The 144179-nt window shown below is 44.1% G+C and overlaps 1 protein-coding gene and 3 long non-coding RNA genes across 4 annotated transcripts; 3 read left to right on the plus strand and 1 right to left on the minus strand.

The window, feature by feature from the left end:
* Window positions 1-809: 809 nt before the first annotated feature.
* On the minus strand, window positions 810-13806 carry LOC130681145 (uncharacterized). Its single transcript, XR_008994198.1, has 3 exons — window positions 13548-13806; window positions 5129-5179; window positions 810-2379 (listed from the first exon to the last, which is right to left on the minus strand). It is a non-coding gene; the product is annotated as an uncharacterized LOC130681145 (long non-coding RNA).
* Window positions 13807-18180: 4374 nt separating this feature from the next.
* LOC130681127 (zinc finger protein 541-like) lies at window positions 18181-77058 on the plus strand. Its single transcript, XM_057493375.1, has 19 exons — window positions 18181-18383; window positions 19388-19540; window positions 29674-30077; window positions 33230-33473; window positions 35340-35523; window positions 37630-37691; window positions 38079-38135; window positions 38332-38533; window positions 39476-39752; window positions 53247-53310; window positions 53902-54044; window positions 56948-57011; window positions 57595-57737; window positions 58114-58214; window positions 59404-59479; window positions 60028-60116; window positions 74298-74438; window positions 74603-74784; window positions 74895-77058. The coding sequence occupies exons 3-19, from the start codon at window positions 29771-29773 to the stop codon at window positions 75064-75066; spliced, it is 2508 nt and encodes an 835-aa protein (XP_057349358.1). The 5' UTR covers window positions 18181-18383; window positions 19388-19540; window positions 29674-29770; the 3' UTR covers window positions 75067-77058.
* A 30-nt stretch (window positions 77059-77088) lies between these two features.
* LOC130681022 (uncharacterized) lies at window positions 77089-79703 on the plus strand. Its single transcript, XR_008994059.1, has 2 exons — window positions 77089-78868; window positions 79497-79703. It is a non-coding gene; the product is annotated as an uncharacterized LOC130681022 (long non-coding RNA).
* Window positions 79704-88246: 8543 nt separating this feature from the next.
* LOC130681021 (uncharacterized) lies at window positions 88247-91613 on the plus strand. The gene is made up of 2 exons (XR_008994056.1): window positions 88247-88889; window positions 89443-91613. It is a non-coding gene; the product is annotated as an uncharacterized LOC130681021 (long non-coding RNA).
* Window positions 91614-144179: the final 52566 nt, after the last annotated feature.

Raw genomic sequence — 144179 nt, forward strand, 5'->3', positions numbered from 1 at the left:
TTTCTGTCCTTAGTATTAGCTATAAATTGGTAGTTGGTATCTAGAGGCTTGATCAGATTTAGATTTCTTTTTTTTTACTAAGACTGCTTATAGGTGGTTAATATTGACACACAATATTTAGATCTTTCTTTTTATGACATTAGCAGCCATTGATATTTGATTGATATATCTTCATCTGGGATTGCAAAATGATGAAATCCTATTATTCCTCTATTAGCTAGAAGCTTTCATGAAGAAAAATTTCCCTTTAACTACTATTTGGTTATCCAGATTACAGTAAGGAAAAGCAGGATACATAGCTACTTTCTCTTTATGCATTTTCAGAGTTATAGGTTGGTTCCTAGCCTTCTGCCACGATAACCAAGGAGTTTAGGGGTGTATGTATAGCATATTTAGTATGTTTAAATACATTTAAGTTGTATCCTCATTGAGGCTCAAAGTTGTTCCATGTTTAGTATGTGGGAGCCTTTTCTAGTCAGCTCCTCTGTCCTTTTGACATGACCCCAGCAGTCTTTGATCACTTGTTTGCTGTTTGCCACAACAAGATGTTCCTGGCTCATCTTGTTAATTTCCTACCTCCCACCTTGAAGTAGCCATTTTCCAAGGAGTCCTCTTTGGAAATGAGGACTCTGGAGGTCACGGAAATGAAGAAATGAGGTGCTCTTTGGAAATGAAAGTACTTTCATTTTGGTACTTTCTCAAATGGTATTTAGAAACCAGACTTAGTTTGCTAGGAGTGCTTCATTGTCCTGGCTGGACTTTTGTTTTAGATATATGTATACATTTTAAGCTGTTTTATATACATTGCTTAAGTGCCTTCAGGAAGATTATGAATATATGCATATACTCACAGAAGAGATCCCAAAACTCCACATTCATCTAACACATTGGAGAAAACATTTATTTTGCACATAGGCCATTTGATGGGTAAAAAATGGAAAAGTCACTTTTGTTTTCACTTGAATTCATTTGATTATGGTTAATATAGGTGACCATTTTTCACATATTTGTTTACCATTGGTATTGCTTTTAGTATGGTGCTGAAAACAGCTGCTCAATAAATATTTAATTAATTGTATTTTGTATCCTTTGTTCATATAATATTAGAATAGTCCTGTTTTTCTTACTTAAAAAAGCTATTTTTGTAAGGAATAAAAGTTCCTAGAACAATGCCTCAGATTCACCAAGTGTTAGATCCTTGCCTTGTTGTTTTGCATTGTCACTTGTCTCTTTTTTATTTTGGTATCATTAATCTACAATTACATGAAGGACATTATGTTTACTAGGCTCCCCCCTTCACCAAGTCCCCCCCACATACCCCTTCACAGTCATTGTCCATCAACCTAGTAAGATGCTGTAAAATCACTACTTGTCTTCTCTGTGTTGCGCAGCCCTCCCCGTGCCGCCCACACACTATACATGCTAATCATAATGCCCCCTTTCTTTTTTCCCCGCCCTTATCCCTCCCTTCCCACCCATCCTCCCCAGTCCCTTTCCCTTTGGTAACTGTTAGTCCATTCTTGGGTTCTGTGATTCTGCTGCTGTTTTGTTCCTTCAGTTTTCCTTTGTTCTTATACTCCACATATGAGTGAAATCTTATACTCCACTTGTCTTTCTCCGCCTGGCTTATTTCACTGAGCATAATACCCTTTAGCTCCATCCATGTTGTTGCAAATGGTAGGATCTGTTTTTTTTCTTATAGCTGAGTAATATTCCATTGTGTATATGTACCATATCTTTATCCATTCATCTACTGATGGACATTTAGGTTGCTTCCATATCTTGGCTATTGTAAATAGTGCAGCTATAAACATAGGAGTGCATCTGTCTTTTTCAAACTGGAGTGCTGCATTCTTAGGGTAAATTCCTAGAAGTGGAATTCCTGCGTCAAATGGTATTTCTATTTTGAGCATTTTGAGGAACCTCCATACTGCTTTCCACAATGGTTGAACTGATTTACATTCCCACCAGCAGTGTAGGAGGGTTCCCCTTTCTCCACAACCTCGCCAACATTTGTTGTTGTTTGTCTTTTGGATGGTAGCCATCCTTACTGGCGTGAGGTGATATCTCATTGTGGTTTTAAGTTGCATTTCTCTGATGACTAGCGATGTGGAGCATCTTTTCATGTGTCTGTTGGCCATCTGAATTTCTTCTTTAGAGAACTGTCTATTCAACTCCTCTGCCCATTTTTTAATTGGGTTATTTGCTTTTGTTTGTTGAGGTGTGTGAGCTCTTTATATATTTTGGATGTCAACCCTTTATCGGATCTGTCATTTATGTCACTTGTCTCTTAATTTGCCTTTTTTCTTCTTCTTTAAGAGAGAAATTGAGAGTCAAAGAGGCTAAATTGCTTGCTCAAGGCCTCTTAAGTGGACAATCCTAAATTCAAGGACAAGGTTAAGATAGAGTTTCATGTATACAGCTTTCAGAATGTAACTGTGAAAAGGACAAATCAGTGTTGTTTCAGATAATTTATAAAATGCAGACAGGTCATTGTCCTAACACAGAAAGGGGCAAAGCTAGGAACAAAGGAATGAGCTCAGTAAGAATCTTTAAAATTGTTTTTGTTTTGTCCTTATAAAAAGTAAAAATGCTCAAATAAAAGAATACAGAGAATATAGAAAAACGTAAGGGAAAAACATTTTTAGTACCTTCACTCAAACATAAATATTATCATTCTTGCATATTTATTTCTAGCTTCTGAGTTTTTAAAAATGCATAGAAAATTTCAAACATGCACAAAAGTAGAAAGTACAGTACCGTAAACCCTTATATTCTTATCAGCGTGCTGTAAAAACCATCAACCCATGGCTAGTCTTGTTTTGTCTCTTTTCACATCCACTTTCCCTTTTGCTCCATTCTTTTGAATGCAGAACTCAGATATCTAATGGTGATATCTACAAATATTTCAGAAATTATCTCTAAAAGGTACTTTTTAAAAAATGTCAGTAAAAATTTGTAATCCTGAACCATTAATAGGGAAGACAATTTTCTACCAAATCTGGTTTAAACTGATAATAGGATTCTCATTGTGACTGCAGAAAAAGTTGTTTCCTATATATTAGGAGAATTAGGAATTTAGGAAAAGGTTTTTCTAAGAACAACATTCTATTCCAAATTCTGTTCTCAAAAAAGAATAATTTTCAGGTGGAATTGTGAAATGTGAAGGGCTTTTTGCAGTTTGTACCAAACAAAATTGAATTGGTACAGTTCTTACCATAATTCTAAATCCTTGACATGTTGAGAATTGTTATCTGCTACTTTGTTTCTGGGAGGCAATGAGATGTTTGCTGAATAAATAATAGTAATAATAGCAAATCTGAGTTATTAAATTAGGCAAATGATAGAACATTTTTGTGGGGAGAAGATGTAAGTGGGGAACTTTTTACTGAAGGAAAAATTTAGAATAGATGTGAAATGTATAGATATAGGTGACTTCCACTTAGAAGTCACCAAGCCTTAAATTCTGATTAAAGGAGAATTTCAGAAGTCATTCCAAAGAATTCACATATTTTAATTTTGGAAATAAAGTTTGATATTTCACCTTTGTCAGATTTGTAAGCAAAATTGATGCAAGAGCTTGCTGTACTACTCTGCCTAGCAATCCCTCAGGTATCTCAGGTGTAGTATCTAAAACCAGATTTATAATTCCACCTTCCCTACCTTATAGCTCCAAAATCCTCTTTTCCTTCCATATTTCTAATATATCTTGCTTAATGATGGCACAGTCTGCCTGGTCTTTCAAGCCAGAAACAGACTGTCAGCTAAGACTTTGGATACATCATCTTCCACTTTTAAAATAATAGCTTTAGAATCAGGTCTGGACTTTTACATCTTGATGATGATAATCTGGCCTCCCTAAACTTCAGTTTGGGGCTCATGGTTCATAACAACACCTCATGGAGCTACCATGAAAACTTAAATATGAAGTACCTAGCTGAGTTTCCAGCAAATAGCCTAAAATCAGAATGGAAAGTTTGATATTAACCTAACAACTCAAAAGTTGCCTAATTAATTTCAGGCATACCTAAACTGAGCCATTCCTAGTCCCATAAATAAGTTCCTTTAATTCTGTTCTCTCTCTCAGCAAATGACCCCTCCCCCACCCCCACTGCCCATCCAGTTCCCCTGGCCAGACACGTAGGGATCATCCTTGGCTTCCCTCCTGCTGATAATTTTGAAATAGACTTTGCTTCTATCATTAGGACAGTTCTGGAACGCACGCACACCCTGAGGGGCAATAATGAGGTATCTAGAGTAACAGGCCCTGCCCCAGTTCAAATCCTAGTGCTGCTACCTGACTTGCTGTGTGACCTTGAACTAGTTTCATACTTTGTATCTAGGCAGTAGTTTTGTTGTACAGATATAAATAATATATGCTTAGAACATCTGTGGAGCATAGTAAAATTTCAGTACATTTACTTCAACTCAGTTCAACAGTATCTATTGAGCACTGACTATATGACACACGCTATTTTAGGCACTGGGGATACACTGGTGAATAAAACAAAAAGCCCCATCTTTATGGTGGTTGTATTCCAATAGGGGAAGAGAGACCAACAATAATGGGTAAATCTGGCAGTGTGCTGGCAGGTAGCATGAAGGTAAAAAAACGGCAAGGTAAAAGAGATCAAGAACATGAGCAAAAACAGTTTATTACTAGTTATCATCATTACCTCATTAATTATATTCCTTAATGATTTATACATTTGTTGTGTTATTTATAATTATTAAGTGATGATTCTTAGTATATTCTAATTATTTTTTATCATGATTTTTATTGTATTCAGCACTCATCATCTCTTACCTGCCACCAGAGAGCTGGGTCTAAAACCAAATCCTAGTGCTGCTATTTCACTTGCTGTGTGACCCTGAACTAGTTTCATACTGCCTAAAATAGCGTGTGGCATATAGTCAGTGCTCAATACTGTGAATGTCCTGAAATTTTACTCTATCACATCAGTGGCCTTCCCTCACTTAAGGAAAAGAGGCCAAGCTCCCTAAGCTACCACTAATCCCGCCTTCCCCCTCCACCCGGGACCCACACCCTGCTGAGCCACTGGCTCCATCTCAGCCCTCCCTCTGGAACTTCCAAAGCCACTTGCACTTCATCCTCACAGCACATTACCTCCTGGGACGTGATGAAATGAGAGAAGGACAGGCTCACTCTTGGTCTCATCTGAAAGAGAAGGAATGCTATAGTAAAAAAAAAACTGAAACATCAAGGTACAGGGTAATGACCGTCACAGCTTCGGATACCCAAGGTAAAAATAAGAACAAATTAGTGCTAATAAACATACTTTTAGACATAAAAGGATATCAGAGTCCCTTTTAGCCACCAAAGTTTTTTGAAACATTATTTAGATAATGTTCAGTTAGAAAATTAATCATGACTTTATTGTTTCACCTGACAGAAAAATCCAGTAGTAGACTTCCTAAGAGAGGGTATCAACGTCATCAATCTACTTGCTCATCTTTTTTCTTCAATAGAAATAAAAGTGATTCTGGCAGTTTAAAACATCCCTGGCTTAATTAACTTTGCTGAAATAATCTGAAGGAAAGGGAAAAGTACCAGGAAAGACAGATTTTCCTGGGCAGTCCTTCACCCTTTAGATGCCCAGAGTCCTGATATTGGCCTGGAAGGAAAGATGCTCCAAGCTTTAGTAAGGAAACCCATGTTCACCCTTGGGGATCATGGACAGCCTCTGAGGACAGAGCCATTGAAATCCAGAGGGCATCCCCTGGCCTGGGCTCCCCCCGGGGATGGCCGGGGTCTTGAGACACGTTAGGGAAGGACAGAGAAAAGGCTCCCAGACTCAAGAGACTATGCCCCCTACTGTGAGTATGTCTACACCTATCTGACTATCTGGGGGCTCAGTCCTCACTCTGTGGTACCCATGCACCCCTCTGACACCCAGACACTCCAGCAGCCCTTTCCCCTCATACCCACACCAGCTGTACGTGAGTTACACTTCAGTAAGATGATGTGGGGAATCATAGACACACATTCCGTGAAACTAGGGGCACTGTGCACAAGTGAGAGGTCACTGGGCACACTCTGCAATGAGAAGACATGCGTGGCAAGAGCTTGCGAGGCTGAAGGGAGCCCAGCAGGGGAGGGTAAAGAGCTAAGAACTCTTCCAGGCGGTCCCCGCCCCCACCTAGCCTGGGGGCACTGTGTGTGAAGATGGCAGAGGCGCCATGAAGGGCAGGAGGGAAGTTAGAGTCCAGCAAACTGTCACCACCACCCTGTGAGGCAGGGGCGGTGGGCATCCACCTGCCCAGCACCACACAGTGGACAAGAGGCAGCACCCACCCTCTGGAAAGGGGACTCCAGGGAGCTCTCGCCAGGGGGCACCCTGGAGGAATGAGTCCCCCTCCACCTCCAAGCTACAGAGGGCACTGGGAGCTCCTTCCAGGGCCCCAGGGGTCATTAACAAGGGTACTGCAGCTGCAGAATTCCCCCTCACAGTGCTGCCAAGGCTGCCAGGCTGGGACAGAGGGGACACAGGAGGCGGGATGGGGGTCACCAAGAAGTCAACCCGACTGCACCTCCAAGCACAAGAAGCACTTCGAAGGGTTAGTAGAGAAGGACGGGGTGGGTGAGAAAAGGGGATGGCGGCTCCAGGGGCATCAGCCCTGCCTCCGACCCTCTTACTCACAAAAAGTACATTTAGTTCCTTTCCCCTTGGAGCACACACTTAACACAGAGCTGAGAACGACAGCCCCGATGACTGCCACCTCCTGCTGAGTGCTTACGCTGAGCCAGGCACTCGCAAAACACTTGTCCACGCAGGACCTCACATGATTGATACAAAGGCTCTCAAAAGAAATATCTTTCACTATTCTTGTACTTCTGGTTTTCTAACCTGGGATTAGAGAAGGGAAATAACTTGCCTCCACATCACAAGGTTAGAAGGGGCAGAAAGAAGACTGGAACCTGGGAGGCTGACCCAGGTACCCCTTACCTCTGGGGATCATCCCATCCATCCCCCTACCACTGGCCAAACGTCTCCAGCTCACCCTTTACCTGGACGATTTCTGCACAGAACAGCAGCATCTACACCCACACTGAACACCGCAGGTGTTAAGTCCCCAAAGCCATGTAATCAGAAACGGCCCCCGTAGTGCGAGGTTCTGGGTGGCCCAGACAGCAACCTCAGCAAGGTCCCAAAGAACGGAGCACAGAGAAAGGGCAACCTGACCAAAACCCACTCCCTGCTGCCTCAGTTTCCCCGACTGTGAAATGGGTCTAATGTTTTGTCTGTTACAGAACATGACAGATCCTGGAGGTGGCGAAACAGCCTCTGGACTCCAGAACCAATACCATTAGTATGCACAGTAATAATACAGCTGAAATAGTATGAAGGCTGGATTTGCTTTATGGTATTTACCAAAAGAGAAAAAAAGTGTGGGGTTGGGAGAGGGGTAACGGACAAAAAAGATCAGCAGAAAGCCAGTAATGGGTACACAGGGTTGATTATGCTATTCTCTCAACTCCTGGTGAGTGCTTTTAAATTTCCATGATAAAAAGTTAATAATAATAATAACAATAAGCAAAGTGAACCCCCACTGCCAGCTCCCGGATCCACCCGGGCCACCTTCAAGACTTTTTGCATCTTCACTCAATTCAGCCTCACAAGGAACCCCCGAGGGAAGTTCTGATATAGGGGACGAAGCTGAAGCCCACAGGGTTCTGCCGTGGACCCTGTCCTCTGTTTACAATGCCAACATTAATTGCCTAGGGTTTGGGGGAAGGTAGTAAGGGCTTGGGGATGTGAGCCCATGGGAGCCTTCGCTAATTCGCTGATAATCACCACCACCTCAGCATCACCACCCCACCAGAGCCACTAATGTGACCACCAGCATGGCCACCATCAGCACGGCCACCATCACCACAGCCACTAATATTTTCCTGAGCACCTGCTATATGCTAGGCACATATTAAGCACTGAACATCCATGAGCACGTCTGAAGTGTGCTTCCTGTCATTCTCATTCCCCCGGTTGAGGAAACTTAGGCACAGAGTGGGGAAGCCCTGTCTGTTCCCAGGGTCACACCATCGCGCTTGATGCCAGAGCAGTCTGCTGTGTGCCCTCTGCTGCCCTGTGGTTCAGAATGCCAACACTGTTCCCCATATGCCTTTCGGGAAGGCAGTGGGGACCTTTCGGAGTGGAGGAGTCAGCATGGTTCCTCGGAGAACAGTCATTGCAATGAGAACAACAGCAACGTCAGTTGCTTGCAAGTTCCCAAAAGCCTACTGCAAGCCTGGCGTGGGGGAGAGAGCACCGTCTCATTCCAGACCCTACAAGGGAGCTGATGAGCCCATTTCACAGACAAGGAACCGAGACCCAGAAAAGGGATCGCTTATCAGGGTCACACTGCAATTAGGTGGAAAAGCCAGCATTACCTCCCATGTCTGCCAATTAGGGGTTCACAGCCCTGAAACAGGGGGTTCCTGACCCCATGAACTGTTAAACAGATAACACCAACATTCGCAAGGCTGCCGGTGCACGTTATGGGTGTTATTTAAGCCTCACAACAACCTTCCAAAAGTAGGTAGTGAGATGAACCCATTTAGTTGAGAGGAAAACTGAGGCCCAGAGCTCGCAAGCCCCTGGCCTGCAGCCACTCAGCCAGCAGTGGCAGAGCCAGGATTTGGACCAACGAACAGTTGGCTTCCAGAGCCCATGCTCTTGACCTCCACGCCAAAGGGCAAGCACATGAGCCAGGCCACAGGCAGGAAGGAGGAGGGCAAGGAAATCACAAGAGGGTAAAGACAGTGGGACTGACAGGTTGGCTGTGCTGAACAGGAGGGGAGCAGCTTCCTTCAAGACACAGCTGCAAAGGTACCAAGAAAGACCAAATGACACAATGCAGGCTCTTGATCCAGCAATGCCACTTCCAGTTTATCTCACAGACATACCCACTTCCCGATACGACTGGATGTGTACCTTCCAGCTCTGCATGCAAGGAAACGCCTCCACACCCACGTTAAGTAAGAGAGGGTTCGCCCACCCTGCAGAATATCATGCAGCCAAGATAAAGACAGGGTGTGCAATAGGGTCTCCCAGGGAGATGACCTGACGAAAGCGAGGTGCAGCACGATGGGCAGAGCGAGCTGGCCCGTGTGAACTGTTTCTGAAGACATACACGGTATATAAATGTGTGTGCACAGAACATCAGGACTGAGGTGCTGCCCCACAGGAGGCCAACTGGGGGGGCCAGGGAGGCCAAGGGGGTGGAAGGAGAGACTTACTATGCTTGGGTTTTTAATTTGTCCCACGTGCATGTATGGCTTGGAAAACAAGAATGAGACAGAGAGCAAGAAGCTGCTTCCTCCTTGGAGCCTTCCAGACCACCCAGACAGAATGAACCAAATCCGCCAGCAGCTAATCCAGCCCTGCGGACAACTTATCTCTAACCCCCTCCTGGACTGAGTCCCAGTATCCTAACTGAGCCCCAGGGCCCTGGCACACAGTAGGCCCTCAGGAAGTTTAGGTGGGAAGCACGGAAAGAAAAAAATTCCCTGCCACTGTGAATACACAAACTTGTACACAAAACTAATTGCCACCAAACTAGGAATATCTTAGAAAACTCCATCGGGGGATCTTGCATGTCATGAAGGCTTCAGTCTGAGGGGACAAAACTCTAATGGTGGTAGGGACTTCTACGGAAGGAATGAGGAGGGAATCTTTGGGGGCAATTCAACCAAACATTTCCCATGTATCTCTGTTGTGACAGATCCTACTCTGGGGAGCCGCCTCAGACAGGCCCTCCAACCTTAAAGAGAGGAGAAAAACTCAGATATGAACAGAAGAGTAAGTGGGATGGGGAGGGATCACTCTGATGAGGGGGGCGGCTTACACCCGTGGACCAGTAGCTCAGGGAACTGCTGTTTCCACCAAGAGGGAGGGTGCCTGGGGCAGAAGACCCAAAGGGGCAGGGTGAGGCCACCGCAGCCCCCACCCTCTCCCCTGCTGTGGGACAGGGAGAAAGGCAGCCCCTCAGCGCTTTCCAAGCCGGGGCCAGCTAGAAAGGAATGCCATGTTTTCCTGTTTCCAGTTACCTTCCCCTCACCAGCAGCCTTCTGCATTCTTGAGACCAGGAGTCAGAACACACAGGGGAAAGCTGGGACCGCTGGCGGGAGCTCCCTGGTGGCTGGGCTGGGGGCTAGAAGGTGGCACTCAGGACCCTGGGAGGGTGACCCCCTCACCCAAGCCCCCCTCCCAAGAAGCCCAGCCCCAGGTGCTGACCCCCTGGCCCTTCCAGAGCCTGGGGGCAGGCGGAGTGAGAAGACCCCCACATCCCCAGGGAAGGTTGGGAAGGCCCAGGAGGCCTCTGGGAAGGAAGTCAGCAGGAGGGGGTGGGGAGGGTACAGGCCTGTTCCCTGTGGGCCTTACTCATGCTTCCCTGCTCAAAAAAACCAATTCCTACTTTCAGGAAACACTCACCCTCGAGATCTGTGTGTTTCCTAATGCCCATCCTCTCCTGCCCCCCATCCCACCCCACTCCACCCACAGGAATTGTTATTACTTAAGCCTGTCATCTCAGGAGGGTGCACATCAAGAAGAGGGCAGCAGGGGAGGGGCGGCACAGGGGCTCCCTCAAAACACTGCTGACAAATTCTGAGTCCCTGTCCTACCACGCCCGGCCCCTGCTATCTGGGTTGGAGTCCCCTCCCAGCCCTGGACTCAGTTTCCTCATCTGTACAATGGGAAGATCATCTGTGTCACCGCCCTCACTGGGCCATCCCCAGCCATCCCCGCAAATGTTTATTTAGCACCAGAAGTGCTGAAGGGGTAGGGCCCCGTTCAGAGAGCTGGAAGGTGGTGTATCAACAAAGCAGATTTATTCACAGTCTCCCCTTTGCCCCCCACTCCCACCCCAAAGCACAGGGAATTCCTCCAGGGTGCCTGCCGTGGCTACTCCTCCTTAAATGCCCAGCACCCAACACTGCTGCCTGCCCCTACAGGCAGGCCATATCCCCTCTGCTGAATGAGAAATAAAAGTTAACATGCTTGGATAATACTTTCCCCACCTCAAGGTCCATTAAAGGAACTCTAATTACAACCAACTGCAGAGGAACCTGAGGACTAGCGAGGTCAATGGCCTGCCTAAGGTCACAGAGTGGGCCAGGGGGTCTGACACCCGGGCCAAGGGGAGAAAGCTCCCTGCCAGCCACATCAGGTCACCGTGGAGGCCAACAGGGCAGAGTGACGACAACGGTCCCCCACAGTTCAGCCGCCCTCCCAGCAGCAGCAAGCTGGGCCAGCTTTCAGCTCAAGTGGAAAAGGAGGAGGGTGACAGTGGGGCCGCTCCCAGGTGCCCCCCGTGCCCTGCTCGGCCAAGCCTGGGGCCCTCCATCCCCTGACTCCCCACCTCCAGCTCCCAGGTTCTGTAGGCAAACACTCTGCTCCAACCCCATGGGCAACGATCCTGCCCTCAGCCAAGCTTCCAGGTCCTCCTTACCCCTTCCCAAAACCGCACTCAGGGGAAAAAAAAAAAAATCCAACACCTTTTCCAGGTATTGTCCATATTTGAGACCCATGTCAACAAAATCAAAAGGGACAAAATGCCACAGAGGGGGTACAGGAGAACCTGACAGTTTGAGCTGAGCTGGAGAAACTTGAGAAGGTAAAAATGGCGCTGTGTGACCCCAGGCAAGTCATATAGCCTCTCTGAGCCTCCATTAGCCTGTCTGAAAAATGGGAATAACTGTTTCCAACTTGGGCTGGGGCCACTTGTAATGCAGGTAGCATCAGCCAATCCATAAAGCTCCCTGGGTAGACAGATGTTGTTATTTCCGGCTTGTAGGAGTGGGGGAGCCAGGTAGGACGGTGGGGTAGGTAAACATGCTCCTCAAGTCCCACTAGACAAGGGCACAGAGGAAGGGATGGTTTCTGAGCTGTCCACTGTCCCCGATTCCCACCACCCGGTACATCGGAGGTCACTGCACCCCACATCCCCAGCCCAGGTGAGAGAAGAGACTAAAAGACCCAGACAGGGCTTATCATAAATCTCAGGCCTTGGAGTCTTGGGTGGTCCCACAAACTGTTTCCCAACAAGCACCTTCGGAAAGGAGGTGTGACCGCAAGGCCAACACATCCCCCAGTGCAGAAACAGCACATCCGCGGACTGCTACTGCTCTGCTGGAGGGCTGTGCGACAAAAGCAGCTGATTGTCAGGACAGAAGGCTGGGCACAGACAGCAGCCCACGGGCTGGGAACACCAGAGGGCTGGGACCTGTCACCCCCGCCACCCCGACAGCCGACACGGTGGCCTCTGACCCCACCTCCGAGGAAGTTCAGCTGCTCAGAACCACAAAGCAAAACAAAGGGGCGCGGAGGGCAAGGGGCCGCCGTGCCTTCCAATCACGGCTGGCTGCGGACCCAGAGCCGGCCCTCCTGCGGCTGCTCGCCCCGTTCTCCGCTGGCCGCGGACCAAGGCCTGGGCAGCCCCCGCTCCCTTGTCTCCCCGCGGCCGCCCGTGGCAGGAGCCGGGGAAGCAGCCGAAGGGCAGCCAGGGATGGGAAACCAGACGGCTCCATCCCGCCTCCCTCCTCCTCCATTCCTCCCTCCGGGAGCCCGCGGCCTGGCCGCCCTCCGCAGGGGCCTGGGGAGGCCGCGGCCCGGCTCGTCCGCGCTCACCCCAGGGAAAGGGTTGCCTTTGTCTAAAGGTCACCACCCGAGCGCGGTGCACGGGCTGGGCCTGGTACCTCCCATTCCCAGGCCGAGGGGGCGGAGATGGGGGGCCGCCCCAAGTCTCGGGAGGTGACAGGGGTAAGGCTCACCTCCCTCCTTTTACCCCCACTCTCCCCCCGCGTAACGGCCCCCTCCGGGACTGGCCAGCAAGCCGCGGAGGGGGCTCAACTCCTTTCAGTGCTGGGGAGTGGGGGACCAAGTCAGCTCCTTTCATTGTTTAGGGGCGGTGGGGAGGAGGAGACCCAGGGGCCTCTTTCCGCATCCATCCCTGCCCAGCCTACCCGAGGCCCCGTTTCTCCCTGGAACCCCCTGGAAGAATTTGGGGTGGGGGGCGCAGGGGACGGGCGAGAAGGGGAGATGAAGGTTCGCCACCTCCGGCCGGAAAATCACCATCCTTGGCCCCACTGCCCTCTTCTCCACCGAAAACGGGGAGCACGGCCGGGGGAGAGGGAGCCTTCCGCACCTCCCCCCGTGGAACATTAGGTCTCGTTTTTCCGTCGCTCCATCCCCGGCAGCCGGCGGGAGGGCCGGGGAGGCCCCGGGCGCCGGGTTTGGGCAGGGGAGCAGGGGTGGGGCGTCCCCGCAGGATCGGGGCGGCGGTGGTGGTGGGAGAGACGCGGGAGGTGGGGGGACTGCCGGGGGTGGTGGGCGCCGAGCGAAAAAGGAGGCAGCGGGCGCTGCGCCCGGGTTGGGGGGCTGAGTGTGTGAGTGTTGGGGGGGGTTCGGCCCCGGCTCCGGCCCCCCCACAAACACCTTCGCTTTTACGCCCTGTCACAGCCCCGACTCGCAGGTAGAGAGAGTTAAGAGATTTAAAGAGAAGTTGCTACATTGTGAGAAACTCACCCTGATGTTCGAGCAGCCGTCGGCGCGGCGTCTCCGAGACGGCCCCGCACGGGCTGCAGAGGGAGGACCTAGAGGGGGCCGACCGGCCGGGCCGGTCAGCGCACTGCCTGGTAGCGTTGCGGCCGCCAGACAGCCTCCGCCAGGCCCCGCCGCCACCCCGCGGCCCGGCCGCCCTGGACCCGCGCCCGCTCCGGGGAGGAACCCTCGAGTTTGGGGGGAAAAAAATTTTTTTTTAATTAAATGTAAAAGAAAAAAATACAAAAACCTTGCAGGGTTTGTGTTCCGCGCCCCCCTTCTGCCACCGCCTCCTCCTCCTCCCTCCGCCCTCGCCGGGGGGACGGGCTTGGGGGAGGCCCCGCCCCGCGCGCCGCTCCTGCCCCAGTCCCGGGGCTTTGGGGAGGCGCCTTACAGGTTCCGGTGCAGTCTGCCGGCTACGTGCAGCGGTGCTGCGGCTTGTGAAGGGGACCAAAGGGCTTCGCGTTCTCGGACCCCGGGCGCCAGGCCCTGCAGGGGAGGGGGCGCCGTGCGCCCTGGGCGCGGCCCTGACGCAGGGGATGGTCGCCAGGCGGGAGCACGTCCCCAGGGCGAGCGCCGAAGGTTCGAAAAGGTAGACGGAGGCGAGGATGGAAAAGAGGGGAGGCTTCGCAGGTGGGACCGCGAAGGAGCCGGAGTACGAGCCAAGAGGGTGAAAGGCGGTGGGGGCCTTGGGGCCACCGGCCCGGACATCCGGCGTGGTTTGATCACTCACCCCAGCCGGTCTTTGACAAGCGGTGACGGCCCCAGAGAGGGCGCCAGCGACAGGGGTCGTTCTGCCTCACGACGCCTCTCGGGCCGCGCTGTTGGGATTCCCAGAAGCCTCGATCCCAGCGTGAGAAGCACTGTCCCAACCTATGGAGAAGATCAGGTGGTCCGCCTGCAGGCGAGACAGTGGTGGGAGGCACAGAAGACGAAGGGGGCAGCTTCACCCAGCGATGTCTTAGGGAGAACTTGGTGAGCATGTGACTCCCAAGACAGGTCAGCCACAGCAGGGATTCCCAAACCTGGCTGCACACCATGATCACTTTTAAACAAAACAGCACTGGGGTCACATACCTGCTCACTTACGTCGTAAGTGTTTGGGCATGAGACCTGGCTGGCGGGCCCCAGGACAGCACACTGGCCAGCACACGATTCCATCTGGGGTTGGTTGTGTGCGATCTGGTTACACCAAGAGGAGAAGCTTTGCCAGGTGGTGAGTTTGACACCCTTAACAGATTCTCCTTCTTGGCAATTACATATAATGAGCCCCAGTGACAGCTCTAATTGTTACCTGGTAAGGTGAGATATATGGAGGACAGTTAGGGAAATCTTAATTTGGGCTGTTTGATCAACTATTTGATAAAAATCACGGATGAGGATAGAAATTTAATACACAGAAATCTGTTACATTCCTATATACTAACAATGAACTAGCAGAAAGAAAAATTGGGAAAACACTTGCATTCACAATTGCATCAAAAAGAATAAATACCTAGCAAGGAAGTGAAAGACCTAAACCCTGAAAACTACAAGACACTCTTAAGAGAAATTAAAGAGGACACTAATAAATGGAAATTCATCCCATGCTCTTGGCTAGGAAGAATTAATATTGCCAAAATGGCCATTCTGCCTAAAGCAATCTACAGATTTAATGCAATCCCTGTCAAAATACTGACAGCATTGTTAAACTAACTGGAACAAATAGTTCTAAAATTCATATGGAACCACAAAAGACCCGGAACAGCCAAAGCAAACCTGAGAAGGAATAAAGCAGGGGGGATCTCGCTTCCCAAGTTCAAGCTCTACTACTAAGCTGCAGTAATCAAGACAATTTGGTACTGGCACTAGAACAGATCCATAGACCAGTGGAGAAGAATAGGGAGTCCAGATATTAACCCAAGCATACATGGTCAAATAAAGGAACCACAGACATACAATAGGGAAATGACAGCCTCTTCAACAGCTGGTGTTGGCAAAAGTGGACAGCTACATGTAAGACAATGAAAATGGATTACTGTCAAACTCCAATACACAAAAGTAAACTCGAAATGGATCAAAGACCTGAATGTAAGTCATGAAACCATAAAACTCTAAGGAGAAAATATAGGCAAAACTATCTTGAATATAAACATGTGCAACTTCTTCATGAACATATCTCCTTGGGGAAGGGAAACAAAAGCCAAAATGGACAAGTGGGACTATATCAATAAAAACCTACTGTACAGCAAAGGACACCACAATTAGAAAAAAAGGCATCCTACAGTATGGGAGAATATATTCATAAATGACATATCCAATAAGGGGTTAACATCCAAAATATACAAAGATCTCACGTACCTCAACAAACAAAAAGCAAATAATCCAATTACAAAAATGGGCAGAGGAGCTGAACACAGTCCAAAGAATAAATTCAGATGGCTAACAGGCACATGAAAAGATGCTCCACATCGCTAATCATCACAGAAATGCAAGTTAAAAACCACAGTGAAATATCACCTCACACCAGATGGGATGGCCAACATCTGAAAGACAAACGATAACAAATGTTGGAGAAGATGTGGAATAAGGGGAACCCTCCTACACTGCTGGTGGGAATGTAAACTAGTTCAGCCATTTTGGAAAGCAGTATGGAGGTTCCTCAAAAACTCAAAGTAGAAATATCATTTGACCCAGGAATTCCACTGTTAGGAATTAACCCAAAGAACTTACGAGCCCAGTTTCAAAAAGACATATGCACCCTTATGTTTATCGCAGCACTAGTTACAATAGCCAAGAAATGGAAGGAACATAAGTGTCCACCAGTAGCTGAATGGACAAAGAAGATGTGGAACATATACACAATGGAATATTATTCAGCCATAAGAATAAAACAAATCTTACCATTTGCAGCAACATTGATGGAGCTAGAGGGTTTTATGCTCAGTGAAATAAGCCAGGTGGAAAAGACAAGTATCAAATGATTACACTCATCTGTGGAATATAAGAACAAAGGAAAAACTGAAGGAACAAAACAGGAGCAGACTCACAGAACCCAAGAATGGACTAACAATTATCAAAGGGAAAGGGACTGGTGAGGATAGGTGGTAAGGGGAAAAAGGAGAAAAAGGGGCATTATGATAAGCACACATAATGTAGGGGGGGTCATGGGGAAGGCAGTATAGCACAGAGAAACCAAGTAGTAGTGACTCTAGCATCTTACTATGCTGATGGACAGTGACTGTATAGGGGTATGTGGTGGGGACTTGATAATGGGGGGAGTCTAGTAACATAATGTTGTTCAAGTAATTGTACATTCATGATACCAAAAAAAGAACTATCCTCTGACACCCTATCCTCATTCCTTATTTTTTTTGTTAAGTATAACCATATTATATTCATAAGGTATTGGTCTGTCCTGCACTACAGGTATGCTGTGGAGTACCAGAGCCACTAGCTATATGTGGCTAGTCTGAATTGAGATGTCCTGTGAATGTAAATATACACCAGATTTTAAAGAATCCAAAATAAGTAAATTATCTCATTAAAATTTTTGTATTGATTAAATGTTGAAATAACATTGCAGGTTGAATTGTTTATTAAAGTTGATTTCACCTTTTTCTGTAACCTTTGTTGTAAAAAATGATTACTAGGAAATGTAAAATTGTGTCTGACACTTGGGGCTTGTATTTCTTTTGGACGGTGATGTTCTGGAATATAAGCTAAGGCAGGAACGTTTGTCTGACTCAGACACTGCTGTACCTCAGAAGAGAACAAAAACTCAGTAAGCAATATTTGCTGAATTAAGGAATCTAAAAGTAGAACGCCACTCCTTCTTTTTGTTGTCTACCCCAGGGATCCATTTTGAAAAAATAACAAAACTTTGAAGCATAATTTCCATAAAAGTCACCCATTTCAAGTGTATAATCCAACAATTTTTAGTGAATTCACCAGACTGTCCAACCATCAACTTCCCTTTTAGAATATTTGCATCACCCCAATCGGATCCCCTCATGCTCCTTTTACAGTCCATCCCCATCCCATCCCATCCCACAGCAACCACTGTGCATTGTCTCCGTAGATTTCCTGTGTTGGATTTGTAAGGAATGAATCCGTATGTCCTTGACCAGACCGGGCCATTGCTCTTCCCGGTTTCTGTCTGTCCGTCAACGCTGCTCAGCACAGGCCCAGACCCACACATGGCTCAGGGTTTGCTCAAGGGAAGACGGGTGAGCTCGCGCCCCGCCCCCTTAGGGGTTCTGCAGCTCCGCGCTTTCCAAGGACCCGAAGGGCAGGCCTGGGGGCTCGTGGTCCGCTGCCGCCTCCTGAAGAGCACGTGGGGCTGCCTCGCTGAGCCCCACAGCCCTGCGGGAAGGGCGCCTACTCCCCAAGCCCTCCTCGCGGGGACTGCAGCTCCCAGCGGCCCGCACTGGCGCGAGCTCCGCATCAGCACGTTCTAGGGCGTCCCCCCGGCAGGTCCTAACCCTGCACCTCCTCCTCCCGACCAACCGACGCCCGGAGCCTAACCGCGCTGAGCCCCGCCCCGCCGGAGGCCCCGCCCGGGCCCCGCCCCTGGGCGTTGGACAAAAAGCCGCCGAGGCCGCCCCGCCGAGCCACACGCGCGGGGAGCCCGGGCGTCGCGAGGTGCGCGCGAGGATGCTCCGGGCCGGGCAAGGCGGTCGCGGCCGCTGCTGCGCACGCGTGCCCGCGTTGCGGCTGAGCTCAAAAGATGCCCCGGGGACAGGCCCGGCTGCGCGAGCGTGCCCAGCCGGCGGGCAGCGCTGTGGAGACCGGGGGACGCTGGGAGAGCCGCGAGGCCCGGCGCGCGACCCCCGGAAGCGGGTAAAACCCGGTTGCTGCCGTCCCGGCCGCTTCTCTTCCTATCCCCATTCCTGCTCCTTCGTCATTTTCAGCCTCTTACCCCTTTAGAATCGATTCTAATTTGTTGATACTTTGCTTTTTGAGGGGGCCTATCTCCGTTTCGAAGGGCGCAGGGGGCGCCGTGGGCGCCCCTCACCCCGCGTCACGGACGCACTGTCTGCCCTCCCAACGGCTCCGGGCCTCGCTGCACCCCGCAGCCCCTTCTCCCTTGGAGAAGACTCCGCGGTCGCTGGCCACTGCACCCCTTTTCTTACCTACGCCGCCCCCCAGGCCCCAACTGCCCTCTCGCAGCTCTCCAGCTCGTACCTGGGGCCGTGCCCGACCTCCGCCCTTTCTGCATCTTGGCCTTGGATTCGCCGCCCCCCACTTCCAGGTTCGTTCTGCTAAACATTCTCTTTCCTCCTGAAGAGTCCTCCTCACCTTGGGGACCCAGGTTTGTTTGTTTTGAGGATCTTCCAGCAAAAACAAAAATCTCTTCTCTATTTCTTGACTACGCCCCTCCCCCTCCTTTTAGGAAATTAGAGCAAAAAATTTCTTTCTTTCTTCACAGATTTTTTTTTTTTTCTATCCAGGATCTCTTTCCAGCAAAAATCCTTCCTTTCCATCAAGGATTTTTTGGTATATCTTTCCAACTCATTAACAAACCATTCATTCCCAGTTTCTCTCTCATCTGATATTTGTTTTCCCAACCCTCTTCCCCAACTCTGCAACAAAAATCTCTCTTGATCACCAGTTCTACCCCAGTTAGGCTTGTCCCAGCAAAATCCCCCAGGTCCCTCCCCAGACAGAGGAGATAGGAAAGGAGGGAAAAACTTTTTCTTAACAACAAAACCCTTTTTCCCACCTAGATCTCTCCCTTTTGCTATTGCTTCGTTTCTTCTAAAAGTTGCCATCTCCTCCAATTTCTCACCAGTGTCCTTGCTTCCTTGGGGACCCAAGTTCTGAATTGTCCCCTTCCTTTCCAGCACCTGCTCTTCAGGACAAAAGAAGTTGGACGAATCCTGAATTTACCACCCGGCGTTCCAGGAGGCAATACCCAGTGGTCTGACCGTTGCTGTCCCTGTGGGTCCTGACCTGGGCCCTCCTGTTCCCTGGAGAATCCCTCACTTGCTCTTCCGGTGAGTTTCTGCCCTTTGCACTTGTCTAAAAAAAGTTACCTCTTCCGTGGATTCCTTTCTTTCTCGGAAGTGTTTCTAATTTACCGTCCAAAAGTCTCTGTAGCGGTGGTGAGATCATTACAAAATTGCTGTTTGGGGAATCAGATAAGGAAAGGGGTTATTTATTGTGCGTGTTGACCTCTCTTGAGGAATGCAGATATTTATAGATTGGCTTATGTTTCATTGTTTATTGCAAAAATGCCTTTTCCTTCTCTAACCCAGGCTAGCAACTTAAGATACCTACAGGCCCTGAGTGTGATCAACCAGACTGCGCCCTAAGCGACGCCAGTCAATGCAAATGGCCACATAGAAATGCCAGGACAGTGTTGCGAGAACTTAACTTTTTTAAAGTATCGTTGATATACAATCTTAGTGGTTTCAAATGTACATCACAGTGATTCAGCAGTCCCTGAGACCACCTAACATTGTGACTGCAAATTAGTGGGCCCCTTTATCCCCCTACACACCCCCGCCACCCCCCAGCGTCACCACCACACTGGCCCCATCCCCTCCTCCTTGGTAACCACTAGTCACCCGTCAGTGTCCATGAGTGTCCTGCTGTTTTGTTCCTTTTGTTTTACTTTGCAGAACCTAATTTTTTTTTTTTTTTTTGGTGAGGAGACCAGAACACTGTCTCTGTGTGAAACCTTTTGCTCTTTAAAAATGCTGACAATGAATTTAAGAAATATTTAAAGACAGTGTAGGCCCCTCACAGAACATGTCTGCTGGCCGCCAGTTTCGAATTTTTGGTTTAGGGTTTCTTTCTGTGTCAGACACACTTACATAGATACATATCCCCCTGTGCACATGCATATGTGCAGGACTTGTTCTCTTTAGGGCTAAAATTCTCAAACTTCTTGAGCTTAGGACTTGTCTACACTTAAAAATTATGGAAGACCCCAAAGAGGCATTCTGCCTGTGAACTATATCTGGTGATATTTGCTGCATTACAGGTTTAAACTAATAAACTTTAACAATATTTATTAATCCTTTTTTTTGTGTGTCACAATCTACAATTACGTGAGGAACATTATGTTTACTAGGGTACCCCCTTCACCAAGTCCCCCCCACAAACCCCATTACAGTCACTGTCCATCAGCGTAGTAAGATGCTGTAGAGTCACTACTTGTCTTCTCTGTGTTGCACAGCCCTCCCCCCACATTATACAAGGTAATCTTAGTGGCCCCTTTCTTCCCTCCCCCTCGACCCCTTATCCCTCCCTTCCCACCCATCCTCCGCAGTCCCTTTCCCTTTGGTAATTTCCCAGTTACCTTCTTCTGTTCTGTGATTCTGCTACTGTTTTGTTCCTTCAGTTTTTGCTTTGTTCTTATATTCCACGTGTGAGTGAAATCATTAGGTACTTGTCTTTCTCTGCCTGGGTTATTTCACTGAGCATAATACCCTCTAGCTCCATCCATGTGTTTTCAAATGGTAGGATTTGTTTTCTTCTTATGGCTGAATAATATTCCATTGTGTATGTGTACCACATGTTCTTCATGCATTCGTCTATTGATTCACGCACTTAGGTTGCTTCCATTTCTTCTCTATTGTAAATCCTGCTGCAATAAACATAGGGGTGCTTATGTTCTTTTCATACTGTGCTCCTGCATTCTTAGGGGAAGTTGCTAGGAGTGGACAGGCCCATGTTTTTAACAACGTTAGAAGTGGGGAAACCAGGAAAAGCTTTCATATGTTAAAAGCTGCAGGTCTGTCCTTTCATGCAGCTCCCCACAGACTGCTGTTACTCAAACACGATCACTTCCTCCCTGCAACAGATCACTTCCTCCCTGCAACACCGATGCAGAGGGAAAAAATAGGGTGACACTTGGGTTAAAAAAGGCTGATGGTCCAGCAGGTTGGGGCTTTTTAGAGAGGAAGAGAGGTGTAACATTGGAATCCTCTCACTCTTCAGTGAAATGGCTGCTGACAGCCTTCTTTGATCAGAGTTCTGTGCCAGCCTAGATTTTATGAGAAATATACACACATAAAGCAGAGTCACAGCCACCTAGAATTTAGAGTCTGGAGAAAATTGAAGAACCTGAAAGATAAATTCTGAGTCCATTTGGGATTAGTGTTAAATGCATTATGAGACAAGTGTTTATTGGAGTTCAGAGGAAGGTAACCTTGGACTGTGTTATGTTAACAGTATTCGCTAGGTTGAGGGGGCATTTAGGCCTGATTTTGAAGGGTTCATTTGGCAAAACTGACTAAAGAGATGTTGTTTAAAGGAAACCACACAAATCAGAGTTTTGAATTCAGATGCTTCTAGAGGCCTGGCAGGGAATATAAATGAGAGGGTGAGTGGGTGTGAGAGAACAGGGAGTGGTGGGGACTGTTGCAAACTGACAGGGGCATGCTCTTTCTAAAGCAGGTACAGCTTTTTAGCTCCAACCACTTGTTACTTTGCAGGAATGTGGACTGAGTGTTGACAAATCCTCAGATTTTTTTCCCCCAGAATTTTAAATATAAGTTGGAAGCCTTACTTAATGTAAAGTCTCTTAATCTGCAGTGTCCAATGTGGTAGGCATTAGCCACTTGTATCTATATAAATTTAAACTGAATTAAAATAAAATAAATAGTCCCTCAGTGTACCAGCTGCATTTCTAGGTGTTCCTTAGCTCTGTTGCTCGTGGCTGTCATTAGTGCAGATTTAGAACATTCCTATAAGCAGAGAAAGTTCTTCTGGAGAGTAATACGCTATCCAAAAGAACTCTGACAGATTTTTCAATTTGATAACTAGTAGAAAATATTTAAATTTACTGCAGGCTAAATGAAACATCTTTGTAGACCAGGTAAACATTCAGATTTTTCCCTCCCTTCCTTCAAACAATGCCACAGTTAACGTTATTTATCTAGTGTGGGCTTCCTGCTGCTGTCTAGAACCATATGGGAGGTCCCCCCCCCAACAAAAGGTAGCATTTCACAGACTTCTTTCTCTTCCTACCCCCACCAGTCATGGAGTGATGACCCTGTTTTAAAAGAAAAAAATTGAAATTGCATTGGGTCCCCAGTGTTGACTTAAATTTTTTTTTAAACAAGGCAAAAATGTTGATGAAAGTAGACTTATATTCCTACAGCTTACAGTTCTTGTGTTATACAGTTCTCTCTGCTATAAAAGCATGCAGTTAAACACAAGCCAAGCAACCGAGCCAATGTAATTCAAAATACAAACATGCTATTTTGCTGAAATTTAGCTGTTTCCTTGAAACAACTACTTTCCCGACTGCCACACTGAGCCCTTCTGCATTTAGCAGACCCTGTGATGTCTTAATTCTTCCATCCTTTCTCAGTTTGAACTACAGTAAAACCTCCATTTGTACCAGGATGCCTGTTGGCTTTTAACTGAGCCAAAGGTATTACAATGAGTTAAATCCACCTCTAGCTTCTTCTCATTAGCCTGTGGCAGTAAAAATAGTCCTTGTTGGCCTTAGTGCCATTGTAAACATACCCTAGGCATTGAAACCAAATGGTAGCACTTGGTTATCGAGTGTTAATCCAGTCATCTAGATACACTGATTTTTTTCTTTTAGGTAATTCTTAAAATGAAAACACATATAAAATTCTTGGAAAGAGTATCTGGACCCTTGGGAATGTCTACAAGGATCCAGGGCACCACAGACCCTGCCCCACGAGGGACATGGAAGGTGCTGACACTTGATAAATTGAATTTGTGTGATGACAGAACCCAAGTAAACTCAATATCGGCTGAGGGGGGCTTGCTTTACTTTGTGGAAAAGCACGGCCTTTGGACTTTGGGCTTGCTTGCCCGAGGCTGTAACCAGACCGATGTGTTCTATGGACTTTGGGAGTATGCTGGAAAGCAGGTGATTCAAGCGTTGGGGGATTCCAGAGACAGTCTGTCTCCCGCCCTGGCCCCACCCAGCACCTCTTGTGTTTTCTAGTTTAACGGGTACACAATGTGGTCTGCCGTTTATTTGATAAGGAATCAGTATTGTGTGGTGGATAAGCACACAGCTCTAAAGTCAAATTATCTGGGTTTAAGATCTGGCTCAACTACTTGTTAAGTACATGACTTTAGACAGATTACTTGTCCTCTTAGAGTCCCTTTCCTTCTCTGTAAAATGGAAGTAATAATAGAACCAGCCTCTGGGTAGTGAGGAGTGAGTGAATGAATGCATGTAAAGCAGTTGGTATAATCCATGAGAAGGAGAAAATGCTTAATATCTTATTTTACAAAATACTACTTTATATTTTATCAGCTTGTTTTATTACTGGAAGATGAATAAAGCTGGGTTCTTTGCTCCTCGGAGGACTGAAAACAGCTTCCAGCAGCACTGTTGGAAACTTGAGAATTGGCAGGGAAAATCATTTTGCCTCTGAATATAAACTAATACAGTTCACACACCCCCTTTTCTCTGCAGTTTAGAAACCTAGGAAGTTCTGATAATGCCAGGGTGTCCCAGTCTCCTTTGGTGGCCAAACCTGAATTCACATGTTGCTCTTTACAGTCTATTTATTCCGCTTTATTCTGAGTCATCCTAAGTGTTGATGCAGAATGAATGATTTGGTCACCAGGTGCTGTCCTGGACCCCCTGGGGATTATTTAAAACACGGTGTATGCATTATGCACCTTTCTAAATCCTCCATGTTGTGAATTCTGGAACTCAGTCAGGTCCCAGAGCTGTGGTCTAGGTCTGTGGACCTGTATTCAACTTTGAATTTGAGCTCCCTCGGTGGGCTACATGCGCAGACACACAGGGAGATGCACAATGTGAAACGCAGGTGTTGAGGGCACAGCCGTTCCGTTACATCTCAACACAAAAGTTTTTAAACAGTACACGCTGATATGGCCTGGAGTCCAGGCCCAACTCCTGGTATCCTAGCATCCACCAGATTTGTTATCAGTGAGTCAGTGCATGTTTTTTAAGTGTGTAGGTGTGGATAGAATTATTCATAAAAGCCAAAATGGAAACAATCCAGATGCCCATCAATAGATTAATAGAGGCAGAAAATGCGGTCTCTAAAGACAATGCAATGTTTCCTGGTCATAAAAATGAAGTAATGGTACATGCCGTGAAATGTGCATTAACCCAGAAAAATGCCATGCTTACTGGTAAAAGAAGCCAGACATAAAAGGCCACATCTTGTTTGATTCCATTTGTATGAAATAGATGACCCTGTGAATGGACCATCCTTTGTTTGCATGCGTCGTAACATTTTGTTGAGAAACTGGACATGTTGAACATTCCAACATGGTGTCTCTGGGAGTCGGATTTTCCCTCTACCCCAGGGCTGCTTGTTGCTCTTCCTCGTGGTTGTAACTGTGTTTAGTGACTTTTCTAGACTATTTCTTTGGACTGTTCTTTGTCACATGCTGTCAGTGAATCCTCTGTCCATTATATAAAAAAAATTTTTTATTAAGTTATTATTGATATATACTCTTATGAGGGTTTCACGTGAAAAAAGTGTGGTTACTACATTCACCCATATTATCAAGTCCCCCCCACACCCCATTGCAGTCACTGTCCATCAGTGTAATAAGATGCCACAGAGTCACTGTTTGCCTTCTCTGTGCTACACTGGTTTTCCCGTGATCCCCCACACCATGTGTACTAAACATAATACCCCTCATTCCCCTTCTCCCTCCCTTCCCACCTGCCCTCCCCACCCCTACCCTCTGGTAACATCTAGTCCCTACTTGGAGTCTGTGAGTCTGCTGCTATTTTGTTCCTTCAGTTTTGCTTCGTTGTTATACTTCACAAATGAGGGAAATCATTTGGCACTTGTCTTTCTCCACCTGGCTTATTTCACTGAGCATAATGTCCTCCAGCTCCATCCATGTTGTTATAAATGGTAGGATTTGTTTTCTTCTTATGGATGAATAATATTCCATTGTGTATGTGTACCACATCTTCTTTATCCATTCATCTACTGATGGACACTTAGGTTGCTTCCATATCGTGGCTATTGTAAAAAGTGCTGCGATAAACACAGGGGTGCATATGTGTTTTTGAGTCTGAGAAATTGTATTCTTTGGGTAAATTCCAAGGAGTGGGATTCCCAGGTCAAATGGTGTTTCTATTTTTAGTTTTTTGAAGAACCTCCATATTGCTTCCACAATGGTTGAGCTAGTTTACATTCCCACCAGCAGTGTAGGAGGGTTTCCTTTCTCTACATCTTCGCCAGCATTTGTTGTTCCTAGTCTTTTCTATGTTGGCCATCCTAACTAGTGTGAGGTGATATGTCACTGTGGTTTTACTTTGCATTTCCCTGATAATTAGCAATGTGGAACATCTTTTCATGTGTCTGTTGGCCATCTGAATTTCTTCTTTGGAGAAGTGTCTGTTCACATCCTCTGCCTATTTTTTAATGCAGTTATTTGCTTTTTGGGTGTTGAGGTGTGTGAATTCTTTATGTATTTTGGATGTTAACCCCTTGTCAGATATGTCATTTACAGATAAATTCTCCCATACTGTAGGATGCCTTTTTGTTCTGCTGATGTCCTTTGCTGTACAGAAACTTTTTAGCATGATGTAGTCCCATGCATTCGTTTTTTATTTTGTTTCCTTTCCCCGAGGAGATGCGTTCAGGAAAAAGTTGCTCATGTTTATATTCAAGAGATTTTTGCCTATGTTTTCTTCTAAGAGTTTTATGGTTTCATGACTTACATTCAGGTCTTTGATCCATTTTGAGTTTCCTTTTGTGTATGGGGTTAGACAATAATAAGTTTCATTCTCTTGCACGTAGATGTCCAGTTTTGCCAACACCAATTGTTGAAGAGGCTGTCATTTCTCCATTGTATATCCATGGCTTCTTTATCATATATTAACTGTCCATATATGCTTGAGTTTATATCAGGGCTCTCTAGTCTATTCCACTGGTCTATGGGTCTGTTCTTGTGCCTGTACCAAATTCTCTTGATTAGTGTGGCTTGTAGTAGAGCTTGAAGTCAGGTAGTATAATCCCCCCGACTTTATTCTTCCTTCTCAGGATTGCTTTGGCTATTCGGGGTCTTTTGTGGTTCCATATGAATTTTAGAACTACTTGCCCTAGTTGCTTTAATGTTTTCAACAAATGCCATCCCCATGGCTACTCTACTTGCTGCGTGAGTTCTAGGTTAGGCAAAGTCAAAGCAAGACCTTTGTGTTAGCTTTTCAAGAGCCATCCAGGTCAAGAGAGACATCAGTTCTTTGATTCTTTGAGAACAAGATTGTCTCTGCTCCCTCCTACACCAGGAGGCCCCAGGTGGAACTGGGTGCTGTCTTCAAACTGCTGTGGAGCTGGGGAGTGGGATGGGGCAAGGGGAAGTTACAGTGTCACAGGCTTCTCCTACCAGGTTTCATTCACCATTTTCTTGATTGGAGTTCACTTGGTTATTATAAACCATTGACTTTTTTCCAGAGTTCTGATAAATTTTTTCTCAGTGGGGGCACAGGGAGGAAGTTTTTAAATTACAAATTCAATCTTTTTACTTGATACAAGTCTACTCAGGTAGTCTGTGTCCCCTTGAGTCAGTTTGGGTAATTTGTATCTTTCTAGGAATTTGTCCATTTCAATCCAAGTTTCCTAATTTGTTGGCATGTAATTGTTTGTAGTATTCCTTTATAATCCTTTTTGTTTTTGTAGGGTCATTAGTGATGTCCCCTCTTTAATTTCTGATTTTAGAAATTTGAGTCTTTCTTTTCCCCTCTTTTTCTTTTCTTGAGATAAATCCTACTAGTTTAGATGCTACATAGTTTATTCCTTTCCTTTTGGTAGTTACACTTAAGATTCCTTTAGAGTTTATACTTAAAATATAAAATCAATCATTGTCACTTTCTTTTTCCCAAATGATTCAGAAACCTGTGAACTCTTAAGCCTTGACTGAGAAAAGTCTGCATTGCTCCTTAAATACAGATGTTGCTGTGTGTTGAGTTCTGGGCTGGCTCCCACCTTTCCTTTGTCTGCTGATGGTATTATTCCATCATTATTTCTGTTGAGAAATTTGTCACCAGGCTAGTCATCTTCCCTTTGTAAATCATCTGCTGCTTCTTATTGGTAGCTTTTAGGGTGTTCTCTTTGTCTTTAGTGTTTGGCAGTTCTGCTGCATGTCAGGGAGTGAATTCATTTTTATTTATTCTGCTCTGGCCTTGAAATGATTGGTTGTTATTAACCCCATGTCTTCAAGAATCAGATCTTTAAGCCTGGCGTCATGTGCTTCTGCAGTCCTGGGAGTTCCTCCATTATCTCTTTAGTATTCTGTCCTCCTGTAGCGTCTCCTCTTTCCTCATTTCCCTATTAGACATAGGACTGAGACTTTTGCATCTGCTTCTCATATTTCCTCAATTTCTCATTCATATTTTCCATGTCTTTATCTCTCTGTGCTGAATTTGGGGGGGAGTTCCTCAGATTGCTCTGCTGATTAATTATTCCTCTTTAGCACTGTTTAATCTGCTCTTTAACCTGCCAGTGAATTTTTATTTAAATACCTTTCATTTCTAGGAATTCCAATTGCTTCTTTGAAAAGATATTTGTTCTTGTCTCATACTGACTTTTTCTTTTCTTGTGCTGGGTTTTCTTTTTTTTTTTTTTGTTCTCATTAATCTACAATTACATAAACAACATTATGTTTACTAGGTTCCCCCCTTCACCAAGTCTCCCCCACAAACCCCATTACAGTCACTGTCAATCAGCATAGTAAGATGTTGTAGAATCACTACTTGTCTTCTCTGTGTTGCATTTCCTCCCCCACACACTATACATGCTAATCGTAATACCCCTTTTCTTTTTCCCCTCCTTTATCCCTCCCTTCCCTCCCATTCTCCCCAGTCTCTTTCCCTTTGGTAACTGTTAGTCCATTCTTGGGTTCTGTGATTCTGCTGCTGTTTTGTTCCTTCAGTTTTTCTTTGTTCTTATACTCCATATATGAGTGAAATCATTTGGTACTTGTCTTTCTCCGCCTGGCTTATTTCACTGAGCATAATACCCCCTAGCTCCATCCATGTTGTTGCAAGTGGTAGGATTTGTTTTCTTCTTATGGCTGAATAATATTCCATTGTGTATGTGTACCACATCTTCTTTATTCATTCATCTACTGATGGAAACTTAGGTTGCTTGCATTTCTTGTCTCTTGTAAATAGTGCTGCGATAAACATAGGGGTGCATCTGTCTTTTTCAAACTGGGCTTTGTGCTGGGTTTTCTCATCTTTCATTGTCCTGTTTTTATTTTTATTTTTTTATTTTAGTTCTTGGAGTGCTTCTCTAGGCTTGTGTGCAAAATTTCTCTTTCATTTCTTTAACTGTCCTGTGGATGTCATGGCTCTTCTGGGGTCCCAGGTCTCCATTTCCTGTGAGCTCAAGGTCCTGTTCCTTTTTCCTTATGTCTATTTTGACCCCAGGTACCAGCCTCCAAGGTAATGTTCTGTAATAGAAATTTAATATAAGGCATATATAATTTAGAATTTTCTAGGAGCCACATTGAAAAGTAGAGGCAGACAAGATTAATTTTAATAACATTTAACCCACTATATCTAAAGATATCTAAAGTACCACTACAACATGTAATAATGTAAAACATTACAGATACATTCTTTCTTTTGATTTGCATTAAATCTTCTAAATCGACTGTGTATTTTATACTCACAGTGTGTCTCAACTTGGGCCTTCCACAGTTCAAGCGCTTCAGAGCCACATGCCTTGTGGCTGCCGTATTGGGTGACGGCTCTGAGTCCTGTATCTGAGTCTGATTTTCCCCTAAGCAGACCCGAGCTTGTACCTCCTAGTTGTCTTTGAGTTTTTGCATTTTTCCTGGCAGCTTGGGGTTTTACCTGTCTCTTGAGCTTTGCTATGTATTAAAAATTATCTTTTGTCATATTTGTATGTGTTCATTGCTGGAGAAGAAGGTCGGTTCAGTCCATGAAGTTGCTGGAAATCTTTTAATTTATTCCCAACAACCACCTTATGATGGAGGAACTCTTAGGCCCAACTTACAGAAGAGAAAATACGCTTGTCGAGCTTAAGTGAATTACCTATGTTCACATGGCTGTTAAATGGCAGAGAACAGACCCAGATACAGGTCTGTTTGAAGTCCAAGTCCATGCTCTATATGCTCCATGGCCATCTCATAATTTTGATTCCTCCTTGTTTGTTTTCAGGAATTAGAAACCACCGAGGGATCTCTCCTCCCTGATTCCTTGCAAGCCTTGCTTGTCTGGAGAGTAGCTCTTGGCCAAGATTTGGCAGCAGAGAGCCATGGACCAGAACAGCGCAGGGGAGGAGGGTGCCCTTCCATCCGAGATACACCTCCCTTCATTTTCTGAGAGTCAAGGACTCAACTGCAGCAATGCCCTCAACCAGAATCTGGGTCCCAGCTCCCGAGACCTGCTCTATGCTGGCCTGAGTGGATTGGACATGGACCCCAGCCTCCCAGCACCCAATGTGCCCAGCAAGGTGCTGGAGAACAGCTTGGATGCTTTCTCCCTGTACTCTGGGGAGGACCGTGACTCCATGAAGCTGCTGGAGAAGTATGCAGACCCGGCATCTCAGGCTTCTTTACAGGGTGAGGCTGTCCACCTGGGTCCCAGGGCCTGGTGGGCTGTGTGAAATTGCCTGGGCTAGCTACATGTTGATTCTGTGTGGATTGGTTAAGGAAACTTTCCTTTTCTGTGGGTGAATGGGGAAGGACAGTCACCTTTTGGTTTTCTGCTTGGGCATTGTTCCCAATTTGCTAGTCAAGGAAACTGAATACCGATCCTAGGAAATAATGCTGAGAAATTTGGATGTTTGGAGATATCCTAATCTTGTGTGTGTGGGGTGGGCAGACCTTTGAGTTGGTGAGAGACTTTCCTGCCCTTGCCACATCTCAGAGGCTCTTCTCATGTTTGCAGAATGAGCTAGGATCCTGTCCATTTGCTCCTTGGTTGTCTCTTCTTCCTAAGGATCAGTGTCTTCGTCTGCAAAGTGGGGGATGATAATGCGCACTCTGCTTTCCCCAGAGTAACAGTAGTCAGAAGCAAAAGAAGAAATGAATGTAAAAGCCCCTCATAGATTATAAAGCACTGGACAGTGCGCAGATTTTTATCGATATTGTTAGAGTTAATGCCAGCAGTCCATTGATTTAGTTCTAAGTCTTCTCTTCAGCAAAGAGAGAACTAAGACAGTAATTAGAGACCTTGCTTGTCTCCTTTTGCTTTGCCTTCAGGCTTCCCACACAAGATAAATTCAATTTTTGTTTTAGCCCTCTTCATGATATCCTTAGGTAAGATGCTTAGGTGGGTTGATCGAGTGAGAGTCACACCACGTGCGTGGAAAGCCACATTTGGAGTGGCCCTGCAAACCAGATATTACTGCTGGTTGGGATAAGCGGCTCACGAAGCCCCCTGAAGACTTGCTAAAATGAAAAACATCTGAGGCCCCCACTCCACGCAAGGTGCAGTGCCCCCGTGTTGAAACAGTGGCTAAATATAAATTCCTAGAATCGGGACATCCATGGTGCCGCCCTGGGCACTGGACAGGCCTGTGGGTACAGTAATTGGGGTTCTCAACCCCGTCCACAGAAATTAACATGAAAATGCCAGTGTTAAAACGTGTGCACATATCAGAGAAGATAAGTAGTGATTCTATAGGATCTTACTATGCTGGTGGACAGTGACTGTAATGGGGGTTGTGGGGGGGACTTGGTGAAGGGGGGAGCCTAGTAAACATAATGTTCCTCATGTAATTTTAGATTGATGATATAAAAAAAAAAACGTGTGCACATGTGTGCATTTTGCTGGCCAGAGAAACTGCAGCTTTCACCAGATTTTCATACGGATCCATGTGCCCCAGTGAAAAATGTTACAATCATTAACCTAGTTCAACATTTCCAAATTCATTTTAAATTGCATTTTTTAACCTTATTAAAAAAATCCACTGAACATTAAGTTTTAACTCTTTGTTTTTTTAATACATAACTTAAATTCATAAATGCATATACTTATATTAATTTTAATTTTTAAGTTAGAAAAGTAATGCATATTTATTTAAGAAAACCTAGAAAATGAAGAAGAGTAACAAGAAAAATCCCCACCCTGGCTTTCACACATAGATTTTTTTTTTTTTTTTATTGAAGGGTAGTTGACACACGGTATTACATTACATTAGTTTCAGGTGTACAACATAGTGATTCAACATTTATATACCTGACAATTCTAGGTACCAGCTATCACCATACCAAGCTGTTACAATATCTTGACTATATTCATTACATCCCGGTTACTTATTATTTTACCATTGGAAGTGTATACTTTTTTTTTTTTTTTTTTTTTTTTTTTTTTGGTGAGGGCATCTCTCATATTTATTGATCAAATGGTTGTTAACAACAATAAAATTCTGTATAGGGGAGTCAATGCTCAATGCACAATCATTAATCCACCCCAAGCCTAATTTTTGTCAGTCTCCAATCTTCTGAGGCATAACAAACAAGTTCTTACATGGAGAACAAATTCTTACATAGTGAATAAGTTCTTACATGGTGAACAGTACAAGGGAGCCATCACAGAAACCTTCGGTTTTGCTCATGCATTATGAACTATAAATAGTCAGTTCAAATATGAATACTCATTTGATTTTTATACTTGATTTATATCACACATAGAGTTTTTAAAACATGGGTGAAGTCATTCAGAAAGACATGGTTTTGCAGAAATTAAGTGGACATTTCTATTTGAAAATTTTAAACCTTAGTATATTTGCTTTCATATATAAAGGTAGAATATTCAGTTATCGTTGTAATGATTATTCCATTGTATTGGTTGGCCATATTCTTGCTGGTTAGACTGTTACAGTGTTTCTGTGAACAACTTCTTACATATGTGTTTTCTTTTGGATTAGTTCTTTGAACATATTCCTACCAGTGGGTTTGTCCATCAGAGAATGTACACAGTTTGAGAGTGCTTATAACACTGCCTCCTGGGAAGGTCAAGGGCTTTCTGGGCCAGTGACTCGTTTGCCTCTTTGTCAGGGTCCTTGCTAATTTTTTGAAACAACATTTTGTTTTCTAGTTTAATTAAATTGCTTTAATGAGCATTTTAAAAGTAACTCAGCAAGGCTGGGGACTTGCCCCAGAAGGAGTCCTGTTTTTGCTCTTTTAAACTGTTGGAATCATTTGACCACTGGGGACAGTGATTTCTCATATGAAGAGAATGTAGATCAGGCAGGTTAAGTAACAGAAGGCAGTGGCCAGAGGCAGATTGGGACGAGAGACTGGGCCTAGAGGCCCAGCCCGGGCTCCTTCCTGCTGGGTCTCTCCGCTGGGTCTCAGGCTCAGAGGCTGAGCACTCTGGCTCCTAAAGCTGAGCCCCCTCCACTCCCCACAAGCTGGCCTGTTGGATTCTTGGATCCCACCTCTGCAGAGTTTCAGATAAACGGTGTCATAAAGCCCTGCTGCCACAGCACCCTAGTCTTTAGAAGCCTTCCAGGCCACAACTGTCCTGAGTGTGGCCTCTGACTGGGCGCCGTCGTGCAGCGTGGCCAGGCCAGGGTCCTTACACTCCCCACTCCCCAGTCTAGGCCTTGTTTTCTCTGTGGGTAAAGGTGCTGGAGATGGAGAAAGGGTTTCCGGGCCTCTCTTCCCGTGTCTGCTGTGGTTCTAAGAGTCGGGGAGTGCTTTAGCTGTGCTCTTGGATGTCCCCAGGTGTCTCTAATCTGGGCTTTCTCCTTCTGTTTGTTTAGACCTGAGGCTGGGCAAGCTTCAGATCCCTAAAGAGGCTGACGAAGGAGGCAGGGCCACTTCTGGGAGCGCAGGGAAAGAAGAGCAGCATCACACTTCACCTCAGAAGCTGCTTCTGGATTGCAGCGTCTGTGGGAAGGTGTTCAGCAGCACCAGCTCTCGGAGCAAGTACTACCTCACGCACAGCCAGGAACGGAAACACATTTGCGGAATCTGCAGCAAGGCCTTTAAGCGCCGGGACCACCTGTATGTAGGAGTCTGGTCACCAACATCTGTGCAGGGGCCTGGGGTGGGGGGGCATGTTCCTAGGTCATTCTCATCAACTCCCAGATGAGCCCGACACACCCTGTTGGTGTTGGGTCCCTGTGACTCGTGCTTAGATGAGAACTCTGTGTTTGGGGACAGGTCTGGCACTGCCCTGAAGAGGTCACCCTTCCAAGCCCCCAAAGTCTACCAATGAGAAAATCACTGCCTTTATTTGCAGATGGGACTTCCTGAGGCAATGCTGTCATGGAGGGAATCGGGTTAACTTTATAGAGAAATATTTGGAGACAGTGGTAGTTGCCTGAGGAGTACCAGCCCGTGTTTATATGAGGAACATGTACCTGGACTCCACAGGGCATGAGAGACTCTTGTCTTTTTTAACTCCTTATTATTATTATTATTTTTAACTCTTGATTTTAAATAGGAAGCCCATTAAAAGAGTCTGGAGCAGAATTCCTTTTGTTCTTAATGTCTGGTAAATGATAAGCTTTTCCTGCTAGTGAGGAAGGACAGACAGACTTTCTCAAACCAAGAGACTGGCAAGTGGGAGACAACAGTCCATTGCTTTTTTGTTGTTGTTATCATTAATCTACAATTACATGAAGAACATTGTTTCCTAGGCTCCCCCCCTTCACCAAGTCCCCCCCACAAACCCCATTACAGTCACTGTCCATCAGCATAGTAAGATGCTGTAGAATGACTACTTGTCTTCTCTGTGCTGTACAGCACTCCCCATGCCCCCCCACATTATACATGCTAATCGTAATGCCCCCTTTCTTCCCCCGCCACCCCCTTATCCATACCATTTGCAACAACATGGATGGAGCTAGAGTCCATTGCATTTTATATGGTCCTGGCCTTCCCACAGGGCTTTGACTGACCCACCTTTTGACTCATCCTCTCGCCAAGCCCCCTCCCAGGGAAAGGCCGCGATTTGCTCATGTCACAGACCAGTTAACAGGGGAGCTGGAGATTGGGTCTCTCCCACTCTCCTCCGATGGAGGCCGGGGCTGACCTTCAGGGAAGGGCTTTGTCATTTATCAGACACGTCCCGTGTGCAGTATTATTAGGACTGTCCAGACTAGGGCTGCTTGGAGTGCAGAGGGTGATTTTCTCATCTGTTTATAGTTATTAATGTAGATATGAGTATGACATAATCATTGTGCATATTTGTATTCATTTATATTATAGGAGGCACATTTGGCTGTTTTCTAGAAAGTTCTAGTTGTGCATCTGTAAATTGTATTTTTTCCTATGGGGGTTTTCAGGCAGCTGTCTCCTTATAGAAATTCTATGGTAGGGGAAGGACTCCTTTGATAAAGGCAGGATCCTCCCAAAATTAGCTTTTTCTCAAATGTATTCTGTAAAACTTTGGTTCTTAAGGGCGCAAAGAGGGGCTATTTCAAAAAACAGTTCTGTGGGCAACTATGTTTCAGAGACATGGCAGGTTATGCAGATGACCCTCTATCTATCTACCTGCTATGTGGCTTTTAAATTTGCTCCCGTGAACCTCCAAGAAGCAAATAGTGTTTTGTCAGAACTTACTTGCCAGCGGAGCCCACGTCCTCGGGGAGCCACTCTGGAGGGCTGGTGTTCCTTGGGAACCCATTCTGGGGAACTCTGGCCTGGCTTCTGTTGATTTGTCTCTCAGATACGGGGTTTGCTTAACAGTGAGGGAGAGGGGCACCCCTTCCAGATGCTTTGTAGCCGGGGGCTGAGTGCAGGTTCTGAACTGTCGTTCTGAGCTCCACTGCCCCTTGAGAGCACTGTGGGGGGAGTCAGGCTCGGGACCCTGCAGTGGGAGGCTGAGCCCCAGTGACCTCTGACTCCCTTCTCGTGTGACTCCAGGACTAGGCACATGCTCACCCACCAGAAGACCAAGCCCTTTGCGTGCAGGGAGCAGGGCTGCAGCAAGAGCTACTGTGATGACCGTTCCTTGCGCCAGCACTACGAGGTCCAGCACAGCTTGTGCGTCCTGAAGGAGGCCCCCCCTGAGGAAGAAGCCTGTGGGGACTCCTCTCCTGCCCACAAGGTGGCCGGCCAGCCTGCTGCGGATGGCCTGCGGTCCCTGGTGCCTCCTGAAGCCAGGTCCCCAGGCCCCCTTTTGCCCAACTGAGAGCCCCTGCGCTCTGTTGTTAGCAGCATGGTCCACCAGGAGATCTCTTCTCTCAGCCCAGTCCTGGCTGGGCTCTCAGATGACGGGGAAGGGAAAAACACAGCCTGTCCATCCCCACCCTCACTGGGGCCCTACACCTGCACCCCAGTGGCCCCAGGGACCCTGGGCACTGATGTTCCTGAGGAGTGTCATCCCCTGTGGAAGGAGCCTGCCACTGGGTTCACAGCCATTCACTTCAGGGTAGCAGAGGATGGTGGTCCACACCCAGCTGAGTTGGAGCGGCCACCCCAGCAACTGCCCACCCTGGAGAGCTGGCAGGAGGCTGGGCCTTCGGTGGACCCCCCACAGGACTCAAAGCCCAAGCTGACGATATCCAACAGGATCCAGGTACCTGAATTTATGCTGTGAGATGAGAGTCTCACTCATCACTTGTTACGAATTTGAGTTGTCCAGGCATTTTACTTAGTGCCTGTGCATATTCAGAGCCAGTTTTACAGAGGGGAAGTGAAGGTTCAGAGAGATTGTGGCCCCCCACCAACCTCCCCCACAGAAAAGCCAGGATGAAGGCTTTGCAGAGTCGCTGGGACGCCCCGTGTCACCTTTCCTCACTGAGTTTTTTCTGCTTGCTTTCCTCTTGCCCTTCTCTTCCTTCTGGGTTTGCCCCTCAAATTCTCCAGAGGATATAAAGGTAGAGTTCCTTCCCCCTCAGTATTCCTGCATGAGATGCCATCTCTGGCTGTGGGGTAAGGGTGCCCACATGTGTCAGCACTTGTGCAGCATTAGCCTGGTTCCTTCCCAGGTGGTAGCCCCAAGGACCTGGGCGCCAAGCGGTCAGCTGCTTCTCTTTGCGACATGCTGAGGTCGAGCACCCAAAAGGTGCATCCTTTTTTTTTTTTAAACAGCTTTAATATTCGTGTGCCATCTAACCATTCTGGTGACTTTTAGTATACTCAAGAAGGTTGTGCACCATTACCACTTTTTCCAGAACATTTTCATCACCCCAGAAATTAACCCCACACCCTTAGTTGTCCCCCCAGGTCTCCCTATAACCTCCCAACCCCTGGCACCATGAATCTACCTCTGTCTCTATGGATTTGCCTACTCTGGACATCTCATATAATTGAAATCATACACTGTGGCCTTTCATGTCTGCCTTCTTCCACTCAGCATAATGTTTTCAAAGTTCATGTTGTAGCATATGCCAGGCTTCGCTCCTTTTTATGGCTGAGTAATACTCCATTGTGTGGATACATCACATTTTGTTTGTTTATTCATCAGTTGATCGCCATTTGGGTTGTTTCCACTTGGCCATCGTGAATAGTGCTTCTGTGAGCATTTGTACAAGTTTTTGTGGGGACATACATTTTCATTTCTCTCGGAAATTACCTAGGAGTGGAATTATTAGTTCATGGGGTAGCTCTGTGTTTAACCATCTGAGAAGCTGCCAGGCTTTTCCAAAGCAGTTGCGCCATTTCACATCCCCATCCTTGGGGGATGAGGGCTTCGATTTCTCCACAGCCTCATCAGCACTTGCTATTGTCCAATTTTTTTTAAACCATAGCCATTCTAGTGGATGTGAGGTGCTACCTCATCATGGTCTGACTCACGAGGCTCTAACGGCTGGTGGTGCTGAGCATCTTTTCATGTGCTTATCGGCCATTCATGTCTTCGGTTTGGTGTCTGTTCATATCCTTTGCGCATTTTTGAACTGGGTTATTTGAGTTTTGTTGAGCTGTAAGAGTTCTTTATGTATTGTACATACAAGGCCCTTATGAGATGTATAATGTGTAATGACTTTCTCCCATTCTGTGGGATCTTACTTTCTTGATGGTGTCCCTTGATGCAGGGAAGTTTTAAGTTTTGATAAGTCCAGTTTGTTCTCTTTCTGTGTCATCCAAGAAAGCATTGCCTAATCCAAGGTCACGGAGTCACACCTGTGTTTTCTTTTTGGCACTTTGTAGTTTTAGTCCTTGCATATGCCTCATTTTTGATATGTTGGCTCAAATGTATTTTCATCTTCAGGATGGAAATACCTACCGGCTCCCCGATCCAGTGAAGGAGGAGAGCATGGCAGCAGGCAGATAGTAAGTTCAGAAGCCCCTCCCTGCTGGGCCTGGGGGCTCAACCCCTCGGGAGTCCTCTGGGGGCTTTTATGTGCTGGCCTTGGGCAAGTGAGCTCTGGATGCTTCAGCCCTGAAGAGGTACATGCCAGGCCATGAAGGAATGGGGTATCGTCTCCATTTCTGGGGATTTATCAAGAGTTGTCAGTGGATCAGACTTAAAAGCAAAAAAAAAAAAAAAGGGTGGAGTCCCCTTCTCCCATTCTTCCCTCCTACCGTGTCTGTACACAGCAACCAGCAAAACTGAGGCCCTGCAGACTTGGCAGAGCCAAGGAGCAGGTATGTCTGCAAGAATTGCATCCAGATGTTTTATACAGAGAAAGGGCTGACCAGCCATATTTGTTTTCACAGTGACAAGTGGCTGTCACCTCGAAGGAAGCAGGACCAACAGGTGAAGGTGCGTGTGCAGTAGGTTCTGTATTCGCAAGGTGCTCACAGGCTTTGGGGGAGGGAGTCAGTGGCTGGGTGTCATTGTCTCAGGATGGAGGCGTCCTCCTGGGGAAGCCTGGGCAGGGACCAGGAGTCAGGCTGCGCTGCTCCGGGGGGCAGGCCGGCGCTTGAGCCTGGAGCGTCCCCTCTGCCGCCTGCCTATGGTTCCTCGTAGGCTGCCATCTCTTCTCTGTCGGTGTTTGGGTGTCCGGCATGGAGTTTTTCAAGCCTCTGAGACAGGTGCTGAGGCCGGAGGTGGAGGCACATTGTCCCCCAGGAGCCTGGAAACCCTCGACGGCATGAGCACAGCTCCTCTGGGGACGCCTGCGTCGGAGCCTGTGGGCCCAGTGAGCCAGCCCCCGGGGAGCACAGCCAAGGTGGGTACTGGTCGGTCCACTTCCTTTCCACTGCTTCCTGCACAACCTGCCAGTGGAAGCCATGGGCAGAGCCCAAACCAAGCGCCACAAAAAATCTCTCCAGAACAGCTTGACTTGCGTGTTCTTTCGTCCATCTTCCATGCCGGCCCTGTGGGGGCAGTGCTGAGGACACCATGGTAACAGGGACGGCCCCAGCCTGGCGTCCTGGGGCTGCCAGTCCAGGTGAGTAGATGGACCCATGCCAGACAGTGAGGACTCAGACTGGGCTGGGCTGGGAGGGGGAGCAGAGGGACTGAGGGGACCCCAGAGACCCCGCCTGAGGAGGTCAAGGAGGACTTTCTGGAGGGGGTCAGAGCTGAGACCTGGAGGATGAGGAGCAGTAAGACTGGTAGAAAGAGGGGAGATTGTGTGGAGGTGGGTAAGAGATGTAAGTTCATGGGATCAGCCATTGCAGCCTGGACTGGAGAGTCCCACCTGGAGAAGCCCCCTCCAGGCCGGGCGACAGGGTTCATAGATCCCCTTGTCCATATCATGGAGCTGTGGTCATTTTTCATCTTGTGGTGCTATTGCACTGCATCTCCGGCCCCATCTCTAAGTGCCAGTCATTTTAACAAGTTGACGCTGGCCTCATACATCTCCGAAACCCTTTGTATCAGCGCCTCTCCTTGGGGGTGTGTGCACATGAGGAAGCTTCCCGCATCATACATCCATGCCGAGAGTCTGGGGTCTGGCTCGGGCGTGGTGGCCCCGCTCGGCCCCCTTGTTGAAGCCGGCTCGGACAGGGGTGTTGGGTGTTACATTTCCCTCTGGCTCCATGGGCAGTGCCCTTGCCTATACGCGTGCCCCCTTAAAGACTGAACTGTGCACACGTGGCCTCAAGTCACCCCCTGTGGCTTTGAATTCTCTTCTCCAGGGACAAGACAGAGACAGCGAGGAGAGTAGCCAGCCCAGAAAGCGGAGAAAGTGCCTGCGGCCCAAGGCATCGTTCCTGCCTCCCGCTCCTTATGCCTTTGGGGAGCCGGGCCCCGAAGGAGGCCACCAGAGCTGCCTGTGGTTTCCGGTGCTCCTGGTGGACCACTCCCTGCAGGGACTGTTCCAGTGGTCTCCCAGTATGCTGCCCCTGGTGCTGAGCCCCATCCGGGAGGGGTCTGGGCTGTATTTAAACACTGTTCCATGTCCACTCAGGATGATTCTGACAAAGTCATCGGCAGCAAGCTTGGTGAGTGAGGCTCAGGCATGTCATCTCTGACCATCACATGGCAGGCGTGCTATGGGCCAGATGCAACTCGACATGTAGCATTTGATCCAGGGGTTCTCTCTGGCCTTCGGCTGTGTCCAGCCTGGGGGTCCCATGGCTGCTCAGAGGTATCCAAGGACGATGTGGAACCAGCAGCCTTCTAGGTGCTGAGAATTTTACAGGCAGAAGGAAAATATGGAAGCCATTTAGCCTGACCACCCTTCTGTCTGTCCTCTTGAATAATTTTGTTAGCAGCTTTATTGGTACATAATTCACATTCCATATGAATCACCTATTTAAAATACAGTGTTTTTTAGTAAATTCATAGACTTGTGCATCCATCGCACCATGTAATTTTAGAGCAATTTCATCACCCCAGAAGCAGCACTGTACATTTGCAGTCACACTCACCCCACAGCCCCCATCTCCCCAGCCCTGGGCAACCACTGATCATCTCTAATCATCATGGATGCACCTACTCTGGACATTGCATGTAATTGGAATCATACACTATGTGACATTTGGCATTTAGTTTGTTCATTTAGCATAATGTTTTCAAAGTTCATCCATGTTACAGCATATACAGTGCTTCAGTCCTTTTTGTGGCTGAATAATATTCCGTTGTGTGGATACACAAAATTTAACCATTTATACCTGATGAGTATTTGGGTTGTTTCCATCTTTTAATTATCATGAATAATGCTGTTATGAACATTCACATACAAGTTTTTGTTGGACAAAGGCTTTCATTTCTCTTGAGTTTATGCCTGGGAGTGGAATTGCTGGGTCACAGGGTAACTCTGTTTAACAGTTGAAGGAACTGCCAGACTGTTTTCCAAAATGGCTGAGCCATGGGAATAAATTTCCATGCACATTGCACACAAGTTCCAATTGTCCACATCCTTGTCAGTGATTCTTTATAAATTATAACTCTCCTAGAGGGCATAAAATATCTTATTGTGGTTTTGATGTGCATTTCTCCTATGGTGATGTTGATATCTTCCGATGTGCTTGTTGTCCATTTGTGTATTTTCTCAGAAGAAATGTCTATTTAGATCCTTTGCCCCTTTTTAAAATTGAGTTATTATCTTTGTATTCCTGAGAGCTCCTTACATATTGTGGATGCAAGCCCCTTATTAGATACATGATTTGGAAATTCTCTCCTGTTTCATGTCTTATCTTTTCATTTTATTTATGGTATTTGTGGTACAAGAGTTTTTTTTTTTTGTCACTTGTGCTTTTGGTGTTGTATCTGCAGTTTTGTCTGACTAAAAGTCACAATTGCTTTTTTTAAGTCAGTTACGAAAAGAGAAGAAATATGCAATTATCCTGACTTTTACTCCTTTCTCTTCAAAGAGTTTTATAATTTTAACTCTTACATTTAGGTCTTTGATCGATTTTTTTTTTTTTCTTTTTTTTTTTTTTAATAATTATTTTTTATTGAAGGGTAGTTGACACACAGTATTACATTACATGAGTTTCAAGTGTACAACACAGTGGTAGAACATTTATATACATAATTCTAGGTTCCAGCTATCACCCTACCAGGCTGTTACAATATCTTGACTATATTCCTTATGCTATACCTTACATCCCGGTTACTAATTTATTTTACCATTGGACGTCTGTCCTTTTTTTTTTTTTTTTTGTGAGGGCATCTCTCATATTTATTGATCAAATGGTTGTTAACGACAATAAGATTCTGTATAGGGGAGTCAATGCTCAATGCACAATCATTATTCCACCCCAAGCCTAATTTTTGTCAGTCTCCAATCTTCTGAGGCATAACAAACAAGTTTTTACATGTAGAACAAATTCTTACATAATGAATAAGTTACATAGTGAACAGTACAAGGGCAGTCATCACAGAAACTTTCGGTTTTGCTCATACATTATGAACTATAAACAGTTCAAATATGAATACTCATTTGGTTTTTATACTTGATTTATATGTGGATACCACATTTCTCTCTTTATTATTATTATTTTTAATAAAATGCTGAAGTGGTAGGTAGATACAAGATAAAGGTAGAAAACATAGTTTAGTGTTGTAAGAGAGCACATGTAGATGATCAGGTGTGTGCCTGTAGACTATGTGTTAATCCAAGCTAGACCAGGGCAATAAAACATCCACGTATGCAGAAGATTTCTCTCAGAACGGGGGGGTGAGGTTCTAAGCCTCACCTCTGTTGATCCCCAATTTCTCACCTGATGGCCCCCCTGCGACTGTGCCTGTCTTAGGTTGTTCCTCCCTTGAGGAATCTTACCCGTCTCTGGCTAACCAGTCATCTTCCGGGGCCATACAGGGAAATGTAAAGTTGGTAAGTGAGAGAGAAGCCTTATTGTTAGAAATGGTTAGCTTTTTATTTCTTTGCATATTTATGCCCTGTAGCTTCCATGCCCAGCATTTGTCTTGAGGTATCTTTACCACTTGGAAGAATTATGATACTCGGTAAATTTGATATGAGGCACGAATTCTATTTAAGGGTTGTAATTAGGAAGGAAGAAGAAAAGCTATAGAAGTAGCAGGCGGAAGAAAACATGGGAAGATTGATTATTTCTTTGATATATCTTCTTGTAGAGTAACTTCAGCATGTATAGGTTTTAAGCTACTACTTAAATTGCACACACACATTAACATAATAGGAGTATAGTTACATAACCAAAGCATATCTGTAATTACCAGCCATCTGCAGTGAAACCAAGAAAACCAGTTAGGCACCTTAGGCATTTGTGAAAACTTATCTATGATATGGTGGATATTGTCCAAATGAACTTGAACAGTCTGAGAGAAATCAGACAAATTAAAACAACCCATTCCTGGGGACTGTTCACATGCCATATGTTCTTTTAACAATAAATAGTTTGTAGTTGTAAGACTTTGGAGCGCTACAATTTGCACTTCTCCAAATTCTTGGTTGAGTTCCAACAGTATAGATCCAGTCCAATTTTGTTGTTTTACTGTATGCACAGGCCAGCTTAGATATCTCCTTCCTCATTCCCATGGCAGGTCCAGGAACTGGTGGGATGAGTGCATCTACAGCTGTAGCAGTGTGTGGATCTTTGTTGGGGTTTTTTGATGATCATCTTCTGGCATGAGTCTTCCAGAGGGTGCAGATGTTGGAAGTTCTTTTTCATATCGTATCTTAGTTCATTTTCGGGGTAGCCCAATTAGGCTTTGATCCTCTGTATAAACACAAACAGACCCTTTGCCTACACTTTTATATGCCCTTTATACCCTTGTGTAGAACTCGTTGGAGGTTACCACACAGGAACTGCCCTTTTTTTTTTTTTTTTTTTTGCTATCACTAATCTACACTTACATGACGAATATTATGTTTACTAGGCTCTCCCGTATACCAGGTCTCCCCTATAAACCCCTTTACAGTCACTGTCCATCAGCATAGCAAAATGTTGTAGAATCACTACTTGCCTTCTCTGTGTTGTACAGCCCTCCCTTTTCTCCTACCCCCCCATGCATGTTAATCTTAATACCCCCCTACTTCTCCCCCCCTTATCCCTCCCTACCCACCCATCCTCCCCAGTCCCTTTCCCTTTGGTACCTGTTAGTCCATTCTTGAGTTCTGTGATTCTGCTGCTGTTTTGTTCCTTCAGTTTTTCCTTTGTTCTTATATTCCACAGATAAGTGAAATCATTTGGTATTTCTCTTTCTCCGCTTGGCTTGTTTCACTGAGCATAATACCCTCCAGCTCCATCCATGTTGCTGCAAATGATTGGATTTGCCCTTTTCTTATAGCTGAGTAGTATTCCATTGTGTATATGTACCACATCTTCTTTATCCATTCATCTATTGATGGACATTTAGGTTGCTTCCAATTCTTGGCTATTGTAAATAGTGCTGCAATAAACATAGGGGTGCATCTGTCTTTCTCAAACTTGATTGCTGCATTCTTAGAGTAAATTCCTAGGAGTGCAATTCCTGGGTCAAATGGTAAGTCTGTTTTGAGCATTTTGATGTACCTCCATACTGCTTTCCACAATGGTTGAACTAACTTACATTCCCACCAGCAGTGTAGGAGGGTTCCCCTTTCTCCACAGCCTCGCCAACATTTGTTGTTGTTTGTCTTTTGGATGGCAGCCATCCTTACTGGTGTGAGGTGATACCTCATTGTAGTTTTAATTTGCATTTCTCTGATAATTAGCGATGTGGAGCATCTTTTCATGTGTCTGTTGGCCATCTGTATTTCTTTTTTGGAGAACTGTCTGTTCAGTTCCTCTGCCCATTTTTTAATTGGGTTATTTGTTTTTTGTTTGTTGAGGCGTGAGAGCTCCTTATATATTCTGGACGTCAAGCCTTTATCGGATGTGTCATTTTCAAATATATTCTCCCATACTGTAGGGATCCTTCTTGTTCTATTGATGGTGTCTTTTGCTGTACAGAAGCTTTTCAGCTTAATATAGTCCCACTTACTCATTTTTGCTGTTGTTTTCCTTGCCCGGGGAGATATGTTCAAGAAGAGGTCACTCATGTTTATGTCTAAGAGGTTTTCGCCTATGTTTTCTTCCAAGAGTTTAATGGTTTCATGGCTTACATTCAGGTCTTTGATCCATTTTGAGTTTACTTTTGTATATGGGGTTAGACAATGGTCCAGTTTCATTCTCCTACATGTAGCTGTCCAGTTTTGCCAGCACCACCTGTTGAAGAGACTGTCATTTCGCCATTGTATGTCCATGGCTCCTTTATCAAATATTAATTGACCATATATGTCTGGGTTAATGTCTGGATTCTCTAGTCTGTTCCATTGGTCTGTGGCTCTGCTCTTGTGCCAGTACCAAATTGTCTTGATTACTATGGCTTTATAGTAGAGCTTGAAGTTGGGGAGTGAGATCCCCCCTACTTTATTCTTCTTTCTCAGGATTGCTTTGGCTATTCGGGGTCTTTGGTGTTTCCATATGAATTTTTGAATTATTTGTTCCAGTTCATTGAAGAATGTTGCTGGTAGTTTCATAGGGATTGCATCAAATCTGTATATTGCTTTGGGCAGGATGGCCATTTTAACGATATTAATTCTTCCTAGCCACGAGCATGGGATGAGTTTCCATCTGTTAGTGTCCCCTTTAATTTCTCTTAAGAGTGACTTGTAGTTTTCAGAGTATAAGTCTTTCACTTCTTTGGTTAGGTTTATTCCTAGGTATTTTATTTTTTTTGATGCAATTGTGAATGGAGTTGTTTTCCTGATTTCTCTCTCTGTTGGTTCATTGTTAGTATATAGGAAAGCCACAGATTTCTGTGTGTTGATTTTGTATCCTGCAACTTTGCTGTATTCCGATATCAGTTCTAGTAGTTTTGGGGTGGAGTCTTTAGGGTTTTTTATGTACAGTATCATGTCATCTGCAAATAGTGACAGTTTAACTTCTTCTTTACCAATCTGGATTCCTTGTATTTCTTTATTTTGTCTGATTGCCGTGGCTAGGACCTCCAGTACTATGTTAAATAACAGTGGAGAGAGTGGGCATCCCTGTCTAGTTCCCGATCTCAGAGGAAATGCTTTCAGCTTCTCGCTGTTCAATATAATGTTGGCTGTGGGTTTATCATAGATGGCCTTTATTATGTTGAGGTACTTGCCCTCTATTCCCATTTTGCTGAGAGTTTTTAACATGAATGGATGTTGAACTTTGTCAAATGCTTTTTCAGCATCTATGGAGATGATCATGTGGTTTTTGTCTTTCTTTTTGTTGATGTGGTGGATGATGTTGATGGACTTTCGAATGTTGTACCATCCTTGCATCCCTGGAATGAATCCCACTTGGTCATGGTGTATGATCCTTTTGATGTATTTTTGAATTCGGTTTGCTAATATTTTGTTGAGTATTTTTGCATCTACGTTCATCAGGGATATTGGTCTGTAGTTTTCTTTTTTGGTGGGGTCTTTGCCTGGTTTTGGTATTAGGGTGATGTTAGCTTCATAGAATGAGTTTGGGAGTATCCCCTCCTCCTCTATTTTTTGGAAAACTTTAAGGAGAATGGGTATTATGTCTTCCCTGTATGTCTGATAAAATTCCGAGGTAAATCCATCTGGCCCGGGGGTTTTGTTCTTTGGTAGTTTTTTGATTACCTCTTCAATTTCGTTGCTGGTAATTGGTCTGTTTAGATTTTCTGTTTCTTCCTGGGTCAATCTTGGAAGGTTATATTTTTCTAGGAAGTTGTCCATTTCTCCTAGGTTTCCCAGCTTGTTAGCATATAGGTTTTCATAGTATTCTCCAATAATTCTTTGCATTTCCGTGGGGTCCGTCGTGATTTTTCCTTTCTCGTTTCTGATACTGTTGATTTGTGTTGACTCTCTTTTCTTCTTAATAAGTCTGGCTAGAGGCTTATCTATTTTGTTTATTTTCTCGAAGAACCAGCTCTTGGTTTCATTGATTTTTGCTATTGTTTTATTCTTCTCAATTTTATTTATTTCTTCTCTGATCTTTATTATGTCCCTCCTTCTGCTGACCTTAGGCCTCATCTGTTCTTCTTTTTCCAATTTCGATAATTGTGACATTAGACCATTCATTTGGGATTGCTCTTCCTTTTTTAAATATGCTTGGATTGCTATATACTTTCCTCTTAAGACTGCTTTTGCTGTGTCCCACAGAAGTTGGGGCTTAGTGTTGTTGTTGTCATTTGTTTCCATATATTGCTGGATCTCCATTTTGATTTGGTCATTGATCCATTGATTATTTAGGAGCGTGTTGTTAAGCCTCCATGTGTTCGTGAGCCTCTTTGCTTTCTTTGTACCGTTTATTTCTAGTTTTATGCCTTTGTGGTCTGAAAAGTTGGTTGGTAGGATTTCAATCTTTTGGAATTTTCTGAGGCTCTTTTTGTGGCCTAGTATGTGGTCTATTCTGGAGAATGTTCCATGTGCACTTGAGAAGAATGTATATCCCGCTGCTTTTGGATGTAGAGTTCTATAGATGTCTATTAGGTCCATCTGCTCTACTGTGTTGTTCAGTGCTTCCGTGTCCTTACTTATTTTCTGCCCAGTGGATCTATCCTTTGGGGTGAGTGGTGTGTTGAAGTCTCCTAGAATGAATGCATTGCAGTCTATATCCCCCTTTAGTTCTGTTAGTATTTGTTTCACATATGCTGGTGCTCCTGTGTTGGGTGCATATATATTTAGAATGGTTATATCCTCTTGTTTGACTGAGCCCTTTATCATTATGTAGTGTCCTTCTTTATCTCTTGTTACTTTCTTTGTTTTGAAGTCTATTTTGTCTGATATTAGTACTGCAACCCCTGCTTTCTTCTCACTGTTGTTTGCTTGAAATATGTTTTTCCATCCCTTGACTTTTAGTCTGTACATGTCTTTGGGTTTGAGGTGAGTTTCTTGTAAGCAGCATATAGATGGGTCTTGCTTTTTTATCCATTCTGTTACTCTGTGTCTTTTGATTGGTGCATTCAACCCATTAACATTTAGGGTGACTATTGAAAGATATGTACTTATTGCCATTGCAGGCTTTAAATTCGTGGTTACCAAAGGTTCAAGGTTAGCCTCTTTAGTATCTTACTGCCTAACTTAGCTCGCTTATTGAGCTGTTATATACACTGTCTGGAGATTCTTTTCTTCTCTCCCTTCTTGTTCCTCCTCCTCGATTCTTCATATGTTGGGTGTTTTGTGCTGTGCTCTTTCTAGGAGTGCTCCCATCTAGAGCAGTCCCTGTAAGATGTTCTGTAGAGGTGGTTTGTGGAAAGCAAATTCCCTCAGCTTTTGTTTGTCTGGGAATTGTTTAATCCCACCGTCATATTTGAATGATAGTCGTGCTGGATACAGTATCCTTGGTTGAAGGCCCTTCTGTTTCATTGTATTAAATATATCATGCCATTCTCTTCTGGCCTGTAGGGTTTCTGTTGAGAAATCTGACGTTAGCCTGATGGGTTTCCCTTTATAGGTGACCTTTTTCTCTCTAGCTGCCTTTAACACTCTTTCCTTGTCCTTGATCTTTGCCATTTTAATTATTATGTGTCTTGGTGTTGCCCTTCTTGGATCCTTTCTGTTGGGGGTTCTGTGTATTTCCGTGGTCTGTTTGATTACTTCCTCCCCCAGTGTGGGGAAGTTTTCAGCAATTATTTCTTCTAAGATACTTTCCATCTCTTTGCCTCTCTCTTCTTCTTCTGGGACCCCTATAATACGGATATTGCTCCTTTTAGATTGGTCACACAGTTCTCTTAATATTGTTTCATTCCTGGAGATCCTTTTGTCTCTCTCTATGTCAGCTTCTATGCGTTCCTGTTCTCTGATTTCAATTCCATCAATGGCCTCTTGCATTCTATCCATTCTGCTTATAAACCCTTCCAGAGTTTGTTTCATTTCTGCGATCTCCTTTCTGGCATCTGTGATCTCTTTCCGGACTTCATCCCATTTTTCTTGCGTATTTCTCTGCATCTCTGTCAGCATGTTTATGATTCTTATTTTGAATTCTTTTTCAGGAAGACTGGTTAGGTCTGTCTCCTTCTCTGGTGTTGTCTCTGTGATCTTTGTCTGCCTGTAGCTTTGCCTTTTCATGGTGATAGGAATAGTCTGCAGAACTGGGACGAGTGACGGCTGGAAGGACTTCCTTTCTTGTTGGTTTGTGGCCCTCCTCTCCTGGGAGAACAGCGGCCTCTAGTGGCTTGTGCTGCGCAGCTGCGCGCAGACAGGGTTTCTGCTTCCTGCCCGGCTGCTATGGAGTTAATCTCCGCTGTTGCTGTGGGCGTGGCCTGGCTCGGGCAGCTACTCCAAAATGGTGGAGTCGCGTTGGAGCAGGAGGTGCTGGGAGGCTATTTATCTCCGTAAGGGGCCTCCCTGCTCCCTGCAGCCCAGGGGTTAGGGTGCCCAGAGATCCCGGATTCCCTACCTCTGGATTAAGTGACCCGCCCTGCCCCTTTAAGACTTCCAAAAAGCACCCGCCAAAACAAAACAACGACCACAAAAAAAAAACAAGAAAAAAAATTTTTTTAACTAAAAAAAAAAAATTTTTAATAAAAAAAAAAAAAGGTGGTCGTTCGTTTTTCTTTATTCTCCGGTGCCAGCCTCAGGCCTCTGCTCACCGGTCTTTCTGCCCTGTTTCCCTAATATTGGGGTCCCTGTCCCTTTAAGACTTCCAAACAGCGCTCGCCAAAACAAAGCAGCAAAAAAGCAAAAAAAAAAAAAAATGGTCGCGCGCTTTTCTTATGTCCTCTGTCGCCCAGCCTCCAGTGCCTGCTCACTGTTCTTGCTGCCCTGTTTTCCCAGTATCGAGGGCCCTGCACTCTGGCCCGGATGGCTGGGGCTGGGTGTTCGGCAGCCCTGGGCTCCGTCTCCCTCCCGCTCTGCCTGCTCTTCTCCCGCCGGGAGCTGGGGGGAGGGGCGCTCGGCTCCCGCGGGGCCGGGGCTTGTATCTTACCCCCTTCGCGAGGCGCTGGGTTCTCTCAGGTGTGGATGTGGTCTGGATATTGTCCTGTGTCCTCTGGTCTTTATTCTAGGAAGGGTTGTCTTTGTTATATTTTCATAGATATATGCTGTTTTGGGAGGAGATTTCCGCTGCTCTACTCACGCCGCCATCTTCCGCCCCCGTGATCGGTCTTTGATCGATTTTAAGTTAACTTTTATATATTATGTGAGGTTGGAGTCTAAATTCATTCCTTTGTGTGTGGATATCAGTTGTTCCAGCACCGTTTGTTAAAGAGATTATTCTTTCCCCCATTGAGCTGGTGTGGCACCTTTGTGGAAATCAACTGACCATAGTGATTTTAGATTTTTCTTATTTTTCAATACAGACAGTTACAACTATAAGTTCCCTCAGAGCATTGCTTTAGCCATATTCCATAAGTCTTAGTATGTTATATTCTTCTTTCCATTTATCTCAAAGTATTCCCTAATTTCTCTTTTGATTTCTTCTTAAATACACTGATTATTGAGGAGTGTGTTGTTTTATTTCCACATATTTGTGAATTTTCCAAATTGTCTCCTTTTATTCATTTATAATGTAATTGTTTTGTAGTCAGAGAACATGCTTTGTATTAAGTTGTTCCTTTTAAATGTATTGAGACATGTTTTATGGCTAGAATATGTTCTGTCCTGAAGAATATCCTATGTGCGCATAAGAATATAGTCTACTGATGTTGGGTGGAACGCACCAAAAATATTCCTATGTCTTGTTTTATTCTGTGTGGTTGTCCTATCCGTTATTGCAAGTACTGAAATCTCCAACTATTGTTTTGAATTGTTTATTTCATACTCAGTTTTGTCAGTTTCTGCTTCATGTATTTTTGGACTATGTTTTTAGGTGCATATATGCTTATAATTGTCATATCTTCCTGATGGTGTGATTGTTTTTTCCATGAAGTGACTACAATTTTCTTTATCATCACTGCAATAATTTTATCATCATCTCTAGTTTTTTCTTTTAAAGCCTAATTAGCCTAATGTTAGTACCATTCTGCCTCTTTTATGGTTGTTTACTTGGTATATTTTTTCTGTACTTGTATTTTCAACCTGCTTGTGTTTTTTAAAATAAACCATGTCTCCTATAGATTATATTAGTTGGATCATACATTTTTAATCTAATTGATAAACTCTGCATTTTGATTGGCTTATTCAATCCAGTGTCACTTAATGTTACATTGTTATAGGGAGGTTTACATTTGCCATTATGCTTTTGATTGTATGTACCTTGCCTTTTTCTCCTTCTGTTCCTGTATTCTGGCTTTCTTTTATATTGTTTTCTATTGTAACATTTTAATTCCTTTAGTTTTTCATTTTTTTCTTAATCATTCCTCAGTGGTTGCTCTAGGACTTAAAACTACATCTTAACATTATCAGAATCTGTTCAGATATATAATAACTTACAGTGAAATATAGAAACATTACTCCTATACAGCTCTATTTCTCCTAACCCTTTTTCTCTTATTATGTATATATGTACTTTATATATATATTTCATTTTCTATGTGTGTGTGTGTATATACATACAAATCCAGCAATACATTGTTTAGTTCTTACATTATGCTATTTTGTATTATATAACAAAAACTGAGAGAATAAAGGAAAGCAAGCATTATTTATACAATTTGTTATGTAACATTTTTAGTTACCATTTCTCATCTTTTCATTTATTTATTTCTGTGGATTGGAGTTACTGTATGGAGTGTTATTTCTCTACTCCAATGCATCTCCCCTCTGTTGTGCTGTTGTTGTCATATATATGTTTATAAATTACAGGCCTATAACACTAATGTTTCATGCACTTACTTTTTAAGTCAAGAAAAGAAAAAATATGCAATTATGCTCCCTTTTATAATTACCTACATAAGTAGATTTACCAGTGTTTTGTATTTCTTTGGATTCAGGTTACTATCTAATGTATTTTTTTTCTTTCAGTCTGAAACTTCCTGTAGTATTTATTTTCACCGTGGAGGTCTAATTCACATGTCATACAATTCATCCCTTTAAAGTATACAATACAGCAGTGGTTGGTACATTGTCAGAGCTGTGCAACTGTTGTTACCATCAATTTCCAGATATTTTCATCATGTCCCAAGGAAGCCCTGTGCTCAGCATTCACTGTTGTCCCTCCCCTCCCGACCCTGTCCCCAGCCGTAGGTAACCACGAATCTACTTTCTGTCCTGTAGGCTTGGCTCTTCTGGACAATTCATGTAAGTGGAAATCATACGATCTGTGCTTCTTTGTATCTTCTTTCAGTTAGCATAAAAACGTAGGGTTTCATCCATGTTGTGTATATCAGAACTTCATTTCTTTTCATGCATGGCTGAATAATTCTCAACCTTTAATGTTCCTTATAAGACAGGTCTGCAAGTAACAAATTTCCTTGGTTTTTATTGACCTAAGGATGTCTTTTTTCACCTTCATTTTTGAAAGGTAATTTGCTGGATATAAGATTCTTGGTTGACAGTTTTTACTTCCAGCAATGAGATCATGTTGTCCCACTGCCTTCCAACTGCTATCATGTCCAATGAGAAGTCAGCTGTTAATCTTACTGGGGTGTACATGTATATCACGTTATTTTTCTCTTTTTGCTTTCAAGGTCCTTCTCTTTGGTTTTCAGTATTTTGCCTATGATGTGCCATATGGAGAGCTCTTTTGTTTATCCTACTTGGAGTTTATAGAGTTTCTTGGATGTATGTATTGTTTCTTCATCACATTTTGGGCATTTTCCGCCATGAAATACTTTAAATATTTTCCTGTTCCTTTCTCCACTCCTCCTTGTATTCCTATTACACGTGTTGCTGCACTTATTGATGCCCCACATTTCTCTGTGGCTCTTCGTTTTCCTTCACTTTTCTCTCTGTTCTTCAAAATCCATCATCTCCATGGATCTAGCTTTAAGTTGGCTGCTGGTTACCTCTGCCAGCTCAAATCTGCATTTTGGTTATTGTTCTTAACTCCAAGATTTCCATTTGGTTCGAAAAAAAACCAATTTCTACCTCTTAATAGTATTCTCTCTTTGATGAGCATTTTTCACTGTACCTTCCTTTAGCTCTTTAGGCATGAGAGCTGGGAGGAGAGGGATCCCCTGTGTCCCTGGCTGCACCTCCCTGGAGTAGAGCCCTCCAAGTAGAGCTTCTGATACACAGTGCATGGGGTTGGTAGGTAAGGGAACAAGTCATGGCTCAGATGCCACAAACTCACTATTCTTACCGACATTTACTCAGTTGTCCTGAATGAATATTTCTTAAAATGCTGTATACGTTTAGGATAACTTCTGTAGACTTTAACTGCTTTAAAAATAATTTTTACCAGTTAGTTTGTTGTTTTACAATTTGTCTTTCTAGAAGGACTAGTCCTCTTCCACATGATCTTTTTAACAATTTTTGTTGTGACAAGAAGAGTTAATGTAAGACCTACCGTCTAACAGATGTTTTAAGTATTCAATATAGTATAGTTGGCAGTGCCGTACAGCAGATCTCTAGAGTTTATTCATCTTCCTTAACTGAGACTTTACACTCCTTGCTTACTAACTCCCCATTTCCCACGACCCTAACCCTGGCCACCACCATTCCACCCTTTGGTTATATGGATTTGACTATTTTACATACCACCTGTTAAGTGCATTCATGCAGTATTTCTCTTTCTGTGACTGGCTTATTTCATTTAATGTTCTCAAGGGGTTCATCCATGTTGTTGCATATTGCAAAATTTCCTTTTTTCAAGGCTAAATAGTATTCCATTGTATGTATAAACCACATATTCTTTACCCATTCATATGTCGATGGGCATCTTGGGAGTTCCACATCTTAGCTATTGCGAATCACGTCGCAGTGAACATGGGAGTGCAGGTGTGTCTTTGAGAGGCTGATTTCGATCATTTTTGGTCAATATCGACAAGTGGGGTTGCTGGATCATATGGTAGTTCTACTGTTAGTGTTCTGAGGGACCTCCCAACATTGCAAGCTTGTAAACCCTACTTTCAACTGCTCTACAAAAGCAGGTAGAAGGGGACCTTGCATCCCTTCCAGTCAGTGTTCTTGAAGCTTTCTGTTGCGTGTTTTCTAGATCAAGTGGATGACTCTTCTGGGAGACATGTTATTAAGGATGACACCAAGCTCCACATTCGAATGTGAGTTTGAACAGACTTAGAACCTGGGGGTCCTACCAAAGTGGGGATATTTTTACCCTCCTTGTGTTCCCCCACAGCTCCTTCCTCACAGGGGCGTTAGCTCCTCTCTGGGAGAGAAGTGGTAGATTTCTCTGGGGGTATGTGGTAAGTTCCTCCAATATTCCTTCTATCAGGGCATCCCATAGTTGGGCCTACGGGGACAAATGCCCAGGACCCTGGGGTTATAGGTAGAATTCGTGATGGCACATGTGAGGCTTGCGTATCCATGGAATGTGACTAGAGGGATGTAGCCATGGATGTAGAAGCATGCCAGGCATCAGCATACACCTCCCCTGTCCTGGACCCCACGAGGGGTACCTGAGGGAGAAACCTGGTGACAAAGAAAATTGGAGGAAGGGAGTGTAGCTGGACAGTATCTAGAACACTTGTCCATGTCTGTCCAGGGTGACGAATACTCAGCAGATGCATCTGGGAGATGACAGACGTTTCCACAGAGCAGGGTTGTGGCCTGAGAGCAGGGCACGTCACACATCTCTGTCTTATTTCCCATCTTAGTCACATGTGTATGTCTCGTGTGTGGCCTCATTTCAGACGCATCAGGAGAGGAAACAAGTTTCAGGCCGAGATCCCGGAGCTCCAGGAGCGCCCTATGGTCGAGACCATTGAACATGGAGCTTCTCTGGTCTGGAAGCCATCGGACGGTGTGATGAGCAATCCAGAAACACAGGATAGAGGTGGCTGATACATGGGGTCCAAATTCCCAAGGGTACCCCCCTTCCTTCATCTCCAAAGAGTTCCTCCTCCCAGTTCTCACCTGGACCAAGAAGCAGTATCCCTGGGTCGGGTAGCAGGCTGTAGGACCGGGACTTCTCCTCCCGCCCTCCATTCTTCTCATGCAGTAACCATCCAGGTCATCCTGAGCAGGTCCCCGGATCAGGGTTTCTGCCCTTTCTCCCTGTCCTTCCTGTCACTTACAGTGAAATACGGAAACATTACTCCTATACAGCTCTATTTCTCCGAACCCTCTTGCTCTTATTATTCATATATGTACTTTATATATGTATGTTTATGTGAGTGTGTGTGTATATAAACCCAGAAAAACATCAATTCTTATATTATACGATTTTGTTTTATGTAACAAAAACTGAGAGAATAAGGGAATGCAAGCATTATTTATACAGTTTGTTATATAACATTCTTCGTTACGGTTTCTCTTGTCTTCATTTATTCCTGTGGATTTGAGTTACTGTATGGATTGCTATTTCTTTACTCCAATGCATCTCCCCTTTGTTGTGCTGTTGTTGTCGTATATATCTTTATAAATTACAGGCCTATAACAGTAGTGTTTTATGCAATTACTTTTTAGTTCAATTAAGAAAAGAGAAAAAGTATGCATTTAGACTGACTTTTATAATTACCTATATAAGTATATTTACCAGTGTTTTCTGTTTCTTTGTTTGGATTCAGATTACTATCTCATGTCATTTTCTCTTTCAGTCTGAAGAACTTCCTGTATTATTTATTTTCATTGTGGAGGTGTAATTCACATGTCATACAATTCATCCCCTTAAAATAAACTATAGAGTGTTAGTTGGTATTTCAGAGAGCTGTGTGTGCAACCGTTGCTACCATCAATTTTTGCATATTTTCATCATGCCCAAGGGAGCCCTGTACTCAGCAGTCACTGTTGTCCCTCCCCTCTTGACCCTGTCCCCAGCTGTAGGGAACCATGAATCTACTTTCTGTCCTGTAGGCTCGGCTCTTCTGGACATTTCGTATAAGTGGGAATCGTACAATGTGTGGTTCTTTGTGTTTTCTTCCAGTTAGCATGAAAACTTAGGGTTTCACCCATATTGTGTATATCAGAACTTCGTTTCTTTTCATGGCTGAATAATTCTCTCCCTTTAATGTTCCTTGTAAGATATGTCTGCTAGCAACAAATTACCTCAGTTTTTATTTACCTAAGGATGTCTTTTTTTCTCCTTCATTTGTGGAAGGTAATTTCCTGTATATAAGATTCTTGGTTGAGTTTTTACTTCTAGCAATGAGATCATGTTGTCCCACTGCCTTCCCACTGCTATCATGTCCGATGAGAAGTCAGCTGTTGATCTTACTGGAGTGTACGTGTATATCACGTTATTTTTCTCTTTTTGTTTTCAAGCTCTTTATCTTTGGCTTTCAGTATTTTGACTATGATGTGCCCAGATGGAGAGCTTTTTGTGTTTATGCTACTTGGAGTTTATAGAGTTTCTTGGATGTATGTATTGTTTTTTCGACACATTTTGCGCATTTTCTGCCTTTAAATACTTTAAATATTTTTCTGTTGTTTCTCCACTCCTCCTTGTATTCCCATTGCACGTGTTGCTGCACTTATTGATGCCCCACATTTCTCTGTGGCTCTTCGTTTTCCTTCATTCATTTATTTTTCTCTCTGTTCTTCAAAATCCATAATCTCCATGGATCTAGCTTTAAGTTGGCTGCTGGTTACCTCCGCCAGCTCAAATCTACATTTTGGTTATTGTTCTTAACTCTAAGATTTCCATTTGGTTCTTAAAAAAAACAGTTTCTACCTCTTAATAGTATTCTCTCTTTGATGAGCATTTTTCATTGTACCTTCGTTTAGCTCTTTAGGCATGAGAGCTGGGAGGAGAGGGACCCCCTGTGTCCCTGGCTGCACCTCCCTGGAGTAGAGCCCTCCAAGTAGAGCTTCTGATACACAGTGCATGGGGTTGGTAGGTAAGGGAACAAGTCATGGCTCAGATGCCACAAACTCACTATTCTTACCGACATTTACTCAGTTGTCCTGAATGAATATTTCTTAAAATGCTGTATACGTTTAGGATAACTTCTAGAGATGTTAAGTACTTTAAAAATAATTTTTACCAGTTAATTTGTTGTTTTACTCTTTGTCTTTTCAGAAGTCCTCATCCTCTTCCACATGATTTTTTAAAGAATTTTTGTTGTGAAGAAAATAGTTAACATAAGACGTACCGTGTAAGAAATGTTTTAAGTGCAATATAGTGTTGTCTGCAGTGCCGTACAGCAGATCTCTAGACTTTATTCATCTTGCTTAACTGAGACTTTACATTCATTGCTTAGTAACTCCCCATTTCCCACTACCCTAACCCCTGGCCCCCACCATTCCACCCTTTGGTTATATGAATTTGAGTATTTTAGATACTACATGTCTAAGTGCATTCATGCAGTGTTTCTCTTTCTGTGACTGGCTTATTTCATTTAATGTCCTCGAGGGTTTCATCCATGTTGTTGCATATTCCAAAATTTCTTTTTAAGGCTAAATAGGATTCCATTGTGTGTATAAATCACGTAATCTTTTCCCATTCATATGTCGATGGGCATCTTGTTTGTTTCCACATCTTAGCTATTGTGAATCTCGTTGCAGTGACCATCGGAGTGCAGGTGTCTCTTTGCGAGCCTGATTTCAGTCCTTCTGAGTCAATACCCACAAGTGGGGTTGCTGGATCATACGGTAGTTCTATTGTTAGTGTTCTGAAGGATCTCCCTGCCTTGCAATCTTGGAAACCCTCCTTTCAGGTGCTCTACAAAGGCAGGCAAAAGGGGCCCCTGCGTCACTTATAGTCAGTGTTCTTGAAGCTTTCTGTTGCGCGTTTTCTAGATCAAGTGGATGACTGTTTTGGCATCTGTGCAATCGAGGATGACACCAAGCCCAGCATTAGACCGTGAGTTGGAACAGACTTAGAACCTGCGGGTCCTACCAACGTGGGGATATTTTTACCCTCCTTGTGTTCCCCCAGAGCTCCTTCCTCACAGAGGGGTTAGCTACTCTGTGGGAGAGAAGTGGTAGATTTCTCTGGGTGTATGTGGGAAGTGCCTACCATATTCCTTCTATCTGGGCATCCCATATTTGGGCCCACTGGGACAAGTGCCCAGGCCCCTTGGGATCTAGGTGAAATTGGTGATGGCACATGTGAGACTTGAGTATCCATAAAATGTGTCTAGATGGATATGGCCATGGATGTAGAAGCATGCCAGGCATCAGCATACACCTCCCCTGTCCTGGACCCCTAGAGGGGCACCTGAGGGAGAAACCTGGTGATAAAATTGGAGGAAGGGAGTGTAGCTGGACAGTATCTAGAACACTTGTCCATGTCTGTCCGGGGTGACGAATACTCAGCAGATGCATCTGGGAGATGACAGGTTTCCACAGAGCAGGGTTGTGGCCTGAGAGCAGGTCACGTCACACATCTCCGTCTTAGTTCCCATCTTAGTCACATGTGTGTCTCGTGTGTGGCCTAATTTCAGACACATCAGGATAGGAGGCGAGTTTCAGGCCGAGATCCCGGAGCTCCTGGAGCGCCCTCCTGATGAGACCGGTGAAGATGGAGCTTCTCTCGTCTGGAAGCCATGGGATGATATGACGAGCAATCCAGAAACACAGGATAGAGGTGGCTGAGACATGGGGGCCAAATTCCCAAGGGTACCCCTCCTTCCCTCATCTCCAAGGAGTTCCTCCTCCCAGTTCTCACCTGGACCAAGAAGCAGTATCCCTGGGTGGGGCAGCAGGCTGTGGGACCAGGACTTCTCCTCCCGCCCCCCATTCTCCTCATGCAGTAACCAGCCAGGCCATCCTGAGCAGGTGCGTGGAGCAGGGTTTCTGCCCTTCCTCCCTGTCCTTCCCTTTGCCTGCTTTTCAGGGAGCTGTGAGGGAGACAGGGACACGGAGCCCCTCTCTGTGCTTTTGGGGACGTCTCCTCCCGGCATTCACTGAGTCCCTGTGTCTCCCCTTTCTCATACTCTTCTGGGGACATTTGCTGGGAACAGTTACTGAGCTCTGCAAGATGGCGTCCAGTGCAATGCCAGGAGGGGGCACCAACCTGGAGCTTGCTCTGCACTGCCTGCACGAGGCCCAGGGCGACGTCCCGGTGAGCTGGAGGCAGGGGCAGGCTTGGCGGATCCCTGGGAAGCCCCTGCTCTCCTGAGGCTGGGGATCTGGTGCATGTAATGTGCCATCTGCGGCTTTGCGGCTCATGAAAACTAAAGAAAGGCCACCCATCCTTCTCCCCAGTGGCTGTGGGGTTGATGTCGTTGTCAGTTGTAGGGCAAATGTGCAGATGGGGCCCAGTTAGTCAGTTATTTACCTTGGGCAGCAGCAGAGCACGAGGTTCCTCCGAGATCGCAGGGGCAGGGGGAGTGGAGCCCAGTGGACTGACTCAGGTCCTGTACTGGTCTGGTTTATCGATGGAGCTTTACCTTTTTTATTAAAAACCCATGTACGAAAACCCCTGATGCAACAAAAATATCTGCTTCCTCCAAGGACCTGCTTCACAATCCTGAAGTTTAGAAAATAAAAGTGCAACTCTGAGTAGTGGAAAGGGGGGTCATGTCACCCAAGTTAGGGCCCCAGGAGTCAGTATTGCCAATTGTAGTTTTCCTCAAGTTACAAGGTAGAGGCTGCCACATAGTGGGTTCTCAGCAGAGTAACCAGCACATGTGTGTTTGCCCTCATGAGTGTTGTGGCCCTTTGGCAGGGCTGGCTTTGGGGCCCCCCTCGGTCTAATGCTCTGCTTCCACTATTTTTGAAATTAACAAATTTTCAAAAAGCCTGCATTTTCATTTTGCACTGGGCCCTGCAAGTTCCGTGGCCAGTCCTGATCGGGTTGACACTGTTGAGCAAGACAAAATCCTTCTCCGTGGGGATTGCATTTTAATTTTAGGACCATCAAAGGGAAATCTGTTTTTAAAAGTTGTTAGTGATTAGTTCTATGAAGAAAATAAACTGGGGCGTAGCACAGGTAGGGCTCCTACAAATGCCAGTCCTTGACGAAGGAAGGAGCTGGCACAAGAATAAATCCGCACACTGCTTCCTTCGTCAAGAAAACCCTACTATGAGAAAAACACCAGCTGCACACAGTATGCATAGTGACGGAGCCGGTACGTCCACATGCAGTTTGCAGGCCGCGGCCAGTCCACGGCCCCACCATGCTCTGAGTAGGAGCAAGGGAGGCTTTAGGGAGGCCTGTAAGTGTTTCTCAAATGAATGAAAGGATGAAGGCAGGCCTCCACCTCACATTCCCTCCCTCAGAAAGTAGCCTGCTTTCCTTCCTGCTCCAGGTGGCCCTAGAGACCCTGTTACACGGAGGACCCCAGAAGCCGCTGACTCACCCTCTTGCCAACTATCACTACGCAGGTACTGGAGCGAGGCTGCGGGGGTGGGTGTGCCCGGCTAGTACCCAGGAACCAATCAGTCTCGGCGGCAGGCTCTGCTTGTGCCTCTGGGCGTTCTCTTGGAGCTCTCCTCCTGCCTTTCCAGAAGGGCCTTTCCTCTCCAAGGGACCTCAGTGGGTGCCTGTCTCTCCTGAATGGGTCCTCCCTTCCCCCTTCCAGTGGTTCCCTCACCGTCTGTGCCCAGCCAGGAAAGGGATCCCCTGGCCAGGGAGAGGTGTAGGCAGGCTCAGATTCAGTAGCTGAGCACCCCAACCTGGGAGTCAGGCAACTGGGGGTTGCTGCCTCCCGTTGGCAAGTCTGTTAACCAGTGGAAGCCTTGATATTGCATCTGTAAAGTGGGGATAGTACTGATCCCAACCTGCTGAGGTTTTTCTAAGGATTGTATGAGACAAAACAGAATTCTTGGCACATACTTGGTACTCGATAATGACAGCTTTAAAAGGGGCAGGCTGCATTTCCGCCATGGCTATGGCCGCAGAACTGTCCTTTTCCCTCCTGTTTCTCTGATAGGTTCAGACGTCTGGACCTCCCAGGAGAAGATTCTGTTTAATAAGGCATTTCAGGCTCACAAGAAGAACTTCCACTTGATACACAAGATGGTAAGGTGTACATGGGTGGGCTGGTGTAGACAAGGCCTCAACTCACACCGCTGAGCCGAGCTAGAGCTGGAGGGCCTATCGGGGTGACACGCTGTTCACACTGTAAACAGTTGGTAATTTTAAAAAGCCACTGATGTGAACAACTCCAGACAGTACAGAAATGCCATCACATGCTCAAAGCCCTCCACACCCATCCCCGTCGTCCTACTTCTGAATGATGACCTCTGACTTTGGCTGGGCACCTCAGGCATTTCTTTCCCTGTACAGATCTTACGTGCATATACGCATGTATTTAGAAAAGGATGCGATCATACTACACTTCATGTCTGCTGATGTTTTTTGTTCTTTTAACTTGATAAACACAAAACTGCACGTAACAAAAATGTACTATTTCATGTTTTGACATATTTATACCTGCAAAACCATCACCATAGTCAAGATAATAAACACATTCATCACCCCCAAAAGTTTCCTCCTCCCCTTGGTAAATTCCTTTTTCCTACCACCCCTGTCCCTCCCTAATCACCTCCTTATCTTCTTTCTGTCACTCTAAATTAGTTTGCATTTTCCAGAGTTTTCTATCTGTCCTGCAGCATGTGCACTGCTTGTCTGCCTTGTGTGTCTTCTTACACTCAGCATCATTATTTTGAGGTTCATCCATCTTATTGTGTGGACCCTTTTTCTTGCTGCGGAGTATTCCATTGTGTGGACGTAACAGTTCATTTAATCATTCACCTATTGAGGGACATCTGTGTGGTTTCCAAGTTATCTGCAATTATAAATAAAGCTTCTGTGAACATTCACATTCAAATCTCTACATGAACAAGTACTGTTGGTGGGGGGTAGGGCAGCAAATACTTAGGAAAGGAATGAGTGGCTCACATGGTAGGTGTACATTTAACTTTTCAAGAAAGTGCCAAACTTACACAAAGGGGCTGTACCATTTCACATTCCCACCGGCAGGTACAAGAGTTCCAGTTGCTCCACAACATCTCCAGCACTTGATATGGTCGGTTTTTAAAATTGTAGCCATTCTAATGAGTATGCAGAGGTATCTCACTGCATTTCCCCCTGACTGATGTTGCTGAACAACTTTTCATGTGCTTGTTTGCTATCTGTGAGCCTTCTTTGGTGTCTGTTTGCTTCTTTGCCTTTGTTTTCACTGGGATGTTTGTGTTTTTATTGAGTTGTAGGAGTTCATTATTTGTTCTGGGCACAAGTTTTTTATCCAGATTTATGCTTTGCAGGTATTTTCTCCCAATCTGTAGCTTTTTAGTCTTTTAACAGTGTCTTTTGAAGAAAGTTTTAAATTTTAATTAAATTCTATTGATTAATTTTTCTTTCATGGACCATGATTTTGGTGTTGTATCTAAGAAATCTTTGCCTAACCCAAAGTCACAGAGCTTTTCCTCTATGTCTTCTTTGAGAAGCTTTATAGTGTTAGGCTTTACATTTAGATGTACGGTCCTTTCGGGGTTAGTTTTTGTATGTAGAGCATGGTATGGATTGCAGTTCCATCTTTTCCTGTGGATATTTAGTTGTTCCAGTGCCTTTTGTTGAAGAGGCCATATTTTCTGCACTCAGCTGCCTTTGTACCATGTCAGATAGCAGTTGGCTGTATATGTATGGGTTCTTTTTATATGTATTGTTGGATTCTATTTGTTAAAACTGTCTCTGGAATTTCCCCCGTGTCCATGGTGGGTACTGGCCTGTAGCTGTCTCTCCTGCGGTGCGTTTATCTGGCTTTGGGATGGGGGTAGCGCTGACCTTGTAGAATGAGTTCAGAAGTGTTCCCTCCACTTCAATTTTTTTTGGGAAGAGTTTGTTTAGAATTGGATTACTTCTTCCTTCTGTAAATATTTGGGCCTGCAGCTTTCTTTGTGAGGAGGTTTTGAAGTGCAAAGTCAACTTATTTAATAGATATATGGCTACTCAGGTTATCAATGTCCTTTTTAGTGAACCTTGGTAGTTTTTATCTTTCAAGGACTTTTGTACATTTCTTCTAAGTTGTCTGATGTATTAGCATAAAGTTGTTTATTATATTCTTATATTCTCCTTTTTGAATTTATGGACTATAGTGATAGCCCCTCTCTCATTCCTGGTATCGGTAATATATCTTTTTATTCTGATATGACTAAAGGCTTATCAATTTTACTGATTTTCTCAAAAAACCAGTTTTGGCTTCCTGGTTTTTCTCTATTTGGTTTATTTATTCTACAGTTTCTTCTGTTTGCTTTGTGTTTAAATTGCTCTTCTTTTACTCGTTTCTGAAAATGGAAGCTGAGCCTCTTGATTACAGACCTTTCTTCTTCCCAAACATGGGTTTGTAGTGCTGTAAGTTTCCCTCAAAGTACTTCTTTGATAAGTTTTCTTATTTTGGGTTTTCATTTTTATTCAATTCAAAATACTTTTTCATCTCCCTTTTGATTTATTTTTTGAAGTATGAATATTTAGAAGTGTGTTAGTCTCCAAATATTTGAGGATTTTGCATAGTTCTTCAGTTAACTGATTTTTCAGTTAATGCCATTGTGACCAGAGAGATGCTTTGCATGACTTGAATGCTTTTAAATTTATTGACCCTTTTTTTTTTTTAATAATTATTTTTTATTGAAGGGTAGTTGACACACAGTATTACATTACATGAGTTTCAAGTGTACAACACAGTGGTAGAACATTTATATACATAATTCTAGGTTCCAGCTATCACCCTACCAGGCTGTTACAATATCTTGACTATATTCCTTATGCTATACATTACCTCCCGGTTACTAATTTATTTTACCATTGGAAGTCTGTCCTTCTTTTTTTTTTTTTTTTTTTTGTGAGGGCATCTCTCATATTTATTGATCAAATGGTTGTTAACAACAATAAAATTCTGTATAGGGGAGTCAATGCTCAATGCACAATCATTAATCCATCCCAAGCCTAATTTTCGTCAGTCTCCAATCTTCTGAGGCATAACAAACAAGTTCTTACATGGAGAACAAATTCTTACATAGTGAATAAGTTACATAGTGAACAGTACAAGGGCAGTCATCACAGAAACTTTCGGTTTTGCTCATGCATTATGAACTATAAACAGTTCAAATATGAATACTCATTTGATTTTTATACTTAATTTATATGTGGATACCACATTTCTCTCTTTATTATTATTATTTTTAATGAAATGCTGAAGTGGTAGGTAGATACAAGATAAAGGTAGAAAATATAGTTTAGTGTTGTAAGAGAGCAAATGTAGATGATCAGGTGTGTGCCTGTAGACTATGTGTTAATCCAAGCTAGACCAGGGCAATAAAACATCCACGTATGCAGAAGATTTCTCTCAGAACGGGGGGGTGAGGTTCTAAGCCTCACCTCTGTTGATCCCCAATTTCTCACCTGATGGCCCCCCTGCGACTGTGCCTGTCTTAGGTTGTTCCTCCCTTGAGGAATCTTACCCGTCTCTGGCTAACCAGTCATCTTCCGGGGCCATACAGGGAAATGTGAAGTTGGTAAGTGAGAGAGAAGCCTTATTGTTTGAAAAAGTTAGCTTTTTACTTCTTTGCATATTTATGCCCTGTGGCTTCTATGCCCAGCATTTGTCTTGAGGTATCTTTACCACTTGGAAGAATTATGATACTCGGTAAATTTGATATGAGGCACGAATTCTATTTAAGGGTTGTAATTAGGAAGGAAGAAGAAAAGCTATAGAAGTAGCAGGCGGAAGAAAACATGGGAAGATTGATTATTTCTTTGATATATCTTCTTGTAGAGTAACTTCAGCATGTATAGGTTTTAAGCTACTACTTAAATTGCACACACACATTAACATAATAGGAGTATAGTTACATAACCAAAGCATATCTGTAATTACCAGCCATCTGCAGTGAAACCAAGAAAACCAGTTAGGCACCTTAGGCATTTGTGAAAACTTATCTATGATATGGTGGATATTGTCCAAATGAACTTGAACAGTCTGAGAGAAATCAGACAAATTAAAACAACCCATTCCTGGGGACTGTTCACATGCCATATGTTCTTTTAACAATAAATAGTTTGTAGTTGTAAGACTTTGGAGCGCTACAATTTGCACTTCTCCAAATTCTTGGTTGAGTTCCAACAGTATAGATCCAGTCCAATTTTGTTGTTTTACTGTATGCACAGGCCAGCTTAGATATCTCCTTCCTCATTCCCATGGCAGGTCCAGGAACTGGTGGGATGAGTGCATCTACAGCTGTAGCAGTGTGTGGATCTTTGTTGGGGTTTTTTGATGATCATCTTCTGGCATGAGTCTTCCAGAGGGTGCAGATGTTGGAAGTTCTTTTTCATATCGTATCTTAGTTCATTTTCGGGGTAGCCCAATTAGGCTTTGATCCTCTGTATAAACACAAACAGACCCTTTGCCTACACTTTTATATGCCCTTTATACCCTTGTGTAGAACTCGTTGGAGGTTACCACACAGGAACTGCCCTTTTTTTTTTTTTTTTTTTTTTGCTATCACTAATCTACACTTACATGACGAATATTATGTTTACTAGGCTCTCCCGTATACCAGGTCTCCCCTATAAACCCCTTTACAGTCACTGTCCATCAGCATAGCAAAATGTTGTAGAATCACTACTTGCCTTCTCTGTGTTGTACAGCCCTCCCTTTTCTCCTACCCCCCCATGCATGTTAATCTTAATACCCCCCTACTTCTCCCCCCCTTATCCCTCCCTACCCACCCATCCTCCCCAGTCCCTTTCCCTTTGGTACCTGTTAGTCCATTCTTGAGTTCTGTGATTCTGCTGCTGTTTTGTTCCTTCAGTTTTTCCTTTGTTCTTATATTCCACAGATAAGTGAAATCATTTGGTATTTCTCTTTCTCCGCTTGGCTTGTTTCACTGAGCATAATACCCTCCAGCTCCATCCATGTTGCTGCAAATGATTGGATTTGCCCTTTTCTTATAGCTGAGTAGTATTCCATTGTGTATATGTACCACATCTTCTTTATCCATTCATCTATTGATGGACATTTAGGTTGCTTCCAATTCTTGGCTATTGTAAATAGTGCTGCAATAAACATAGGGGTGCATCTGTCTTTCTCAAACTTGATTGCTGCATTCTTAGGGTAAATTCCTAGGAGTGGAATTCCTGGGTCAAATGGTAAGTCTGTTTTGAGCATTTTGATGTACCTCCATACTGCTTTCCACAATGGTTGAACTAACTTACATTCCCACCAGCAGTGTAGGAGGGTTCCCCTTTCTCCACAGCCTCGCCAACATTTGTTGTTGTTTGTCTTTTGGATGGCAGCCATCCTTACTGGTGTGAGGTGATACCTCATTGTAGTTTTAATTTGCATTTCTCTGATAATTAGCGATGTGGAGCATCTTTTCATGTGTCTGTTGGCCATCTGTATTTCTTTTTTGGAGAACTGTCTGTTCAGTTCCTCTGCCCATTTTTTAATTGGGTTATTTGTTTTTTGTTTGTTGAGGCGTGAGAGCTCCTTATATATTCTGGACGTCAAGCCTTTATCGGATGTGTCATTTTCAAATATATTCTCCCATACTGTAGGGATCCTTCTTGTTCTATTGATGGTGTCTTTTGCTGTACAGAAGCTTTTCAGCTTAATATAGTCCCACTTACTCATTTTTGCTGTTGTTTTCCTTGCCCGGGGAGATATGTTCAAGAAGAGGTCACTCATGTTTATGTCTAAGAGGTTTTCGCCTATGTTTTCTTCCAGGAGTTTAATGGTTTCATGGCTTACATTCAGGTCTTTGATCCATTTTGAGTTTACTTTTGTATATGGGGTTAGACAATGGTCCAGTTTCATTCTCCTACATGTAGCTGTCCAGTTTTGCCAGCACCACCTGTTGAAGAGACTGTCATTTTGCCATTGTATGTCCATGGCTCCTTTATCAAATATTAATTGACCATATATGTCTGGGTTAATGTCTGGATTCTCTAGTCTGTTCCATTGGTCTGTGGCTCTGCTCTTGTGCCAGTACCAAATTGTCTTGATTACTATGGCTTTATAGTAGAGCTTGAAGTTGGGGAGTGAGATCCCCCCTACTTTATTCTTCTTTCTCAGGATTGCTTTGGCTATTCGGGGTCTTTGGTGTTTCCATATGAATTTTTGAATTATTTGTTCCAGTTCATTGAAGAATGTTGCTGGTAGTTTCATAGGGATTGCATCAAATCTGTATATTGCTTTGGGCAGGATGGCCATTTTAACGATATTAATTCTTCCTAGCCACGAGCATGGGATGAGTTTCCATCTGTTAGTGTCCCCTTTAATTTCTCTTAAGAGTGACTTGTAGTTTTCAGAGTATAAGTCTTTCACTTCTTTGGTTAGGTTTATTCCTAGGTATTTTATTTTTTTTGATGCAATTGTGAATGGAGTTGTTTTCCTGATTTCTCTCTCTGTTGGTTCATTGTTAGTATATAGGAAAGCCACAGATTTCTGTGTGTTGATTTTGTATCCTGCAACTTTGCTGTATTCCGATATCAGTTCTAGTAGTTTTGGGGTGGAGTCTTTAGGGTTTTTTATGTACAGTATCATGTCATCTGCAAATAGTGACAGTTTAACTTCTTCTTTACCAATCTGGATTCCTTTTATTTCTTTATTTTGTCTGATTGCCGTGGCTAGGACCTCCAGTACTATGTTAAATAACAGTGGAGAGAGTGGGCATCCCTGTCTAGTTCCCGATCTCAGAGGAAATGCTTTCAGCTTCTCGCTGTTCAATATAATGTTGGCTGTGGGTTTATCATAGATGGCCTTTATTATGTTGAGGTACTTGCCCTCTATTCCCATTTTGCTGAGAGTTTTTAACATGAATGGATGTTGAACTTTGTCAAATGCTTTTTCAGCATCTATGGAGATGATCATGTGGTTTTTGTCTTTCTTTTTGTTGATGTGGTGGATGATGTTGATGGACTTTCGAATGTTGTACCATCCTTGCATCCCTGGAATGAATCCCACTTGGTCATGGTGTATGATCCTTTTGATGTATTTTTGAATTCGGTTTGCTAATATTTTGTTGAGTATTTTTGCATCTACGTTCATCAGGGATATTGGTCTGTAGTTTTCTTTTTTGGTGGGGTCTTTGCCTGGTTTTGGTATTAGGGTGATGTTAGCTTCATAGAATGAGTTTGGGAGTATCCCCTCCTCCTCTATTTTTTGGAAGACTTTAAGGAGAATGGGTATTATGTCTTCCCTGTATGTCTGATAAAATTCCGAGGTAAATCCATCTGGCCCGGGGGTTTTGTTCTTTGGTAGTTTTTTGATTACCTCTTCAATTTCGTTGCTGGTAATTGGTCTGTTTAGATTTTCTGTTTCTTCCTGGGTCAATCTTGGAAGGTTATATTTTTCTAGGAAGTTGTCCATTTCTCCTAGGTTTCCCAGCTTGTTAGCATATAGGTTTTCATAGTATTCTCCAATAATTCTTTGCATTTCCGTGGGGTCCGTCGTGATTTTTCCTTTCTCGTTTCTGATACTGTTGATTTGTGTTGACTCTCTTTTCTTCTTAATAAGTCTGGCTAGAGGCTTATCTATTTTGTTTATTTTCTCGAAGAACCAGCTCTTGGTTTCATTGATTTTTGCTATTGTTTTATTCTTCTCAATTTTATTTTATTTCTTCTCTGATCTTTATTATGTCCCTCCTTCTGCTGACCTTAGGCCTCATCTGTTCTTCTTTTTCCAATTTCGATAATTGTGACATTAGACCATTCATTTGGGATTGCTCTTCCTTTTTTAAATATGCTTGGATTGCTATATACTTTCCTCTTAAGACTGCTTTTGCTGTGTCCCACAGAAGTTGGGGCTTAGTGTTGTTGTTGTCATTTGTTTCCATATATTGCTGGATCTCCATTTTGATTTGGTCATTGATCCATTGATTATTTAGGAGCGTGTTGTTAAGCCTCCATTTGTTCGTGAGCCTCTTTGCTTTCTTTGTACAGTTTATTTCTAGTTTTATGCCTTTGTGGTCTGAAAAGTTGGTTGGTAGGATTTCAATCTTTTGGAATTTTCTAAGGCTCTTTTTGTGGCCTAGTATGTGGTCTATTCTGGAGAATGTTCCAAGTGCACTTCAGAAGAATGTATATCCCGCTGCTTTTGGATGTAGAGTTCTATAGATGTCTATTAGGTCCATCTGCTCTACTGTGTTGTTCAGTGCTTCCGTGTCCTTACTTATTTTCTGCCCAGTGGATCTATCCTTTGGGGTGAGTGGTGTGTTGAAGTCTCCTAGAATGAATGCATTGCAGTCTATATCCCCCTTTAGTTCTGTTAGTATTTGTTTCACATATGCTGGTGCTCCTGTGTTGGGTGCATATATATTTAGAATGGTTATATCCTCTTGTTTGACTGAGCCCTTTATCATTATGTAGTGTCCTTCTTTATCTCTTGTTTCTTTCTTTGTTTTGAAGTCTATTTTGTCTGATATTAGTACTGCAACCCCTGCTTTCTTCTCACTGTTGTTTGCTTGAAATATGTTTTTCCATCCCTTGACTTTTAGTCTGTACATGTCTTTGGGTTTGAGGTGAGTTTCTTGTAAGCAGCATATAGATGGGTCTTGCTTTTTTATCCATTCTGTTACTCTGTGTCTTTTGATTGGTGCATTCAACTCATTAACGTTTAGGGTGACTATTGAAAGATATGTACTTATTGCCATTGCAGGTTTTAAATTCGTGGTTACCAAAGGTTCAAGGTTAGCCTCTTTAGTATCTTACTGCCTAACTTAGCTCGCTTATTGAGCTGTTATATACACTGTCTGGAGATTCTTTTCTTCTCTCCCTTCTTGTTCCTCCTCCTCGATTCTTCATATGTTGGGTGTTTTGTGCTGTGCTCTTTCTAGGAGTGCTCCCATCTAGAGCAGTCCCTGTAAGATGTTCTGTAGAGGTGGTTTGTGGAAAGCAAATTCCCTCAGCTTTTGTTTGTCTGGGAATTGTTTAATCCCACCGTCATATTTGAATGATAGTCGTGCTGGATACAGTATCCTTGGTTGAAGGCCCTTCTGTTTCATTGTATTAAATATATCATGCCATTCTCTTCTGGCCTGTAGGGTTTCTGTTGAGAAATCTGACGTTAGCCTGATGGGTTTCCCTTTATAGGTGACCTTTTTCTCTCTAGCTGCCTTTAACACTCTTTCCTTGTCCTTGATCTTTGCCATTTTAATTATTATGTGTCTTGGTGTTGCCCTTCTTGGATCCTTTCTGTTGGGGGTTCTGTGTATTTCCGTGGTCTGTTTGATTACTTCCTCCCCCAGTGTGGGGAAGTTTTCAGCAATTATTTCTTCTAAGATACTTTCCATCTCTTTGCCTCTCTCTTCTTCTTCTGGGACCCCTATAATACGGATATTGCTCCTTTTAGATTGGTCACACAGTTCTCTTAATATTGTTTCATTCCTGGAGATCCTTTTGTCTCTCTCTATGTCAGCTTCCATGCGTTCCTGTTCTCTGATTTCAATTCCATCAATGGCCTCTTGCATTCTATCCATTCTGCTTATAAACCCTTCCAGAGTTTGTTTCATTTCTGCGATCTCCTTTCTGGCATCTGTGATCTCTTTCCGGACTTCATCCCATTTTTCTTGCGTATTTCTCTGCATCTCTGTCAGCATGTTTATGATTCTTATTTTGAATTCTTTGTCAGGAAGACTGGTTAGGTCTGTCTCCTTCTCTGGTGTTGTCTCTGTGATCTTTGTCTGCCTGTAGCTTTGCCTTTTCATGGTGATAGGAATAGTCTGCAGAACTGGGACGAGTGACGGCTGGAAGGACTTCCTTTCTTGTTGGTTTGTGGCCCTCCTCTCCTGGGAGAACAGCGGCCTCTAGTGGCTTGTGCTGCGCAGCTGTGCGCAGACAGGGTTTCTGCTTCCTGCCGGGCTGCTATGGAGTTAATCTCCGCTGTTGCTGTGGGCGTGGCCTGGCTCGGGCAGCTACTCCAAAATGGTGGAGTCGCGTTGGAGCAGGAGCTGCTGGGAGGCTATTTATCTCCGTAAGGGGCCTCCCTGCTCCCTGCAGCCCAGGGGTTAAGGTCCCCAGAGGTCCCGGATTCCCTACCTCTGGATTAAGTGGCCCGCCCTGCCCCTTTAAGACTTCCAAAAAGCACCCGCCAAAAGAAAACAACGACCACAAAAAAAAACAAGAAAAAAAATTTTTTTAATTAAAAAAAAAAAAATTTTTAATTAAAAAAAAAAAGGTGGTCGTTCGTTTTTCTTTATTCTCCGGTGCCAGCCTCACGCCTCTGCTCACCGGTCTTTCTGCCCTGTTTCCCTAATATTGGGGTCCCTGTCCCTTTAAGACTTCCAAACAGCGCTCGCCAAAACAAAGCAGCAAAAAAGCAAAAAAAAAAAAAAATGGTCGCGCGCTTTTCTTATGTCCTCTGTCGCCCAGCCTCCAGTGCCTGCTCACTGTTGTTGCTGCCCTGTTTTCCCAGTATCGAGGGCCCTGCACTCTGGCCCGGATGGCTGGGGCTGGGTGTTCGGCAGCCCTGGGCTCCGTCTCCCTCCCGCTCTGCCTGCTCTTCTCCCGCCGGGAGCTGGGGGGAGGGGCGCTCGGCTCCCGCGGGGCCGGGGCTTGTATCTTACCCCCTTCGCGAGGCGCTGGGTTCTCTCAGGTGTGGATGTGGTCTGGATATTGTCCTGTGTCCTCTGGTCTTTATTCTAGGAAGGGTTGTCTTTGTTATATTTTCATAGATATATGCTGTTTTGGGAGGAGATTTCCGCTGCTCTACTCACGCCGCCATCTTCCGCCCCACCTATTGACCCTTTTTTATAGTCCAGAACATGGTTTACCTCTTGGTAAGTGTTCTTCGTACACTTGAAGGTGGTGTACCTGCTGTGTGTGAGTGGAGCTCTATAAATGAGAGTTCGTTGTGGCTCAGAGTGTGGTTTAGGTCTTCCACCCTTTTACTGTCTAATTGTTCCAGCAATTGTTGAGAATGGGATATTAAAATGTTTTCCTATAATTGTGGGTCTATTTTTCCCCAAAGTTCTATAATTTTTTGCTTCATATATTTTGAAGCCCTGGTGTAGACATATGAACTTTTAGGATTCTTACATCTTCTAGATTAATTGACCCTTTTATCATTATGAAATTATTTACTTTTTCTCTGGAAGTACTATTTGGTCTGAAATCTACTTTTTTCTGATATTAGTATATCCAACCTCTCCAGCTTTCTTAAAAATGGGTGCTAGCATGCTATATCATTTTTTTTCATCTCACTTTTAAACTATTTAGCCTTTACAGCTAAAGTGTGTTCTTATAAATAACATGTGTTCAGTGTTGCTTTTTTATTTCCTATTAAATATTCCGCCTTTTAAATTAGGGTGTTTAGAACATTCACATTTAATGTTGTTATTGAATGGTTAGGTTTAAGTCCATCATCTTGCTATTTGTTTTCTATTTGTCCCATCTGTTGTTTGTTTCCCCTTTCCACTTTTTCTGCCTTCTTTTGGCAGAAAAAATTAATGTAGTAAATTGTAGGATTCTGTTTTATCTCCTTTGTCAGCTTGTTGGCTATAACTGTATTTTATTATTTTGGTGGTTGCTTTAGGGTTAATAGTATGCATCATTAACTTACCACAGTCTCCCTTCAAGTGATTTGATAGCATTTCATGTGCAGAATGAAAACCTTCCAGTAGTGTACTTACATTTCTCCTCCTGGCCTTTATACAATTGTTGTTATGCATTTCATTTTACATATGTTTTAAACCCCACTATACATTGTTGATATTTTTGTTTAAATGGTAAATTATTTGTAGATAGCTTTAAATAATAAAATGTCTTATATAGTTACCCATGTACTTACATTTTCATTGCTCCGCATTCCTTTATGTAGATACGTATTTCCATCTGGTATCATTTTTCAGAAGGAAATAAATGTAAGTCATTTAACATTTCTTAAAGTGCAGATTTGCCAATAATGAATTTTTCCAGCTTCTGTATAGCTAAAAAAGAACCTTTATTTGACCTTCATTTCTGAAAGACATCTTTGTTAAGTGTGGAATTCTAGCTTGGCAGGTCTTTTCTCTGTAATTTAAAGAGGTAATTTACTTTCTTCTGGCTTTTATTATTTTTCATAAGAAATCTCCAGATTTCTGTGTCTTTGGTCCTCTGCATATAACATGTCTTTTTTTTTTTCTGGCTGGATATTTGTCAGAATTTCTCTTTATCTCTGGCTTTGAGCAATTTTATTATGATGGGCTTTGGTGTGCTTTCTTCATTTTTCTTTCTTGTGCTTGCAGTTTCTTGAGCTTCTTGTATCTGTGGGTTTATAGTTTTCCTTACATTTGGGGAAATTCAGTCTTGTTTCTTCAAACATTTCTTGCATCCCCCCTTCTCCTTTGAGGGCTCCACTTAGTGGGTGCTGGGCTTCCTGCAGTTGTCCGGGAGTCACCGATGCTCTTTTTATTTCAACTGATTCTTCTTTTCTCTGTGTGTTTCATTTTGGATGATTTTTATTGCTATATTTCTAAGTTCAGTAATCCTTTCTTCTGCAGTATCTAATCTGCAGTGTAGTTTTCATCTCAGACATTGTAATTTTAATCTCTAGGAGTTCTTTTTGGGTCTCATTAGTGTCCCATGTCTCTACTTAACTTTTTCGACATATAATGTACAATTATAATGACTTTTAGTGCCCTTTCCTGCTAATTCTAACATCTGTGTCCATTCTGGGTTGATTTTGATGGATTGATTTTTTTCCCATTATATGTCATATTTTCCTGCTTTCTATGCCTGGTAATTTTTCAGTGGATTCCTGGCATTGAGAATTATAGATTGTTGAGTGCTGAATATTTTTGTATTCTTAGTAAGTATTCTTGAACTTTGTTCTGATACGTGGTTACTTGAAAACAGCTTGTTCCTTTTGGGTACTGGTTTTGGATTCGTTTAAATTGGACCATTTTTGTCTAAGGCTAATTATTCCTCATTACGGAGGCAAAACCCTCCTCATTTCTCTATCAATGTCCCATGAACTATGAGTTTTTTCCCCACCCCAGCGGGTGGAAACCAGGTGCTATTCCTGGCCCTGTGTGAGGTACCTTTTCGTCTAATTCTTTCAGGTGGTTCTTTACCCAGTTTGTGGCCACCTCATACTCACATGCTGGTCAGCACATTGCTGAATGCTGGAGGGGAGCGCCCCCCAGATCTCTGGAATTTTCCTCTGAGCAGCTCTTCCCTGTCCTGCCTTATCCTGTGAACTCTCACCGCCTTGTTCTCCCAGAACCCTCCCTCCCATCTCAGCTCAGGAAGCCCACCAGGCTCTGCCCAGATCCCTCTCCCCAGGCCATGGCCTGGAAACTCTCCCAAGCTGTATTGTGTTGGCACAGTGGTAGCTTATTTTCTGTCTCTCAGAAAGACTTGTTCTTGGCTTGCCTAGCGTCTTCCCAAACATCATTTCAGACATTTTGACTGTTTCTTCTCATTGTTTTCAATGGGAAGGTCAGTGTAGCTCCTGTTGCTCCATCTTGTTTGGAAGCAGAAGTCCAACTTCTTTTTTTTTCTTCTAACTGAGTGATATTTCTTAGGCAGAGGATTTACTACTCTGGCTCCTAGTCTTTGAAGATATACAGAGCTGAAAACATTTCACATGGAGAAAGTATTTTCTGAAGTGAGCCCCACATCTTAACTGGCCAATTTAATTTTCCTGAGAAATCGTCTTCCTAGAGCAATTAAACTTTCCTGTTCCGTTTTGTTTTACAGAAGTTATTATTAATGGGGTCCATTCTTAGTGGGGGGAGAGCACATGGTGAGATCTGAATGCCCAAGGATCTGACTGTGCCCTCAAAACCCCCTCCTCCTCTCGTGGGCCACTTGCCTCTGCACTGCAGGGCTCTGCCTGGCTGTTGCAAAGGCTTTGTGGTACCTGCTGATGAGGGCATCCTGCTGCAGGGAGTCCCAGTTGGTAAATGCATAGCCATTAGGCCTGACGTCACAGTGAGCGCCTGTGTAGGGAACCCTCGTGTACACCTTCCGGTAGGGAAGGGCTCCCGGGATTGTCTTGGGGCTTAGAGAGCGTGCAGAGCTTGGACGGTGTTGGCTACGGTGGATTTACCCTGAGCCCCTCATCACCAGCAGGACTCTGTGCTTCTGTACTCCTTGTAGCCCAGGGGCATGCCAAGCCAAAGGGGAGGGACATTCCAGGAGAGCTTTCAGAAAGTGCCGAGCCCCATGGCGAGGGGTCATGTGAGGCAGTGCCCAAAGCCCGCTGCTGTTTTCTTTCGCCAGGTTCAGACAAAGACAGTGGCCCAGTGTGTAGAGTATTACTACACCTGGAAAAAAAAGATCAGGTTTGCCTATGTTCGGGCCCCAGGCCTGGGAAATGGGGTCAAAAGAAAGCTGGACGAGGCAGACAGAACAGAAACAAAGGTAGGGGATTCTGGGGCAAGGGGGTCTCACTGGAGTTCAGTGCTGGTCTGGATAGCTACTGATCACCCAGGTTGGGGTGGGAAAGGGTGCCCCTACAGAGGAAAGCATTTCCCTTAGAAGGGTGGAAGGTTGGCACCCTGATGTCATTTCTGCCCCTTCTACAGGCCACTTGCAGTCCTCAGAAGAGACCCAAATGCCATCCAACCCCCGAGTTGAAGATGAAGACCAAGAGTTACAGGGGAGAATCCATCGTCAACACAAGCCCAAATGCTGGTCCCAAGCAGACCCCTGAGCCTCCGGGGAGCGAAAAGGGCCGAGGCACTTTTCCCTGCAGAGAGTGTGAGAGGTGGGCACTAGCCCTGTCCCAGATGCACCCACACAGCCTGCCCTTTGTCCCTTTGGGCCCTCAGCCCACCTTCCCCCTGCTCTGACCCGTGTCCTCTGCTGACTCTGCAGGGTGTTTGACAAGATCCAGAGTCGAAATGCCCTCATGAGGCAGCACCGGCTTCAGGACCCCATGGAACCAACTGTTAGGGCGGAGAGACCAGCGAAGGCCTTCCTGCTCCAAGATGAGGAGGAGGAGGAGGAAGGGGAGATGGGGGCTGACATGGGCCCCTTGCAGGGGTGATTTGGGCCGTGAGCCGGGGCCAGGCAGCACGTCATCGGGATGAGGACCTCGGGCTGTCACCTCTCCCTTCAGCCTCCCCGAGGTGTTCAGGGCATCCCTCTGCCTCCACCCCCACCCCCCTGCCCCCACTGACCAGCCCAGCTTGCAAACACAGCGGGCATTGGCCATCAACAGGCAGAGCGCCGCCATCGTTGGACACTGTGACATCCTTGCCAGCTGGTGCCAGAGGCTCCATACTCTTTAGGTCAATAGTCTCTCCCCTTCTATTCTCTGGAGCAGGGCATCTTGTGTGGGGAAACATGTTAGATCTGAGTCCTCACCAATCTTCGCCTCAATTTTGGGGTTTCATTACATCTGTTAGAGAAGGCCGAGGCGTGGACACCCAGTGGGAAAATACTTCTGGATCTCCCAACATGTCAGACTCCTCATCAGGAGACCGTGCCCTCTGCATTTAGCCCCTAGTGTGGCAATGACTTTGTACATTCTTAAGTTTTTTTGGTACAAGTCAATTTGTAAATCTTATTAAATTGTGTTAAGCAGCTATCTTCTGGCTTCTCTGGCCTGTTGAGCCAACAAAGGCTTTAGGGCTCCTGCCACTCGCCAGCGCCGCAGAAACGAGTGAGCTTAGTCTCTGCCCTGGAGGGGGCAGGTCCCCATACATTCCGGGAGCCGGCCCTTAGGTGCCCACTGCAGTGTGTGTCAGTGCCCAGTCCATGCAGTGGGCACACAGCGACACAGGAGGGACCCAGGTGCTCCCTTCAGGGAGCTCACATTTTAGGAGCAGGAGAGCAGCAGGAATAAATAAGCAAAGAGGTGACTTTAGCTATTGCTTTGGGCCATAAGGACAGAAGAGTCAGCAGCGTAGTGACCAGCAGTCAGGACATGACGGTGGTTCCACTGTGTCCGGGGTGAAGTCAGGGTCTCCCAGCAGCGGCCAGCTCAGCATGCAGATCGCAGCAGGGACGAAGATCACCTCCTCCTGCCCCAAGGTCCAAACCAGGGAGCACAGGAAAGAGCACGTTCCTCCCTCCTTCGTCTTGTCCCTTTTTTGAGAGCGGGGAGAGCTTGTAACAGTCTCCAGAAGAATGCCTCTGGGTCCATTGGTCAGGACTGGGGCCCATGCTTTTTCTAAACTGATCCCTGGCAGTAGGAAGGGCTATGGCCGCAGTCATCCCGATATCCAAGGTCTCCTCAGGACCGGGGGAAACCAGCATGTTTCCTCAGGTTTCCTGCCACCTGACCAAAGCGGAAATTCTTTTTGCCAGGAAAAGAAGAGGAAGCATGAGTGGCTACTGGGTCGGGAGCCCTTGCGTACACCACAAGGTGACAGGAGGAAAATAAGGCAGGGGCTCAAATCCTAAAGAGTGACCAGGGTGTGGCAGATGGCGTTAGGGGGTAGGCCAGGGAAGGCCACCCGGAGGAGGCTGCTGAGGCCACGGTCTGTATTCCAGGCCACGGCATGGCAAGTGCTGACTCTGCCACGGGAACTAGCGGAGGGTTAAAAGTTCTGTGGCTGCTGTGCCGAGGTTGCAGGAGGCAAGACGGCAAGCCTGGAGAGGTGACAGAGGCTTTCAGAGACGACGGTGGCCTGGGCTGGGTAGCCATAAAGAGGGACAGAAACTCAGGGATTAGGGATGCGCCTCAGGAGACTCAGACTTACTGATGGGTCACGCTGTGAGAAACCCACTCACTGGTCCAAATTCAGTAAGTGGACATGGAGAGAAAGAGGACAGCGGAGCGAGGCTTTAATGTCGGTCTTGCAGGATTGGGAGTCTGGTGGGCAGGCACACCTGGGGAGTTTGGCGACATTAATTTACCTCCTAGTGCGCGAGTCCCTCCCCTGGTTCCTCATTGACTGAGTACTGCAGGGTTCACATTCTTTCCCGGACGTCGCCTAAGGCAATTACATCTTTCTTATTGGTACATTTAAAAACCTCAGCCAGGTATAACCAGGCCCTTATCAATTCCCACCCGACTCTCAGCCTGAGCAGCTTCCACCGCGTGGCCCTTTGTTAATTTAAACCTCCTGGTGGGAGTAAATCACATTTAGGTTTTATGCTGTTTTCTGACAGCTGTGACAGTGTCTCAGGCTTTCCTTGTTTCGGATGCCTTGACGGCTTTGAGACGTCCTGGTCAGGTATTTTGGAGATTGTGCCTCAGTTGGAATTGTGTGTTTTTCTCATGATTAAACTGGAAGACCATAGAGGAGAAGGGTCACTGTCATCACATGTTATCAAGGGTGCATGTGTCAATGTGGTGATTCATCCCTGCTGGTGTGAGCCTCAGCCACCTGGCTGCCGATGCTTGTCAGGTTTTTGCACCCTCAACTCAGTCTTCCTCCCCATACTGTACAGGAAGTCACTTAAGGAGGAAGGAGTTGTGCTCCACCTTTTTTATTATTTTGGTATTAATATACAATCACATGAGCAACATTGTGGTTACTAGATTCCCCTCTGTGGGATTGATGGGGTTGATACATAATTCAAGTAAGGTAGAAATCAAATGTATAAGCACACATGACTTGACTGTTTTTCCCACACACTCTGTTGATGTGTAATCAAGGACTGAGTGATGGGAACCAAAGCAGTTCTCATGGCTCGGAGCCATCTTCACACAGTTTGGTATCCTTGAGAAGCCTCACAACCTTGGGCTAGACTCAAGGCCGGATAATGATGTTTGAGTTCATTGTAAGTTCATTTCTCAGTAAACATGAGGAGTATCTTCTCAGCATTGCTCTTGAGCTGTTATGCCTTGAGCTCCCTGGCTGACCCTTTCAGGTCTTCAACAACTCATGTCTCCTCCTTTGCGGCTTAGAGGCAGGGAGGGGACTGACTGGCAAGTGGGGCCCGAACAGGGACCGTTGAAACTCAGAGCAGGGAAGCTCCACTCGGGCGACCCTTGACAAGCAGAGTGGGCAGCTCCGAAGGTCGTCGATCCGGTAAGACTCCCGAGAAATCGCACATAGGGACAGGATCGAGATGTCAGGACACTATAATAGGCCAAACAGACCAAAGCAGCTAACTGAAGGACTATTTAAAATTACTCTGTGCCCTCCTAAAAACATCAGGAGTGAAAACTTCTAAGAGGGATTTTGCCCAATTGCATAAATACATTTAAAAATATTGTTATTGGTTGCCACCGCAGGGAACCCTCAAACAAACTAATTGGGCTAATGTTACGAGAGATCTTAAGAAAGCTCATGGACAGGGCAATGCTATTCCTTTGCCTATCTAGTCTTTATGTAACGATCACTCCTGCTTTGCAACCTTTACAAACTCCCCCTTTTTAGGGGCTCACCCGGGATAACCTCAGAGGTGAGTATCAGCATCCAAGCCTGCCTTTTCTTTCACTGTCCTTATAGAAGGAAGCTGTCTGTGGCACACATCGGGCGCTCGTCAGCCACTTAAATGGGACGAGCCCGGCTGCTGATGTCAAAGTCTCGAGCGACAGTTTCCCCTGCGTCTCCCTCAGTGGATGCCCCATCTCCCATGGGAGCCGGGAAAGTCAGCTGAGTGGAGGCCCGGATTCCCTTTCAGAGGCCTCTCCTTGGATGCGAGGGACCGAGGAAAGCCATGAGCACCTGCGAGAGTCTAGGCTGAGGCTGCACTTCAGCGGCTTCTGAAAGGCCTGCGTGTCTGGAATCAGACCCCGACAGCCCGACTGGGTATCTGTGAGAAGTGCCTCTCCGTCTCTGACTTCCAGCCTGCTTCAGCCTGCCCTGGCCTCTGAGTGAGGCAGGGGGTGTCCCTAACTCTCTTCTAACTTCATCAATCTCACGGAACCTGACACTCACCCCCGCAAGGTAGGAGATCCATGCTTCGCTCTTATTCCTGACTTAATGCTGCACTCTTCATCTCATAAAATGTGTCTGGGCACCCGTTAGCCACTTAAAAGACGATTAGCAGCGGCTACCAGTCTTTTAAGTCTCCGGTGAAAGGTTTCCCGGTGTCTGCCGCTCCTTGACCCCCCGCCTCTGGACGGATGGGAATATCGGGGAGTGGCTGAGCTGATTTCCTACTTTCCTATCCTAATCGGACTCCGAGGGCGGACTGGATCAGTAGACTGTGGTCCTTAGATCTCAGGTCCGGCTGATTGATCCTATGGCGCTGAGTGAACCTCCAGCTAGGCTGCTGCCTATGCGAAAGATGCAGATGATCCCCGACCTCTTATCTCACAGATCAGATTTCTTACAGTAGGTGATTAGCAGGATAATTCCCAAGCAGTGAGAGAAACTGGTGTTTAAGGGTATAAACCCCACCATAAATGTCCGTAATAGTCTCTGAATTTTATCTCTCCCTTTCAAAGCAGTCCTTTTACGCCTGCGCCACTTTTTCCTGTGTAATGTAATGTAAATGGAGTCTGTAAAGCCATCAAGCTGAAAGGTCAAACCAACAAGTAAATAGCTCTATTCTGTTAACTCCTTTCCCTAGAGGCAGTCGTCCTGGAGCTAAGCATTTCCTTGTTTGCAGCCCCAGGGAAGCGAAACGAGCCTGTGACTCAGATCAAGGCTCTAAGCAGTGAAGAAAAGTCACACAGTCCCTGCACTTATCAGACAAGCAGGGGCCTCTCCAGGAAGGACTAAAGCTCGGGCAGAAGAAACTAGGAAAACTAACTGAGAGTAATTCAATCCCTACACTCTAAGAAAGAAGTGTCTTATCTTCTGCACACAAACCTGGCCTCAACACAAACACTGATTAGAGAGGCTTGGCCCCTGAAAGAAGTATGCGATATAATGTTATGCAGCTAAATATATTTTGCCACAAGGAAAATAGTGAAAAGCCCCGTGCACTACTACAATATGGAAGTAGTTATCTAAATTCCTTTAGTGAAAATCTATTCTATTTACTGGTTCATCATTATCTTTGAAAATTGGGAAGTCTTAAACTAGACTCCCTGAGGTAGAAGAAATTTATCTTTTACAACACAGCCTGGCTTTAAATGACTGGTGCTAGAATTGTACTTGCATTTCATTTCCAGCCCCCTGGACACACACAGTCCGTATCAGTTCAGAGCCTTCATCGTCACTGTTAGTCTGGGGCCATCTAAACCTTAACCCAGTTACATAAACTGCTTGCCCTTAGAGTGTATTCTTGAAAACTGAAGTACTTTAATCAAGTAAGCTAAAAAGAAAGAAGGCAATTGAATATTAGTAACTCAAATCTTTAATCAGTTTGTGTATATATATATATATATTTTAATATTTTTTATTGAAGGGTAGTTGACGCACAGTATTACATTACATTAGTTTCAACTGTACAACACAGTGATAAAACATTTATATATATAATTCTAGGTTCCAGGTATCACCCTACCAAGCTGATACAATATCTTGACTATATTCCTTATGCTATACATTATATTCCGGTTACTTATTTATTTTACCATTGGAAGTCTGTCCTTTTTTTTTTTTTTTTTTTTTTTTTTTTTTGAGGGCATCTCTCATATTTATTGATCAAATGGTTGTTAACGACAATAAAATTCTGTATAGGGGAGTCAATGCTCAATGCACAATCATTAATCCACCCCAAGCCTAACTTTCGTCAGTCTCCAATCTTCTGAGGCATAACAAACAAGTTCTTACATGGAGAACAAATTCTTACATAATGAATAAGTTACATAGTGAACAGTACAAGGGCAGTCATCACAGAAACTTTCGGTTTTGCTCATGCATTATGAACTATAAACAGTCAGTTCAAATATGTATACTCATTTGGTTTTTATACTTGATTTATATGTGGATACCACATTTCTCTCTTTATTATTATTATTTTTAATAAAATGCTGAAGTGGTAGGTAGATACAAGATAAAGGTAGAAAACATAGTTTAGAGTTGTAAGAGAGCAAATGTAGATGATCAGGTGTGTGCCTGTAGACTATGTGTTAATCCAAGCTAGACCAGGGCAATAAAACATCCACGTATGCAGAAGATTTCTCTCAGAACAGGGGGGGTGAGGTTCTAAGCCTCGCCTCTGTTGATCCCCAATTTCTCACCTGATGGCCCCCCTGCGACTGTGCCTGTCTTAGGTTGTTCCTCCCTTGAGGAATCTTACCCGTCTCTGGCTAACCAGTCAACTTCCGGGGCCATACAGGGAAATGTAAAGTTGGTAAGTGAGAGGGAAGCCTTATTGTTTGAAAAGATTAGCTTTTTACTTCTTTGCATATTTATGCCCTGTGGCTTCTATGCCCAGCATTTGTCTTGAGGTATCTTTACCACTTGGAAGAATTATGATACTCGGTAAATTTGATATGAGGCACGAATTCTATTTAAGGGTTGTAATTAGGAAGGAAGAAGAAAAGCTATAGAAGTAGCAGGCGGAAGAAAACATGGGAAGATTGATTATTTCTTTAACATATCTTCTTGTAGAGTACTTCAGCATGTATAGGTTTTAAGCTACTACTTAAATTGCGCACACACATTAACATAATAGGAGTATAGTTACATAACCAAAGCATATCTGTAATTACCAGCCATCTGCAGTGAAACCAAGAAAACCAGTTAGGCACCTTAGGCATTTGTGAAAACTTATCTATGATATGGTGGATATTGTCCAACTGAACTTGAACAGTCTGAGAGAAATCAGACAAATTAAAACAACCCATTCCTGGGGAATGTTCACATCCCTTATGTTCTTTTAACAGTAAATAGTCTGTAGTTGTAAGATTTTGGAGTGCTACAATTTGCACTTCTCCTAATTCTTGGTTGAGTTCCAACAGTATAGATCCAGTCAAATTTGTTGTTTTACTGTATGCACAGGCCAGCTTAGATATCTCCTTCCTCATTCCCATGGCAAGTCCAGGAACTGGTGGGTTGAGTGCATCTACAGCTGTAGCAGTGCGTGGATCTTTGTTGGGGTTTTTTGATGATCATCTTCTGGCATGAGTCTTCCAGAGAGTGCTGATGTTGGAAGTTCTCTTTCATATCGTATCTTAGTTCATTTTCGGGGTAGCCCAATTAGGCTTTGATCCTCTGTATAAACACAAACAGACCCTTTGCCTACACTTTTATATGTCCTTTATATCATTGTGTAGAACTCATTAGAGGTCACCACATAGGAACTACATTTTTTTTTTTTAATCATTAATCTACACTTACATGACGAATACTTTGTTTACTAGGCTCTCCCCTATACCAGGTCCCCCCTATATACTCCTTTACAGTCACTGTCCATTAGCGTAGCAACCTGTTGTAGAATCACTACTTGTCTTCTCTGTGTTGTACAGCCCTCCCCTTTCTCCCACCCCGCTATGGATGCTAATCTTAATACCCCCCTACTTCTCCCCCCCTTATCCCTCCCTACCCACCCATCCTCCCCAGTCCCTTTCCCTTTGGTACCTGTTAGTCCATTCTTGAGTTCTGTGATTCTGCTGCTGTTTTGTTCCTTCAGTTTTTCCTTTGTTCTTATATTCCACAGATAAGTGAAATCATTTGGTATTTCTCTTTCTCCGCTTGGCTTGTTTCACTGAGCATAATACCCTCTAGCTCCATCCATGTTGCTGCAAATTATTGGATTTGCCCTTTTCTTATAGCTGAGTAGTATTCCATTGTGTATATGTACCACATCTTCTTTATCCATTCATCTATCGATGGACATTTAGGTTGCTTCCAATTCTTGGCTATTGTAAATAGTGCTGCGATAAACATAGGGGTGCACTGATCTTTCTCATACTTGATTGCTGCGTTCTTAGGGTAAATTCCTAGGAGTGCAATTCCTGGGTCAAATGGTAAGTCTGTTTTGAGCATTTTGATGTACCTCCATACTGCTTTCCACAATGGTTGAACTAACTTACATTCCCACCAGCAGTGTAGGAGGGTTCCCCTTTCTCCACAGCCTCGCCAACATTTGTTGTTGTTTGTCTTTTGGATGGCAGCCATCCTTACTGGTGTGAGGTGATACCTCATTGTAGTTTTAATTTGCATTTCTCTGATAATTAGCGATGTGGAGCATCTTTTCATGTGTCTGTTGGCCATCTGTATTTCTTTTTTGGAGAACTGTCTGTTCAGTTCCTCTGCCCATTTTTTAATTGGGTTATTTGTGTTTTGTTTGTTGAGGCGTGTGAGCTCTTTATATATTCTGGACGTCAAGCCTTTATCGGATGTGTCATTTTCAAATATATTCTCCCATACTGTAGGGATCCTTCTTGTTCTATTGATGGTGTCTTTTGCTGTACAGAAGCTTTTCAGCTTAATATAGTCCCACTTACTCATTTTTGCTGTTGTTTTCCTTGCCCGGGGAGATATGTTCAAGAAGATGTCACTCATGTTTATGTCTAAGAGGTTTTTGCCTATGTTTTCTTCCAAGAGTTTAATGGTTTCATGGCTTACATTCAGGTCTTTGATCCATTTTGAGTTTACTTTTGTATATGGGGTTAGACAATGGTCCAGTTTCATTCTCCTACATGTAGCTGTCCAGTTTTGCCAGCACCACCTGTTGAAGAGACTGTCATTTCGCCATTGTATGTCCATGGCTCCTTTATCAAATATTAATTGACCATATATGTCTGGGTTGATGTCTGGATTCTCTAGTCTGTTCCATTGGTCTGTGGCTCTGGTCTTGTGCCAGTACCAAATTGTCTTGATTACTATGGCTTTATAGTAGAGCTTGAAGTTGGGGAGTGAGATTCCCCCTACTTTATTCTTCTTTCTCAGGATTGCTTTGGCTATTCGGGGTCTTTGGTGTTTCCATATGAATTTTTGAATTATTTGTTCCAGTTCATTGAAGAATGTTTCTGGTAGTTTCATAGGGAATGCATCAAATCTGTATATTGCTTTGGGCAGGATGGCCATTTTGATGATATTAATTCTTCCAAGCCACGAGCATGGGATGAGTTTCCATCTGTTAGTGTCCCCTTTAATTTCTCTTAAGAGTGACTTGTAGTTTTCAGAGTATAAGTCTTTCACTTCCTTGGTTAGGTTTATTCCTAGGTATTTTATTTTTTTTGATGCAATTGTGAATGGAGTTGTTTACCTGATTTCTCTTTCTGTTGGTTCATTGTTAGTATATAGGAAAGCCACAGATTTCTGTGTGTTGATTTTGTATCCTGCAACTTTGCTGTATTCTGATATCAGTTCTAGTAGTTTTGGGGTGGAGTCTTTAGGGTTTTTTATGTACAGTATCATGTCATCTGCAAATAGTGACAGGTTAACTTCTTCTTTACCAATCTGGATTCCTTGTATTTCTTTATTTTGTCTGATTGCCGTGGCTAGGACCTCCAGTACTATGTTAAATAACAGTGGAGAGAGTGGGCATCCCTGTCTAGTTCCCGATCTCAGAGGAAATGCATTCAGCTTCTCGCTGTTCAATATAATGTTGGCTGTGGGTTTATCATAGATGGCCTTTATTATGTTGAGGTACTTGCCCTCTATTCCCATTTTACTGAGAGTTTTTAACATGAATGGATGAACTTTGTGAAATGCTTGTTCAGCATCTATGGAGATGATCATGTGGTTTTTGTCTTTCTTTTTGTTGATGTGGTGGATGATGTTGATGGACTTTCGAATGTTGTACCATCCTTGCATCCCTGGGATGAATCCCACTTGGTCATTGTGTATGATCCTTTTGATGTATTTTTGAATTGGGTTTGCTAATATTTTGTTGAGTATTTTTGCATCTACGTTCATCAGGGATATTGGTCTGTAGTTTTCTTTTTTGGTGGGATCTTTGCCTGGTTTTGGTATTAGGGTGATGTTAGCTTCATAGAATGAGTTTGGTAGTATCCCCTCCTCCTCTATTTTTTGGAAAACTTTAAGGAGAATGGGTATTATGTCTTCCCTGTATGTCTGATAAAATTCCGAGGTAAATCCATCTGGCCCGGGGGTTTTGTTCTTTGGTAGTTTTTTGATTACCGCTTCAATTTCGTTGCTGGTAATTGGTCTGTTTAGATTTTCTGTTTCTTCCTGGGTCAATCTTGGAAGGTTGTATTTTTCTAGGAAGTTGTCCATTTCTCCTAGGTTTCCCAGCTTGTTAGCATATAGGTTTTCATAGTATTCTCCAATAATTCTTTGCATTTCCGTGGGGTCCGTCGTGATTTTTCCTTTCTCGTTTCTGATACTGTTGATTTGTGTTGACTCTCTTTTCTTCTTAAATAAGTCTGGCTAGAGGCTTATCTATTTTGTTTATTTTCTCGAAGAAACAGCTCTTGGTTTCATTGATTTTTGCTTTTGTTTTATTCTTCTCAATTTTATTTATTTCTTCTCTGATCTTTATTATGTCCCTCCTTCTGCTGACCTTAGGCCTCATCTGTTCTTCTTTTTCCAATTTCGATAATTGTGACATTAGACCATTCATTTGGGATTGCTCTTCCTTTTTTAAATATGCTTGGATTGCTATATACTTTCCTCTTAAGACTGCCTTTGCTGCATCCCACTGAAGTTGGGGCTTAGTGTTGTTGTTGTCATTTGTTTCCATATATTGCTGGATCTCCATTTTGATTTGGTCATTGATCCATTGATTATTTAGGAGCGTGTTGTTAAGCCTCCATGTGTTTGTGAGCCTCTTTGCTTTCTTTGTACAGTTTATTTCTAGTTTTATGCCTTTGTGGTCTGAAAAGTTGGTTGGTAGGATTTCAATCTTTTGGAATTTTCTGAGGTTCTTTTTGTGGCCTAGTATGTGGTCTATTCTGGAGAATGTTCCATGTGCACTTGAGAAGAATGTATATCCCGCTGCTTTTGGATGTAGAGTTCTATAGATGTCTATTAGGTCCATCTGCTCTACTGTGTTGTTCAGTGCTTCCGTGTCCTTACTTATTTTCTGCCCAGTGGATCTATCCTTTCGGGTGAGTGGTGTGTTGAAGTCTCCTAGAATGAATGCATTGCAGTCTATATCCCCCTTTAGTTCTGTTAGTATTTGTTTCACATATGCTGGTGCTCCTGTGTTGGGTGCATATATATTTAGAATGGTTATATCCTCTTGTTGGACTGAGCCCTTTATCATTATGTAGTGTCCTTCTTTATCTCTTGTTACTTTCTTTGTTTTGAAGTCTATTTTGTCTGATATTAGTACTGCAACCCCTGCTTTCTTCTCACTGTTGTTTGCTTGAAATATGTTTTTCCATCCCTTGACTTTTAGTCTGTACATGTCTTTGGGTTTGAGGTGAGTTTCTTGTAAGCAGCATATAGATGGGTCTTGCTTTTTTATCCATTCTGTTACTCTGTGTCTTTTGATTGGTGCATTCAACCCATTAACATTTAGGGTGACTATTGAAAGATATGTACTTATTGCCATTGCAGGCTTTAAATTCGTGGTTACCAAAGGTTCAAGGTTAGCCTCTTTAGTATCTTACTGCCTAACTTAGCTCGCTTATTGAGCTGTTATATACACTGTCTGGAGATTCTTTTCTTGTCTCCCTTCCTGTTCCTCCTCCTCGATTCTTCATATGTTGGGTGTTTTGTGCTGTGCTCTTTCTAGGAGTGCTCCCATCTAGAGCAGTCCCTGTAAGATGTTCTGTAGAGGTGGTTTGTGGAAAGCAAATTCCCTCAGCTTTTGTTTGTCTGGGAATTGTTTAATCCCACCGTCATATTTGAATGATAGTCGTGCTGGATACAGTATCCTTGGTTGAAGGCCCTTCTGTTTCATTGTATTAAATATATCATGCCATTCTCTTCTGGCCTGTAGGGTTTCTGTTGAGAAATCTGACGTTAGCCTGATGGGTTTCCCTTTATAGGTGACCTTTTTCTCTCTAGCTGCCTTTAACACTCTTTCCTTGTCCTTGATCTTTGCCATTTTAATTATTATGTGTCTTGGTGTTATCCTTCTTGGATCCTTTCTGTTGGGGGTTCTGTGTATTTCCGTGGTCTGTTCGATTACTTCCTCCCCCAGTGTGGGGAAGTTTTCAACAATTATTTCTTCTAAGATACTTTCCATCTCTTTTCCTCTCTCTTCTTCTTCTGGGACCCCTATAATACGGATATTGTTCCTTTTGGATTGGTCACACAGTTCTCTTAATATTGTTTCATTCCTGGAGATCCTTTTGTCTCTCTCTATGTCAGCTTCTATGCGTTCCTGTTCTCTGGTTTCAATTCCATCAATGGCCTCTTGCATCCTATCCATTCTGCTTATAAACCCTTCCAGAGTTTGTTTCATTTCTGCAATCTCCTTTCTGGCATCTGTGATCTCTCTCCGGACTTCATCCCATTTCTCTTGCGTATTTCTCTGCATCTCTGTCAGCATGTTTATGATTCTTATTTTGAATTCTTTTTCAGGAAGACTGGTTAGGTCTGTCTCCTTCTCTGGTGTTGTCTCTGTGATCTTTGTCTGCCTGTAGCTTTGCCTTTTCATGGTGATAGGAATAGTCTGCAGATCTGGGACGAATGACGGCTGGAAGGACTTCCTTTCTTGTTGGTTTGTGGCCCTCCTCTCCTGGGAGAACAGCGGCCTCTAGTGGCTTGTGCTGCGCAGCTGTGCGCAGACAGGGTTTCTGCTTCCTGCCGGGCTGCTATGGAGTTAATCTCCGCTGTTGCTGTGGGCGTGGCCTGGCTCGGGCAGCTACTCCAAAATGGTGGAGTCGCGTTGGAGCAGGAGCTGCTGGGAGGCTATTTATCTCCGTAAGGGGCCTCCCTGCTCCCTGCAGCCCAGGGGTTAAGGTCCCCAGAGGTCCCGGATTCCCTACCTCTGGATTAAGTGGCCCGCCCTGCCCCTTTAAGACTTCCAAAAAGCACCCGCCAAAACAAAACAACGACCACCAAAAAAAAAAAAAAAGGAAAAAAATGTTTAAATTAAAAAAAAAAAAAGAGTTTTTAATTAAAAAAAAAAAAAAGGTGGTCGTTCGTTTTTCTTTATTCTCCGGTGCCAGCCTCAGGCCTCTGCTCACCGGTCTTTCTGCCCTGTTTCCCTAATATTGGGGTCCCTGTCCCTTTAAGACTTCCAAAAAGCGCTCGCCAAAACAAAGCAGCAAAAAAGCAAAAAAAAAAAAAAATGGTCGCGCGCTTTTCTTATGTCCTCCGACACCCGGCCTCCAGTGCCTGCTCACTGTTCTTGCTGCCCTGTTTTCCCAGTATCGAGCGCCCTGCACTGTGGCCCGGATGGCGGGGGCTGGGTGTTCGGCAGCCCTGTGCTCCGTCTCCCTCCCGCTCTGCCTATTCTTCTCCCGCCGGGAGCTGGGGGGATGGGCGCTCGGCTCCCGCCGTGCTGGGACTTGTATCTTACCCCCTTCGCGAGGCGCTGGGTTCTCTCAGGTGCGGATGTGGTCTGGATATTGTCCTGTGTCCTCTGGTCTTTATTCTAGGAAGGGTTGTCTTTGTTATATTTTCATAGTTATATGTGGTTTTGGGAGGAGATTTCTGCTGCTCTACTCACGCCGCCATCTTCCGCCCCTCTGTGTATATGTTTTTGTATGAAAAGTGTTGCTAACTATAGTCATTATCTTAGTCTGTATGTTTGTGTGTCTAAGCGTGTAAATGAAAAATACTTCCTACCTCTGGATGGTATTAATAAAAATTGATTTAAAGACAAGCGCTTGTGAACATTGAGCATTCTAAAACTTCCAGAAAATCTAATAAAAAATGTTAAGCATTAAAGCTAATTTAAGTGAAACAGACATGTCCTTATAGTTAACAACTGCCAAAGTTTACTTAAAGTCATTTAAGTTGATGTTACCTGTTAAATATTTCAAGAAGATGCTTAAAGAAAAGCTTGACTTTGATGTTTGGTAAAAGTTTTATAAGTAATCTGGCATGGTTGCTAAAAATAAGTAAACAAGTGTAGCAAATAAACATCTTAATAATAATACTGTATTAATGTATAATGGTATATATATCTGCAAACAGCCTGATAATTTTTGTGGTAACCAAAATTCTTAAAGTTTGCTAAGTTATATAGACATATTTTGTGCTTAATGAGAAATTGTGCTGTAAGGCACATTTCCAAAAATGATAAAATATGTTCATAGATGTATCAATCTGAAGAATGCTGGTGTAACAGTTTACAGTGGCCGGTTTTCAGTGTTCACTGAAGGTTAAGGTACCAAATGGTTTTAAGTTCTAATGAAAATTACTTAATATAATAAGGAAAACATTTCTGTATGCTAAAGAATATATGTTTTAATAAGAGAAAGTATAAGGAATTGAAATGCATTGTATTGGAAGTAAAAGAAGATAACTATTCAAAAGTATAGCTGTTTGTTTAAAGACAGTGAACACTGAATGTAAAAGGAAAGTTGTAAAAAGTTTATAAAAAATTGATATAGTCATGCTATGTGAAATTAAAGCAAATAAATCTTGATATCAAATACACAGCAAGACTAGAATTTTTGTTTGTTAAAAGAACAAAAGTTTATTACTCTACCTTTAATGTTGAAAGATTGTAAAAAGTTTTCTGATTGTGTATTAAAACAGTTTCTTATGCTTAAAGTCTCAGTGAATTGAGTATTTAAGAAAATGAGATCTTAATATTAAAAAGACTAAGCTAAGTGTTGTTAACTATGTAACCTGCATTTGCTTTTAAACTTTCTTATTATCATTCTGGTTAAATAATAAGTGTTATTTAATAACTATAATTCTATTTAGGCAAGTGCCTTAAAAACTTTTGACAACTTCCCAAGACCAAATTTAGAAAAGTGTTTTTACCTCTAATTAACTCTGATATTTTCCAGAGGGCCCCTGGAACATGTCAGAGGAATTTCTTCTCCTCATCAAGGAAAATATTTGACTAATTTGGCTTATTTCCCCGGTGTATGTTTACCTGGAGAGCCCTGCCAAAGGGAAGGACGCCAAACTTTATTACTGAGTGTTTCATGTCACAGAAATGCCATGCTTCCCCCCGAGATGCTCACTCCTGATGCCCAGTTACATTCACCTGTTAGCATGGCTATGATCACTGGCTGTGTGTGTATTGACTATACTCATGTGCCCTCTCACTGTAATTCTACAATCAGTGTAAAATGGTCTTCTGGATATAGACTTCTAAATGGTTGGGTATTTTTGTGTAATGGCAAAACATATCAAGCCCTTTCTTCACACTACCGAGGTGTTTGTGGGGTGGAACGCATTCTTCCTGATCTAATAGACCATCTGGATATAAGCGTAAGAGACGTCTCTGAGCTCTGCCATCAGATTGTGATGAAAACTTGAAACTTGGAGATCCTGCCACTGTTGCAGTTGCAGCTGCGTTCCTCCTGCCGGTTCCTGGACTTGTCGTACGAATGCAGAAAGAGATCTCTAAGCTGGCCTGTGCATATAGCAAAACAACAAATTTGACTGCTTCTGTATTATCGGAACTCAACCAAGAACTGGGAGAAGTGCGAGCTGCAGAGCCTCAGGATCGTGCTGCTATGGACTGTCTGCTGTTAAAAGAGCACGTAGGATGTGAACAGTTTCCAAGAATGTGTTGTCTCAATTTGATTCTTCTCAAACTATTCAAAATCAATTAGATGATATCCATCATATTGTCAATAAGTTTTCACAAATGCCTGGGTTACCTGATTGGTTTTCTTGGTTTAGTTGGATATGGCCAGTAATTGTAGGCCTGCTTTTACTGTGTATCTGTATTCCTGCTTGTTAATGTGTGTACGCAATTTAATTAGTAGTTTGTTAAAACCTATACATGCTTATGTTACTCTACAGGAAATCATGTCAAAGAAATAATCAATCTTCTCATATTCTAGAAATAATCTCATATTCTCTTCCATCTGCTACTTCTATAGCTTTTTTTCTTCCTTTCAAAATACAGCTCTTTCCTAGAATTCGTGCCTCATACCTAAAATTGCTGTGCATCATAATCCTTTTCACTGGCAAAGATGTCTTAAAGCAAGTGCTGGACATAAGCCACGGGGCATAAATCTATAAAGAAGTGGAAAACTAACCTTTTCAAAGGATATTACTTCTCTCTCACTTACCAACTTTACATCTCCCTGTATGGCCCTGGAAGATGGCTAGTTAGCCAGAGACGGGTAAGATTCCTCAAGGGAGGAACAACCTAAGACAGGCACAGTCACAGGGGGGCCATCAGGTGAGAGATAGGGGGGCCAACAGAGGTGAGGCTTAGAACCTCACCCCCCCAGTTTTGAGAGAAATCTGCACCCGTGGATGTTTTGTTGCCCTTGCCCAGCTCAGACCAAAACACAGTCTATAGGCACAGACCTGCTCACCTGCACCTACCCTCTAATGGCACTACATTTATTTTCTATCTTTGCTATCCTTTACATAAGTTCAAAACATAGACTTTTATTTTATACTGTAGAATGTAAAGAACTATTCTATGTCAAAAAACCTTCTATTAGAACTGGTTTACTTATTATACTCCTATATCTTAAAATAAAAGGGGGATATGTGGGATTGATGGGGTTGATACATAATTCAAGTAAGGTAGAAATCAAATGTATAAGCACACATGACTTGACTGTTTTTCCCACACACTCTGTTGATGTGTAATCAAGGACTGAGTGGTGGGAACCAAAGCAGTTCTCATGGCTCGGAGCCACCTTCACACAGTTTGGTATCCTTCAGAAGCGTCGCGACCTTGGGCTAGACTCAAGGCCGGATAATGATGTTTGAGTTCATTGTAAGTTCATTTATTCAATAAATATGAGAAATGCCTTCTCGGCATTGCTCTTGAGCCCCCTGACTGGTCCTTTCAGGTCTTCGACAACTCATCACGTCTCCTCCCTTGTCTGTGGCTTAGAGGCAGGGAGGGGACCAACATCCCCATTATCAAGTCCCCCCCACATACCCCCTTACAGTCACTGTCCATCAGTGTAGTAAGATGCTATAGAGTCATTACTTGTCTTCTCTGTGGTATACTGTCTTCCCCATGTCCCCCCTCCACATTATGTGTGCTAATCGCAATGCCCCTTTATCCCCTTCTCCCTCCCTCCCCACCCAACCTCCCCAGTCCCTTTCCCTTTGGTAACTGTTAGTCCATTCTTGGGTTCTGTGAGTCTGCTGCTGTTTTGTTCCCTCAGTTTTTTTCTTTGTTCTTATACTCCACAGGTGAGTGAAATCATTTGATACTTGTCTTTCTCCACCTGGCTTTTTTTCACTGGGCATAATACCCTCTAGCTCCATCCATGTTGTTGCAAATGGTAGGATTTGTTTTCTTCTTATGGCTGAATAATATTCCATTGTGTATATGTGCCACCTCTTCTTTATCCATTCAAGAGATGCTGTCTTTTTAAGACTATGATACATCTTTAACTTTGTGTTTATTGCTGTCCTAGTCTCAGCAAAGATACTCTTCTACTCAAATAACCAACATGCTGATCATTCTCAAATATACCCACTTATCCTGAGGGGAAAATGTTTTCTCAGAGTTTAACAAAGGATGGCAAAAAAGGGGACTCCCTGCATTCCAATTTATATTTGCCAGGACAAAATCACTTCCAAGTCTGGTCACATACTATTTCTGCCACAGCTTTAGGTGAATATACTATTAAGAAAAATACCACATTTTCAACTTGAAATTTAATCTACTGGCCTCTGTATTACAAAAGTCACATGGAAATGAATATTATGATTGTATTTTATTAATTGACACACCCATATTTGATATATTTCACTTACTAGAAAAATTAATTCAATGGCAGGTAACAAAATGTACTGGTTCTTTCTAAATATATCATAGGAGCTTGTCTAGATTTCAGCAAGATACCTGAAAGTACTGTTAGATTATGAAAAAGGAGCAAGAAAGCTACTTAGAAAGATTTCTATAAGCCTCCTATTTTGCACTTAAATAAATCAGTTATTGTTTATGAACTTTTTTCCTGGATTGCCAATATTCTCAGATACTCTTAAGAAAAATGGTATTGAAGGAAATGATTGGGAAGAGGGAGCTGGACTAAATGGGCACAGTAATTCCGATCTGTTGAAGGTCTCCCTTCATTGTGCATAAAGTAACCAGCTGTGTAGGGACTTGGGTCCTATAAAACAAAACCTTACACTTTCACTCTTCAACACTGCACTTCAGTAAAGACATAATTAATACAAACTCCACCACCTGCAGAGAAGTGAGGGCGTTCGGAGGACTCTGGGAGAGTGGTCTGGACGGCCGGGCAGCAGGAGCTCCCGGGGCAAGGCGTCCACACGGCCGTGACGCCACAGCCGGAGAATAACGACACGACAGACGTTAAATATATGAATGTCATTAAAACAATCACCTTTTTGTACTAAAAATAAGAGAAAAATAGATTTCAACCATGGTATAAATTTTTAATTTTCTTATACATTTATGAAGGTGACTAAAGGGTCACCTAAGAAGGCTGAGACATTTCTTTAAGGTACTTTTACAAAAAATAAATTAGATCCTCACAATCTTGGTATGAGGATGTACTCCATAATGGAAGAGAGGAAGACTAGATTAGACTTTTAACATCTGTGTAGTGATTTTTACCATTTATACACTTATTTCCTGTAGGCAGTCTCATTTGCTTCTTATAACTCCCTTTGAGTGCCTACTCGAATACAAACAGGAATAAAATGTATTTCCTGCCCTCCTGGAACTTACAGTCATGGCTTTCCTTCATTACACATTTTTAGTATTGTGACTTTTTTAATATAAGTAAGTGAACATCAAGTCTGGCTGGAAATTATAAGAAAAAGATAAATGGAGGTGGGGAGAAGAGGAGCAGAATTTGTGTTTATGTTAAGTCAGCCTTGAAAACATAAAGGAAGCCGAGGCAAAGAAAACTGGACTGTGGACCTTCAGGCAGAGGGCGAAGAGCTCTTGTGTGAAGGGGGGTGAGGGTGAGCAAGTGGGGGAGATGGCGCGCCTGGTGCAGGGGAGGCCGTGAAGCTGGCCAAGCTGTTCTGCTCTGGGAAGGGAGCTGAGGAGTGGATGCTGGACTGCCCCGAGCTGAGCTTGCTTAGACACACATCACCCTAAAACTCTTCCCAAGTCAGAAAAAGGGTGCATCTTTGAGACATTGGAAACTAGGATGACTCAACAACTACAAGAAATAAATTAGACCCCAGTGAACACTTGGGTAGAGAACCAGTCAAAAAAAATGTGTCTGCATATTCATGCCTCAAAACAAGACAGATTCTAATCACTGCAGTAAAAACAGAAATAATAAGCAGTGCATAGCCATCATAGCTGGTAAGTAAAATGACTATTAATAGCTAATACCTACTTAGTGCTTACTATGTCAGGCACTATTTAAAGCATTTTACATACATTAACTTGTCATAAAAAGCTAAGACAGGTATTACTATTTTTATCCTCATTTTACAGACAAGGAGACTAAGGCACAAAGAGGTTCCATGACTTGTCCAAAATATCCACTATTTAAGAGGTGTAGAATCTTAACTACTACTTAAGTTATATAAGATAGATAGCACTGGTGTTCATTTGCTTAATGGCACCTTATTATATTTCTTCCTTTTAGTAAACAAAAAATATTTCTCAAGGTTTTCAAGAATTCACTTGCACCCATAGTCTTTCTAGCACTAGTTTCTCTCTCAACATCTTGGGTTTTTAGCTGTGACTTCTCAAAAAGGAGTTTCCAGACAGTGACTGTAAAGGGGTTTATAGGGGAGACCTGGTATAGGGGAGAGCCTAGTAAACATAATATTCGTCATGTAAGTGTAGATTAGTGATAGCAAAAAAAAAAAAAAAAAAAAGGGCAGTTCCTGTGTGGTAACCTCCAACGAGTTCTACACAAGGGTATAAAGGGCATATAAAAGTGTAGGCAAAGGGTCTGTTTGTGTTTATACAGAGGATCAAAGCCTAATTGGGCTACCCCGAAAATGAACTAAGATACGATATGAAAAAGAACTTCCAACATCTGCACTCTCTGGAAGACTCATGCCAGAAGATGATCATCAAAAAACCCCAACAAAGATCCACGCACTGCTACAGCTGTAGATGCACTCATCTCACCAGTTCCTGGACTTGCCATGGGAATGAGGAAGGAGATATCTAAGCTGGCCTGTGCATACAGTAAAACAACAAAATTGGACTGGATCTATACTGTTGGAACTCAACCAAGAATTTGGAGAAGTGCAAATTGTAGCGCTCCAAAGTCTTACAACTACAAACTATTTACTGTTAAAAGAACATATGGCATGTGAACAGTCCCCAGGAATGGGTTGTTTTAATTTGTCTGATTTCTCTCAGACTGTTCAAGTTCAGTTGGACAATATCCACCATATCATAGATAAGTTTTCACAAATGCCTAAGGTGCCTAACTGGTTTTCTTGGTTTCACTGCAGATGGCTGGTAATTACAGATATGCTTTGGTTATGTAACTATACTCCTATTATGTTAATGTGTGTGCGCAATTTAAGTAGTAGCTTAAAACCTATACATGCTGAAGTTACTCTACAAGAAGATATGTCAAAGAAATAATCTTCCCATGTTTTCTTCCGCCTGCTACTTCTATAGCTTTTCTTCTTCCTTCCTAATTACAACCCTTAAATAGAATTCGTGCCTCATATCAAATTTACCGAGTATCATAATTCTTCCAAGTGGTAAAGATACCTCAAGACAAATGCTGGGCATAGAAGCCACAGGGCATAAATATGCAAAGAAGTAAAAAGCTAACTTTTTCAAACAATAAGGCTTCTCTCTCACTTACCAACTTCACATTTCCCTGTATGGCCCCGGAAGATGACTGGTTAGCCAGAGACGGGTAAGATTCCTCAAGGGAGGAACAACCTAAGACAGGCACAGTCGCAGGGGGGCCATCAGGTGAGAAATTGGGGATCAACAGAGGTGAGGCTTAGAACCTCACCCCCCCGTTCTGAGAGAAATCTTCTGCATACGTGGATGTTTTATTGCCCTGGTCTAGCTTGGATTAACACATAGTCTACAGGCACACACCTGATCATCTACATTTGCTCTCTTACAACACTAAACTATGTTTTCTACCTTTATCTTGTATCTACCTACCACTTCAGCATTTTATTAAAAATAATAATAATAAAGAGAGAAATGTGGTATCCACATATAAATCAAGTATAAAAACCAAATGAATATTCATATTTGAACTGACTGTTTATAGTTCATAATGCATGAGCAAAACCGAAAGTTTCTGTGATGACTGCCCTTGTACTGTTCACTATGTAACTTATTCATTATGTAAGAATTTGTTCTACATGTAAAAACTTGTTTGTTATGCCTCAGAAGATTGGAGACTGACAAAAATTAGGCTTGGGGTGGATTAATGATTGTGCATTGAGCATTGAGTCCCCTATACAGAATTTTATTGTCGTTAACAACCATTTGATCAATAAATATGAGAGATGCACTCACAAAAAAAAAAAAAAAAAAAGGACAGACTTCCAATGGTAAAATAAATTAGTAACCGGGATGTAATGTATAGCATAAGGAATATAGTCAAGATATTGTAACAGCCTTGTAGGGTGATAGCTGGAACCTAGAATTATGTATATAAATGTTCTACCACTGTGTTGTACACTTGAAACTCATGTAATGTAATACTGTGTGTCAACTACCCTTCAATAAAAAATAATTATTTAAAATAATAAAATAAAATTAAAAAAAAAAAAAAGGAGTTTCCAGAAACTCTCAGCTGGAGAAACTGATTTCATGATGGACAGATGCCCAAACATTACCCAGAATAGGTGCTGGAGTAGACAACTTGGACTGGGCTGGACAGGAATAGGAGCAAAGGTAAGAATTTGATTCAGTTATAATTGAACCGAGGGACCAGGTCAGGAAAAGAGAAGCGTGTCTAAGGCACTGAGGATAAAGGTATTGGATAACATACTAGGAAGGGCCAGAATCAGTGTATGGCTGTGGCACCATTTATGGAAAATAGCAAGAAATGAGGCTGGAAAACAGACAGGATCCCAGCCAAGAAGAGCTCCCTATTGTACTAAGGAGTGTGACACCAAAGGGTTTACACCGGAGTCACAGGATCAGACGGGATTCCAGAAAGGACACCCCATGACCATCTTCCTCTCCCCTCCCTACCCCCCACTGCCCCCAGCTGTGGGGCTGCACTTCATCCATCTCCCCCAAGATTTGTAGTCTATTAAACTAGTCAAAATATGAAACAAAGTCTGTGCAGAGAGAAGAGAATGGATTCAAGGAATAAACAAACAAGCCTCAACCAGACTTTTCATGGGGCGCTGGAGACTGAGAGAGAAGGACTCCAGAAGAAGCTGACATTTCTGGGGTGCATCTGGGTGGATAAGGGCACCTCCGCTGAGACACTCTACTCAGGGGGAAACATGGAGGGGGAAGCACATGACTTCAGTTTGGGACGTACGAAGTTCTCAGGGCCCAGACAGACATCCAGACAGATGTAGCCATCAGGCATCCCAGGTGGAGGGGCTGAGCTCCAGGGGGCCAGCAGGTCTCAGGAAAGAGAAGGACTCACAGAGGACACTAAGGAAAAACAGCTAGATGGCGGGCAAAGAGAAAGCCACAATGTCACTGGAAGTCAAGGAAGGAGGGCGTTTCAGAGCAGAGGCTGTGACGAGTTTCATGAAGGAGGGCAGAGTCAGAACCAGATGCCATGGGAGACCCAGGGGCACGAGGACTGGACAGGCCTGTTGGCTCTGGCGGTTCCGAGGCCCTGGAGAGCAAGAGGGATCACCAGGCAGGGACGGAGGCCAGACTGTACGGTGGGAAGTTAACAATGGAAGGTGGCAAAGTGGAGACAAAGAAGTAGGAAAAAGCTGGCTCTGTCTGGAAAGAGTTGGCAACTGATGCTAAGACCTCATTTGAAAATGTCTGTGTGCTGAGAAGAGGCAATCCTGAGAAAACGGTGGGAGAGACCAGAAACAGGAGGAGGAGGGGGCCCACGCCCACGGAGGAGCATGAGCCTTGAACAGGAGAGGAAAGTCCCGCACCGAGGCAGGGTGGGAGGAGACGAGAACAGGGGCTGCGGGGTGTGGAGGGGGAGCGAGGCATTGCAGAGAGCTGTCCGAGGGCCCCACTTTCTCTCAAAGGCAGGAGGAAAGGTGACCTGCAGAGCAGCGAAGGCAGGGGTAGTGGGACGGGAAAGAAGTGAAGGTTTAGAGGGACTCTTCTAGGGAGCAGGAGAAGAAACTGAGCCAGGACAGACAGCGTCGGCTGGGACGTAGCACTGGGCCGCTCACTGGGTGAGGCGCTGCTCTCTTCCCTGGGCTGTGCTGTGCGGCCCAAATGCAGCAAAAGAAAGCTAATGGCTGGACTGACTTTGGATGGGTCTCCAAAGTGAATATTCTGGAAGAGCAAGGGGTGAAGGAGATAGCGCAAGTTGGCTTCAAATCATTAAATTAAGGAATTGTGGAGCCCCCAGAGTGAACAAGTTGTTAGAACTGCATGGGAACAGACCTACAGAAGAGACAAGAGAGGTTTATTCAACAACAAAGAGCAGGTGTGCAGGACAGGAGAGAGTATTAATGCCAAGGGCCAAAGGCTGTGTTCTGAGATTGAGATGCTGTAGATTTAAGATTTTAAAAGCAGAACATACCTGTGTCAAGATAAGTCTAGGGTGTGAATCACAAGGGTGAGATGTCATGACAGCTCTAGCATCAATATGATCCCATTTTACTACCGAGCCAAACATTTGGCAGCATCCCGAGTCACAGCTGGTGAACAGCAGGCCGAGGCTTTAATCCAGACCTTTGCTGCCAGAACCTGGAATCTTTTTATACAAAATCATTTTGTTTGGTACCTTTTCTTCCAACCTTTGAATAAGAAATAAATGGATAGTGATTTTGCTTTCAGTCTAGGACCAAGTTATAAATGAAAGGAAGCTATTAATCTGACTTAAAATGCAAGCGAAAGTGACAGTTTATTTCCAGGATGCTGGTTATTACGTTATTACCTCTAGCGTAGAGGGCTTATAAAATTCTGCTAAAACACATCTTTGCATAGTGTTTTCTTATTAGAAACACATTAAAAGTGAATGGCTACCTAATGTGGCAACAAAAATAGTTAAGAACCATTTTAGCTCATGAAGCATAAATCCAGCCTGAAGCGCATTGGCCATTATTTCACTACACTCTGTACCCACAACCTGTACATGCCCAGATGTGTTAGGGTGATTTAGAGAATAGAGAGGGCACATCACGTATTCTCCGACCAGGTAGATAGAGGCATATACCCAAATGTGAAGCTCCTATTTGTTCAAATGGTAACATCAATTTTCTTTGAGGAAGAATCACGCAGGAACTCATGACCATCGCCAGGCAATCTAAGGAGGGTGAGGATGCGAGGCTGGGGTAGAAATGCCATGTTTGTGGCCCATGGCAGATAGTTAGTGCTAAGCCCCATTCTGGGCAGCCCTTAGGACTTTTCACATTTACAGGCATATTCAAATAGAGTTATAGTAGTAAACATTAGCATAATTCAACCTTGAATAATTCATTACAAAAGATAAATGGAAAAGTGTCAAATTTGCTGACTATGACATTAGCTATTACTGCCCCTAACTATATATTAAAGTGAGGAGCCTGCAGGAAAGCCTGCTATTCACACATTCTCACACACCATTATTCCATAGCTATTGATGTCACCCACCCTTGAAGCATGCAGGGTCACCACGGTCAGCTGGAGACATCCAAGCCAACCTACCTAGACTATCCCCTAGTTTTTCTGTTTGTCACTAACCTAGTCGCTAATAGCTTGTTTCTCTCGAGTACTTATTTGCCAGGTTAGAACTTTACATTGATTACTACATAATCCCCTCATCACCCATGTAAAACAGGTGGTGTTATCACCCCCATTCCATGGATGAGCAGAGGGAGGCACTGCCACAAGACACATGCTGGTAAGGCCAGGCTCTTCGCGATGCCCACATGGCCTCTCCACGTCTCTGCCTTTACGACTTCCCCACCAAACTTCACCCAACTTCTCTACAGCTCAGATGTCATGAGCTCAGAGAGCTGCCCTGGGCTTTCCCTGCACGGAGGCTGCCCCCTGGGCCTGCTGGGGAGCTGGGCTTCCAGGCAGCTTCACACCCTCCCCTTCTCGGGAGGGCCTTGGAGAGCCCAACTGGCCCTGTTTGCCTGGGAAACTGCTGTTGACAGAGGGGAGGTTGTAAATATAGTCTAAACTGTAGATGTAACCGAGCCCTGGTTCCCCAAAGTGTTCAGGGACAAGGATTCCTGGAAATCTGGATTATGCCTTTTCTTCAGTCTCTAGTGCTCAAAACTGGTAGATCTGAGAGACTAGGAAAAAGGAATGCTGGGGCTGTTAGAAAAACCTGTGCCCACAGGCAGTCCCCTTCTACCCTTCTCCAAGGCCATGCAGCCAACTCAGAGAAAGCAAGGACTCCAGCTACTCCAGCTGTGGGCGCTGGGAGCCCGATGCCCCTGTGGCCAGAGACCTTTGGTTCTCCACAGGCACTACATACACCCAGGAGCTGGGGGACCCTGGGCAAACCACTCCAATCCCGCTGGGCCTCAGCTGCCACAGGTAAAGCCAGAATGACACCTAGGGCCGTTTTAAGAATTAAATGAACTGACATATGCAAGTCTGGAAAGTGTGTAATGCTCTAAAAATGCTACACACTTCCACTAGTACTTTACATTTGGGATTTCTGACTTCCATGTTGGAGATGGGCCTTTTCCTTAGATTCCTCTGCAGACATCATTGCTGGTGTCCGAGACCACTGCCAGGTACGATGTATATTGTTGAAAGGCACCGAACAACTAATGACCGTGAGCATAATGTGATCTGTGTATCTGAAAGTGTTTGTGTGGTGGCCAAAGAATTGTTGAAGCTCATCTAAACAATAGCAGGAAAACCAGTCAAACCCAACAAAAGTTGTCACCTATTTATATCCACTGCTAGGTAATTTAAAGGTGGGCAACAACCTATCAGACATGAGCCCAAAACAGAGCACATTTTGGAATGTGCATATGGTCTGGGAAGACCAAGAAAACAGCAGAGACCAGGACACAGAAATGCAAACGTCCTAGAGGAGGAAGAAGTGGTGAGTCCTTTAAAAGATGGTAATTCCAAGAGTGTTGAGACTTTGGTCTGCGCTAGCATGAGGCTGGTCACTTCTGCCGTGTGAGGCCCAAGGTGATGTCAGAACACATTTGGGCGATGATTCTGATGACACGCAGCGAGAGCTGGGCCCACAAATGAGAAGCAGGAAAAGTCCAGAGCCGTTATCAACCTTCCACGCACTGTCCTCAGATAAATCCCGCTGCTCAGGGCAGGTTGGCAGCGTCGGGCAGGGGTGGGCATAGCCGGATGTTCCTTATTGTGAGATTTTTCACTTAACTGAGACCCAGAAAATATATGTGCTTAGCTGGGTCTTAAATTATCAAGAACCTGAATTGCCTACCTACACTATTTGATATTTAACATAAAGAATATGCCCAGTTTTATTTAACAATGGAGACTTGCACTCAAAATGAACTTTGTATCTAGGCACTAACACCATTGATGTTTAAATCACTGTGAAACTGCCTTTTACACGTGCCTCTGAATATTAAAAAATACTCATTTGTTAGAGAATGTCTGATTTTTTTTTTACATCTTGTTTGTTTCATAAATACGACTTCACCTTAAGCAGTTTATGGGTGAGAAAAGGCTTCCACAGCTGTGTTATGCTCAACGGTTGGTCCAGCCCAGTGCTGGGCATTCAGGTGGTATTAAATAAATGGTTGGCTTAGGCTCAGTATTTAACTCAAGTTAAATGCTCTGCAGATAAGAACAAGGAAACCAAAGAGGGCTGGGCAGCTGGTGGAAAATTAGCATGCTAACTTATGTAGGCAGGTGATATTAAAGACTGGGGGTGGGAGGAGAGGAGAGGAGATAAACAATATCACGCAAGGAACGGTCAGATGGTGTACAATATTGTACCTAAGAGATCATATGCTTCCGTATATCTTCTGATAATTCAAGGTAGGTGGCCTGCATATTAAAATAAAACTGTGCCTACACCGTATTGTTCTCCCCACTTAGGAGGTGTCTTCCCAATGGGTTTCAGCCCTGGGCAAGTTCGCTATGGATTCAGTGTGACTAAAGAAAATGACAGTAAAACGTTTTTGGGGTGAAAGGGTTATACCCAACTTTATTTCCATGGTGGCAGGTCAATCACTAAAGTCCTGTTCAGTCAGAGTGAGTCTGTATGCAGCAAACCGGTCTCTGCATGTGGGCCCCTCTGCCTGCACAGCCATCCTCTGGGCCCCTCTTCCCGCACAGCCATCCTCTGGGCCCTCTGCCTGCACAGCCGTCCTCTGGGCCTCTCTACATATCTGCACAGCCATCCTCTGGACCCTCTGCCTGCACAGCCATCCTCTGAGCCTCTCTACATAGCTGCACAGCTGTCCTCTGGGCCCCTCTGCCCACAGTCATCCTGCATAGCCATCCTCTGGGCCTCTGCACAGCTGTCATGCACAGCCGTCCTCTGGGCCTCTGTCCTCAGTGCTGCCACCACTCCAGCCTCTGCTCTGCTCCCTGCAGCCTTGCAGCCATTCCACTGTGACATGCCCAGAGCACTGGGCGGAGCTCTTTATATGGAGTCAACAGCCCACAGGTGTGCAGTGAGCTAGTCAACCAGGGCCAGGTGAGAACCCTGGCCACAGGAACTCTCATTTTATCCACAGGAGGTAAAGTCCTGAAGCGAGCATGTGGCCTGCCAGTGTGAATTAAATTCGAGTAATATTGTACATCACTGCACAGAACTGGTTCTTTGACTTCACAAAGTTATTCTGATGTAAGAAAGCAGCTTGGTTAGTTTGCTTCTTGAGGCACCAAAGGGAACAGACAGTGGGTTAGGGGAGCACTGGTCCTGGTAGCATCCACCAGTTCCCCCAGAATGTGCACATCTACAGGTGGGGTCTCACCATGTAAGGGAGAGAAGGGGGGCATTTAATGGGAAGTTAGGTGAGTGAGGGGTGGGGAAGGATTTCTCATCACCGAAGGCCCAGCTCCCCCGGGGCAGGAGGAGGCCTCTTCCTCACTGCTGCGCAGCAGCGGGAGTAGATTTCCACTAGACCAGGACTTCAGCGTCCTCTGTCTGGAGGCCTGAGAGGGGCTGGGAAGGTCTCGGATTCCAGGCATCTCACTCAGGCTCTACTTCCACTCCAAGACCTGGTTTGTCTGGTAACTGCAGCTAAAAGCAAAACCTTTTCACCCACCCTCACCTTTAGCCTGAGACCAAATGGCTGTTTTAGTCCCATTCCTCATAGATCTGATCTCAAGGACATAAGAAATCAGAAGACAGGTTCTTTTTTTTAAATTCTTCCAGCTATCACAACTGAGAAGTAGTTTAGGCCGGCAAGGCGCCGGACCGAGGGCAGATGCGAGCGGCAAGCCTCCCCCGTCCTCCCCAGAGGGAACTCTCACCAAGCGAATTCAGTCATCCTGTCCCTTAAAGAACAAAATGCACAGAGTAGAGTCAAAACTTAGTTATTGAAGATTGGAAAATAGCAGGATATGCCTTTATTCTAGTCATTAATACTTCTGGAGAAGTCAACAGAACAAAGGAGGTAACTAGTTGGTCTTCCATTATTTAAGTAACTGCTTTATAAACTAAATCAGATAAAAGCAGCACCCAGAAATGTGCCACTGTGCTGATATTAATAATAATCCCATAAATCTCTCTTTTGGTGGGAAAAAATGATAGTATTACTAATCAAATTCCTGTTATTGGATGAACAATAACAGTTCTCAACTGCTGACTAATACAGACACATATATCTACCCATCACTTTATAACTAAGTTTTAAGGTCTAAATGGAAATCCTAGTTTTATAGCACTAATCCATCATTTGTGACAAAGTTTATGGGTAGATAACACAACAGAGACCCATTGTTTTAATACTATTTCATAATCAGAAACAAGTGACATGCAACATACGAACACAGAAAAGCCATCTGAGAAAATATGATCTGATTTTCGCCCTTTTTGAATAAGCAAGATAAATATGTTCTCATTTGGAATATGGTAATGGCTTTGGGAATTGTGTTCTGAGAAGCAAAATAAAATGGGATTTAGTATGATGATTAATTATATGGCTTTTTCAAAGATTCAAAATCAGAAAGCCATTTTGAATGTATCTGAAAATCACTTTGAATTTGCAGTGCCTAACCCTCATCCCATAATTTTTGGTCCATAACTACATCTTTTTCTGCTGACTTGATTTTGAAGATGCAATATGTTATATTTGATGCCAATTCAACTTAGAAAAAAAGGAGTGAAGTTCTTGAAACCTCTGGCCAGCAACACCTAATATGGGCAAAGAAATGATTAATCACTCCTTTGGCTTATGGAAAAGGCCAGGTTCAAAAAAACCTAAAAGATTCCTCAGGTAATATCCCTTCACAGTCCATGAGGAAACAGTACCTTTTCTAAAGCTGTCTGTTTGTAAGTGATATTCCACGGTTTACCTACAGCGCACACAGTTTCAGAATCAAACTACAAATCATTTCCAAATTTCCCTGTTTTGTAAACTCCACATACAAGCCTTGACTGTTTTTCTATTCGCTACCTATACATCACCAGCTCATCAACAGATTTGAAAACATCTCAGCTGTGGCAGATTTCCAAAAAAGGTCTTCACTGGTAGCCTAAGTACTTATCCAGCATAACACCTCTTCAAAAGCCACAGTGAGTAAATATAAAGTTATCTGAAAAAATAAAATCAACTACTCATAAAAGCAGTCAAAGGAAACACAAAAGAGTACAGAATAAAACACCTAACATAAAGAATGGAGGAGAAATAAGAAGGGAGAGAAATAAAGAACCATCAGACTGTTTATAATAGCTTAATAAGAGAGTTAAGTTAGATGGCTAGATAGTCAAGAAGCTACCCTTGAACCTTTGGTAACCACGAATCTAAAGCCTGCAATGGCGTACATATCTTTCAATAATCACCCTAAACGTAAATGGACTGAATGCACCAATCAAAAGACACAGAGTAATAGAATGGATAAAAAAGCAAGACCCATCTATATGCTGCTTACAAGAAACTCACCTCAAACCCAAAGACATACACAGACTAAAAGTCAAGGGATGGAAAAAGATATTTCATGCAAACAATAGGGAGAAAAAAGCAGGAGTTGCAGTACTAGTATCAGACAAAATAGGCTTCAAAACAAAGAAAGTAACAAGAGACAAAGAAGGACATTACATAATGAAAAAGGGCTCAGTCCAACAAGAGGATATAACCATTATAAATATATATGCACCCAACACAGGAGCACCAGCGTATGTGAAACAAATACTAACAGAACTAAAGGAGAAAATAGACTGCAATGTATTCATTTTAGACTTCAACACACAACTCACTCCAAAGGACAGATCCACCAGACAGAAAATAAGTAAGGACACGGAAGCACTGAACAACACACTAGAACAGATGGACCTAATAGACATCTATAGAACTCTACACCCAAAAGCAACAGGATACGCATTCTTCTCAAGTGCACATGGAACATTCTCCAGAATAGACCACATACGAGGCCACAAAAAGAGCCTCAGTAAATTCAAAAAGATTGAAATCCTACCAACCAACTTTTCAGACCACAAAGGTATAAAACTAGAAATGAATTGTACCAAGAAAGCAAAAAGGCTCATAAACACATGGAGGCTTAACAGCATGCTTCTAAATAGTCAATGGATCAATGACCAAATTAAAATGGAGATCCAGCAATATATCGAAATAAATGACAACAACACAAAGCCCCAACTTCTGTGGGACGCAGCGAAAGCAGTCTTAAGAGGAAAGTATATAGCAATCCAGGCCTATTTAAAGAAGGAAGAACAAACCCAAATGAATAGTCTAACATCACAGTTATCAAAATTGGAAAAAGAACAAATGAGGCCTAAAGTCAGCCGAAGGAGGGACATAATAAAGATCAGAGAAGAAATAAACAAAATTGAGAGGAATAAAACAATAGAAAAAAATCAATGAAACCAAGAGCTGGTTCTTTGAGAAAATAAACAAAATAGCCAGACTTGTTAGGAGAAAAAGAGAATCAATACACATCAACAGAATCAGAAATGAGAAAGGAAACATCACAACCCAACAGAAATACAAAGAATTATTAGAGAATACTATGAAAACCTATATGCTAACAAGCTGGAAAACCTAGAAGAAATGGACAACTTCCTAGAAAAATACAACCTTCCAAGACTGACCAAGGAAGAAACACAAAATTTAAACAAACCAATTACCAGCAACGAAATCGAAGCTGTAATAAAAAAACTACCCAAGAACAAAACCCCCAGGCCATATGGATTTACCTCGGAATTTTATCAGACATACAGAGAAGATATAATTCCCATTCTCCTTAAAGGTTTCCAAAAAATAGAAGAGGAGGGAATACTCCCAAACTCATTCTATGAAGCTAACATCACCCTAATACCAAAACCAGGCAAAGACCCCACCAAAAAAGAAAATTACAGACCAATATCCCTGATGAACGTAGATGCAAAAATACTCAACAAAATATTAGCAAACCGAATTCAAAAATACATCAAAAGGATCATACACCGTGACCAAGTGGGATTCATCCCAGGGATGCAAGGGTGGTACAACTTCCGAAAATCCATCAGCATCATCCACCACATCAACAAAAAGAAGGACAAAAACCACATGATCATCTCCATAGATGCTGAGAAAGCATTCGACAAAATTCAAAATCCATTCATGATAAAAACTCTCAACAAAATGGGTAGAGAGGGCAGGTACCTCAACATAATAAAGGCCATATATGATAAACCCAGAGCCAACATCATACTGAACAGTGAAAAGATGAAAGCTTTTCCTCTGAGATTGGGAACAAGACAGGGATGCCCACTCTCCCTACTGTTATTCAACATAGTACTGGAGGTCCTAGCCATGGCAATTAGACAAAACAAAGAAATACAAGGACTCCAGATTGGTAAAGAAGAAGTTAAACTGTCACTATTTGCAGATGACATGACATTGTACATAAAAAACCCTAAAGACGCCACTCCAAAATTACTAGAACTGATATCGGAATTCAGCAAAGCTGCAGGATACAAAATTAACACACAGAAATCTGTGGCTTTCCTATACACCAACAATGAACTAATAGAAAGAGAAATCAGGAAAACAATTCTATTCACAATTCCATCAAAAAGAATAAAATACTTAGGAATAAACCTTACCAAGGAAGTGAAAGACCTATACCCTGAAAACTGTAAGACACTCTTAAGAGAAATTAAAGAGGTCACTAACAAATGGAAACTCATCCCATGCTCTTGGCTAGGAAGAATTAATATTGTCAAAATGGCCATCCTGCCCAAAGCAATATACAGATTTGATGCAATCCCTATCAAATTACCAACAACATTCTTCAGCGAACTAGAACAAATAGTTAAAAAATTCATATGGAAACACCAAAGACTTCAAATAGCCAAAGCAATCCTGAGAAGGAAGAATAAATTGGCGGGGGATCTCGCTCCCCAACTTCAAGCTCTACTACAAAGCCACAGTAGTCAAGACAGTTTGGTACTGGCACAAGAACAGAGCCACAGACCAGTGGAACATAATATAGACCCCAGATATTAATCCAAACATTTATGGTCAATTAATATATGATAAAGGAGCCATGGACATACAATGGGGGAAATGACAGTCTCTTCAACAGATGGTGCTGGCAAAACTGAACAGCTACATGTAAGAGAATGAAACTGGATCACTGTCTAACCCCATACACAAAAGTAAATTCAAAATGGATCAAAGACCTGAATGTAAGTCATGAAACCATAAAACTCTTAGAAAAAAATATAGGCAAAAACCTCTTGGACATGAACATGAGTGACTTCTTCATGAACACATCTCCCCAGGCAAGGGAAACAAAAGCAAAAATGAACAAGTGGGACTATATCAAGCTGAAAAGCTTCTGTACAGCAAAGGACACCATCAATAGAACAATAAGGTACCCTACAGTATGGGAGAATATTTTCACAAATGACAGATCCGATAAAGGCTTGACATCCAAAATATATTAAGAGCTCACGCACCTCAACAAACAAAAAGCAAATAATCCAATTAAAAAAATGGGCAGAGGAGCTGAACAGACAGATCTCCAAAGAAGAAATTCAGATGGCCAACAGACACATGAAAAGATGCTTCATATCGCTTGTCATCAGAGAAATGCAAATTAAAACCACAATGAGATATCACCTCATACCAGTAAGGATTGCCACCATCCAAAAGACAAACAACAACAAATGATGGCAAGGTTGTGGAGAAAGGGGAACCCTCCTACACTGCTGGTGGGAATGCAAATTAGTTCAACCATTGTGGAAAGCAGTATGGAGGTTCCTCAAAAAGCTCAAAATAGAAATACCATTTGACCCAGGAATTCTACTTCTAGGAATTTACCCTAAGAATGCAGCACTCCAGTTTGAAAAAGACAGGTGCACCCCTATGTTTATCGCAACACTATTTACAACAGCCAAGAAATGGAAGCAACCTAAATGTCCATCAGTAGATGAATGGATAAAGAAGAAGTGGTACATTACACAATGGAATATCACTCAGCCATAAGAAAAAAACAGATCCTACCATTTGCAACAACATGGATGGAGCTAGAGGGTATTATGCTCAGTGAAATAAGCCAGGCAGAGAAAGACAAGTATCAAATGATTTCACTCATCTGTGGAGTGTAAGAACAAAGCAAAAACTGAAGGAACAAAACAGCAGCAGAATCACAGAACCCAAGAATGGACTAACAGTTACCAAAGGGAAAGGGACTGGGGAGGATGGGTGGGAAGGGAGGGATAAGGGCAGGGAAAAAGAAAGGGGCCATACGATTAGCATGTATCATGTGGGGGGGGCACGGGGAGGGCTGTGCAACACAGAGAAGACAAGTTAGTGATTCTACAGCATCTTACTATGCTGATGGACAGTGACTATGAAGGGGTTTGCGGGGGGGACTTGGTGAAGAGGGGAGTCTAGTAACCAAAACGTTCTTCATGTAATTGTAGATTAATGATAATAAAATGAATTTAAAAAAAAAAGAAATACTTTAAACTATAAAAAAAAAAGACAATGGGCCTCGAAGTTGAAAATATTATATATGGGGTGCTGTTTCCTCAAGCCCGGGTGAACTCTGTTGTCAGTGCTGAATGTCAGGGATGCATGTGCCCAAAGGTCATGGAATTTGGGTTCCTTTGAATGAGAGGGAAGCAGGCTTCAAGGGCTGCACTGTTTGCACAAGAAGCTATCACATCAGTCCCTGCTGCCACCCATGGGTGGGTATGCAGACAGCTGGTGTGAGGAGGGCAGTAGATCCATCCAGATCCATCCCTGATGCTGGGAATGAGAGGACAAAGTCAGCACCATGTGCTCCAGCCAGTGTGGTTGGTGAGAGGCCAGCAGGACAAGGTGCCCGAGGTTGACACCAAGTCCCCATTTTGTCTTTTACAGCCAACTGACTCAGTAAAATAACTTTTATTGAGCACCCACTGTGTAAACGGAGCAGTCAGGACTTTCACAGACTCTCCGCTAGTCTTCAAAACAATATCAAAAAGTGGTTATTATTACCACGATGAGGATATGGGCGCATTGAAAGTGCTATTTGCTCAAGATCACACAGCCACAGTGAAGTAGAGTCAGGGTCTGAACTCAGGTCTGTTGTTGCTTCTCACTGTTGTGCTTCATCTCTGAGTCCTCTTTTCCTCTCTTAGAACGTAAGGAGGGTCACCTCATGGGTGTGAGGGTCAGATGAAGAATGGAAGAGCGTGGATAACAGGCTTGGCCGCTACAAAGATGTGGCAGGTGGGGGGCGGGTGAGCATGACTGTCAGTTGTCGTTCCATCTGCCATTGGTTTCTGACATTGATGTCTGTGTAGCTACAATTAGGCGGCTGTTGATGGGAACCTATATAGGTCAGATGTCCTATAAAATGCTCTATATTTCCCTTTCTATGAAGCAGAAGAATCACTGATTCTGGGCTTCCTTTCTGCCTCAAATGGCTAGGGAGACAATAAGTCCATTCCATTGTTGGACAAAGAGCAGTCATTGTCACCATCCCCAGACTACACGAGCGAGGGAGGATACAGTTAATGGGAAAATCCGAATTTTGATGAATAAGAAAGATGTAGCATCTCCTGGGACGTAGCATCTCCACCTTCTCATCACCAAATGGGACTCAATGTGACTCAGAACAGAATCATCCTTTTTTTATCAATCCAACACAGAGTGATTTACAACACTTCATTCCAATCTCTCTGCGAGAGTGGCTCCTGGCTTGGCTATCGGACACCCTCCAAGCAGTTTCTCAGTTTTACACAAACATCTGTGTCCCTTAAGCTCATGCATACCACTGATTTATATGAACAAGAAGAGGGAGGATCATCCTGGCCATCTTCCACTGGACTGACCGTGTCACTGACAGTCTGATGCAGTGTTTTTTGGGGGCATCCTCCACTCAAGTTGTCAGCCCACTCCAGGCAGAGGAGGTAGGAAGCCAGGCGCTTGAGTGAATCCAAGCAGTGGTGATTGTGTTTAACCAGCATGGGTATTCTGGGTCAGCAGTCATAGCAACTGATCCTAGGTGGATCCCCAAAGGGTCCCGTACATCCAAAACAGAGGGGAAGCGGACAAGGTTCACACACAGTGGCCATTTTTGGTGGGCAAGATGACACTGTGCAATTTTGAGTCTTATCACTTATTCTTCAAATCAACCCAACGCATTCATGATTTCTTTGTATTCCTGATTCCAGTCTTTGTCTGACTCTGTCCCTCTGTCCTCTCGTTCTTTTATGCCTTTGTCGCTCTGTCTCTCTGACGTTCTGACTCCCAATTGTGAAGAGCCCAGGAACAAGTCGGACTTGGATTTTTACACTGCTCTTCCCCTTAGCAGTCTGTGATCTTGACATGTCTCTGAATGTCAGTTTCCCCATCTTTAAAATGGAGACAGTAATAATGATCTTGTTGAGTTGCCATGAGGATAAAAACGAAACAAAGTATATAAAGCAGACAACACTGTTCCTGGCTCATAACGAGTGCTCAATAAATATTAGTTCCCTCCCCCATCCCCAGTGCCCTTTGCCCTCATGACAGATTAGAATTCCACCAATCTGTTGGCTTTCTTCTAGTGTGGCCTGCCCTCTGCCCATTTTCAGGTCAGCCAATGGAGCCAGAGCTGACTGGAACCATTTTTCATCTCATTGCCCTTATTCCAGCAGTTTCACATGGCCTCTTGCTGTAAATCAGTCCGGGAAAATAAATGTCCCCAATCCATCAGTGCCTTTCCAATCAGTGCCAAGCCAATTTGAGCAACAAACCAGGCAAGGCTTGTTAATGGCCACTTAAATACAGTTCTGCATCCCAGCCTGGGGAGCCTCAGCCTCAAATCCTGCTGGTTCCTGTCCCAGACAAGCTCCACTGTGATAAGACTGCTGGTGGCAAAGGCCGAAGACTGACCCTTAAGGTTAGGGGAACACCGTACCCTGGTTTGCCTAGAACAGTCCCCTTCCCTGCTGCTGTCCTGGGGGAATTATCAGCAGTGCCTCTGTACTGTGAAAAGAGTTCCAGTTTGAAGGGGAACCTACAGAGAGCCTACAGAAACCAAGAGTAATAGTTGAAATAGTAATAGCTATCATTTTGACTCGGAGCCAGGCATCATCGAAAAGGTCTTTATGTCTGTATCTCATTTAAACTCCATTACCACACTCTGAAGGGAGGTGCTATTATTATCACCATTTTATAGACCAGGAAACTGAGCTTTAGAGGAGTAAGCAGCACATTCAAGGTCACAGGGGTGCTAACTGTGCCTCACTCGGATCCCTTTCCCTGGGCAGTGCACCCATCTTCCAGCTGCTCATAGTGCTGGCCACTTAAGGCTCAGAGTGGTCCCCTCGCCTCCCCAGTGGCCTCCTTCCAAGGGGAACTGCCGTCTGTCAAACAGAAGCCATCTCCATTTGAGAGGCTCCAGGCCCCCACTCAGGAGGCAGCCCACAGCCCATAACTGGGAGGGGGTACAGGGGCACAAAAGGCTCCCCGCATTGCTTGGAGGTCAGATCGACTCTATGGTACAATTCATGCTCCAGGACTCCTGGTGGGACCCAGCTGAGACCACGTCCTTGGTGAGCTCCTTCCCTGCCCTGTCCTGCTTCCCGTGCCCCCATTCTTCTAAAAGCACCCCCCTAAAAAAGCATTGCTGTCTCAGGCTCTGTCTCCGGGGGGCCAGACCCAAGACATCCCATTAGCAAGTGGCAGAGCTGGGACTCATGCCTGGAAGGTCTCACTCTTCACCACTAGGCAGATGTGACATGATAGTGCTTACAGCATATATATAATTAAAATGTGTCATAGAGGCATAAATACGACGATACAAGAAGCCACAGCAACCACTTAGTTCCGGTCTCTCCCTTGCATCTGATCCCTTCAAACACCATGAGCTTCATCCTATTGTCCCCATTTTGTAATTGAGGCACAGAAAGCTTGCAGAGGTTGAGAGCAATGTCCACCGTGGTTACACCGATAGAAAGTGGTGGGGCTTGGGCTGACATCCAGCTCCATTTTTCTCCAAAGGCCACATGCTTTTTCCACGTGGCCACTTAAATCATTTGTTGTATAAATTGTTCAAAGAAACGTTGGTGAAATGGGTCTGATGGTTCCCCCATCAAAGCTCATGCTCTTGGAACAGTTTAGAAGACTCTGCTATCCCCCCCACCCCACATGCTTCACAGTGGTCCGTCTTGAGCTGCATTTGACCATCATATCTCCATGTTTGGGGGAAAAGTCATATTACTTAGGGAACAGCCAGGGAATGTTTCCCTAAGTCAGCATAAAAAGATCAAAGGAGCCGTATTCATTGAAGAAAGGAAGGCAAGCAGGTTTACATGCCACAGGTCCAGAGGGGTAAATCACATTCTTATGGCTTTTCCATGGAGGAAAATAAAATGGAATAAAAGGAAAACTGCAGAGCTTTAAGGGGAGACAGAACAGGACTCAAATCTGGACTCTACTATCCGTGTGACGTTTTTGGGAAATTAGTCAACACCTCCAAGCCTCAATTTGCTATGCCATTAACACTTACCTCATTGGGCCATAAATGAAAGGGGGCAAATGAGGTAAAATATGTATTTCCCCCCCACCTCTTCCATTTCTATAAAGTTTATAGAGTAACCATGTTGAACCCTCATTCCAGGTCTGAATGATACTAGTTCATTGGACTGCTTTATTCCCAAGCAAAAAGCATATTGTATTTTATGATAAAAGGTTTCTATTAGAAAAGAGAGAGCAGATAAAAGGGAGACATTTATCCAGGAGGCTATCAGCTGATGCATAAAAATATCGAATGAGTCATGCTGGCTCCCAAGGCTACACTGACAGTCAGTGGGCACCTCTGGCCAGCCAGTCTCAGCCCAGTGGCAGAGGAAGGGCCCAGTGGGCAATCTTCACAAACCTATTCCAATCTCTTCTTGTAAAACCAATTAACTCTGCTTCCAGGTGGGAGAAATGAAAATCAGTCTGAGCCCTTTGCAATACCATATTCCAAATGCTTTCCCGTGCCCGCTTCGCTTTCTGAACAACCAGGGTGGAGGGTCTGCAGTAATTCCATTGGGTGCGTGCAGGTGTGTGTGTACAGCTCCTATGAAGGCTTAAGTGTGTGGCTTTGAAAATCAATCTCCTGGCCTTCATCTTGACATTTACTACTTCAAAATACTTCAGTTCCTATCGGTATTTATGCAGTTAACATAAGGCTGGAGAACCCAGACCTATCCACAATACAAATGATACTCTTTTCTTTAAAAAGTAGCTTCAACACTTTTATTCTCTGAATATATACTCTGATGGAGCCCCAGAATCCAATCCTCAATTTGAATGGAGGGCTTTATATATCTCTATATAAGGATATGTTAAACTATATATATTTTACATATAAGGAGAATTATCAATACATGGTTTAATTTACCTAAGCAAACATTCTTCCACCAGCGAGTAAAGAAAAACAATGACTCCACAATCCCCTTCTAAGCATCTTTCCTCAGTCCACTCATTCAGCAATCACTTGTTTAGGACATTTCATGTGCCAAGTACTGTGCTGGGCATTGGGGATTTATTCGTGAGAAGGGCAGGTGTGAGCTCTGCCTTCTGGGTCAGTTTGGTTCCACAAGTTTGTTTCTGTTAAAACAATAATAGACCTGTATAGGATCCCCTAGTTTGCAAAAGCCTCTTCCCTTAACCTGAATTCCCCAGGGAGAGGCTCAAGGGTCTGTTTCGAGTCCAACCTGACCAGCCATGTGTGAGGAGCCGGCCAGAGATCAGCGCCTGCCTCTCTCGCCCGCTGCCTTGCAGTCTGGCAAATCAAACGTGCACCTGCTCTTGCCAGAAAGAGGAGGGGATCTCCTGGCAGTTTTTCTTGCCTCTAGATACATTCCCAGATTCCCGGTTTGGGGGGTGGAGGTCTAACCTGGAACTGGTGATCTGGCTGCTGCTTTAGGGAGCAGAGTCTGTTGGGGGCTTTAAAACACGGAGGTAAGGATAGGCCCATCTCACTGTGCTAACAGCGAGTCCCCCATAGGAGCTCCCTGTGCTGCTGTAGGCAGAACTCAGTGCGGGGTCCAGTGAACCCTGGGGGTGAGCCCTCCCTCCCCAGAACTTCAGGAAATTATCATATAGCGCCAGCACACACAGAGGCTTAAACACGCCAGAGGAATCCCAGCGGGGCAGGGAGGGGTGGGGAGTGAGCTCCTTCCGAGACGAGAGCAGGAGTTCTGAGAAGATTATCCCTGTTTTGTTTGTTTTTGTTTGTCCTCTTGGGAGAAACCCAGAAGATGCTAGTGGGGAAGAGAGAGCCTTGGCCTCACCCCTCCCCAGGCTCAGATGCTTTGTACGGCCACCCTGTCCCCACACAGGGCCACCTGGAGGAAAGCGTACAGGAGCCGGGAGGAGGTACAGTCTCCCCAGCCCTGCACTCCGGCCCCGGCCTTACAAAGATCCAGGACCAAATCCTGGCCATGCCACTTAGTGGCGGCCGAGGGATCGTGGGCAGAGGACTCTCCCTCGGCCCTGCTTCCATCGCCTGTAATAGGGATAACGGTGGTACCTAACTCCCTGGGTCCCGGGAAGTATTAAATAAGATCACAGACAGAAAACTCTAAAAACGACGTCCGTACGCAGGAAGCCGACAGTTAGGACTTTTTAACCATGTTATGGTCAGACCCCCTCTCCTGGCAGCTGAGCTCTCCTACCCCACCGAGCGCTCTGTCGGCGCAACCTTCCAGACCTGGAGCGCCGGGCGCCACCGCCCACCGCTCTCCTCCGCGCGCAGGAGCTCGGTCCCCCTCCCTGTGCCCCCCGGATCCGGCTTGGGGAGGGCGACTGCCTGCTCTCAGCATCCTCCGCGCAGCACGGGCCGCGCGGAGACCGAGACGCCCGGAGGGCGCGGTGGGGTGGGGGCGCGCCCCCAGGCCCCTCCCGGGACAGCGAGTCCGCCGCGGCGCTGCCACCCCCCCACCCCCACCCCCACCCCAGGCGCCGAACACGCGGAAAATCGAGCAAGCGAGTAAGGCGTGGATATTGGACCAGGCTTTGACGCGGATCTTGAGCTCGCCGTCCTGCGGCTCGGGCATGGCCTTCCTGGTGACCCGCAGCTTGCTGAGCCCCTCGAAGCTGGCCAGCACCACAGCGCGCATCTCCGGGGCGTCCCCGAGGCGGTGAGAGTCGCCACCGCCGCCGCCCTCCGCCGGCTCCTTGCCTGCCTCCTTCTCGATCATTTGCTCCGTCCCCTCCGCCTTCTCCACGCCTTCCTTGGCCAAAGTGCGGGGGACGCGGGGCGCACGGGCTGCGGCGGCTGCGGCGCGGGGCTCCGGGCTCGCCTCCCGCGGGTTCCTCCCGTTGAATGTGGGATGCTCGGCGGTGCAATGGCTGCAACCTCCGCGAGCCGCGCGAGGGCCACAGCCTCCGCCGTAAACCTGGCAAGAGCCGCGCCCAGCCTGCCCCACCCCCGCGCCCCACCTCTCTTCCCTGCCCGAGGGAAGCCGCAACTCCAGCTCCTGAACCAGCCTCAGGTCGGGCTTTGGATCGCAGCCCCAGAGCCCATAGGCGGCCCAAGACTCGTGAATACAACGCGCAGGGAGGACGCCGTCTTCTCCGCGGTGGGCGCACTACTCGGTTATATACGGCGCGGGCTGGGAGCCTTGAAATGGACAGAGATGAATGCCTGGGCCCGGAGGACGCCTCCCGCGACCAGGCTCCCTCCTCTTCCCACCACATCTGCAGGGCGGGAGGGATAGACGGGAAATGCGGCCGGTCCCGCTGGAGGGCGGAGAGGCTGGGGAAGCGGGAAACTAGAAATCCCACTCACCACCCTGAAGGGCCCAAGCCCAGGGTCTCGGGGCCTCGGGACCTCAGGGTCAGCGGGGATGCTCGTCACCCGGCGTCACCAGCAGAGTCGGCCGTGGCTCATTCGCCCCACCCGCACCATCTAGGACCACGGAAAATCCCGTGCCAGAAGCCGGTCCTGTTCTTGTTTTGACCCCCAGAAGACCAGTATGCACTCCCTCCCCAACACACACACACACACACACACACACACACACACACACACACACACACACACACAGCAGTAACTGGCTTTTCATATTTTTTGGTTCTTGTTAAAGGATCCCTCTGAAAAGAGCTCGTAGGAAAACTTGGATTTTTTAAGGAGAAACGATGGGGGAAGTGCTGGTTTGCCCTGCTCAAGAAAGATATAGTTGAGGAGTGGTAGATATATCCGCTAGTTCCGTGCGCGGCACAACTGCGAACTGCGGGGTTTGGGCAATGCATTCAACCTTTCTGAGCCTCAACTCTTTCATCCATAAAGTGGGCACATTCTGTTTGTTTACTCACATTGTGCTGAGTGCTGGGTGAATGTGGCTTTCAGCGACACATGGTCCTTACCTTTAAGGAGCTCATCCCCAGAGCATGAGGCAGGAAGGCAGGACACAGTCAAGTAGAGGGGACTCAATGGATGGTTTAAGTGCCTCTTCTACCTCCATTCTCCCTGCTCCTCTCTGCTTTAAATGTCCTGGTCTTCTATTCCTCAAAAGGAGTATTGTGTTCCCTCTTACCCCCTGTTGTTCCGAGGCCTGGGATACGTGTTCCACCTCCTTCATATGGTGTCATTGTAAGAATGAGAATAAGTTAGCATAAGAGTAGCCATCTTAAGGGCCTAGAAGCAGTTTTCTGAAGTTGTGACTTAAAAGAAAAAAAACTGGAACTGGGTAAGGCCTTGGAAAACAAGTTAATCATGAACACCGGGATGGGGGCAGCTGTGGCCTTCAGTCAGCTAACCTTGGTCAGTTAATCCTACATACCAAGCTTATCGTGCAGAACCTCCCTAACAATTGAGGAGTGGTCTTATCTTGCTCTTGCTTAACCCCAGGATGTATGTCTTGCAAAGATAATGTGCAGCTGTAGAAAATTACTAAGAGTTAAGTGTTTTGAAAATGCTATATAAACCCTTGGTTCTGAGTGCTCGGGGTCCTTGTTGAAACCCGCTGTGTCGGGCAGACACTTGGACCCCAGCTAGCTGGAATAACAATAAACCTCTTGCTTGTTGCATCGATCTGCCGTGGCCTTCGTCTCCTCACTGGGGGGGAAGCGCAGACCGGAATAAGGCCGTTGGGTCTTACATTTGGGGGCTCGTCCGGGATCGCATGCCCCCCCCCCGGAGGAACGACAAGCCAAGGATCGGAGGCTTGCCCTGGCCAGGTATTACTGTGTTTGTGTCCGTGTGTCTCTTGTCAAACCTGTAAGAACGTTCTGTGTTTAATCAGAAAGTGCCTTGCCGGCTGGTGAGTGCACCCAGTGTTTTTGTTCGCGAACAAGCCTGAAACCTGTATAAAGCCTGTGGGAGCTCCAATCTGTGTCTGGGTCGGCATTGACTTAGGTGGACGCGCTGGCAGGTCGCCGACCAGGGGTCTTGGGAGACGTCCCTTGCCCCCATCTGGAGGACGAGGTCCTCATCTGTGAGGAAAGTCGGCTGCCACTGCAGTCCGACAGGCCCTCAACCTGTGAGAGCTCCAATCTGTTTCTGGGTCAGCATTGACTTAGGTGGACGCGCTGGCAGGTCGCTGACCAGGGGTCTTGGGAGACGTCCCTTGCCCCCGTCTGGAGGACGAGGTCCTCATCTGTGAGGAAAGTCAGCTGCCGCTGCAGTCCGACAGGCCCTCAACTTAACTTTCAGGTTTGTCTCCGCGGCCGCGGCAGATTCTTCTCTGTAGGCGCCTGGTTGTTGTTTGTCGTGTTTGTCTTAGTCTTTTTGACAGAAGAAATGGGACAGACGCAGACGACCCCCTTGTCTCTCATGACAGACCATTTTTCTCAGACGTTAGGGAGAGAGCTCACAATTTGAGCACGGACATCAGGAAGAGAAAATTTCGTGTTTTCTGCACCTCAAGTGGCCATCCTTTAATGTTGGCTGGCTGCCAGAGGGAACCTTATCATTATGTCTCAGTCTGTATGTTTGTGTGTCTAAGTGTGTAAATGAAAATATCTTTCTACCTCCGGATGGTATTAATGAAATTGATTTAAAGACAAGCGCTTGTGAAAATTGGGCATTCTAAAACTTCCAGAAAATCTGATAGAAAATGTTAAGCATTAATGCTAATTTGAGTTTGCCTGAGGCGGGCGTGTCATTGTGGTTATCAGCAGCCAAAGTTTACTTAAAGTCATTTAAATTGATGTTACCAGTTAAACATTTCAAGAAAAGGCTTGAAGAAAAGCTTGACTTTGTCTAATGTTTAGTAAAAGTTTTCTAAGTAATCTGGCATAGTTGCTAAAAATAAGTAAATAAGTGTAGCAAATAAACATCTTAATAATAATACTGTATTAATGTATAACAGTGTGTATGTATGCAAACAGCTTGAGAATTTTTGTGGTAACCAAAATTTTTAAAGTTTGCTAAGTTATATAGACATATTTTGTGCCTAATGAGAAATTGTGTTGTAAAGCACATTTCCAAAAATGATAATATATGTTCATAGATGAAGAATGCTAGTGTAACAGTTTACGGTGGCCTGTTTTTCAGTGTTCACTGAAAGTTAAAGTATCAAATGATTTTAAGTTCTAATGAAAACTACTTAAATAAGGAAAACATTTCTCTATGCTAAAAGATGTATGTTTTAATAAGAGAAAGTATAAAGAATGGAAACTCATCTGCATGCTAAAGAATGTGTTTTTTGATAAAAGAAAGTGGCTTTGTTCTAAAGTGCAGCTGTTTATGTTAGAGAGGGACGGAGAACAGAGACAAAGAGAGAGCAGTGTGGTGCAGCAGCGTGGTGCCTTTTGTTGTAGCGGATCCGCTCAGCCTGTTGCTTTGGAGGAAGGTCAAGATGTTTAGAGATAAGGCGGGACAAACCCCGGCAAGCCCAAGCATAATTCTCACCCGTTTATGTGCTTGAGACCATGGGGCAAATGAAGAATAAATTACTATATTCTTACAGATATAGTCATGCTATGTGAAATTAAAGCAAGTGAGTCTTGATATCAAGTGCACAGCAAAATTAGAATTTTGTTTCCAGTTAAAAAAAAAAAAAAAAAACAGTTTTCTTTAACTATTAGTCTGCTCTTAATGTTGAAAGATTGCAAAGAGTTCTCTAATTGTTTTATCAAAGCAGTTTCTCATGCTTAAAGTCTCAGTGAGTTGCCAGAATATTTTTTTAAAAAATAAAATCTTGATATTAAAAAGACTAAAAGCTAAAGTTTGTTAACAACTGTGTAACCTTTATTTGCCTTTGAAATATTTTGTTATTGAAAACGATTGCATGGCATGAGAAATTGAATTATTTATTCCTTATATTTTTACAAGTAGAAAAATCTCTCTAACCAACAAATGATTAAAGTTGTTACTGATTATTTGTTTTCTTAATTTATCCTCCTAAGCAGAATAGTAACAAAGCTTTTTTTTAGCTGATTAAATGCACTTAGTTAACAAACCAAAATTTATTCTTAAAAATTAAATTGTGTAGAATCTGGACAAGATTATGTTTCTCCCAGAAAAACAGGTTTCACTGTAAAAGTTTAGATGGGCAAACGTGTGACCACTTTTGAGGAAAGTTGTAATAGATTTTTTTGAGAACCACCAGGTCTTCTTGTTTAATTTATATGCTGTGGATATGTTTGTATGTTTTAAAAAACATGGAGGACTCTCCATATTTTTTAATGCAAATGATCTTATAAGTTGCTATGCAAATTCTATTAAAAGCTCTATCTACTATTAAAGAGTAAAATATTCTTGAAGCTTTCAGGGAAGACCTGTAGACTTAAGCACTTTCTCTGGTTTTTTGTATCTGGTCTTGGACACTTATGCTGAGTTATGTTCTTATTATTTTCACTGTTTATAAGCTATTAATTGTATATAATCTTTAAACCATCCAAATATCCAGCATACATTTCCATGTCACCACAACCCACTATTGATGCCATGAATGAAATAGCTGGTTAGAAAGCCAAAGGTCATCATTTCTCAATCCCTAAATGAAGAAGTAAGATGCCTGATCTCTTTCATCTCAAAGCATATTTCTGGTCAAATCTGAATATCTGTGTGAAAGAAAGAGACATTTAAATTTGAGATTCTGCTTAAACTTTTAAGTTGAATTTGACTATAGCCATATTCATTCTTTGTATGTATCTCTAACAGGTCTTTTGTATGCCTGGTGATATTATAATCTGCCTTGAGTTTAGACAGTTCTTTCAGCTAAATGTGAATTCTTATTGTAGCTTTTTTCCCCTCCTGAAGATGAAAGCAGAAAAATCTACCATCTGCTACCATTCTCTCAAGAATGCTTGGTAACATAGATTATTTTGACTTTGTATATATTGTCTTTAAAAACTGACAGCAGCAGTCTCCCCTGCTGCCCCACCTTTTTAAGATATCTCGTTTACTGTGCTGGGTATATAGACAATAAATGTGTAATGATAGACAGTTCTAAAAGAATTAAATGCAAAAAAGTGCTTTTACCTCTAGTTAACTCTGATATTTTCCAGAGGGCCCCTGGAACATGTCAGAAGAATTTTTTCTCATTAGAGAAAGTATTTGACTAATTTGGCTTATTTATCTGATATATATATTTACCAGGAAAGCACTGTCAAAGAGAATAATGCTAAACTTTGTTACTGAATGTTTTGTATTACAGAAATATCAGAATTTCCTTATGTCAACTGTCTTACAGTGAGCTCTCGTCAGATCTTTGACCATTGTCATTTGTAAGTTTTTTGTCATTTATAGTCACTGTTTTGTTGTTCCTGGACTGGTAAAGAACTGGATTTCAGCAGAACAGGTATTAGTTGCATAAGATTACATAAACTAAAGAAAATAGTTTTGTGTCTTTTTGTTTCGAATGTTGCTGATAGTGTTTTGAGCTTGTTCTCTTAAGCTGACAACAGTTTAGTAGATGGCTGTCTTTATAAGCAGAATTGAGACATCCTTCTCTCTACCTGATCCCTACAGAGTTTAAAAACTTTTAGTGACTGTTTTTGTATTCCATGGCAGTATGTTTATTTGCACGAGTTTAGTAAGAATCTGCTTTCCTTGTGAGAAGACTAATTAAGAACACTGGTTATACTGCCAGGGCTTTGGCTGGAATGTCATACCTGAGAGACATGTGCATGGACTCAGATGTGAACAACTTTAAAGAACTAAGATTGACTTTATAGGGCCAACAAAGCCCCTTGGAAGAACTAGCCTGGTACCTTGCTTGCAGAGTTCCCAGCAGCCTTACCAGGTGAGTAAAGAAAGTCGCTTCCTGGCAGGTGCAGAGACCTCGAGAAGAGAAGAATTCATCCAAATCTACAGGTACTGCAGGCAAAGCCTGATGGCAGGTCTGGCTTGACTGTCTAGCCTCTAGAGGCCTTTAAAGGTTCAATCTGAGGTTCCTTGCAAAAAGTTCCAGCAAAGCATATTTAAAAGAGCCTGTGTAATCAATTGCTCTTCTTGCTGCACTTGTGCAAATAATCAAGCCAGCTGTTAATTATTTTCTTAACCTGGTTACTTCTAATAAAAATGAAAGTAATTTTAAAGTATTGTTTCAATAACGCAGCCTTCTTCCAGAATAGAAAATCCAACTCCAGATGTTGGTACATAACCTAATAACACAATTTGTTTTATCTTGCCTAGAAGCCACAAAACTGCAAATAGTAATAGAAACGAAACCCAGAATAGAAGCGCCAGCCTTCTGAGGCCCTCTCAACTGACCAGTGATAGAGACCTAGTTGCACCCTTTACCGCGCCCCCTTCTCAGCATGAAGCAGCCAGAGCGGTCATCGCCCCTTTTCCCTAGCAGCAGCTAGAGTCTCTACCTGTAGAAGAGAGAATGAGACAGGGACCATAGGCTTAGACAGAATAAAGTGAGAGCCTCTAGAAGAGGCGGGGCGAGATATTTGCAATCAGAGCAATGTAACTACATGCTGGAACTCCCCCCTACTGGAACTATGTTGAACATAGAACTCTGGAATCATTCTTCAGTGAGATCAGTTAATGTTCCCCAGATAGAGAAGAGTAGCACATGTTTTGTTATGCTAGTCATTTGTAATCGTGTATGAGATTCGCTTTAGAATACTGGAGGGCCCGGGCCTGTGTGCTGTCTTTCCTCCTTCAGATCTAAGTAATCTTGCAAGCTGAGCAATTGACTTAGCATGCAGACCCAGCTGTAGACGGCATAGTAAAAAGCAAGATTCTTTAGCAAATAGACAATATCTCAGCCCACCTTAGAGGCTGAGCATGCAATCTTTTGACGTGCACCCGAACCAAGGCGCCAGTGTCCCAGAGAGAAATCAAGGAAAGAAATTATCTTTAATATTCAAAGACCCCTTCCCTGTTACCCAAACTGACAACTGCGATTTATATAATAAGTTAAAAGCTCTTCAGGCAGTCCAAAGAGAAGTGTAGACCCAACTAAAAGCAGTCTATGAGCCTGGCACTTCAGAAGCAGCCCAACTGTTCCAAGTTAAAGACTTTGTGTTTGTAAGGCGACACCGAGCGCAGACCCTTGAGCCACGGTAGAAAAGACCCTACTTAGTGTTACTGACCACCCCAACAGCAGTCAAAGTTGACAGGATTGCCACCTGGATCCACGCATCTCATGTGAAACCCATTGTCTCAGCCGAGACAGCTGACGACCATCTCACGTGGAGAGCCCAACCTACTGAGAATCCTCTCCAGCTTAAAAATCACCAGAAGACCCCTAAAGTGACCAGGTGCGCGTCCAGAGACACCAATGCTGTTTAGCTGACCCACACACCGTTCTCAAAAACTATTCCAAGATAACCACGTCAGGACAAAGACAACCTTCAAAAGCTAAGACTGCGCCGTTCATATTGTGCCTTTCCCCTATTGCACTACCAAAAGATGGCCTCTAATTTCATGATTGAAATAGTTACAAGAAGAAGAGGGGAATGTAAGAATGAGAATAAGTTAGCATAAGAGTAGCCATCTTAAGGGCCTAGAAGCAGTTTTCTGAAGTTGTGACTTAAAAGAAAAAAAACTGGAACTGGGTAAGGCCTTGGAAAACAAGTTAATCATGAATACCGGGATGGGGGCAGCTGTGGCCTTCAGTCAGCTAACCTTGGTCAGTTAATCCTACATACCAAGCTTATCGTGCAGAACCTCCCTAACAATTGAGGAGTGGTCTTATCTTGCTCTTGCTTAACCCCAGGATGTATGTCTTGCAAAGATAATGTGCAGCTGTAGAAAATTACTAAGAGTTAAGTGTTTTGAAAATGCTATATAAACCCTTGGTTCTGAGTGCTCGGGGTCCTTGTTGAAACCCGCTGTGTCGGGCAGACACTTGGACCCCAGCTAGCTGGAATAACAATAAACCTCTTGCTTGTTGCATCGATCTGCCGTGGCCTTCGTCTCCTCACTGGGGGGGAAGCGCAGACCGGAATAAGGCCGTTGGGTCTTACATCATCCCCTACCCACTTTGAACTCAAGCACCCATTCCTCCTTGAAAGCTCTCCAACCCCCAGGCTGAGTCAGCATCCGTTATGGTTACTCTCAAGGCAGTTTGTAACAAGCCTTTGTATGATTATCTACTGCTCTGTCTCATTTTCCCAGCTGTGAATTATCTGGTTTTATCCAGCATGGTTTCCCCCCAGGGATTAGCTCATGACTGGTATCTAGCAGAATATGCTCAGAAAAAGGCTTGTTGAATGACTGACTGAGTCCGTGCCTGCAGATGCTGCTATAGAGGCCCAGAGGAGGGAACTGTTAACTTGCCTGGGGAGTGGAGAAGTCCTCGCAGAGGGGGGACATAGGAGCCAGACCTTGATTAATGAGCCAGGTTCTTCACACGGGAAAGATCAAGCACATTCAGACACATCCAAAGGTAGAGGGTGAAAGGCCTTTTGAGAAAACCCTGGCTTGTTCTGTGTGGGCAGAGCATCAGCTCACTGGAGATAAGGCTGGAAGATTGGTTGGGACCAGCTTTTGAAGGTTTTTACATACTGTGTTATAAAACTTAACACATAACCCTTGAGGCAGCCAGTGCCACTGAAGACTTAAGAAACAAAGACAAGGGACTGGCATTACCAGAAGTGCATTTCAAGGTAATAGCGTTGGCAGTAAGTGGCTGATGAGTTAGATGATACAGTTACTGGAAGCATGGACAGCAGACATAAATAAATTTAAAAAATAAATAGGAAGAGGCTTAACTGAGGCAATGGCTGGGGGATGGAATACCGCGTTCGCCCCTTGTGGCGGTGACGACAGCGATACGTACACAGACCTGGTTCACTTCAGTTGTTTATTGTTGCTCGGAAGGCCGGGAGAAGGTGAGTGAGAAGAAGCAACAGCCGGGGGGAGCGAATGAGAGGAAGAATGAGAGGAGAGAGAGACAGAGATTGAGAGAGAATGAAAGTGAGTGAGTGCTTCTCTTTCCTGCTTATGCCTTATATAAAGGAAGCTGGCCTATGGTGATCAAGATCATGCGTGACCTTTAAGCTGATTGTTAGCATGCCTTCTGCATGAGTTGAGCACAAGTGCGGAAGCATGGGGCAAGCCTATAGGAGCAACTTCCTTATGCTAATGCCACCTAACCAGGCAGGGTGGCGCCCATTAAGTGGGCGCTATCTTAGGGCATTGGTCAACTAGAGTGGAAAGGCGGTGTTCAGCCATAGTGGGACTCAGCCTCGGCCGTAGGCCGGCCCCTACATCTCCCCCTTTTTTGTTTTTTAGCACAATGAGGCTCGGGGACCATGCCTGTCTTAGGTTGTCAGGGAGGTTCAGCATCCTTACCCGTCATAAGGCAACAGACAGCTAAGGTCTGCGCCCTGTCTTAGGTTGGTATGCGTACCTCCTGATCTTACCCGTCTTTGACTACTGGTCCAACATATTGTGCTACACCCTAGGGGAGATGCCTTATTCTATAGCTGCCATGGCCTGCACCAGAGCCATCTGCACTTTCCGATGTTGCCATTGCATGGAACAGAACACCCATGTCTGACCAGGCTTTGGTGGCATTTAGCACGGCTTCAGCAAACTGAGCTACAGACAGCGCCTCTAACTTTTGGGGACTAACATTCAATATTTCTAGCCGTAGCTGAGTGGTGAGCACATCAAACTCACTGGACCAATTGGTGGATAACATCTTGCCTAATTCCCTGGACAGATTGGCAGCTTTAGAGAGGTTATGAAAGGAATGCCAGTAACACATAGAGCTGTCAAAAGGCAGATATGGGAGATTAAGTGTACTATAGGTAGAGAAAAAGGCAGGAAAGGTATGTGCAGTTTCAGTCACCGGGAGTGGAATAGGCCAAGCCTTCACCAGACCCCATAGTTCTCTGGGTTCCGCTATCGCCTGCTGAAGAATCAGTAGCAGGATGAGCATCAGTGGCATCGGCATCTCGCACTTCCGGTTCTGGTCTTGCCACTCTCCGTGTCAGGCTTTCAGGCACCCAGATGGGATTGTTTCGGTCCTGTGGGAAAACACAAACAGAGCCTCGGCTCCAGATTAACACTGGATCCGGGCCTTTCCATGATCCTTCCAATACATCCTTCCACATAACTGCGGGCATGTCTTTAGGCCTGGAACGGCGATTATGCCGCTCTGCTGCACTGTGGCCATCTTTGTCCAATGTCAAAAAATTTAAAATGAACAATATGATGTTAAGTTTGTCTCTGGGGGATCTGAAGTCTGCCCCTATTCCCCCTTTTTGTTTATAGAGAACATTTTTAAGGGTCAGGTTGGCCCGCTCTACCACGCCTTGCCCTTGAGGGTTATAGGGAATGCCCGTGGTGTGGGTGATATCCATTGTTTTTAAAAAGCTGAGGAGCGACTGGGATGTATATGCTGGCCCATTGTCAGTTTTTAAATGTTTGGGCTTTCCCCAGGCCGAAAATGCCTGGAGGCAGTGAGATATGACATCTCTAGATTTTTCTCCTGTATGGCAAGAGGCAAAAATGATGCCTGAGCAGGTGTCTACAGACACATGGACATATTTCATCTTACCGAATTCTGGAATATGGGTAACATCCATTTGCCAAATGTGATTGGGGAGTAGCCCCTTTGGATTAACTCCTTCTGAGATGGAGGGTAGGAGTGTGACACACCATTTGCAACTGACTACTATGGCTCTTGCTTGGTCTCTAGTAATATTATATTTTAGGCGAAGGGTATGTGCATTGACATGGAATTGTTTGTGAAATTGAGCAGCTTGTTCTACAGGGTCAAATAGAGCTAAGATGTTAAACTCACGGGTCAGGGCATCGGCACGTCTGTTTCCCTCAGCAATGGGTCCTGGGAGGGAAGTGTGGGCTCTTACATGTCCAATAAAGAAAGGTTCTGATCGAGTCCATATTAGTTGTTGTAGCTTTCTAAAAATGTTGGCAACGGGGGAAGACTGGCTAATATAACTTACATTCTCTAAGATGGACACAGCAGTCACTACATACTGACTATCTGCTAAAAGGTTAAAAGGTTCCTGTGAGAAAAGCGTAAAGGCTTGTGCTACAGCCAACAGCTCTGTTTGCTGGGCTGAAGTGGTTGGAAAACTGAATGTCCAAGATTGGTCACCAGTGACCACAGTCCCAATGCCATTCTTTGACCCATCAGTGAACACCACCTTGGCTTTGGGTATGGGATTACATCTTGTGTTTTTAGGAAAGATGACGGGATTAGAGAGGCAGAACTGTAGCCAAGGATGTTTTGGGTAGTGGTTGTCAAAGGAAGCATTGGTGATGGTGTAAGCAACAGCCCATGCATCACAGCATGCAGTAAGACATTCAATCTGCTCAGCAGTATAAGGCGTTATTATTATGTTTGGGGGAATCCCAAATGTTTTTATAGCTGTCCTGATTCCCTTGATGATCAAATCAGCTATACTCTGAGGATACCATCTTAATGTTTTTCCTGGAGAGTGGGCCAGATATACCCAGAGAATTGGCCCTTCCTGCCAAAGTACCCCTGTTGGGCTATTATTACTGGGTATCACTATAAGGAATAGCAATTTGCCATAGTCTATTCTATCTACCTGGGCAAGCTGCAAGCGGGATTGGACTAGGCTCAAGGCTTCCTTGGCTTGCTCACTGAGAGAGCGCGGAGATGATAAATCAGAATCGCCCTTCAGTGTCTCATATAATGGACTGAGCTCTTCATCTGTAAGCTTTAGGAATGGCCTTACCCAATTTATATCTCCAAGTAGTTTTTGAAAATCATTAAGGGTTTTTAATTGATCTGTTCTTATGGTTATTTTTAATGGCCTAGCAATAGTATCTTCCAATTTAATTCCTAAATACTGTTTGGTGCAAGTTGCCTGTATTTTCTCTGGTGCTAGTTCCAGGCCCCATATCTTAAAGTGTGCTTGCAAGAAGCAGAGGGCTTCTTCTACTTTACTATTCTTTTCATGACATAAGAGAATATCATCCATATAATGATAGATAATTACATCAGGGAACCTTTTTCTAACTTCTGCCAGGGCCTCATGCACATACAACTGGCACATAGTAGGGCTATTTGCCATGCCTTGTGGCAACACTTTCCACTCATACCGCTCATCTGGGCAATCATGGTTGATGGCTGGTACAGTGAAGGCAAACTTTTTACAGTCCTCAGAATGAAGAGGGATGGAAAAGAAACAATCTTTGATATCTATTACAATTGATTTCCAATCTTTTGGCAGGGCCATAGGCAATGGTAAACCTAATTGCACTGATCCCATGAGAATCATCTGATTATTTACAGCTCTTAAATCATGCAGCAATCTCCATTTTCCTGACTTCTTTCTTATGACAAATATGGGTGTATTCCATGGGGAAGTAGAACTTTGAAGATGCCCTGCGGCAATTTGCTCTTGCACTAATGTGTGGGCTGCTTCTTTTTTCTCTCTGGTAAGGGGCCACTGAGGAACCCACACGGGCTCCTCTGATCGCCATTGTATTTTTAATTGCTGTCTTCCCTCAATGGCCCCGAGGAAAAACCCAGTCCTGGGCCTCCAACCCTACTGGGTACCACTCCTGAAAGTGGGATAGGTGTCTCTCTGCCAGTCAGGTTTTTTCCTATGCCTCCGGCTCCTGTATAGCCCTGCTTCCTCATAATGGACTTTGCCTGATTACTATAGAAGGTTTCTGTTGTTAGTTTAAGATTCATCTGGGTTAGTATGTCTCTTCCCCAGAGAGACACCGGTATGTTCAGCACATAAGGTTGAATTACTCCCTCATGTCCCTCCGGGTCCTTCCAGGGGAGTGTGGCAGCACTACATAATGGGGCTTGGGCTATGCCCAGCCCTCTTAAAGTCTGAGCAGCTCGGTTTAAAGGCCAATCTTTTGGCCACTCATCTTCCCTTATAATGCTGCGATCTGCTCCTGTGTCTAATAGTCCTAAGAAGTTCCTATCTCTAATCTTTAGGACAAGCATAGGCCTGTCTCCCAGCTCTAATGTGAGACAGGTCAGAGGGGCCCCAGATGATCCAAATCCTGATTGACCTCTTTTCATGTTTTTATGCCCATATTGTCTATGCTTACTAGGAAGCATAAGAATTTGAGCAATGCGGTCTCCAGAATTAATGGCTGTAACGCCTCTTGGGGAGGAGACCATAATCTTTACTACTCCCTCATAATCTGGGTCAATAACTCCTGGGTGTACTATTAATCCTGCTTTAGTTGTGGAACTCTGGCCCAATAGAAGTCCCACTGTCTCTTTAGGCAATGGTCCTTTAAAGTCTGACTCTACTAACTGGACTCCCATCTTGGGAGTCAGTACGAGTCTGGTGGTGGCACGGATGTCCACTCCTGCGCTCCCTGAGGTGGCTCTCCTTGGTTCTTCAACTCCAAGCTGGATCCTTGATCTGTCAGATGAAAATGTGTCCTGGGAATTTGTTGGATCACCCCATACATTTGAGGGCCCTGAGGTGGGGGGCCCGGCCTCCCGTTTTTTGCCTGCTGCGGGGGTAGTGGGCATCCCTCCACATCTACTACTGATCTGCACTCTCTTGCCCAATGGTTTCCTTTTCTACATCTGGGACATAATCTCGGTTGTGGTTGGATGTTGGTTACACTGGCTCCTCCTCCGCCTAATTTCGGGAAATCTCGCTTTAAATGACCCATCTGCTTGCAATAGAAGCATGCCCTGGGAGGGGTAGCCCTGCTGCGCGCATTTTGCAGTCCCTGAGTTATGGCTGCAGCCATTACCTGTCCTTGCACTACAGTGTCATTGATGTCCCTGCAAACTTTGAGGTACACATTTAAATCTTTATTTTTCCAAGGCCTGATAGCCTCTTTACACCATTTATTTGCTTGCTCATAGGCCAACTGTTTTACTAGGGGCATTGCTGTGTCAACATCTCCAAATATACGGCCTGCAGTTTGCATCAACCTTGCCAAGAAGTCTGCATAAGGCTCATTTGGTCCTTGGAGTACTTTAGATAATTGACCCTGTAAATCACCAATGCCCTGGAGTGTTTTCCAGGCCTTGACAGCTGCTGTAGCTATTTGCATATACACAGCAGGAGGGTAATTTATCTGATTATGCTGTCCTAGGTAAGGTCCTGTGCCCATTAGCATCTCTAGGTTCCACTGATTGTTCCCTGCGGCAGCGTTGCGCCGGGCAGTGTCTTGAGAAAGCTCTGCCCACGCAGTTTTGAATAGCAGGTACTGACCTCCAGTAAGGCATGCTCTGGCTACATTAGCCCAATCATCTGGTGTTAGATTCTGAGTGGCTAATGACTCCACTATGGCCACAGTGAACGCTGCTTGCACTCCATAGGTGGTGGCAGCTTCCTTTAGGCTTTTAACAAGCTTAAAATCTAGGGCTTGATGGTATCTTTGCTGGGTGTTTGGATCTTCTATTACTGGGAAGGCTGCATTCCCCTCCATGGTTAGCCATTCCCTCCATCTATCCTTGCCCAATTGTTCTTGGCACCCCTGGCCACCACAATATGAGTAACTCTGGTAAAGGGGTGGCTCTGCTCTATAGGTTGGAGAGCAAAATGGATAATTTGGGGCGGTTGGCACAATCTCCTCTACCTTACTGCTCTTATTGGGGAGAGGGGCTGAGCTAGTCTCTCCTTCCTCTCTGCTTATTCTCAGTCGGCTCAGTGAGGAGCACAATGTGGGCCGATGTCCTCTCTGAGCAGCCCTAGCCTCTAACTCTTCTCCTGATAATTCTTGGTCCTCTTCCTCATCAGAGGACCCCCCCTGTGTAGATCCACTTTCAGATGCTCTCGCAGAGGCTCTTTCCTCTTTCACTTCCTCAAGAATCTCCTCTCCCTCCCTTATGGCTTCTCTACAACTAGGTTTATTCTCCTTTAGGCAGCTCTTAACCAGCCCCCATATGGGGAGCGTCCCAGCCGGGAGCGGCTCCCTGCGATCTGCGCTGCGCAGATCCTCGCCTAACTTTTCCCACACGGGGGTAGTGATTCTTCCTGCATCTAGGAACCACGGAGCATGCTTCTCCACCGCGTGGAGGAAAGCCCTTGCGGTTTTTGTTTTTAATGAGGTTCCGTTGGCCCTCAGGAGTGCTCTCAAAGGCTCTTCTACTCTAATTCGAGACTCTTCAGATCCCATGTTAGCGATTAAAGGATAAAAGGCTACTTCTAAGTTTATGGGTAAAGGGAACTCTTATCGCTAACCTGCATTCGTCGCTATACCGCGAACTTTCCTTGCTTCGTCGCTTTCCCGCGAACTTTCCTGGCTTCGTCGCTTTCCCGCGAACTTTCCTGGCTTCGTCGCTATCCCGCGAACTTTCACTGGCGCCCTAACTTTTCATAACATTTTTGACAAAACAAAACAGTACAACAAAGAACACTATGACGGACAGACAAAACAGAAATCCCCACCACAGCCGCTTGCTATCTCCTTTTGCTCGTTGGTCCACTCACCCTTCTCATCTGAGGCGCCTTCCCGAGCAATCCTTCCGAACGGGGTCCACAGGTAAGAAGCTCTATGGCGTCCGCGTCCGGCAGATTCTCCTTCGGGTGGTTGGAGAAAAACTCCCGGGTTTCGGCACCAGATACCGCGTTCGCCCCTTGTGGCGGTGACGACAGCGATACGTACACAGACCTGGTTCACTTCAGTTGTTTATTGTTGCTCGGAAGGCCGGGAGAAGGTGAGTGAGAAGAAGCAACAGCCGGGGGGAGCGAGTGAGAGGAAGAATGAGAGGAGAGAGAGACAGAGATTGAGAGAGAATGAAAGTGAGTGAGTGCTTCTCTTTCCTGCTTATGCCTTATATAAAGGAAGCTGGCCTATGGTGATCAAGATCATGCGTGACCTTTAAGCTGATTGTTAGCATGCCTTCTGCATGAGTTGAGCACGAGTGCGGAAGCATGGGGCAAGCCTATAGGAGCAACTTCCTTATGCTAATGCCACCTAACCAGGCAGGGTGGCGCCCATTAAGCGGGCGCCATCTTAGGGCATTGGTCAACTAGAGTGGAAAGGCGGTGTTCAGCCATAGTGGGACTCAGCCTCGGCCGTAGGCCGGCCCCTACAATGGAAGAGAGGGGTTTGGAAGAAGCTGAATAGACAAGTCTTGGTTAATGAATTGAATATTTTATTTTAAACCCAATCGTCCAAAATACTAAGCCTGTTTACATTGTGAGATACAGTGTTGAGGCTGGTTTCCATCCTGAAACTAGAATCTGAGTGTGAGTGGTTTATTCTGGAGGCAATCCCAGAAAGCTCCTGCCAAGAGGGAGGAAAGTGAGATAGGAAAGCAACAGAAGCCAACACAGGGTGCATGAATGAGCAGGTTACCACATGGACAAACGGAATCCAAGCGCCCAGGAGTCCCTAGAAAGGCAGTATGGAACAAATCTCAGAGTTGTCCCACCCAAGGAGTGAAGAAATGGGTATGTATCACTAAATTTTCTGCATGATTGGCTAGGGGCTGTCCCTGGAAGTGTTAACTTCCTGACCCTTCCAGCCTGCCCTGTAAACCTGCGCAGAGAGAACCCCCAGGCTGAGAACTTCGGATGCTCTCAGTAAGAAGCCATCCTCTGGTACAGGAGATGGTGAGCTCAGAGGGGATATGAGTTTGGAGCTGATAACATCTGCAATATATGGTATTGTTTTGGGGTGTATCTACTGTTGGAGATAATTTAGGTATGTTCTGTAATTTGAATCTCAGAATAACTTTATTAGGGAGGCATTATTATTCCCACTTCACAGAAGAAGAAACTGAGTTTTAACATGGTAAATTATCATGCTCAGAGGGACAGAGTGAATGTGGTGAGAACCAAAACCAACTCCAAATAGACGTTCCTACCATCTCACCATGCATATTTATTTGGATAAGCCAAACCACTTCTTCCCCTGGTTGATAATACTCTGTGGCATTTTTTACGTTGTCTGTCCCACGTTTGCCTGGATTCTGAGGGTTTCCCTTTAGCATCAGAAAAGTAAATCCACACTGCAGTCAGCACACATGTTTTAATAAAAAGTGTTTACCTTATGGGAGGGGCGGAAGATGGCGGCGTGAGTAGAGCAGCAGAAATCTCCTCCCAAAACAACATATATCTATGAAAATATAACAAAGACAACCCTTCCTAGAATAAAGACCAGAGGACACAGGACAATATCCAGACCACATCCACACCTGAGAGAACCCAGCGCCTCGCGAAGGGGGTAAGATACAAGCCCCGGCCCCGCGGGAGCCGAGCGCCCCTCCCCCCAGCTCCCGGCGGGAGAAGAGCAGGCAGAGCGGGAGGGAGACGGAGCCCAGGGCTGCCGAACACCCAGCCCCAGCCATCCGGGCCAGAGTGCAGGGCCCTCGATACTGGGAAAACAGGGCAGCAAGAACAGTGAGCAGGCACTGGAGGCTGGGCGACAGAGGACATAAGAAAAGCGCGCGACCATTTTTTTTTTTTGCTTTTTTGCTGCTTTGTTTTGGGGAGCGCTTTTTGGAAGTCTTAAAGGGACAGGGACCCCAATATTAGGGAAACAGGGCAGAAAGACCGGTGAGCAGAGGCCTGAGGCTGGCACCGGAGAATAAAGAAAAACGAACGACCACCTTTTTTTTTTTTTAATTAAAAATTTTTTTTTTTTTAATTAAAAAAATTTTTTTTTCTTGTTTTTTTTTGTGGTCGTTGTTTTGTTTTGGCGGGTGCTTTTTGGAAGTCTTAAAGGGGCAGGGCGGGTCACTTAATCCAGAGGTAGGGAATCCGGGGTCTCTGGGCACCCTAACCCCTGGGCTGCAGGGAGCAGGGAGGCCCCTTACGGAGATAAATAGCCTCCCAGCAGCTCCTGCTCCAACGCGACTCCACCATTTTGGAGTAGCTGCCCGAGCCAGGCCACGCCCACAGCAACAGCGGAGATTAACTCCATAGCAGCCGGGCAGGAAGCAGAAACCCTGTCTGCGGTCGCAGCTGCGCAGCACAAGCCACTAGAGGCCGCTGTTCTCCCAGGAGAGGAGGGACACAAACCAACAAGAAAGGAAGTCCTTCCAGCCGTCACTCGTCCCAGTTCTGCAGACTATTCCTATCACCATGAAAAGGCAAAGCTACAGGCAGACAAAGATCACAGAGACAACACCAGAGAAGGAGACAGACCTAACCAGTCTTCCTGACAAAGAATTCAAAATAAGAATCATAAACATGCTGACAGAGATGCAGAGAAATACGCAAGAAAAATGGGATGAAGTCCGGAAAGAGATCACAGATGCCAGAAAGGAGATCGCAGAAATGAAACAAACTCTGGAAGGGTTTATAAGCAGAATGGATAGAATGCAAGAGGCCATTGATGGAATTGAAATCAGAGAACAGGAACGCATAGAAGCTGACATAGAGAGAGACAAAAGGATCTCCAGGAATGAAACAATATTACGAGAACTGTGTGACCAATCTAAAAGGAGCAATATCCGTATTATAGGGGTCCCAGAAGAAGAAGAGAGAGGCAAAGAGATGGAAAGTATCTTAGAAGAAATAATTGCTGAAAACTTCCCCACACTGGGGGAGGAAGTAATCAAACAGACCACGGAAATACACAGAACCCCCAACAGAAAGGATCCAAGAAGGGCAACACCAAGACACATAATAATTAAAATGGCAAAGATCAAGGACAAGGAAAGAGTGTTAAAGGCGGCTAGAGAGAAAAAGGTCACCTATAAAGGGAAACCCATCAGGCTAACGTCAGATTTCTCAACAGAAACCCTACAGGCCAGAAGAGAATGGCATGATATATTTAATACAATGAAACAGAAGGGCCTTGAACCAAGGATACTGTATCCAGCACGACTATCATTCAAATATGATGGTGGGATTAAACAATTCCCAGACAAACAAAAGCTGAGGGAATTTGCTTTCCACAAACCACCTCTACAGAACATCTTACAGGGACTGCTCTAGATGGGAGCACTCCTAGAAAGAGCACAGCACAAAACACCCAACATATGAAGAATCGAGGAGGAGGAACAAGAAGGGAGAGAAGAAAAGAATCTCCAGACAGTGTATATAACAGCTCAATAAGCGAGCTAAGTTAGGCAGTAAGATACTAAAGAGGCTAACCTTGAACCTTTGGTAACCACGAATTTAAAGCCTGCAATGGCAATAAGTACATATCTTTCAATAGTCACCCTAAATGTTAATGGGTTGAATGCACCAATCAAAAGACACAGAGTAACAGAATGGATAAAAAGGCAAGACCCATCTATATGCTGCTTACAAGAAACTCACTTCAAACCCAAAGACATGTACAGACTAAAAGTCAAGGGATGGAAAAACATATTTCAAGCAAACAACAGTGAGAAGAAAGCAGGGGTTGCAGTACTAATATCAGACAAAATAGACTTCAAAACAAAGAAAGTAACAAGAGATAAAGAAGGACACTACATAATGATAAAGGGCTCAGTCAAACAAGAGGATATAACCATTCTAAATATATATGCACCCAACACAGGAGCACCAGCATATGTGAAACAAATACTAACAGAACTAAAGGGGGATATAGACTGCAATGCATTCATTCTAGGAGACTTCAACACACCACTCACCCCAAAGGATAGATCCACTGGGCAGAAAATAAGTAAGGACATGGAAGCACTGAACAACACAGTAGAGCAGATGGACCTAATAGACATCTATAGAACTCTACATCCAAAAGCAGCGGGATATACATTCTTCTCAAGTGCACATGGAACATTCTCCAGAATAGACCACATACTAGGCCACAAAAAGAGCCTCAGAAAATTCCAAAAGATTGAAATCCTACCAACCAACTTTTCAGACCACAAAGGCATAAAACTAGAAATAAACTGTACAAAGAAAGCAAAGAGGCTCACAAACACATGGAGGCTTAACAACACGCTCCTAAATAATCAATGGATCAATGACCAAATCAAAATGGAGATCCAGCAATATATGGAAACAAATGACAACAACAACACTAAGCCCCAACTTCTGTGGGACACAGCAAAAGCAGTCTTAAGAGGAAAGTATATAGCAATCCAAGCATATTTAAAAAAGGAAGAGCAATCCCAAATGAATGGTCTAATGTCACAATTATCGAAATTGGAAAAAGAAGAACAGATGAGGCCTAAGGTCAGCAGAAGGAGGGACATAATAAAGATCAGAGAAGAAATAAATAAAATTGAGAAGAATAAAACAATAGCAAAAATCAATGAAACCAAGAGCTGGTTCTTCGAGAAAATAAACAAAATAGATAAGCCTCTAGCCAGACTTATTAAGAAGAAAAGAGAATCAACACAAATCAACAGTATCAGAAACAAGAAAGGAAAAATCACAACGGACCCCACAGAAATGCAAAGAATTATTGGAGAATACTATGAAAACCTATATGCTAACAAGCTGGGAAACCTAGGAGAAATGGACAACTTCCTAGAAAAATATAACCTTCCAAGATTGACCCAGGAAGAAACAGAAAATCTAAACAGACCAATTACCAGCAACGAAATTGAAGAGGTAATCAAAAAACTACCAAAGAACAAAACCCCCGGGCCAGATGGATTTACCTCGGAATTTTATCAGACATACAGGGAAGACATAATACCCATTCTCCTTAAAGTTTTCCAAAAAATAGAGGAGGAGGGGATACTCCCAAACTCATTCTATGAAGCTAACATCACCCTAATACCAAAACCAGGCAAAGACCCCACCAAAAAAGAAAACTACAGACCAATATCCCTGATGAACGTAGATGCAAAAATACTCAACAAAATATTAGCAAACCGAATTCAAAAATACATCAAAAGGATCATACACCATGACCAAGTGGGATTCATCCCAGGGATGCAAGGATGGTACAACATTCGAAAGTCCATCAACATCATCCACCACATCAAAAAAAGAAAGACAAAAACCACATGATCATCTCCATAGATGCTGAAAAAGCATTTGACAAAGTTCAACATCCATTCATGTTAAAAACTCTCAGCAAAATGGGAATAGAGGGCAAGTACCTCAACATAATAAAGGCCATCTATGATAAACCCACAGCCAACATTATATTGAACAGCGAGAAGCTGAAAGCATTTCCTCTGAGATCGGGAACTAGACAGGGATGCCCACTCTCTCCACTGTTATTTAACATAGTACTGGAGGTCCGAGCCACGGCAATCAGACAAAATAAAGAAATACAAGGAATCCAGATTGGTAAAGAAGAAGTTAAACTGTCACTATTTGCAGATGACATGATACTGTACATAAAAAACCCTAAAGACTCCACCCCAAAACTACTAGAACTGATATCGGAATACAGCAAAGTTGCAGGATACAAAATCAACACACAGAAATCTGTGGCTTTCCTATATACTAACAATGAACCAACAGAAAGAGAAATCAGGAAAACAACTCCATTCACAATTGCATCAAAAAAAATAAAATACCTAGGAATAAACCTAACCAAAGAAGTGAAAGACTTATACTCTGAAAACTACAAGTCACTCTTAAGAGAAATTAAAGGGGACACTAACAGATGGAAACTCATCCCATGCTCGTGGCTAGGAAGAATTAATATCGTTAAAATGGCCATCCTGCCCAAAGCAATATACAGATTTGATGCAATCCCTATGAAACTACCAGCAACATTCTTCAATGAACTGGAACAAACAATTCAAAAATTCATATGGAAACACCAAAGACCCCGAATAGCCAAAGCAATCCTGAGAAAGAAGAATAAAGTAGGGGGGATCTCACTCCCCAACTTCAAGCTCTACTATAAAGCCATAGTAATCAAGACAATTTGGTACTGGCACAAGAGCAGAGCCACAGACCAATGGCACAGACTAGAGAATCCAGACATTAACCCAGACATATATGGTCAATTAATATTTGATAAAGGAGCCATGGACATACAATGGCGAAATGACAGTCTCTTCAACAGGTGGCGCTGGCAAAACTGGACAGCTACATGTAGGAGAATGAAACTGGACCATTGTCTAACCCCATATACAAAAGTAAACTCAAAATGGATCAAAGACCTGAATGTAAGCCATGAAACCATTAAACTCTTGGAAGAAAACATAGGCGAAAACCTCTTAGACATAAACATGAGTGACCTCTTCTTGAACATATCTCCCCGGGCAAGGGAAACAACAGCAAAAATGAGTAAGTGGGACTATATTAAGCTGAAAAGCTTCTGTACAGCAAAAGACACCATCAATAGAACAAGAAGGATCCCTACAGTATGGGAGAATATATTTGAAAATGACACATCCGATAAAGGCTTGACGTCCAGAATATATAAGGAGCTCTCACGCCTCAACAAACAAAAAACAAATAACCCAATTAAAAAATGGGCAGAGGAACTGAACAGACAGTTCTCCAAAAAAGAAATACAGATGGCCAACAGACACATGAAAAGATGCTCCACATCGCTAATTATCAGAGAAATGCAAATTAAAACTACAATGAGGTATCACCTCACACCAGTAAGGATGGCTGCCATCCAAAAGACAAACAACAACAAATGTTGGCGAGGCTGTGGAGAAAGGGGAACCCTCCTACACTGCTGGTGGGAATGTAAGTTAGTTCAACCATTGTGGAAAGCAGTATGGAGGTACATCAAAATGCTCAAAACAGACTTACCATTTGACCCAGGAATTCCACTCCTAGGAATTTACCCTAAGAATGCAGCAATCAAGTTTGAGAAAGACAGATGCACCCCTATGTTTATTGCAGCACTATTTACAATAGCCAAGAATTGGAAGCAACCTAAAGGTCCATCAATAGATGAATGGATAAAGAAGATGTGGTACATATACACAATGGAATACTACTCAGCTATAAGAAAAGGGCAAATCCAATCATTTGCAGCAACATGGATGGAGCTGGAGGGTATTATGCTCAGTGAAACAAGCCAAGCGGAGAAAGAGAAATACCAAATGATTTCACTTATCTGTGGAATATAAGAACAAAGGAAAAACTGAAGGAACAAAACAGCAGCAGAATCACAGAACTCAAGAATGGACTAACAGGTACCAAAGGGAAAGGGACTGAGGAGGATGGGTGGGTAGGGAGGGATAAGGGGGGGAGAAGTAGGGGGGTATTAAGATTAACATGCATGGGGGGGTAGGAGAAAAGGGAGGGCTGTACAACACAGAGAAGGCAAGTAGTGATTCTACAACATTTTGCTATGCTGATGGACAGTGACTGTAAAGGGGTTTATAGGGGAGACCTGGTATAGGGGAGAGCCTAGTAAACATAATATTCGTCATGTAAGTGTAGATTAGTGATAGCAAAAAAAAAAAAAAAAAAAAGGGCAGTTCCTGTGTGGTAACCTCCAACGAGTTCTACACAAGGGTATAAAGGGCATATAAAAGTGTAGGCAAAGGGTCTGTTTGTGTTTACACAGAGGATCAAAGCCTAATTCGGCTACCCCGAAAATGAACTAAGATACGATATGAAAAAGAACTTCCAACATCTGCACTCTCTGGAAGACTCATGGCAGAAGATGATCATCAAAAAACCCCAACAAAGATCCACGCACTGCTACAGCTGTAGATGCACTCATCCCACCAGTTCCTGGACTTGCCATGGGAATGAGGAAGGAGATATCTAAGCTGGCCTGTGCATACAGTAAAACAACAAAATTGGACTGGATCTATACTGTTGGAACTCAACCAAGAATTTGGAGAAGTGCAAATTGTAGCGCTCCAAAGTCTTACAACTACAAACTATTTATTGTTAAAAGAACATATGGCATGTGAACAGTCCCCAGGAATGGGTTGTTTTAATTTGTCTGATTTCTCTCAGACTGTTCAAGTTCATTTGGACAATATCCACCATATCATAGATAAGTTTTCACAAATGCCTAAGGTGCCTAACTGGTTTTCTTGGTTTCACTGCAGATGGCTGGTAATTACAGATATGCCTTGGTTATGTAACTATACTCCTATTATGTTAATGTGTGTGTGCAATTTAAGTAGTAGCTTAAAACCTATACATGCTGAAGTTACTCTACAAGAAGATATATCAAAGAAATAATCAATCTTCCCATGTTTTCTTCCGCCTGCTACTTCTATAGCTTTTCTTCTTCCTTCCTAATTACAACCCTTAAATAGAATTCGTGCCTCATATCAAATTTACCGAGTATCATAATTCTTCCAAGTGGTAAAGATACCTCAAGACAAATGCTGGGCATAGAAGCCACAGGGCATAAATATGCAAAGAAGTAAAAAGCTAACCTTTTCAAACAATAAGGCTTCCCTCTCACTTACCAACTTCACATTTCCCTGTATGGCCCCGGAAGATGACTGGTTAGCCAGAGACGGGTAAGATTCCTCAAGGGAGGAACAACCTAAGACAGGCACAGTCGCAGGGGGGCCATCAGGTGAGAAATTGGGGATCAACAGAGGTGAGGCTTAGAACCTCACCCCCCCGTTCTGAGAGAAATCTTCTGCATACGTGGATGTTTTATTGCCCTGGTCTAGCTTGGATTAACACATAGTCTACAGGCACACACCTGATCATCTACATGTGCTCTCTTACAACACTAAACTATGTTTTCTACCTTTATCTTGTATCTACCTACCACTTCAGCATTTTATTAAAAATAATAATAATAAAGAGAGAAATGTGGTATCCACATATAAATCAAGTATAAAAACCAAATGAATATTCATATTTGAACTGACTGTTTATAGTTCATAATGCATGAGCAAAACCGAAAGTTTCTGTGATGACTGCCCTTGTACTGTTCACTATGTAACTTATTCATTATGTAAGAATTTGTTCTACATGTAAAAACTTGTTTGTTATGCCTCAGAAGATTGGAGACTGACAAAAATTAGGCTTGGGGTGGAATAATGATTGTGCATTGAGCATTGACTCCCCTATACAGAATTTTATTGTCATTAACAACCATTTGATCAATAAATATGAGAGATGCCCTCACAAAAAAAAAAAAAAAAAAGGACAGACTTCCAATGGTTAAAATAAATTAGTAACCAGGATGTAATGTATAGCATAAGGAATATAGTCAAGATATTGTAACAGCTTGGTAGGGTGATAGCTGGAACCTAGAATTATGTATATAAATGTTCTACCACTGTGTTGTACACTTGAAACTCATGTAATGTAATACTGTGTGTCAACTACCCTTCAATAAAAAATAATTATTAAAAAAAAAAAAAAAAAAAAAGTGTTTACCTTATAGTATGTTAAAGGCGATCTAATTACTCCTCCAAGGGAATCTTTTGGCTGCTGACAAACCCCAGAGTGTAATTGGTATGCCGCTGATTGTCACAACAACTGAGAAAAACCACACTACAGTCTGTGCTGCCTGGGAAGGAACACCTTCCTGGGAGTCCCAGACACCACCATTTGGGTTGTTAAGTGTTCCCAAATCTGCTCCTCTCTGGCGCAGTGTGGGGCAGGAGCCGTGCTGGAAGGCATCTCCACAAATAAACACAATCAATCTATTTTCAATTCATAAAATTGATTGCTTGGATATGCATTCACTCAGTTAGAGCCTCAGTTTGAAACAGCTGACACTGAAGGACAGCGTGAAACAGTGGCCCCTGCTGGTGAAACCTAGCATTCCAGCTTAGCTCTATTAACTTGTACATAGCCTGGGAGCATGTTCGTGTGCCCTTGGGAAGAGCGTAGAAGGTCAAATTCAGGAACCCCTCAAGGTACTGGCCATCTGAGGGGAGTGTCACACAGCAGAGGTGAGGTCTTTAAATAAGAATATGTGGGAAACAATGTTAGTATGATTTTTTGGAGTGGTTTTCTAAATAACTTGGAATGGTTCAGTAGCTTTCCAGAGAAACGTTACCTTTGGGCAAATGGTTTATGTCTTTAACCATATCCTTTAATATTTCTTCTATTGCATTTTCCTTAATACAATTAGAGCCATTTATTATACATGTATTATAGTATTTAATCTGCAAAACAATCCTGTGCCGTAGGTACTATTATCTCTATTTTATGCAGGAGGAAATTTAATAGAAACTGAGTAACTTTTGTAAGGTCACCATCTGAATCTCTGGCAGAGCTGGGGTTTGAGGTGGGAGCCATTTTGACTCTCGAATGTGGATTCTTAACCACTATTCTATAATGTCTATGGTTTGATATGCTGTTATGTGTTTTAAAATTTTAAGAATAGGAGGAGGGGAGTAAGATGGCGGCATGAGTAGAGCAGCGGAAATCTCCTCCCAAAACCACATATATCTATGAAAATATAACAAAGACAACCCTTCCTAGAATAAAGACCAGAGGACACAGGACAATATCAAGACCACATCCGCACCTGAGAGAACCCAGCGCCTCGCGAAGGGGGTAAGATACAAGCCCTGGCCCGGCGGGAGCCGAGCGCCCATCCCCCCAACTCCCGGCCGTAGAAGAATAGGCAGAGCGGGAGGGAGACGGAGCCCAGGACTGCCGAACACCCAGCCCCAGCCATCCGGGCCAGAGTGCAGGGCCCTGGATACTAGGAAAACAGGGCAGCAATAACAGTGAGCAGGCACCAGAGGCCGGGCACCGGAGGACACCAGAAAAGCGAGCAACCTTTTTTTTCTTTTTTTCTGTTTTGTTTTGGCGAGCGCTTTTTGGAAGTCTTAAAGGGATAGGGCCCCCAAGACTAGGGAAACAGGGCAGCAAGACCGGTGAGCATATGCTTGAGGCTGGCGCCGGAGAATAAAGAAAAATGAGCAGCCACCTTTTTATTTTTATTTATTTATTTTTTTTGTGGTCGTTGTTTTGTTTTGGTGGGTGCTTTTTGGAAGTCTTAAAGGGGCAGGGTGGGACACTTAATCCAGAGGTAGGGAATCCGGGGATCTCTGGACACCCTAACCCCTGGGCTGCAGGGAGAAGGGAGGCCCCTTACGGAGATAAATAGCCTCCAGGCCGCTCCCCATACAACGCCACTCCACCACTTTGGAGCAGAGGCCCAAAGCAGGCCACGCCCACAGCAACAGTGGAGATAAACTCCATAGGAGCTGGGCAGGAAGCAGAAACCGTGTCTGCGTGCAGCTGCCCAGCACAAGCCACTAGAGGTCGCTGTTCTCCCAGGAGAGGAGGGCCACAAACCAACAAGAAGGGAAGTTCTTCCAGCCATCACTCGTCCCAGCTCTGCAAACTATTCCTATCACCATGAAAAGGCAAAGCTACAGGCAGACAAAGATCACAGAGACAACACCAGAGAAGGAGACAGACCTAACCAGTCTTCCTGAAAAAGAATTCAAAATAAGAATCATAAACATGCTGACAGAGATGCAGAGAAATACACAAGAGAAATGGGATGAAGTCCGGAGAGAGATCACAGATGCCAGAAAGGAGATTGCAGAAATGAAACAAACTCTGGAAGGGTTTATAAGCAGAATGGATAGGATGCAAGAGGCCATTGATGGAATTGAAACCAGAGAACAGGAATGCATAGAAGCTGACATAGAGAGAGATAAAAGGATCTCCAGGAATGAAACAATGCTAAGAGAACTGTGTGACCAATCCAAAAGGAACAATATCCGTATTATAGGGGTCCCAGAAGAAGAAAAGAGAGGAAAAGAGATGGAAAGTATCTTAGAAGAAATAATTGCTGAAAACTTCCCCAAACTGGGGGAGGAAATAATCGAACAGACCACGGAAATACACAGAACCCCCAACAGAAAGGATCCAAGGAGGACAACACCAAGACACATAATAATTAAAATGGCAAAGATCAAGGACAAAGAAAGAGTTTTAAAGGCAGCTAGAGAGAAAAAGGTCACCTATAAAGGAAAACCCATCAGGCTAACATCAGACTTCTCAACAGAAACCCTACAGGCCAGAAGAGAATGGCATGATATATTTAATACAATGAAACAGAAGGGCCTTGAACCAAGGATACTGTATCCAGCACGACTATCATTCAAATATGATGGTGGGATTAAACAATTCCCAGACAAACAAAAGCTGAGGGAATTTGCTTTCCACAAACCACCTCTACAGAACATCTTACAGGGACTGCTCTAGATGGGAGCACTCCTAGAAAGAGCACAGCACAATACACCCAACAGATGAAGAATCGAGGAGGAGAAATAAGAAGGGAGAGAAGAAAAGAATCTCCAGACAGTGTATATAACAGCTTAATAAGCGAGCTAAGTTAGGCAGTCAGGTACTAAAGAGGCTAACCTTGAACCTTTGGTAACCACGAATTTAAAGCATGCAATGGCAATAAGTACATATCTTTCAATAGTCACCCTAAATGTTAATGGGCTGAATGCACCAATCAAAAGACATAGAGTAATAGAATGGATAAAAAAGCAAGACCCATCTATATGCTGCTTACAAGAAACTCACCTCAAACCCAAAGACATACACAGACTAAAAGTCAAGGGATGGAAAAACATATTTCAGGCAAACAACAGCGAGAAGAAAGCAGGGGTTGCAGTACTAATATCAGACAAAATAGACTTCAAAACAAAGAAAGTAA

The sequence above is a fragment of the Manis pentadactyla genome, chromosome 15 (assembly GCF_030020395.1).
Source record: "Manis pentadactyla isolate mManPen7 chromosome 15, mManPen7.hap1, whole genome shotgun sequence".
In the NCBI taxonomy this organism is placed as follows: domain Eukaryota; kingdom Metazoa; phylum Chordata; class Mammalia; order Pholidota; family Manidae; genus Manis; species Manis pentadactyla.

Bases quoted from the DNA above. Each gene is read 5' to 3' on its own strand.
- LOC130681127 (XM_057493375.1), top strand. From the start codon at position 29,771: ATGGACCAGAACAGCGCAGGGGAGGAGGGTGCCCTTCCATCCGAGATA. The intron at 37,692-38,078 runs GTAAGTTCAGAA...TTGTTTTCACAG, and splicing joins AGCATGGCAGCAGGCAGATA to TGACAAGTGGCTGTCACCTC. The intron at 58,215-59,403 runs GTGAGCTGGAGG...TTCCTGCTCCAG, and splicing joins AGGCCCAGGGCGACGTCCCG to GTGGCCCTAGAGACCCTGTT.